Raw genomic sequence first — 144,179 nt, forward strand, 5'->3', positions numbered from 1 at the left:
AGTGGATAACAGACAGAAAACAGAACAAAGGTATTAGAAATTAAGAGTTAGACACTTTGTGGATCAAAGAATGGGAGGTGGGGGGTGGAATATAGGAGAGACAGTAGATGATATTGGTTATCAAGATGCAGGGGAAGAGGGATAGTGTAGGTAGCCTAAATCAGTTCACACAGAAATGAGGCAGTGGAGGATGGGAAAACGCAGCAAATGTGAGGTGTTCCCTGTAGCACGTATTGTGTACTTGAATTAAAATAAAATAAGTGGAAAATGAGGGACAAGAGGGAAAGAGAGAACCGAAAAAAAAACACTAATTATAATAAAGAAAAAAAGAAAGACAAGAAGAAAGGAAGAAAGAAAAAGAGGATAGGCAAGCGGTGGGGAACAGATGGGGGGAGAGAGATACAGGTATACACGTGTCACAATTGCAACACTATCTAAAACAACAACCAAAAAAACCCCTAAATATCTGTAAAAAAAAAAAAGGACTTTGGGGGAGACACTAGGAGAAAAGACTAGGGGATAATGCAATATTAGCAATCAGGGCATCAAAAAGAGTAAAAAATAAGATAAAGTGAAAATAAAAACAAAACAATATGAACCATTAAAGATAAAATGCAAACGTTGAGGTCCAGGGCACTCAAGGACCCCAGGTAGACCCCAGAGCGTGATGGATTCAGGGGTGGAAAGTCTGAGACACTGAAGACTCAAGAGGTGTGAGTCTGGGGTGTGGACCGCCAGAGTTCAGGGGACCCAGACCTGGCAAGCTCAAATCTGGTCCACAGAAAGCTTAGGAGCCCCGCAGTGCAACACAGCCCTCAGGGATCCCCGTAGCTGGGTGTCAGCCCTGTGGGGGAAGCCAGATCCGCGAATTTTATATAGAATTTCTGATCCCTGAAATTCACCTAACTCCTCAGGGTATCAGCCTTTGGACAGCTCCCTCCCTGTGCTCCCTCGCAACGGCCACTTGAGGGCGCCTCTACACCACGGCCAGTTCAATGACCCAGATCCCAAGCCCCGCTGGGTGGGGTGGGCTTCAGCTGGAAACGCAGAAAACAGACTCTAAGATCCGAAATCCCAAACTTCGCAAAATATCCTCCAATCAGCTTCCAGACGTGTCCTCCTCCCTCACTGCACCCTACAACAGTCTCCCAATTGTGTCCCCTTATTGTCCAAAATCCAATTCCATTGCAGATCGGCAGCCGGACCTGTGGGGATGGGGCTCCAGGCGGAAGCACTGCCCCCCCTGTCCGGCGACCAAAAACGTCCCCCGCTTCACAAGAAAACACCGTCTGTCTCCCCAAATCAATCTGCAAAGGAGTCTTGTCCCAACAATCCCTCACCAGCCAGCCCAGTGTCCGCGAATTTCTCAGCACCGCAAAGCCTCTAGTAAAAGGAAAAAAAACAAAAACCCTGGCCGCCGCGGCTCCGGAGCTTCAGGAGCACCCGCTACCGCGGCTCCGCCCACCCAAGGAGGGAACTTCCCGAGCCCAGCTGGGACCTCTGTTTATATATTATAGATGTATCCTCTCTGTTACCTTCCCACCGAATTGACGTCCAGACACCTTCCAACCAGCAAAAATCCCCGAAACAGCGCGGTCTCAAAGAGTCTTCAACGCTGCCCAGCCGCCCCCTGCAGAGACACTACCAGGCAAGCTCACGCAGCCACCATCTTGCCCCCAAATCTCCTCTAAGCCAAACTTAGAATATAAACACACTACCTTCCCCATCCTGTTGGGACATGACTCCCAGGGATGAGCCTCCTTGGCACCAAAGTATTATTATCAAGTGCCAACTAGCAATGCATTCAGGAAATACCTTGATCAAAAAGTGGAAATATTAAATACAAATAAGTTTTATGGCTAAAAGATTTCAAAGTGAGTCAGGAGGTCATTCTTTATTATGCTTATTCATGTCTCAGCAGGATCTCTTTGTCACAGTAAATAATGCCTTGAACAGCAGGGCTCCTGAGGGTTCTAGAGACACCCAGACACCATAAGCAGGACAGACAAGCTCACCAATTTGGCACAGTGTCAGTGGGTCTTACTCTGGAATTTACACTCCCCTATATAACAGACTTAGACTCGTTTATAATTTCCCTACATATAGCTCTTCTACCCCCTTTATTTGAACTTATAATTTACAGTAAACTTGTTAAATACATCACAAAGACTTAAATCTTTGGTCCATTCATGTGCCAGTTGAGTCCTGAATCTTACAGAGTTGAACACTTACTCCTCAGTTGACTGGGTTTGCCAAGGACGACTAACAAGTAGATGGTGATAGGCAATACCCATCCCAAGAAACATAGTGTGTCTGCAACTGCAGGCAAGATAGTGCCATTGATGTGGTCCATGGGACCTCAGCCCCCTCTCAATTAGAAACAGAGTGGTCATCACCATCCCAAAATCTTCAAGATTGGGGAATGAACATTGGATTAAAGTAGACTTATTACTATTCTATTATAGTCTTATTATTATTCTAGCAATGGAAGAACTTTTATCATTGATATAAAGGCAGTGACCACCAGAGGTTCTGAGGGGAGGGACAGGGAAAATAGATGTAATATAGGGGCTTGTTGGGGTCACTGAAATTGTTCTTCATGACATTGCAATGATGAATACAGACCAATATATATTTTGTTATAACCTATAAAATTGTGGAGGATAGAGTGTAAACTAAAATGTAAACTATATTCCTCGCTTAGTAGTACTGTTTCAATGTGTAGTCATCGATTGTAACAAATGTACCACACTAATGAAGGCTGTTGTTAATGTGGGAAAGTGTGGGAGGGGGAGGAGTGGGTTGGTGCCTGATGTGGGATAAAATTCTAGGAAAAGGGAACAACATTTACAATAACATTGAGGCATGAAATAGCACAGTATTCCAAGTAATCTGTTAAAACATTTAACGTTGCTAGTCATAAAGTAAAAATAGATTCGTGAGATGGGGACAGTGGGAGGGATGAGATAAAGGAGTTGGGGGAAAGGTTAATAGTGCAAAACTATGTCCATTGCCTTTTATCCCACAAGAAATGAAGAACTAGTGATGAATGGCAGGAATATTAAAATAAATTTGAGGGATTGAGAGAGGGATTTAGAGGCCAGATAAAGGTGACTAGTGGTGCAGCTGCCAAAGTTGTCAAGAGACGATGAGGACTTGAAATAATGCAATGGAAGTGAGACTGTAAAGGAGAGAATACCCAATCAAACTTTATACAAGTGCTCCAGAGCCATGCCCATCAACAAGGAAATGAATGGATTATTGCACGTGGTACAAGAAGGATGAATCTTACAAGCAAATTGTTGAATGAAAGAAACAAGTCAAAGCATGCTACTTAGAAAAAGATATACATTTTTTTGTGTGTGAAATTTGGAAGCAAACAAAACTAAACAACGTTGTTCTGGGGTACATATAACTTCTAAGAATACATTTAAAAAGAACAAGGAAATAATAAACACAGATCATGATAGTGTTGTTTTTGGGAGGGCAGTTGGGGAACAACAACGGTAAGAAAATTTAAATTAGTACTATTCTAGTTGTTTTCTTGCATATTGTATTCACAGGTGTTTAACGTACTATAGAATGGTAGAGCTATAGATATCAGTCTTTTATGGACAAATGATGGCTATGTGTCATGAATCAAAGATTCCGCATAATTCTGTTCTATGTATTAAGGCTGTAAGAAAGAGGAAACAGTATTTTAGGAATATTTTGGAAGTGGAATCAACAGGTTTCCAGGCCTTCTTTTTTCTTAAAAATGCCTTCCAAGGGAAGAGGCCTCACTGCATGAGGCCCATGAGCTTTAACATCTATAGTATTTTGCCCTCTGCGCTTGAACTTCTTTGCTTGGAGGCACGGTGAGGCCAAGAGGTGGACGTTGTGGGGGTGGTGGCTTGCGAGCCTAAAGCTTTCCAACTGGTGTACAGAAGTGCGAACGAGGTCTGGGCTGAAGGAAAAAGGAGACGTAAGGGGCGGGGCTAAATGGAAGGCGGGGCTAAATGGGAGGCGGGGCTAAAGGAATTTAACAGGAAAGAGACGCTAGTACAGTTGTCCGCGCTTGGCTGCGATGGCGGCGGCGGAGTCTTCCTCTCAGGAAGCTACCGTTTCTGCCGCCGCCGCCGCCTCCTCCCACACCGCCTGCACGGCGGCGGCGGCGGCGGCAGTGGTTGTGCCTGCCTCCTCCGCCACCTCGGCCCTTGCCTGCCTGCCTGCCGGTGGCTGTGGCTCTGGCGGCGGCTTTCCTGGCTCCACTATGGCGGCGGCGGGGAGGGGGGGGGAGTAGTTTTAAAGTAGACACCCGCCCCAGCCTCAGAGAAGGTGAGTTCCCGTCCTGGGGTGCGGGGGCGGCCCCATCCCAGTCGCTGCCTCATTCCTGTTGCTGCCTCTTTTCAGCCGGTCCGAATTGGGCTGGGCGCTGTTGGCCACCGCCCCGCTGCGGTGGTGCAGTAAAGGCCAAACTTGCCCCGCCCCGCCCCGCCCCGCCCCGCCGAATAAACTCCGATTGTGCCAGATGGACTAAAACAGAGGGGGGCTTTCCTACATCTCTCCCCCGCAAACAATGGAGGTCCCCAGGAAAAGGAATGGCAGGTACTCACAAGGCAGGAGTTAAAGGGAAAAAAAATACCACATAATTTCTCTCCCAGCCAGGACGCCTTAGTGTTTTATAGGAAGCTGAGGTGTAATTTTAATTTGCGGAGAGAGAGAAGGGAAGGAAAAGTGTGGTGGTCGTAGAGGGTTAGGGAGAAGGAAAGAGGGGCTAATGTAGAAAGGACAGAAATGGGAGAAAAGGCCAAAGAAATAGGAGAGAGCAACCTCTCTTTAATGAAATTTAACAACCTGGAGTGTAATAACCTGCTGAAGGATATTTAAGGAAAGATGGGGTTAGGAATTTGGGGACGTTAGAAATATTCTTGAGCTTTAAAGTAGGATCTGTTGGACTGTAGGATCATAGGGTCTGTGGAGGGAGCTCAACTGTGGAAGGAACAGAGGAAGAGTGGCAGAAGGACAGATTTCAGGAATCACTTTGGAGAGTTTCCCCTGGCTGTTTGAGAGTGTGACCTTGCAAAGCAAGATTTACAGGCCCATCTTTCAGGTGGTTTAGGTTTTAATACCTGCAAACACCATACTGTGCCTAGCATAAAAAGCTATTTCTTTACTATCTCAATATAGTGTTGTTTAATTTACACAAAGTACTATATATTTGTAAACCTCTAATAACAAACTGTAAAATAAGCCATTGAAATGTATTTTAAAGCAATTTTTGAGATGTTTCTTAGATAATAAAGTCCAAGACCACAGCAGAAGATTTCAGTAAAGCATTTTGCCATTGTAAATTTCATACTTAATTTCCAGTATTTGCTGTTTTACCTTATGTTGCTACTTGCACACAAAGTGAAAGATGGTGGACTCCCAAGTAAGGTAATTTATGGTCCTCTTTTCTCAGAGGGATAACCCATCAAAATAACCCATATTTTCTCTTCACATTCTTAAATTTTTTGTCTTTGTATACTGTTTTTAACATTTCATGCCTTTCACTTTGAAGGAATGGCAAAGCAGTAAAAACAACCCCTTACAATATTGTACTAGGCACATTCTATTAATGTCACTTACTAAACATGAAATACACTGAAATATGATGATTTACTTATTAACCCTCATACTGAAGGCAATCTTTGAAAGGCACTAATTAGTGCCTTCAATCAGTCTGTAATTGTACTATTGTTCTGGGATGAAAACATGAAATTTCCTGGAAAATTGGTGGTTTGTATCCTGCAAGTAGGCCAGAGCAGTCCTGTAGATGTCAACATCACAATCCAATTTGGTTCTCATGGCTGTTTATAGTAAGGTTTGGGAACAGTATCTTATGGAAAAATGGCCTTTTGCCTGTCTCTGCAACTAGTTTGGTTGCAGTATCCCTGAATATATGCAAGTATTAAAGGCTTTAAGAGATGTAAATTCATATAGTAACAGCGATACCCTATCTATACTATTGCTAGGTGGTAAAATGAGGGGAGCACTGGAGTAGGAATCTGATGCATCAAACATACATTCTGTTGATAGTTCGGTATCCTCTAGAATATGTGATCCTAAACAGGACCCAAGCTTCCTGCATTTGGGTTTGACATTTTTGAAATAGGCAAACTGGACTAGCCAAACTCTGAGGACGATTTCACATCTAAAAGTATGAATCATGAATTAGAAGTTCTGCACTTAAATTCTTTTGAAGGCATTTCATATATACTAGAACATTAATTCACAAACCATAAGAAACCTTGGCCAACATTCAGTGAGTAATGAAATTTGTGTAGAGTTAGTGTTGGGACAGTTCACTAGCATATGATAAAATATAACTTAACTAAAAATTATGTCATTTAAGTTTATGTGAATATCCTTTATGAACTGTTAAGTCCATACTAAAACTCTCTTACCTATTCCCTTAACAAATAGTGAATATATGACAAATTGCACCATTCAAAACACTATTAAGCCTTAAAGTGTTTTTTAGATATTTATAAAGGCTGTAAAATATTGCTAGCTGTGATAGTGAATAAAGGAAAAGAGAAAACTGTTGCTTGGTGGTGAGATAATATCTTTTTTTTGTTTGTATTTAAAATCCTGGTTAGAGATTGCTCCAATTTCATTTGCTAAATTTGAATTGTCAAAATTCCAATTATTAAAAGTCCACTCTTGATAGGACCATTCAAAGTGGTTTGCAAAAGTATTTGCTGATCCATTTGCAACTATAAGCTAACATGAATGAGAGTCTCTTATCTGCCCTAGGGTTGATAATGAGCAAATGACAGTGGAGTTTAAAAATTGCTAAGAAGGGAAGAATAGAAGCTTTCAAAGGTAACAAATGGGAAATTGATCAATAAACTTTAAAGAAAAAAGCAAACCAAAGAGATGTCCAGTGAACAGACATATGAAAAGGTACACAGAGTTCATGGTAAGGGAAGTCATAAGATTTTGTAGGACACTTCATAATTCATTCAGTGAAGATTTTCAAAACTGTTTAATGGCTCAAAAATTAATTTTCACCCAGTAATTACCTTTTGATATAATCATAACAAAAACCAAAAAATAAACAAAAATCCTCTTGTTTATTTACCTCTTTTTTTTTTCATTATCTGCTTGTTTTTTGTAGGAGGCACCGGGAACAGAACCCTGGACCTCATATGGGGAAGGCAGGCACTCAACTGCTTGAGCCACATCTGCTACCTACCTCTTATTTTTAAGGAAAAGAAATTATTAAGTGGATGCTCTTTTAGAGTGGAGGACATTTCTAGCTTTTCCTTTAATCATTAATCCATTTACATAACAATTTCCTAACAATTTTTTCATTTATTTCCATATTATTATGTAAAGTTTTAAGTGCTATGACAATAAGTTCAATAAGAAAACCTAGTTAAGAGAATTTCTTTCATTTATTCAGGAATCATTTATTGAGCACCTGTATATATGTGTGCCGAGCACTTTACTCAGTGCTGAAGATATACAGACAAATTAGACACAGCTCTAGTAAGATTATAAAATAAAATAAATGGGGAAAATGCAATTTTAAATATGACTAATCAAACTTCTGCACTATCTAGAATGCCCCGTTTATTATTAATCTGTTCTCTGCCCACGGTGTCTGAATACTACAGGCACATTAAAGCACATGATATTGTAAATCTAATGTTAGTATCTGGGAAGAGTAATTAGCAAACTTTTAGAATTCATTTTAATTCTATGCATTTGGCAGGTGAGGCATGTTTGGAGAGATATTAGTGATCATTTGTTAATCTCCCATCCTCCATCTTTATTTGGTGTCAATGTGTGAAAATACTGACTAAGCTTCTTGCAAAGACCATCTTAAACATGCCTCTACTAAATTCATCACATATCTGTTAAGATAGGAACTTTGATTCCTTCCTCCCATAATCAGTCTTGCAGATTCATTCATGTTTACTAACCTGTTGAAGGAATGGCATAAATTTGGTGGCTTTTCAATGCAAAGTAGCTGTCACAGAATCAAGTAAGTTAATGGATTTAAACAGAACCTTAATTCTGTTTCTATTTTCACGTGCATGACTTTTGAGCTAACTAACCACAGAATGCTTATGATTATGAAGATGCAAAACTTAGTTTAAATAAAGACAAAGCAAAGATTAAACCTGTAGGTAGTACCCCCAATTAACTGTTTAGTTAATTCCATTGTATTTTGTAACTGTTAATATGCCATGCGAAATCCTTCGTTCTATATATTTTTTCTTGCTAATATGTTTTCCTTCTTTATTTTTTTAAATGTTGCATTAAAAAAATATGAGGTCCTTATATACCCCCCACCCCCCTCACCCCACTCCTCCCACATCAACAACCTCTTCCATCATCGTGGCACATTCATGCATTTGGTGAATACACTTTGGAGCACTGCTGCACCACATGGATAGTGGTACATATTGTAGTTTACACCCTTCCCCAGTCCACATAGTGGACCCTAGTAGGACATACAATGTCCAGCATCTGTCCCTGCAGTACTACCCAGGACAACTCCAAGTTCAGAAAATGCCACCACATTTTATTGCTTCTTCCTTCTCCCTACCCTCAGCAGCTACCGTGGCCACTTCCTTCACATCAATGCTACAATTTCTTCCATTACTAATCACAATAGTTCCATAGTAGAATATCAGTAAGTCCACTCTAATCCATACTCTCTTCTTCCATTCTGTGGACCGTGGGATGATTATGTCCACTCCCCCTCTTTATCAAGAGGGATTTTAGATTCCACATGGATGATGGATGCAGTTCTGCTTGCAGTTGTAGGCACTCTTGGCTACCTGGTGTGGTAGTTGACCTTCTTCACCTCACTTTTAGCTGGCCAAGGTAGGTCCAATAAACCAGAGGGTAGGAGTTGCAAGTCTGCTGAGGTGCAAGGCCTGGCTGTCACATGGACAGTTCAGAGATTCAGGTCTCCTGACTATACACCAACCCTAGTGCCAACTACAGGTCCAGTAAAAGTAACAGAAGAGGCATGTGTAGAAAGGTCACATCTGAGTACAATTCCTTCACATTCAGGAACACAAACTCTAAAGCAGGTTCAACTGACATGGTACTGAACTCCAGAGCCATCTGCCATGACCATAGAACCGTGGGTCTCTGTAGCCCTCAGGAGAACCAGTACTTGGGCTGCTATCTACTTTGTCTCTGGGACCCTGCTGAGGCGTGCATAAGCATTAACCCTCTGGTGAACTCCTGACTCTTTTTTGGAGACTCAAAGCCATATAAACTCATTTGTCCTTTCTATTTCCCACTTTTATCCAAATTCATAAAGCAGTTTTTAACTCCTGATACTACATGTAGGCTGAGATATTCTGCTGGTCTGAGTTGACCCTTTTATTCAACATATTTTTCTAGTTACATCATCAGCTGGTGCTTGGTAGTAATCCCTTGGTGCCACAGAGGCTCATCCCAGGGAGTCATGTCCCATGCTGGGGGCGGGGGGTGATAATGCATTTACATGCTGAGTTTAGGTTAGAGAGTGGCCACATTTGAGCAACAAGGAGGTTCAGGAGGTAAATCTTAGGCACCCTGCAGCTCTAGGCCAAGTTCATATTTCAGGCACACAGGCTCATAGTCAGAGCCATCAGTATCAAGGCCTCATTGTTGGACCATCCATCTTTATTGGTCTTTGCCATTGCACTTGGCGGATTGTTACCGTTCCATTGGGGAATGTGATAGAGCTTCCCTGGCTAGGAACTCAGCACTCCCTCAGTTGTTGTTTTTAACTGAAACCACTGAAAATATCCAAACATTTTTATGTATCCTGTATACATACCCTGGAGAACTCCCTCCCAACCATGTGCCCTCTATCAGTAACACCCCACACCCATGTTCCTCCCCTGCCATAGTTGAACCTCCCTGTGATCTGAAACTTCTTTAAAAATGAAGCCTAATATATTTTTTTAAATTTCTCTCCCCTTCACTCCCCCTGCCCCAGTTGTCTGTTCTCTGTGTCCATTTGCTGCATCGTCTTCTTTGTCTGCTTCTGTTGTTGTCAGTGGCACGGGAATCTGTGGGGTTTTTTTTGGTTGTGTCATCTTGTTGTGTCAGCTCTCTGTGTGTGCGGTACCATTCCTGGGCAGGCTGAACTTTCTTTTGTGCTGGGCGACTCTCTTTACGGGGCACACTCCTTGCATGTGTGGCTCCCCTACGTGGGGACACCCCTGCATAGGCATGGCACTCCTTGCACGCATTAGCACTACGTGTCGGCCAGCTCCACACGGGTAAAGGAGGCCTGGGGTTTGAACCTCGGACCTCCCATGTGGTGGACGAACGCCCTATGCACTGGGCCAAGTCTGCTTCCCCTGAAACCTAATATATTGCCAGGTCCAATTAAAAGTAAAATGGATAATAGTGATGGGTTTAAAGGTTAGATATAGAATACATACTAATTTAGAAAAATTAAATAAAAATAAATTGAGGTATCAAAAAATGAAAACAACTTTGTTTTTGATGTTTTGCCTTTCATCCCTGCTATAGGTGTTGCCTTGTGTATAAAGTGGCAAGGCAATTTCTTTCATTTCTTTTCCAGTGTCTACATCCTTTTTTTCCTACTTATTAAGTTTGTCTTCATAAAAGTTTTATATTGCATTAATTCACATATACAATATATGGTACTCCCACATATCCAACATCAAACCCTTTGTCCCTTCCCCAGCAATTTTTACATGTTCATATATTTGCTGCAGCTAATGTATAGATATTGAAACAATCGCTTTAAAACATGGTTCCATTTGGGTTTACATTATGGTTTATATTTTAGACTATACAATTTTCTAAATTTTTAGTTATCTTATGTTTTACATTATGGTTTACATTTTAGCTTATAGGCTTTTTTACATTTTTCATGTAATTTAACATGTCCTGTACCCATCATTGCATGATCTTGTGGAACATTTCCATTGCCCCACAGTTACACTGCTTCCATCTGTTGAACACCTCTTCCCCCTCCTCTCAGGGCCCACCATGACAATCAATCTTCATTACTTGAAGGACTATATTCAGAGATACTTGCAACAATGTTCAGGGTTTGATATACTTGACTGCCCTAACCCATTGGGAGCACCAAATTCTCTCGAGAGATACAATTCCCTCTGCTTGAGTACATCAGTCCTCCCCAGGATGTGGGTGTACCCTCACTCTCATTGTCAGGGGCTCCAACCAATGATATAACCCACTATGACAAAATGAGTACTCACACAGTTCCTAGAAGCTTGCCCTGTGTCAGATGCCCCCTCCTTAAGCATCTTAAATAGGTAACCTTCCATAATATATTTTCAAAAGAGTTTTCTCTACATTATAATTTCAACCACATACCTGACAATTTCCTATGTTCAAATGTTCCCCCACCCTTCCCCCAATTTCTTGGGCCATCTCACCCTTCCTTCCATACCTACCCCACTCAAGCCCACAAAGCCCCATACAAAGATATCCCTATGCCCCCATTTTATCCCTTCCTTTTACAAATACTTACCTCCAGTTTATCATAGATTTCATCCATGTAGGTGTCAGCTCGCAACCTTCCTCTACCCCCCAACTTCCTTTAAGCCTATTACCCAGTCTCTAGCTCTCTGAAACAGCTTGGTTTACTTATTTCATTTCAGAGAGGTCATGTAGTATTGGTCCTTCAATGCCTGGATTGTTTCACTGAACATAAGGTTCTCAAGATTCATCCTTGTTATCACCTGTGTTTGTACTGTGTTCATTTTTATAGCTGAGTAGTATTCCATTGTACGTATATACCATATTTTATTTATCCATTCATCTGTTGATGGGCATTGAGGTTGATTCCAGATTTGGCAATAGTGAATAGTGCTGCTATGAACATTGGTGTGCATATATCAGTTTGTGTCCTTGTTTTCAGTTCTACTGGGTATATACCCAGCAATGGAATTGCTGGGTCATATGGCCAAACTATAGCTGGATTTATGAAAAACCACCAAACTGTCCTCCAGAATGACTGGATCATTCTTCTTTCCCAGCAACAGTGGATCTGTGTTCCCATTCCTCTCTAGCCTCTCCAGCACCTCTAGTCTTCTGATTTTTGATAGCTGCCAGTCTTATGGGAGTACGATGGTATATCATTGTTCTTTTGATTTGCATTTCCTTAATAGCTAGTGACTTTGAGCATTTTTTTTCATGTGGTTTTTAGCCATTTGTATTTCTTCTTTGGAGAAGTGTCTGTTCAAATCTTTTTCCTATTTTTGCATAGGTTGTTTTTCTTTTTATATTCAAGGTATAGGAGTATTTTATTTATGCAGGATATGTCTCCTACCAGATATATGGTTACCAAATATTTTCTCCCATTGTGTAGGCTCTCTTATTCACTTTCTTGACAAAATCCTTTGAAGTGCAGAAGGCTTTAAATTTGAGGAAGTCCCATTTATCTATTTGTTCTTTTTCTGCACATGCTTTTGGTGTGAAGTTCATGAAGCCATTTCCTATTACAGTTTCTAGTAGATGCTTCCCTACTTTGCTTTCCAAGGTCTTTATGGTCTTGGTTCTTGTATTTAGGTCTTTGATCCATCTTGAGTTGGTTTTTGTATAAGGTGTGAGTTGGTAGTCCTCTTTCATTCTTTTATATATGGATATCCAGTTCTCCAGGCACTATTTGTTGAAGAGGCCATTCTCTCCCAGTTGATAATGTTTGGTAGCCTTGTCGAATACCATATCACTGTATATCTGAGGATCTATATTGTAACTCTCAATCCAGTTACATTGATCTCTGTGTCTATCCTTGTGCCTATACCATGCCTTTTTCACTATTGTAGCTTTGTAATATATTTTGAAGTGAAGTAGTGTGATTCCTCTAATTTCATTTTTCTTTTTTTTTTAAGATTTATTTACTTATTTCTCTCCCCTCCCCCTGCCCCTCCCTGGTTGTCTGTTCTGTGTGTCTATTTGCTGCGTTGTCTTCTTTATCTGCTTCTGTTGTTGTCAGTGGCATGGGAATCTGTGTTTGTTTTTGTTGCATCATCTTGTTGTGTCAGTTCTCCGTGTGTGCGGCGCCATTCCTGGGCAGGCTGCACTTTCTTTCGCGCTGGGCGGCTCTCCTTATGGGGCGCACTCCTTGTGTGGGGGGCTCCCCTATGCAGGGGACAACCCCTGCATGGCATGACACTCCTTGCACGCATCAGCACTGCGCATGGGCCAGCTCCACATGGGTCAAGGAGACCCGGGGTTTGAACCGCGGACCTCCCATATGGTAGACGGACGCCCTAACCACTAGGCCAAGTCTGCTTCCCTCATTTTTCTTTTTCTATGTCTTTGGCTATTTGGGACCCCTTTCCTTTCCAAATAAATTTCATAGGTAGTTTCTCGAGTTCATTAAAGAATACTGTGTTGATTTTTATTGGGATTGCATTATATCTGTAGAGCAGTTTTGGTAGGATAGACCTCTTAATAATATTTAGTTTTCCTATCCATGAACAGGGAATATTCTTCCATTTATTTAGGTCTTCTTTGATTTCCTTGAACAGTGTTGTGTAGTTTTCTGTGTATCAGTCTTTTACATCTTTAGCAAAATTTATTCCTAAGTATATGATTTTTATTTACTGTTGTAAATAGTATTTTTTTCTTGATTTTGTCTTCAAATTGCTCATTATTGGTGTAGAGAAATGCTACTCATTTTTACACATTGATCTTGTAACCTGCGACTTTACTGAATTCATTTATATGTTCTAGAATCTTTGTGGTAGACTTCTCAGTGTTTTCTATGTATAGGATCTAATCATCTGCAAACAGTGAAATTTTGACTTCTTCCTTTCCAAACTGGATGCCTTTTATGTCTGGTACTTGTCTCAGTGCTCTAGGAAGTACTTCCACAGCTATGTTAAATTGAAGGGGTGATAGTGGGCATCCTTTTCTTGTTCCTAATCTTAGAGGGATAGTTTTTAGGATTTCACCATTGTAAACTATGTTAGCTGTGGGTTTTTCATATATACTCTTTATCATGTTCAGAAAGTTTCCTTCTATTCTTATCTTTTGCAGTGTTTTTATCAAGAAAGGGCGCTGTATTTTGTCAAATGCTTTTTCTGCATCTATAGATATGATTATGTGATTTTTCCCCTTTAATCTGTTTATGTGGTTTATTGTATTAATTGATTTTCTTGTGTTGAACCATTCTTGCATACCCAGAATGAATCCTACTTGTTCATGGTGTATAATTCGTTTAATGTGTGGTTGAATATGATTAGCAAGTATTTTGTTGAGGATTTTCACATTTAGGCTCATTAGAAAGATTGGTCTGTAATTTTCCTTTCTTTTTTTATCTTTGTTACACTCTGGAACTAGAGTAATGTTGGAATCATAGAATGAGTTAGGTAATGTTCCTTCTCTTTCAATTTTTTGGAAGAGTTTAAGTAAGATTGGTCTTAGTTCTTTCCAGAACATTTGGTAGAATTCACCTGTGAAGCCCTCTGGCCCAGAGCTCTTCTTAGTTGGGAGGTTTTTAATTACTGAATCTATCTCTTTACTTGTGATTGGTTTGTTGCGATCGTCAATTTCTTCTTTTTTCAATGTAGGCTGATTATGTGTTACTAGGAATTTTTCCATTTCCTCTAAATTGTCTTCTTGTTGGCATATAGTGTTTCAAATTATCCTCTTATGATTGTTTTTATTTCTCTGGGGTCAGTGTCGATATCTCCTTTCTCATTTCTTATTTTGTGTATTTGCATCTTCTCTCTTTTTTTCTTTGTTAGTCTACCTAAGGGTTTGTGAATTTTATTGATCTACTCAAAGAATCAGCTCTTGGTGTTTTTTTTTTATTTTTTCAAGTGCTTTCTTATTTTCTGTTTCATTTAGTTCTGCTCTGATCTTTGTTATTTCTTTCTTTCTTCTTCCTTTGGGTTTAGTTTGCTGTTTTTTTACTAATTTCTCCAAGTGTGCAGTTCTTCAATTTTAGGTCTTTCCTCTTTTTTGATGTATGAATTTATGGGTATAAATTTCCCTCTCAGTACTGCTTTTGCTGCATCCCATAAGTTTTGATATGTTGTGTTATGATTTTCATTACTTTCAAAGTAGTTATTGATTTCTTTGGAGATTTCCTCCTTGAACCACTGTTTTTCTGATTGTGTTGTTTAACTTGCATATCTTGTTGCCAAATCTGGGTCTGGCCCTTGCAGATTTCCATCTTCATTCCACTATGATCAGAGAAATTATTTTGTATGATTTCAATCTTTCTGAATTCATTGAGACTTTTTCTGTAGTCTAGCATGTGGTCTATCTTGGAGAATGATCTATGTGCACTTGAGAAGAATCCTGCTGTATTTGGGTGTAATGTTCTGTATGTGTGTATTAGTTCTAGCTCCTCTAATATATTGTTCAAAGTCTTTGTTTCTTTATTGATTCTCTTTTGAGGTGCTCTGTGCAAAGTTGATAGTGGTGTATTAAAGTTCCCCACTATAATTGTAGAGGCATTTATTCCTTCACTTAGTTTTTTCAGTGTTTGCCTCATGTATTTTGAGGCACCCTTGTTAGAAGCATAAATTCTTATGATTGTTCTTTCTTCGTGAAAGCTTATCCCTTTCACTAATATGTAGAGTCCATCTTTGTCTCTCACAATTGTTTGGCATTTAAAGTCTATTTTCCCTTGTATTAATATATCTACTCCTGCCCTTTTTTGGTTATTGTTTGCCTGTAAGATTATTTTCCAGCCATTCACTTTCAACCCCTTGAATCCCTGGGTCTAAGATGTGTTTCTTGTAGATAGCATATAGATGGGTCATATTTCCTTTTCCAGTCTTCCAGTCTGCACCTCTTGGCAGGAGAGTTGAATCTGTTGACATTCAATGTTATTACTTTCAAGGACTTACTTATATTAGTCATATTTTCTTTGGATTTGTGTTTGTCATATTTTGTTTGATTTTTTTTCTTTTTATCTTTTTAGTTGCTCTTACACTCTACTCCAACTCTGTCTCTCTTTTTTTTTTCTTTCTTCCTGCAGATCTCCCTTTAGTAGTTCTTGAAGGGCAGAATTCTTGTTGGCATACTTTCTTTGTTTCTGTTTATCTGTGAAATATTTTGAACTCTCCATCATTTTTCAGTGCTAGCTTTCCTGAATAGAGTATTCTCAGTTGGAAATTTTTTTCTTTTAGGACATTGGCTATGTCATACCTCTGCCTTCTTGCCTCTGTGGTTTCAGATGAGAAATCAGCACTTAGTCTTATGGAGCCTCCTTTGTATGTAATAGTTCTCTTTTCTCTTGCTGCTTTTAGTATTTTCTCTTTCTCTTGAGCATTGGATAGGTCTGTTGGGATTTATGCTATTTGGGGTGCATTGTGCTTCCTGGACATGTACATCCATCTCCCTCAATATGTTTGAGAAGTTTTTAGCCATTATTTCCTCAAAAGGCCCTTTGTCTTCATTCTCCTCTCTTCTCCTTCTGGGATGCCTATAATGCATATGATTGTGCGTTATGCATTTTTATTCAGGTCAGTAAGTCCCTACTGGATTTTTTCTATCTTTTTATCGATCAGTCTGTTTGATTTCAGATGTACTGTCTTCCACATCACTAATTCTTTCCTCTGCCTCTTCGAGTCTGCTGTTATTTGCTGAGAGTGTATTTTTGATTCTTGAATTGTGCTGTTCATCACCACCATATCCATTATCTTTTTGAGTATGACTGCAATTTCTTCTGTATTCTTTCCAAGTGTTTTCTTCGTATTCTTAATCTCTTCCTTCACTTCATCATATTGGTCCCTAATGTTTTGAGAGCTTTAATTACTTGTTCGATGTTCTGCTCCTCTTCCTGGTTTTTAGTTTGTTCATTGCATTGGGGCATGTTTTCCTGTTTATTAGTTTGGTCTGTAGTTTTTTGTTGATGTCTGGACATCATTTTATCTTGACGGGTTTAATCAGTTGCTTAGCTTCTTTGTCTAGTTTGGGGCTTCATTAATTGCTGTTTTTACATGTGTGTTAAGTCTTCTCTTTGTCAGTTTGATCTTCTTTTTCTCTTTCCTTATTGTTGTCTAAGTTCACTTGAAGGAAAATATTAGGGCCAGAGAAAGCAAAAGGAGTAAGAAAAGAAAATGAATAATTGGAGTATTGATAGTAAATATTAACAGAGGAATCATGTGTGATCTAGGAGAATTGATATTAGACTCATGTAATCTCTGTAGAGTTATAACAGTAAGTAAAGTAGAGTACCTATAATCAGACAGTAAACTGAATATGGACAGGAATATAGTGTGAATTAAAAGGCCAGTGTGTTCATGAGAGAGGAAAAGAGAAAAGAAAGGAAAATAGTATAAAAAGTGAATATAAGACAGAAAACAGAACAAAGGTATTAGAAATAAAAATCAGAAAAATTGGGGGCCAAACAAAGAGAGGTGTCATGTAAGAGAAACAAAAAATGATGGAGGATAGAAAGATATAGAGGAACGGGGATAGTGTTGGTGGCCAAAATCAATATACACAGAAAAGAGGAAATGGAGGATGAGGAAACACAGCAAATGTGAAACACTCCCTGCAGCACCTAATGTTAAAAAAAGAAAGAAAGAAAGAAAAAGGATGGGGGGTGGGTGTTGAGAAGGAAGCAAGAAAAAGAAAAAGAGAAAAAGTAAAGAAAGAGAAAAGGGCCTTGGGGGAATAAAGGGGAAGGAAAAGCAAGAAGACAAAAAACAATATACGAGACAAAGTTTCAAGCAAGCAATCCTCTTTGCAGTTAAATAAAACACTTAGGAATCTCCGGTTCCCCCTTTCTCCCTTCCTCCCTTCCCCCTTTCCCAAGGCAGCAAGAAAGATGTCTGAGAGGTCCGATAATAGATTCAAATGGGTCCTTGTTGAGCCAGTTCAGCACAGAAAACAATTACTCTTAATTTCCAGAAAGAAAGCACCCACACCTCACGAGGAACCCCAAATATGCTATTAGAAGTTTGGAAAGCACCTCCTACAGTCCCTCTCCCTTAGGTGTGTTATAGGAGGGTTAGTTGATTTTCTGACTCCACCTTCTCTCAGACCAAGTTTCCTGTCCTAGAGTGTTTAGGTAAATTGGGCTATCTCAGCAGGTTCACCTCACCTTTCTTCCCAGGCTCTTCCCAAGCCAGCTGGTATGTTCCTCCAAGTACAAAAAAAAGGGGGGGGGGGGATGAACTAGAAAATTGAACCCACACTCATTTGACCCCTGTGCACCTCCCACCTAATCCCTCCCACTCCAAAATCAGAGGGCTAGGGAAATCCAGGACCTCTGGGAGTCCTGGATTTGGGAATAGGAAGTCCAGGAGATTGCAGACTCAGGGTATGTAGGTCTGTGGAACGTGGGTTATGGGGACTTACAGGACACGGACCTGGGGACCTCGTACCTGGGGATCACAAAGCTTGGGGATGCCGCCGCACAACCGATAGTTTTCAGGAAACTCTGTGGCTGCCAGCCCTAGGGGGAAGGGTCCCGCCTCCCTACAACTTCTGACCTCTGTGCTAGTAACTCGCATTTCTACCTTTAGCAGGGACTACTTCTGTCACAGTTTCTCCAAATCAATATCCATACAGATCCTGCCTTGCAAGCCCTCGAAACAGCCCACTCTGGCAAGATTCCAACCCTACTCGGCTGCTTCTTTGCAGGAGAGATTGTGAGGTGCACTCACTCAGACACCATCTTGCCTCGCCTCGTTATATTTTTTATTGTGGTAGCAGTGTAAAATTGCTAAACCTTTCCACACTTCTTATATACGTCAGACACTGATCCCATAACCTGAAAAAGTAAGGACATTAGCTAACATTTTAGCTGTGAATGTTCATACTGCTGACAGTACACATCTGCATTTCTAGCACAGTTAAGCCTTCTGAAAACTCCTTAAATGGGATGTGACCTTTAAAGAAAAATCACTACACCAGGGAACCCAGAGGGCCTACACCTGCAAGCAGGAGACTTGCATCCATCATCCATGTGGAATCTAAGCCTCCTTTCGATATAAATGTGGACTGCACATCACCATCCCAGGGTCCATAGGGTGGAGGAATAAAATATAGATTAGAGTGGACTTACTGATATTCTACTATGGAACTATTGTGATTAGTAATGGAAGAAATTGTAGCATTGATGTGGAGAAAGTGGCCACATTAGTTGTTGAAGGCAGGGAGAGGGAAGAAGAAATGTCATGTGGGGGCATTTTCAGGACTTGGAGTTGTCCTAAATGATATTGCAGGGTCAGATGCTGGACATTATAGAGCCTGCCATAACCCACTGAATGGACTGGGGGCGAGTGTATACTATAATGTAAACTATTATCCATGTGGTGCAGCAGTGCTCCAAAATGTATTCACCAAATGAAATGAATGTGCCACAATGATGAAAGAGGTTGTTGATGTAAAAGGAGTGGGCTGAGGTGGTGTGGGGGGTATATGGGAACCTCTTATATTTTTTGAATATAACATTTTTTGTGATCTATGTATCTTCAAAAAAATACAATAAAAAAAGTTGATGGAGGTAGGGGTGTGGATATGGGAACCTCTTATGTTTTTAAATGTAACATTTTATGTGATCTATTAACTTTTTTTAAAAAAGGTAATTAAAAAAAAAACCTTTACCAAGCATAACCTACAGAATTGGGTGGGAGAGAGAGAGTGTAAACTACAATGTAAACTATAATCCATGCTTAGTGGCAGTGCTCCAAAATGTGTTCATTAACTGCAATGAGCATACCACACACGCACGTGCACACACAGACACACAATTCTTGTATTCTGGGGGAAAAAACTTTTGGCAAGATTAACAGCATGAAACAGTTCACTAGTCTCCTATATCTTAATGCTGTGCTCTACTTATTCTTTCCTAGGATTATGATGGTATTAAAAGATTACAAAGATGAAGTCAGCTTTTTTTGCCCCCAAATTTCTTTTTAACCAAGAATGTTTGAGCAGTTTTTCTCTAAAAGTGTAGTCATGGAGAACATAGTAAATATACTCTGCACAATTAAAATTAGTCTTACTCAGATTCCTTAAGTCTAACTTTAAATCTGTGGCTAAGATTGAGAAGTATATTTACAGTATTGCATCCAACCTTTCTGATATTATCTCTACTCTTGTCCCATTATTAAAATAGAATTAACCCAAAGGATTATTTTTACAATGCTAGATCTTTTTTTTTTTGCATTAAGAACAGTTAGACTTTGAGTCTCTGGACTGACAATATGATAGCCAGGCCCTGAGCCTCTACACACTTCAGCTCCTACACTCTGATTTATAGGACTTACCCCACTCAGCTAACATGGAGTTGAAGAAGGTCAACCACCACACCATGGAGCCTAGAGTGCCTACAACTGAAAGCAGGAGGCATCCAGTATCCATGTGGAATCTAAGCCCCCACTTGACATAGATGTGCAATGGACACAACCAAGCCAATGTCCACAGAGAAAATGTGGCATTGGTGTGGGAAGGGTGGCCATGGTGGCTGCTGGGTGCGGGGAATGGGAGGAAGAGATGAGATGGGGAGGCGTTTTCGGGACTTGGAGTTGTCCTGGGTGGTGCTTCACGGACAACTATGGGATATTGTAGATCCCCCCAGGGTCCACTGGGTGGAACGTGGGAGAGTGTGGGCTATGATGTGGACCATTGACTATGGGGTGCAGCGATGCCCAGAGATGTACTTACCAGGTGCAATGGATGTGTCATGATGATGGGAGAGAGTGTTGCTGTGGGGGGAGTGGGGGGTGGGGGCGGTGGGGTTGAATGGGACCTCATATTTTTTAAATGTAAAATTTTTTAAAAAAAAGAATTAAAAAATAAATAAATAAATAAAAAAGAACAGTTGGACTATGAAATTCCCACTCTAGAAAGCATTGGAAACAGTTGCTAGTTCTTCCCGTAAATATCTAATGGATTGTCCTGAGGAAGAATTTTGCTGTTTTGTACACTAAATCTGATTGTCATGTAACCAAGTAGGATACCTCTTATTAAATGTATCCAGTTATATCTAAAGTAGAGCCACCTAATTTGAATAAGCCTAAGTTTCTTATCAAGGTCTCCAAGATCATTTAATTGGAGTGAACAGAGCAATAATATTCTCTTACCCCAAACTGAAGAAATGCAATAATTTTCTTATTCCTTTCCTCTGACATCTAGTATGATATTTGATTCCATAAGCTGGGGTGGACCAAATAAAAGGCACATATACATTGTTCTTTTATGACTCAACCCATAAATGTTATCCTTTTGCTACAAAAATCGATTCCATCCTAAATTGCCTGGTGTTATCTAGTAATATTAGTAAAGAGAAAGTTTCAAATACGGTAATTTGGATTTCATACTCAATTGCATTTTTGGATGCAGAAGTTAGCCATTTTACTTCAGCATAATAGTACAGCTATTTGGAGTAAACCCATTCCAACAAAAGTGGCTAGAAAGTGAGTTTTTGTGAAGTGAATCCTCTTTGCTTTTTATATAATTGAAGACAGATATTTCTCTACAAGATGAATTGATTATTTTTATATCAACATTCTGGATTTTAGTAATGCCCTTGGTCCATAGAATGTGAGTTGTACTCATATTTACTTTTCACTGACTTGAGAACATCCCTCTACTATTGTCTCTTCCCAGACTACTGTTATTCCTTTCATGGTGCATATCCACCTGAATCTAGAATCACCTTTTTAAATTTTAGGTCTCTTATCTGTTTATTTCCTTTAAAATCTCTGGACCTTAGCTTCCTCATTTATGAAATGAAGACATTAAATTAGATTAGTTCTAAACTGGACGCAGTTTCACTTACCAAGGGAAATTTGGCAATGTCTGGAGACATTTTTGATTGTCACAACTGGGGAAAGCAACTGGTATTTCGTTGGTAGAGATCAAGGATGTTGTTAAACATCCCACAATGCCTAAGACAACCCCTCATAACAAAGAATTATCTGGTCCAAAATAATAGTAGTACTGAGGCTGAGAAACCCTGGACTAGATACTCTCTAAAATAACCCTGGTCAAAAAAATAGATTGTCTATAATATCAAGTAAAAAGTTCAAATTTTCTGGATTAATAGGAAAACATACTTTATAGAGTACTTACATGTATTGAACATTTAAAAAAATGTGTTTACTTTTAATATTCATCAAATCCTGGAAGAGACCTTGTATTTCTAAACTTTTTAGTTGAAAACACTAGCCCAGAGTGGTTAAATAATTTGCTCAAGGTCCTATAATTATGGGTACAGACAGTATTTGAATCTGTTTGACCAAGCTTATTTCTCCCTACTATCTATCCAGTGCTTTAGATCATAATTTAGTTATATGATCGTATTTCTTCCTTAAGATCTCATTACCAAGTTGTACTAAATTTGGTTACAATTCTGGGTATAAAGCCTTACTCCCCTATCCATATCTGTTTTCCATGTTTATAACATTAAAATTCTGACATGCCAGAGAATGTAGAACAGTTGAGAGTTACTTTCTAAAAATATGCCTGAGATTAACCAGGAGGTATTTATCTTATGTTCAAAGAAATGTATTTGCTGCAAAAGAGAGATGAAATCATACTTCACAGTATTCAGTATTTTGTCATTTAATATTTAATGTGCAATCTATTTGTATTTTTTAACACTAGCTCTCAACTCTTTTTATGGAATTAGATTGAAAGACAAAGGATCATCTTTCATGAATTTGGTGTGTTTATTCTAGATGTAGAAAACTGAGCTACTTTGACCTAAATTGTAACCAAAATAACACTCTATTTTTACACAAAAATGATTTTGATACTAGCTATAATTACAAAATCAAAGTACTTGACAATAGAAATGTGCCACATGTTCTTGCAAAGAAATATTTTGGAGAGAACCAGCTTTAGGGTTAGAATATGCAGATGCAATGGAAGAGCAGGGAAAGCAATGATGGGACTCTGACTTCATAGGCCCTTAAAGGCCTGAAATTAATTCTTAGCTGCTTAAAATTTAAATTATCTTTTCTATTACTTTATAATTCTATGATTTGAAAGCAACTAAGATACTTGAGTCTGTGAGTGCTCCATCAAATTTAATTCTGTATTTATTCCTATCTAAAATACAAACTTTTTCTATTGAGGGCCATCACCTCACATATAGTAAAATACAAAAGAAACTTCAGAAATGGAAATCTGAACGGTAAAATCATACAGGTAGTTAATAGGGACTATACTACAGTCTCTCTCATTCTAGTGCTTTTTAAAAATCGTACTGCTTTTGGAATTAAGAATGAGTATAAACCTACATTTTATAAATAACCAATAAAAAGACATTATTTTCCTATTCGAATCAGTCAAGGAAGATAAAATACAGGGAAAGTGTGTGAAAAAGAAAAGGAAAGAGTGGAAGATAGAAATCCCTAAGTGTTTTCAGCTATGCCTTGGTATCTATTCCTACCAGAATCAGCTCCTAAGTCTCAGTTCTTTGCCAAAATGATCGCTTTGGTTCCCAGCATGTAGTAAACAGCAAACACTCCTGGTCCAACCATCTTCCTAAGAATCAATATCATCTGCTCACCTTACCCCTAATTTAACATCCACCCCCTAAGGATAGCCTGCCCTCTAGGACTTCACTTTGAGACTGGCTGAAAAACATCTGTGCTATCAAGTTTCTCCTCTCACTTTCAAAAGTGGCTATAGGCAGTTTACTTCCTGAGGTCCAAAAATCATGTCTCAAATAATGGGAGTGGGGATAAGGCAGAACATTTATTTAGAATTTCTTGTGAATAAGACATACATTTACTAGAGAGGTAGTCTGTTTCTCAAGATTTTGGTTTAGGATCCAGCTCTCAGGGAAATCTTAAGCAGATTTAAACTTAAATCCTGGCTATGACACTTACTAGCTGTGGGACAGGCAAATTGCATAATCTCTCAAAACTCAGGTATCACTTTTAGAAAGTAGAGGTGATCATATTAATGTCAAATTTGGAAGAAATGCAGCTTGAGTAGAATTCTGAAAAGTAATACGTATTTGTTCACAGTGGAAAACTTCCATGAGCTTCCTGTCGACAGATCTTAAGAGCCTGGTATGGGCGGTGGACTTGGCCCAGTGGTTAGGGCGTCCATCTGCCACATGGGAGGTTCGCGGTTCAAAGCCCGGGCCTCCTTGACCCATGTGGAGCTGGCCCATGCGCAGTGCTGATGCATGCAAGGAGTGCCCTGCCATGTAGGGGTGTCCCCCGTGTAGGGGAGTCCCATGTGCAAGGAGTGCGCTCCATAAGGAGAGCTGCCCAGCATGAAAGAAAGTGCAGCCTGCCCAGGAATGTGCCGCACACACAGAGAACTGACACAACAACATGATGCAACAAAAAGAAACGCAGATTCCCGTGCCACTGACAACAGAAACGGACAAAGAAGAGGCAGTAAATGGACACAGAGAACAGACAACGGGGCGGGGGTGGGAAGGGGAGAAAAATAAATAAATAAATAAATCTTTTTTAAAAAGCCTGGTTTTCAGTTCAATCTAACAAGATGAAATAGGACAAAAATAAGGATATATCGGTCTGTTTGGGTCCAGAAAAGTTTCTGTTTCTGTACAACTATGTCCTGACGGGACTTAATTTAGCCAGTTTCAGGTGAAAAAGAACCATGCATTTTAGTCAAAAGTTAGCTTAGCATAAGTCAGCAGTATGATGTGGCCACCAAAAAATGGTGAAGTCATCTTAAGGTAAATTAGTAGAAGAGAAATATGCAAAATAAGAGTGTGATGATCCCATTTTACTTTGTTGATGTTGTGACCACATTAGGGTGACTGAGTTTACATTTCACTTTTTGAATTCCAGGGATTTAGGCAAAGTAGTGAGAGGATTAGAGATTATGCCATATGAGGGAACTAGGATTAACTCACAAAAGTGTTAGAAAGGGGAGGAAGTAATGAAGACATAATAGAAATCTTAAAATATTGAAGAATTAAGAATCTAGGGAGCGGCCAAACTAAATAATTTCTTAAAAAAAGAAAAAAAACTATGTGTCTTAGTATCAACTGTCTGAAGCTTTGTGTGTGCTCATTTTGGGGATAAAAATGTGTGGTTTTTTCCCCCTAGTGAATTTGACAGATTTAATGTTTTACAAGTTAAAAAAAATGTTAAAATGTTATTAGTTATTTTGGTCATTTTAAAAATACTATGACTCCTTTTAAATGTTCAGGATTTCTATATTATTATTAATATTATCTAATGAAATATGCTGGACTGTGATATCTAAACTCATAATGTTTGTGGTGCTGTAAAATTTATACTACCATGTATTGAGCTTGAAATTGATAAGCTTTTTTGATGTCCTGGATCTCAAGTTGAGTGGTTATGTTTGCATAGAGGATATTATCACACTATTGGTGAGGATTGTGGGTTATGTTGGGGCAGAAAGGAGGGAAAATTACAGTTCAAACAACTGTATCTTAGACATTTGTTTCATAATTTAATTAGGACTTGTAGCAATCAGAGTTTTTTTTCACTGAAAATTGTTATTTGGCATGACCCTTTGGGGAGATCTGATTTATCAAAGTTTTGTAAATAGTTCTTTTTTCTACATTTGGATCAATGAAAGGCCTCAAGTTTTTATGTATAGACGTAATTGATAACTGTAATCAGTCATGCAATTGTGACCCGATTTTTGTCACTAATAACCTATATTCAAGTGCCTGATTTTTTCTCATCTTTATTTTGATTTTAATGTACTCATAAATCCTACATAATAGGTATTAAACATTGGGATGAAATTAAGTTTCAGTAGTATGGTTGGATGTGTTAGATAGCATCTTATATTAGAAATACCAGAAGGAAACGGACTTGGCCCAGTGGTTAGGGCGTCCATCTACCACATGGGAGGTCCCCGGTTCAAACCCCCGGCCTCCTTGACCCATGTGGAGCTGGCCCACGTGCAGTGCTGATGCGTGCAAAGAGTGCCATGCCACGCAGGGGTGTCCCCTGCGTAGGGCAGCCCCACGCGCAAGGAGTACACCTGTAAGGAGAGCCACCCAGCGCAAAAGAAAGTGCAGCCTGCCCAGGAATGGCGCCGCCCGCACTTCCCGTGCGGCTGACAACAACAGAAGCGGACAAAGAAACAAGATGCAGCAAATAGACACAGAGAACAGACAACGGGGGGTGGGGAGGACAACCGGGGGAAGAAGGGGAATTAAATAAATAAATAAATCTTTTTAAAAAATTAAAAAAATAAAAAATAAATAAATTGGACCATCCATAAATTAAAAAAAAAAAAGAAATACCAGAAAGCTGGTATTCTACCCCCTGTGCAATATATATATTGTAAAAAACAAATTGGAGGATACATTTAGTCATGGGGCATCATAAATTTAAGTACCTCTAAGGTATCCTTAGTTTCAGGTGTTGAATAATAGATCAGTCTGAGCAAGCACTATTTTTGTGGATTCAGTCTTAAATGTTTGCTTTAAGAAAACCAAGGAAATCTGAATAAAATATGGACGTTAATGATAAAAAGAAAAAAGAAAAGAAAACACTTGATTATTGTGGCACATTCATTGCAGTAGGTGAATACATTTTGGAGCACTGCTGCACTGCATAAATTATAGTTTACATTATAGTTTACACTCTTCCTGAATGTGCCACAATGATGAAAGTTGTTGATGTAGGAGGAGTGGGGGGATGGGGTGTGTGGTATATGGGAACCTCTTATATTTTTTAATGTAACATTTTTTGTGATCTATGTATCTTTTTAAAAAAACCATAAAACATTTTTTAAAAAAGAAAACACTTGAATTTCACATGCTGCTACTTTATATTTTACCATTTTACAGTACTGTTTTATTTTGAATTTAAATGTATCACCATTTTTCCTTTTCATTTTCTTAATTGTCTTCTTTTATGAGGGGAGGGGAGAGAAATTTCCTACAACAGCAGTGAGGGGATCCAGAGGTTAGTATCTGTTATACTAGAATTACATAGCATCAGTTTTAAAAACCCAAATAGTTAAAGAATGCACCACTTAACTTTTTTATTCATAAGCTTATATTTTTTAAATTTGTATGTAGATTCTCTTTTGTAGCTACATTTTGAAAGTTATAGGTAGAATCAGTAATAGTGGTTTTTTTTTGGAAGTTCCTTTCTCATGATCACACCTAAGAAATCTTGTATAGACACTACAGTATTAAAGAGCCTAATGTTGTTTTATTTTGGTACATTGTTCACATTGCATGTTCATTTTAGCCTATTTTGGTATTTAGCATATTAATGATGACAAATTTCTAGGTCTATTTTGGAACTTTTTATAAAACTACTCTTATATTCAATAGCGTAGGAAAATAGTCTTGTGATCATTGGGGTCTCCTAGTAATCTCATACTTTTATAATTCTATGAAAACCTATACTTTTTTTGTAAATATGTCATGTCTGAATTGTCAAAAAATTACTTTGAAAAACCCTAATATTTGCTGCATTTTTCCTCTATATATAATGTATCTTCTCTTTGAATAGGAATATATGTGTGCCTCCCAATGTTTACTTTTATGTCTGTTATCTTTATATGTCAAGCTGGTTGAGCACTATAATGCCTTGAGAAAAAACTACTCAGAATTAATTCTATATATATATAGAAGGATTACCATTTTAGAAGAGAGATAATACATACTATAGCTTCAAGAAATAGAACTTAGATAGGTGGGATTTCTAAGACAATGCTTCTCAAAGTTTGGTCCCTGGATCAGTATCACTAAGGAATTTTTTTAGCAATATACATTCTTGGGCTCCAACCCAGATTTCTAAATCAGAAATTCTGAGTGTGAGGCCCAATAATCTGTTTTAACAATCTCTCCAGTTGGTTCCGATGCACCCTAAAGTTTGAGAACCACTGCTCTAGGAAAACAGATTTAAGTTCAATTAGACATTATTATTCAAGCAATTGAAGAACTCTTATCATTGATATAAAGGCAGTGGCACCAGAGGTTCTGAGGGATGGGAGAGGGAAGAATAGTTGTAATATAGGGGCATTTTCGGGACATTGGATTTGTCCTGCATGACATTGCAGTGATGGATACGGGCCGTTGTATATTTTGTCATAACTTACAAAGTTGTGTGGGACAGAATGTAAACTATAATGTAAACTGTAACCCATGGTTAATAGTAATGCTTCAATATGGGTTCATCAATTGTAATAAATGTACCACACTAATGAAGGATGTTGTTAATGCGGGAAAGTGTGGGAGGGGGAGGGAGTGGAACATGTGTGAATCTTTATATTTTTTATATAACTTTTCTGTAATCTAAACCTTCTTTAAAAATAAAAAAAATAATTGAAACAAAAACAAAAAAACTCAAAGAAAGGTGTGGCTACTAAAAAGATAGCAGTGTTTCTCAACCCTTACTATGTAGCAGAATCACCTGGGAAGCTTTAAAAAAACAAAACAAACAAATAACAAATTTATTACTGGCAACCATTCCCAGAGATTCTGATTAATTGACCTAGGGTGGGGCCTGACAATCTAGGTAATTGAAATGTGCAGCCAAGGTTGAAAACTACAATGATGGAAAGATGAAGTAGATCTACTAGGTTGACTGTTTAAGAGATTACCTGGCCAGCCTGTTTAAAACTAAAAAAGACAGATTCTTGGGCCTAAAATCTGAGGATAGGGATAGATTTGAAGTAGTGCTAAGGATTATGTTTGATTGCTTCTTTTCAAAATTCTCTTCAGTATAGTCTAAAATATAGTCAGGACTGATAACTACCATTCCAGATGACATCTTTATATCAACCTCATCTCAAATAGATATTGGACAGATATTATGTATAAGGGTCTGAGCTTCTCATGAAGGGCAATGATACTCCACATGGCTTTCATCAGAATCACTTGTGGATGGATTGGACCACCCACAGAGATATTGGTTTTAGTTCAGCATGTATGATTTTGAAAAGCTGGGAATGGAAATTTGATGTGAAAGTCTGATTAAAAATAATTTTTACATGAAGATTTGTTCCTGCAAATTTGAGTATAGATTTAATCATATTTAAACTGATTAGAAGAACTCATAAAAATTAAGGTAAATTTAAGAAAATTTTAAATATAAATCATCATTCCAATATCTTCCTTTTAATTTCAGTATTTTGTGTATTTTAATTTTTTATTTACTAAAGTCAGAACATCTAACATACATTTTATTATACCCACAAACCTCTACCTCTTGTATCAGGAACAATATTGCTTCAGTTTGAATGTACTATATCTAGAGGTCATACTCAAAGTAAGTTCTAAACTCAGCCTTTACCACCCTGTAGCTTTGATAGGTAAGAATATATTCTTCCCCTCCTTTCTGTGCCCACTGTCACTCTTCTGGTTAAGTCCTCATGACCTCTTGCCTTTAGCTGTCTTCTAATGATAGCCCCATTTTACATCTCTTCTTTTTCTCTGTTGAGTTCAGAATTAAATTCAAATACCCAAATGAAGCCTATCATGATTTGGCCCCACTCCACATTTCCATCATTGCCCTACATGCACTTGCCTCCTCTGAAACACATTTATTCCACTGCTATTTTAATATGAGTTCTACACATCTTCTAAAGATTAGTACAGAATCCATTCTCTACTACAAAGCTTTTCTCAAACTACTTAGCAGAAAGATGCTGTACCTTCTTCTGTCTCATAATGCTTATACCATTCTTTTCATTTACATCTCATCTTCCTTACAAAATTGTAAATTCTTTGAGATTAGAAAGTGTCTTGTTCACTTACTTTGTCATTTCCCAACATGTGGATCAGTTATGTATGCATAACTGAAAGAATCAAGATAAAAGAAAGTTCCAACTCCACCAAATAACAAACATGACAAGTTATTTTGATTTTTTGCATTCCCATTTCCAAACCTTCCGAATGTGGACAATGCCACTTGTATTACAGATTTGTTTTAAGGACCAAAGGGATAATCTTTTATCTTGTTTGACACACAGAAGTCCCTCAATAAATGCACATTCCTTTTTCCTTGCTCCTTCCAGAATATCTACCACGCTACTTTGAAACAATGCTCAATAAATATCAAAGCTCAATGATGGCCAAAGGCACTGAGAGTCTAACCTATGGTACTGTTACAGGAAATTAAAAGAGAAAGGTAGTTATGAAAGAATATTATAAGCTAGAATTGACATGAATCAGTGATGTGCTGTGGGAAAAGAATGGTTGATATCTTGAGCCTTGGAGTATTATGCCTTTTAGTAAAGCAAAACAGACCAAGAATTTGTTGAGGAAATTAGTCAAAGGCAATAAGTCTAGGCAATACTGTTATAAAGGAAAAGTTATGACGGGATGAGTAACCTCATTGGCTTCATAGAAATGATCTGGAACACCAATAGTGAAAGGCTAGGTTAAGAAACTTTCCTTTTGTAATAAATTATATTGCTGCCAAAGGATGATATTTACTTATTAAAATTTTTAAATGGAAAATTCAGGATCATACCGCCTTGTTCATATTGCATAGTCAATTCTGAAACAAAGGAGGTCCTACAATACTTTTAAATTAACATCTTTATATTTCTGACTTTAGAGTCACAGATAAGTAATGTATTTTTTATTTATTTTATTTTTTTCCAAATTCTACTCAATTTATTAATTTCTTTAGAAGATATTACATTAAAAAAAATATGAGGTCCCCATTCGCCCCCACTACCCCCACCCCATCACTCTCCCCACAGTAACACTCTCCGCCATCATCATGTCACATCAATTGCATCTGGTGAGTACATCTCCGGGCATCACTGCACCCCATGTCCCGTGTTCCACACCATAGCCCACACTTTCCCACGTTCCATCCAGTGGGCCATGGGAGGACATACAACATCTGGCTTTTTAAACAACCTTAAAAATAATTCAGTGGATAAACTGGATAAATATTATGTGGATATTTTTAAGTGTTCCTCAAGTCATTTCTGACATTTCTGATTTACAGTTATTCTTATCTTGAATCTTTTGGTTTTTAAATATGCCATTTTAGTCCATAGAGTGATACTAGAAATTAAATATCTAGAGTATTTTAAATTAGAAAGTCATACATGCATTTTCTAAAAATTCGAACAAGACAGAATTGTACAGAGTAAGGTGTTAACTTTTCTCACTTGTTCTTTTTCTAGACCCACTTCCCTAGGTTAAATGCTTTAAAATTTTTTCTACACATAAGAAATTCATGTATGTATAATTAATTTTTGCTAATGTTGGGAATTGGATTTATTGTATTTACTCTTCTACAACATTTTTTTCATTAAACTATATCTTGGTTTTCCTGCCATACATAGTTCATAGCTACTATTCTGTTTGCCTCTCTAGGTTATTTGTATTTATATTTTGTATCGATGAATCAAACAATATGTAGTACCTTGTATCTTGTTTCTTTCCCTTAGTGTATTTCCTTTTTCCCCTTAATGGAAGATTATTATTATATTACTATATACTATTGTCGATAGTTTGCTTTGGTTGTATTTGCCTGATATTAACATCTTATGACTTTAACATACATTTGTTCAATTTCAAAGAAAAACAATCTTATATATGCAATATTACCCACATTCACACTTCATATGACGTTTCACTATGCTATAAAGGGGAAGCATAAAGAGATTGAGAGGGGATGAGTTTTTGTTTGTCTGGTTTTTATTTTGTATTATTATTATTATGGTAATAATGAAAATGCTCTAATAATGACTGAGTTGATGAATGCACAACTGTGTGATTATAACAAATACTACTGATTGTACACTTTGGATGGATTGTATGCTTCATTAATATATATCCATAAAATTGATTTGTTAAAAAAAAAATATATATATATATCGGCACATATGCATTTTGAAAGTTAAATATATTAATAGTAATAATATCTTACATTACTATTACTAATGTTTATAATGGTAATATAAATATTACTGTTAATAGTAATATTTTGATGTTTTTTGATTCACATCCTATATATAAATTAGTAGATTTTGGCAGAATACATTTCAGCTGCTAAACATTTTATTTTATTTTATTTTTTTTTTTTTTTTTTTAATTTTTTTATTTTTTATTGAATTTGTAATAATATTACATTAAAAATATATATGTGAGGTCCCATTCAACCCCACCCCCCCACCCCCCCTCTCCCCCCCCCCCAACAACACTCGTTCCCATCATCATGACACATCCATTGGATTTGGTAAGTACATCTTTGGGCACCTCTGCACCTCATATACATTGGTTCACATCATGGCCCATACTCTCCTCTATTCCATCATGTAGGCCCTGTGAGGATTTACAATGTCCGGTGATTACCTCTGAAGCACCATCCAGGGCAGCTCCATGTCCCTAAGACGCCTCCACCTCTCATCTCTTCCTGCCTTTCCCCATACCCTTTGTCCATTATGTCCACTTTTCCCAATCCAATGCCACCTCTTCTATGTGGACACTGGATTGGTTGTGTCCATTGCGCCTTTATGTCAAGAGGAGGCTCAGATTCCACCTGGATGCTGGATGCAATCCTCCCATTTTCAGTTGTAATCACTCTAGGCTCCATGGTGTGGTGGTTGTCCTTCTTCACCTCCATCTTAGCTGAGTGTGGTAAGTCCAATAAATCAGATTGTAGGTGCTGGAGTCTGTTGAGGCTCAGGATCTGGCTATCACATTGTCAGTCCAGAGATTCAAATCCCCTAAATATATCTTAAACCCCAACATTAACTGCACCTCCAGCACATTAGCATGAAAGTCTTATGAAGGGAGATCCCATCTGAGTCCAGATTCATCACACATAAACACCATTTCCAAAGAGGGGCCATCTGCCCTGGTAGTTAACCCCATCGGCCATGACCATAACTCCCATGGGTCTCTTTAGCCCTCAAAGGAACCAATATCTGGGGGTTGTATCTGCTTTATCTGTCTCTCTGACTCTGCTCAGTTGTGCATGAGGGCAAACCTTCTGCCAGCCTCCAGACTCTTTTTTAGAAACTCGTAGCCATATAAACTCATTTCTCCTTTCCATTTCCCCCTTACTTTAGGTCAAACAGCATTTTAAAGTCATGGTATTTTATGTAGACATGGATATTCTGCTGATCCGCATTGAACCTTCCATATAAGGTCATTTTCCAGTTGCATCATCAGTTGGTAGTTGATAGTGGTCCCTCGTTGCCAGGGAGGCTCATCCCCGGGTGTCATGTCCCACGCTGGGGGGAAGGCATTGCATTTACATGCTGAGTTTGGCTTCGAGACTGGCCACATTTGAGTAACATGAAGGCTGACAGAAGGGAATTCCCAGGCACAAAGTTGCTCTAGGCCTTGTTATTATTTTGGGTTTATCAGCTCACAAGCATAGTCATTAGTATCAGGGGCTCACTGTTGAACCCTCACTCCCTCCCGGTCCCCACCACTGTACCTGGGAGACTGTCGCTGCTCCCCTAGGGACCACGACAGAGCACCACTGGCCGGGAACCCAGTACCCCCCCTACTGTGGTTTTTAATTGTTGCCACTATGAGTATATCCAAACATTACCATGCACCCTGGACATATGTTCTGTACAGCTCCCTGTCAGTCATATATCATCTGTCATTGGTATCCCATACCAGTATCCCTCCATTGCCATTGTTGAAACACTCTGTGATCCAGAACTCCCCGAAATTTGAAGCCCAATATAATGTCATGGTCCCTTACTAGGGAATGGCATATAGCGATGAGTTTAAAGGATAGATAAAGAACTTGGATAAAGTTAGATAAAGAACTTAGATAAAGAATGTTGACTTGAAAAAATTCCACATCCTATTTCCCCCCCCCCCCTAATTATTCAGCTTTTCTTCACAGGAGTCCTAGACCACAGCAATGTATATATATAATATACAGCACTCCCACACATCCACCAGAAAACCTTTTCCCTTCCACAGTGATACTCTTACGCCCTATTCATATCATATTTACTTAAAGTGATGTACAGAGTCTGAGACATTAGCTTTCTAACAAGGTGACATCTGTATTTACATTATGGTGCATACTTTAGGATACACAGTTCTTTACATTTTTAGTTATCCTATGTTTTACATTATGGTTTACATTATCAGTCTGTCATCTCCTATATGTTATGGTGTAATATTACATGTTTTATATCCATCCTTGTGTACTCTCAAGAAACTCCTCTCTTACCCCCCATTTACTTTGGTTCCACACATTTAACGTCCATTTTCCCTTCCACCTTAGTGCCCTCAGTGATAGCCAACCTCCGTTTCCTGAGGAGCCACTTCCAGAGATAGATGGAATAGTGTTCAGGGCCTAACTTGCTCAACTGCCCCAATGCCCTGGGAGCCACCCTTTCTCTCGAGGGATACAGTTCCCTCTATTGGATGGCATTAGTCCTCCCCAGGATGTGGGTCCACCCCCACTCTCACTACTTGGGTTTCTACCCCATGGTGTCACCCACTCTGGCAGAATGAGCATTTAGACATTCCCCAGGAGCCCGTCCTGCATCAGACCCTCCCCTCCGAGCATTCTAAACAGGTAACCCTCTTTATTATATTTTGATATGATTTTCTCGGCATTTTACTCTCCACCAACACCTGACCCTCTCCTGGTTCGTATGCTACCCCTCCCTCCCCCCACTTTTGGGCAACGTTACCCACCCGTCCCTCCCCAGCCACCCTCAAACCCGCAAAGCCCCAAGCAAAGGCAACCCCTTGCCCCCCTTTTATCTCTTCTTTGTGTTCATACTTACCACCATCTCGTCTTAAATTCCACCCCTGCAGACATCGGCTCATATCCTTCCTCCACCCTCCGATTTCCTGCAAGCCTATCGTTCAGTCTCTTGCTATCTAGGGCAGCTTGTTTATTTCATATCATTGAGGTCATGTAGTATTTGTCCTTCAATGTCTGGGTTGCTTCACTCAACATAAGGTTCTCAAGATTCATCCATGTTATCACATGTGTTTGTAGTGTGTTTGTTCTTACAGCCGAGTAGTATTCCATTGTGTGTATATACCACATTTTATTGATCCACTCGTCTGTTGATGGGCATTTGGGTTGATTCCAACTTTTGGCAATAGTGAACAATGCTGCTATGAACATTGGTGTACATATATTGGTTTGTGTTCTTGTTTTCAGTTCTGCTGGGTATATTCCCAGCAGTGGTATTGCTGGGTCATATGGCAAATCTATGGCTAGTTGTTTGAGAAACCGCCATACTGTTCTCCAGAATGGTTGGATCCTTCTGCATTCCCACCAGCAGTGGATGAGTGTTCCCCTTCCTTCACATCCTCTCCAGCACTTGTATTCTTCTGTTTTTTTCATAGCTGCCAATCTTATGGGTGTAAGATGGTATCTCATTGTGGTTTTGATTTGCATTTCCCTGATAGCTAGAGATTTGGAGCATTTTTTCATGTGCTTTCTTGCCATTTGTATTTCTTCTTCGGAGAAGTGTCTGTTTAAGTCTTTTTCCCATTTTTTAAATGGATTGTTTATCTTTTTATTTTCAAGATGTAGGAGTTCTTTATATATGCAAGTTATAAGTTTCTTATCAGATATATGATTGCCAAATATTTTCTCCCACTGTGTGGGCTCCCTTTTTACTTTCTTGACAAACTCCTTTGAGGTGCAGAAGGCTTTAATTTTGAGGAAGTCCCATTTATCTATTAGTTCTTTTGCTGCTCGTGCTTTTGGTGAGATATTCATAAATCCATTACCTATTACAAGGTCCTGTAGATGTTTCCCTACACTGCTTTCTAAGGTTTTTATGGTCTTGGCTCTTATATTTAGGTCTTTGATCCATCTTGAGTTGATCTTTGTATAAGGTGTGAGATGGTAATCCTCTTTCATTCTTCTACATATGGCTATCCAGTTCTCCAGACACCATTTGTTGAATAGGCCACTCTCTCCCAGTTGAGAGGGTTTGGTGGCTTTATCGAATATTATGTGGTTGTATATGTGAGGTTCTATATCAGAGCTTTCAATTCGATTCCATTGGTCTATATGTCTCTCCTTATGCCAATACCATGCTGTTTTCACCACCGTAGCTTTATAGTATGTTTTGAAGTCAGGTAGTGTGATTCCTCCAATTTCGTTTTTCTTTTTCAGTATGTCTTTGGCTATTCGGGGTCTCTTTCCTTTCCAAATAAATTTCATAGTTAGTTTTTCTAGTTCCTTAAAGAAAGCTGCGTTGATTTTTATTGGGATTGCATTGAATGTGTAGATCAGTTTTGGTAGGATAGACATCTTAATAATGTTCAGTCTTCCTATCCATGAACAAGGAATAGTCTTCCATTTATTTAGGTCTTCTTTGATTTCCTTGAACAATCTTGTATAGTTCTCAGTGTATAAGTTCTTTACCTCTTTAGTTAAATTTATTCCTAAGTATTTGATTTTTTTATTTACTATTGTGAATGGTATTTGTTTCTTGATTTCCTCCTGATCTTGCTCATTATTGGTGTACAGAAATGCTACTGATTTTTGCGCATTGATCTTATAACCTGCGACTTTACTAAACTCATTTATGAGTTCTAGAATCTTCGTTGTAGATCTCTCAGGGTTTTCTATGTATAGGATCATGTCATCTGCAAATAATGAAATTTTGACTTCTTCCTTTCCAATTTGAATGCCTTTTATTTCTGGTTCTTGCCTCAGTGCTCGAGCAAGTACTTCTAAGACAATGTTAAATAGGAGCGGCGACAGTGGGCATCCTTGTCTTGTTCCTGAGTTTAGAGGGAAGGAGTCTAGGATTTCTCCATTGTAAACAATATTGGCTTTAGGTTTTTCATATATACTCTTTATCATGTTCAAAAAATTTCCTTGTATTCCAATCATTTGGAGTGTTTTTATCAAGAAAGGGTGCTGTATTTTGTCAAATGCTTTTTCTGCATCAATAGATATAATCATGTGATTTTTTTCCTTCAATCTGTTTATATGGTGTATTACGTTGATTGATTTTCTTATGTTGAACCATCCTTGCATACCTGGGATGAATCCCACTTGGTCGTGGTGTATAATTCGTTTAATGTGTTGTTGAATACGATTAGCAAGTATTTTGTTAAGTATTTTTGCGTCTAGGTTCATTAGAGAAATTGGTCTGTAATTTTCCTTTCTTGTGATGTCTTTGTTTGGCTTTGGTACTAGGGTAATGTTGGCATCATAGAAGGAGTTGGGTAATGTTCTTTCTGTTTCGATGGTTTGGAATAGTTTCAGCAGGATTGGTGTCAGTTCTTTCCGGAATATTTTATAGAATTCACCTGTGAAGCCATCTGGCCCTGGGCTCTTCTTAGTTGGGAGATTTTTAATAACTGATTCTATCTCTCTGCTTGTGATTGGTTTGTTAAGATCATCAATTTCTTCTTTTGTCAATATGGGCTGTTTATGTGTTTCTAGGAATTTGTCCATTTCCTCTAGATTGTCATTTTTGTTGGAATATAGTTTTTCAAAATATCCTCTTATGATAGTCTTTATTTCTGTGGGGTCAGTGGTGATATCGCCTTTCTCATTTCTTATTTTGTGAATTTGCATCTTCTCTCTTTTTTTCTTTGTTAGTGTTGCTAAAGGTTTGTCAATTTTGTTAATCTTCTCAAAAAACCAGCTCTTGGTCTTGTTTATCTGTTCAAGTGCTTTCTTATTTTCTATTTCATTTAGTTCTGCTCTTATCTTTGTTATTTCCTTCCTTCTTCTTCCTGTTGGGTTACTTTGTTGTTGTTTTTCTAATTCCTTCAAATGTGCAGTTAGTTCTTCAATTTTTGCTCTTTCTTCTTTTTTGATATATGAATTTATGGCTATAAACTTCCCTCTCAGTACTGCTTTTGCTGCATCCCATAAATTTTGGTATGTTGTGTTATCATTATCATTTGTTTCAAGGTAGTCATTGATTTCTTTTGAGATTTCCTCTTTGACCCACTGTTTTTCTAAGAGTGTGTTGTTTAATTTCCAAATCGTGGTGTGAAATCTGGGCTTCTTTCCCTTGCAAATCTCCAGCTTGACTCCACTGTGGTCAGAGATAATGTTTTGTATGATTTCAATCTTTCTGAATTCGTTCAGCCTTTCTTTGTGGCCTAGCATATGATCTATCTTGGAGAATGATCCATGTGCGCTTGAGAAAAATGTATATCCTGCTGTGTTTGGGTGTAGCGATCTATATATGTCTATTAGATCGAGCTCCTCTAATATACTATTCAGATGTTTTGTGTCTTTGGTGATTCTCTTTTGAGATGTTCTGTCCAGAATTGATAGTGGTGTATTAAAATCCCCCACTATAATTGTAGATGTATCTATTCTTTCACTTAGTTTTTCCAGCGTTTGCCTGACGTATTTAGAGGCACCCTTGTTAGGGGCATAGATATTTATGATTGTTCGATCTTCTTGACAGATTTTCCCTTTGACTAAAATGTAGTATCCTTCTTTGTCTCTCACAATTGTTTCACATTTAAAGTCTATTTTGTCTGATATTAATATAGCTACTCCTGCCTTTTTTTGGTTATTGTTAGCTTGTATGATTGTTTTCCAGCCTTTCACTTTCAATCTCCATGCGTCTCTGGGTCTAAGATGTGTCTCTTGTAGACAGCATATGGATGGGTCATATTTCCTTATCCAGTGTCCCAGTCTGAATCTTTTGATAGGTGAGTTTAATCCATTGACATTCAGTGTTATTACTATCAAGGAATTATTTGTGTTAGCCATATTTTGATTGGATTTGTGTTTGTCATATTTTGTTTGTATATTTTTTTTGTCTTTTTTGTTGTTGTTGTTGGTCTTATACTCTCCTCCAACTTTGCCTTTCCTGTTTTTTCCTTTCTTCCTGCAGAACTCCCTTTAGAATTTCTTGAAGGGGAGGTTTCTTGTTGGTATACTCTTTCAGTTTCTGTTTGTCTGCGAATATTTTGAACTCTCCATCATGTTTGAATGCTAGTTTAGCTGGATAGAGTATTCTTGGTTGGAAATTTTTTTCCTTTAGTACCTTGACTATATCATACCACTGTCTTCTTGCCTCCATGGTTTCAGAAGAAAAATCAGCACTTAATCTAATTGAGCTTCCCTTGTATGTGATGGTTTTCTTTTCTCTTGCTGCTTTTAGGATCTTCTCTTTGTCTTGAGCATTGGATAATTTGACAAGTATATGTCTTGGGGTGGGCCTGTTGGGGTTTATGACTTGTGGAGTGCGCTGTGCTTCTTGGATATGTACATCTGTCTCTTTCAGTAGATTTGGGAAGTTTTCAGTCATTATTTCCTGCAACACTCTTTCTGACCCCTTTCCCTTCTCTTCACCTTCTGGAATGCCTATAATACGTATGTTTGAGCGTTTTGCATTGTCATTCAGGTCCCTAAATCCTAATTGGATTTTTTCTATCTTCTTATTGACCCCTTCTACTATCTGTTTGATTTCTGATGTACTGTCTTCCACATCACTAATTCTCTGCTCTGTCTCTTCTAGTCTGCTGATATTTGCTGCAAGTGTATTTTTGATTTCTTGAACTGTGGTGTTCATTCCCATCATATCTGTTATGTTTTTGCGTATGTCTGCAATTTCCCCTCCAAGTGATGTCTTCATGTTGTTAACCTCTTTCATTACTGCATCAATTTTGTCGGTGATAAATGTTCTGAGATCTTTCATTGCTTGTGCCAAGTTTTGCTCCCCTTCGTGATTATTGGTTTGTTGATTGGATTCAGCCATGTTTTCCTGATTATTGGTTTGGTTCGTAGATTTTTGTTGCTTTCTGGTCATCTCTTTATTTTGACGAATTTAATCAGTTCCTTAGCTTCTTTGTCTGCTCTTGGAGGTTAATTAGTTGTTATTTTTGCACAGGTGTTATATCTTCTCTTTGTCACTTTTATCTTCTTATTCTAGTTACTTGTTGTTGGTTAAGTTCACTTTAGAGGAAAGTATTAGTGTTGGGGAAAGGCAATTGTGTAAGCAAGGGAAAAGTGTAAAGTTGTATTGGTGATGTATGTTAATAAAGCAGGAATATGAGATCTGGAAGGATGGAGGTTAGATTCATGTAGATTGTATAGAGTTATAGCTGTAGGTAGAGTACCTTTTATGAAGTTGATGACTGAATTTGGGAGGAATATGGTATGAACTACACAGCTATTGTTTTCATGAGAGAGGGAAAAAGAAAAGAAAGGTAATAGTTTCAAGAGTGGATAATAGACAGAAAACAGAACAAAGGTATTAGAAATTAAGAGTTAGACACTTTGTGGATCAAAGAACGGGAGGTGGGGGGTGGAATATAGGAGAGACAGTAGATGATAGTGGATATCAAGATGCAGGGGAAGGGGGATAGTGTAGGTAGCCTAAATCAGTTCACACAGAAATGAGGCAGTGGAGGATGGGAAAACCCAGCAAATGTGAGGTGTTCCCTGTAGCACCTATTGTATACTTGAATTAAAGTAAAAATAAGTGGAAGATGAGGGACAAGAGGGAAAGAGAAAACCGAAAAAAAACAAACAAAAAAAAAACAAACTAATTATAATAGAGAAAAAAGAAAGGCAAGAAGAAATGAAGAAAGAAAAAGAGGATGGGCAAACGGTGGGGAACGGATAGGGAGAAGAGAGATACAGGTACACACGTGTCACAATTGCAACACTATCTAAAACAACAACTTCCCCCCGCTTTGCCCTAAAACCCCCCCGTCTGTCTGCCCAAATGGGTCTGCAAGCACCTCCCTTCCCACAAACCCCCAATAGGCCGCCCAGGGCCCACGAACTCCCCAGTACTGCTGATGCTCAAAAAAAAAAAAAAAAAAAAAAAAAAAAAAATTTAAGTAAAATTAAAAAAACAAACAAACAAACAAAAAAAAACAAAAAAAAACAGAAACCCCTCCGCAGGCCCGGCTCCGCCCGCCGCGGAGGCGTGGACCGGCTCTGCCCGGCTCCTCACGCCGCCTTGGCCTGGCCTGGCTCCGCCCAGCTCCGCTCGCTACAGCGGCCCAGCCGGCTCCGGCATCCACCTCCCGCCACTGCGGCCTGGACCGGCCCTGCCCGGCTCCGTACCCGCCGCGGCCTGACCCAGGCCCTCCCGGCTCCAAACGCTACCGCGGCCCGCAGCCGGGGCCTGAACCGGCCCCGCCCGGCTCCAAGCGCTACCGCGGCCCGCCGCCGGGGCCTGCACCGGCCCCGCCCGGCTCCAAGCGCTACCGCGGCCCGCCGCCGGGGCCTGCACCGGCCCCGCCCGGCTCCAAGCGCTACCGCGGCCCGGCCCGGCCTGGCTCAGCCCCACCGAGCGGGGCTAGATGCCTCGTCTCCGCCTACCCAAGAAGGGAATCCTCTGCAGGTAGCTGGGATCTCCGTGTATATTTCACAGACGAATCCTCTCTGTTACCTTCCCTCCAAATCGATGTCCAGACACCTCCGGACCAGCAAAAATCCCGAAACAATCCGGTCCCAAAGAGTCTCCAACGCCACCCAGCCGATTCCCTGCAGAAGACTCTAACAGGGATGTTCACTCAGCCGCCATCTTGCCCCCTCCCCTCTGTCCTAAACATTTTAGATAGACTTGTGGACCCCAGGTGTAAATACAGAACATTTTACATGGATTATTTATTATAGTGATATATACGGTAACAAAACTTTTAGATGCTAGTATATGAACATTACTTGTAGCGTCAAAGGATTTGTGTGTGACTTATTTGGCCAAATGAGTGTATCTGTGTTTGTTTAAATGTGGAATATATTTTCTAACCTTGGGAATAGATTGTTTGTGGTTCCATGTGACTTTCAGGAAACTTTGGAGCTATAGCTAGAAATCAGTAGGAATCTTAAAACAACGCATTTCTTAGGATTGTCTGTTGTAAAACAAAATACCAAGGCTGGGTTTCTTTGAGCCTTTCATTATTGGTGCCACAGATCATTTCATGAAGCCCATGAAATTACCTGTGCCCCCATAACTTTTACTTTAGAATGGAGTTGCCTAAATTTGACATAGTAAATAAATAAATCTTGCCATATCAAACATTAGAGTCATACCTAATGTGTGTGTATTAAATTACCATACTCCACTAGCACTAGCAAAAAACTATTACTGTAGCCTCACAAGCACTCAGATTTGAGGTGGTATATGAAATCATATTTAGTTGACAAATGAAAATATTACCTCTAAATTATATGTGTGATATACTGTTTTACTTCCTTTATTTTATTCATAGATATTACTTGGACTGAACTGGAAAAGGATGAACTTTTTACAGAAAACTTTTGTAAAGTATGTGGAGTGGTGTTACAGTTTGAATCAGAAAGGATTTCACATTATGAGGTAAGCTGAAAAAATTGGAAGAGGACCCTAAAGCAGATAAACTTCATGTAAGTCATCTTACTTGATTCTTATGAGAACCTGTGAAGTAGGTGGTTTTATTTTCCTTTGATGGATGAGGAGACTGGCTCAGAGAGGAAAAATAACTTGCTACTTTAAGTTTGGATGACTGAGGTTTAAACTTGGGTCTTTTTTACTCCAAAGCTTGTTTTCTTCACACCATTCTGCCTCCTTTTATATCCATCAGACTACTGTATTCTTGATCCTTTTAGTAAACATAGGAGAGTCATTATGAAGCTCAAGAAAAAAAGCTATTAATGTTAATCAAGGGATGTTAGCACCCCACATTTTTTCCTTTACAGTAAAGGAAGGCAATAAAAACAATATGAACCACCCTTACACTTGATTTAGCCATGCATTTGTAGGCTTAGAACCATAGAAAGCTAGATCTGGAAGACAGAATGTTTAATGTTCTTACTCCCTTAATTTATGGATTAGAAATTTGAGACCCAGAGGGTTAGTGATTCTCTATTGCCAGTCATTGGCTTGACTAATAGCTAAAACTTGTTTCTTCTGATTTCATGACCAGTGTGTTTTCCCTTCCTTTGGCATTGCCTCACATTTCTGCATCACTGGAAGACCTATTAGATTTCTTTCATATCTGGTATCTGGGTTACCAAAATAACTAGATTCATTTACTTAAATGATACATAATGCCAGCTTTTTTCCCCTATTTTTAAGCACCCCATCTAGTTTTGTTCATTGCTAATCTTCTTGACCATCATATTATAGTCCTTATTTTTTTAGATTGCTATAATTACAGATACAGAAAGTATGTTTACTGTGGATTAAGAGGACCTAGATTCAAGTCTTAACCATTGACTAGTTTTATGATAGTAGACAGTCACTTTACCTCTCTGAGTATATTTCTTCAACCGACAATATGGTGGTGTAGTGAATTGAATTGTTTACCCCAGTTTAGACATGTTCTTGGCCTTTGTCTTCATTCTGGTGGGTGTGGGTCCATTTAAAATAGGATCTCTCAAAGATGTTACTTCAGTAAGGTGTGGCCCCACTCAATCAAGCTGGGTTTTAATCTGGATTACTGAAGTCTTTTATAAGCAAAATAAAATTCAGACACAGAGAAAGCCAAAGGAAGATTCCGGAAGTCAACAGGACCCAGAGAAGAATGAAGAGGCTCCCCTAAGCGCTGCCATAACACAGGAAAGCCAAGAACTAAGAATTGCAAGCAGTCAGCCCCAGAACGTCACAGTCTTCTGGGAAAAAGCATCACCTTGCTGATGCCTCAGCTTTGGATGTCTCCTAGCCACGAGACTATGACAGTGATTCCCATTGTTTAAGCCAACCCACTGTATGATATTTGTTTACCAACTGGGAAACTCAGGCAGTTTTTTGGTACCAGAAAATGGATTGCTGCTATTACACATACCTATATACCTAAAAATGTGAAAATGGCTATGGAATTGGGTAATGGGTAGAGGTGGGAACAATTGTGAAGTAGTTGATAGAAGATGTACTTACCAGGTGCAATGGATGTGTCATGATGATGGGGAAGAGTGTTGCTGTGGGGGGAGAGGGGGGTGGGGCTGGTGGAGTTGAATGGGACCTCATATTTTTTGAATGTAATATTTTTTTAAAAAAATGAATTTAAAAAAAGATCCTAGATTGCTTTGAAGAGACTTTTGGTAGTAGTGTGGACTTTAAAGGTACTTCCAGTGAGGCCTTAGAAGGAAGTGATAAATATGCTAATAGAAACTGGAGGATAGACTATCATTGTTTTAAAGTGGCAGGGAACTTGACAAAATAGTGTTCTAATATCAGATTGAAAGTGGAACTTTTAAGTGATGAACTTGGATATTTAGTCAAGGAGATTCCCAAGCTAAGTATGGGAGGTTTACTCTGGTTTCTCCTTGCAGCTAATATTAATAGTATAATGTAAGTGGAAAGGAAGAAGCTAAGTTGATAATTAACTCTTAACCCCAGAAGAGCCAGAAATTCATGATTTTGAAAATTCTCAGCTTATCCAGGTAGTGTGCTCTGAGACTAGGGCCAGAAGGTGTTCTATCAGGACCCTCCCTGAGCTTTCAGGAAGTGGGTCCTCAGAGGACAGGGTTGCATGTAAGGATTTAACTGAACAACTCTTTGCTAAAGAGACTGTGGCTGAAAATGGATCCTATCAGTCCTTTTATTATTTTTTTATAAAATAAATATTCATTTATTATTTAAATAAAATATAACCTAGGTATTTTGGGATATGCATAAGTTTAGCAATAAGTTTTTATTGACTTTTCATTTTATTTTATTTTATTTTATTTTTTAAAGATTTATTTATTTATTTAATTTCCCCCCCTCCCCTGGTTGTCTGTTCTTGGTGTCTATTTGCTGCGTCTTGTTTCTTTGTCCGCTTCTGTTGTCGTCAGAAGCACGGAAAGTGTGGGTGGCGCCATTCCTGGGCAGGCTGCTCTTTCTTTTCACGCTGGGCGGCTTTCCTCACGAGCGCACTCCTTGCGCATGGGGCTCCCCCACGCGGGGGACACCCTTGCGTGGCACGGCACTCCTTGCGTGCATCAGCACTGCGCATGGCCAGCTCCACACGGGTCAAGGAGGTCCGGGGTTTGAACCGCGGACCTCCCATATGGTAGACGGACGCCCTAACCACTGGACCAAAGTCCGTTTCCCTTTATTGACTTTTTAAAAAAGATAAATAGATCACACAAAATGTTACATTAAAAAACAAGAGGTTCCCATATACCCCACTTACAACCAGCCAGCACTTCTCCCCCATCAACATCTTGTTTCGTCAGTACGGCACATTTATTGCATTTGGTGAAAACACCCTGGAGCACTGACCACACCACTTGGACCATAGTTTACATTATAGTTCACACTCTCCCCCAGTCCATCCAGTGGTTTATAGCAGGTTATACAATGTCCTGCATCTGTCCCTGCAATATCATTCAGGACAACTATAAGTCCCGAAAATGCCCCATATCACACCTCTTCCTCCCTCTTCCTGCCCTCAGCAATGTCCATGGCCACAGACAACACATGAATGATACAATGTCTTCTACTGCTAGAGTCATAACAGTTCTATAGTAGAATACCAGCAAGTCCACTCCAATCCATATTATATTCTTCCATCCTGTGGACCCTGGGATGGCAATGTCTACTCCACCTCTAAATTGGCTTAGATATCACATGACTGATTGATGCAATTCTCCTGCTTGCAGCTGTAGACACTCTTGGTTCCCTGTTGTGGTAGTTGACCATTCTCACCTCCCCATCAGCTGACCTGGGTAAGTCCAATGAACCAGAGAGTAAGTGTTGCAACTCTGCTGAGGCTCAGGGTCCAGCTGGCACATGAACAGTCCAGAGATTCAAGTCTCCTGAGCATACAGAAACTCCAATGCCAATCACAGGTTCAGTAAAAATGACAGAAGAGGAATGTGTACAAAGGACATCTCTGAGTCCAACTCCATCACACTCAGGTGCACAAATTCCAAAGTAGGGGCCACTGGCAAGGCACTGAATTCCAGAGCGATCTGTCATGACCGTAGAACCTATGTGTCTCTGTAGCCCTCAGGAGCACCAGTATCTGGGGTTGTATCTACTTTGGTTGTCTCTGGGATTCTGCTGAGATGTATGTAAGTGTGACCCTCTGATGGCCTCCTGATTCATATTGAAGTCTCTTAGCCATATAAACTCATTTCTCTTTACCATTTCCCCCTTTTATTCAATGTCTTTTTCTGTTGCATCATAAGCTGATGATGGTAGTAATCCCTTGGTGCCTGGGAGGCCCATCCCTGGAGTCATGTCTCATGCTGGGGGGAGGTAATGCATTTACATGAGAGTTTGGCTTAGAGAGGGGCCACATTTGAGCAACATTTGAGGTAACTCTAAGGCACCTGTAGCTCTAGGCCTAGTTGAAATTTCAAGCACACAGTCTCAAAAGCATAGTCATCAGTATCAAGGGCCCATCATTGTACCATCTTTCCTCACTGGTTTTCACCCTTGCACTTGGAGGATTGTTGCTGTTCCATTGGGGAATGTGACAGAGCTTCCCCAGGAAGGGAATCAACACTCCCTCAGTTGTCATGTGTAACTATGATAATACCCAATGAACATCCGAACATACCTATATGCCCTATATGTTTGCCCTGGAGAACTCCCTCCCACCCATACATCCCCCATCAATGACATCCCACATCAGTGCTCCTCTCCTGACATAGTTGAACTCATCTGTGATCCAAAACTTCTTCAAAAATAAAGCCTAATATATTGCCAAATTCAATTATTAGGAAAATGAAATAGTATTGACAGGTTTAAAGAGCAGAAATAGAATACATAATATTGGAGAAAAGCTAAAATAAAGTAAAAAATAAATAGGGGTATTAAAAATGAAAAATATCATAAAACTTTTTTTGACCTTTTACCTTTCATCACAGTAATAGGTGTTGCCTTGCATGTACAGTGGCAAGGCAATCTCTTCCACTTCGTCCTCAGTGTCTACTTTCTTTTTAAAAAAAAATTAATTTTGTCTTCTAAAAAGTTTCAGATCACAGTAAAATCACATACACAATATAGGGGACTCCCGTATTCCCAAAATCAAACCCCTTTCCCCCTTTCCCAGCAGTAATCTTTTTAAATGTGGATGTTATATTTGCTACAGCTGATATATAGATATTGAAACATAGGTACTAACAATGATTCCATTATGGCTTACATTTTGGCTTATATTTAAGACTGTACACTTTTCTAAATTTTTGGTTACATTATGGTTTACATTATGGTTTGCATTTTAGACTATACACTTTTTATACATTTTTGGTGAAATTCAACATGTCTTATATCCTTCCATGCATGATCTTGTGGAACATTTCCATTGCCCCCCAGTTACCCCACTTCCATCTATTCTATTCCTCTCTCCCCTGCCCCTCAGGGCCCACAATGACACCAAAGCTTTACTGCTTGAAGGGCAAGGTTCATAGATACTTGTAACAATGCTGAGGGTTTGACATTCTAGAGCGTCCTCCTGCATTGGAAATACCTTCAGAGATATCTTGAGAGATACCTTCTCCTCTGTTTGAGAACATCAGGCCTCCCCAGGATGGGGGTACAACATTTTACTGCTCATTGTATGTGTTTCCACCCACTAATATAATACAATATGACAAGGTGAGCACTCACACTCCCCAGAAGCCTGCCCTCCAGGTGCACCTTGTGTCACTTGCCTCCTATCAAACACCTTAAACAAATATCCCTTCCTTATTATATTTTCTAAAGAGTTTTCTCAACATTATAGTTTCAACAACGTACTTGACAATCTCCCATGTGTACTTGCTCCCCCCAAACAGTCCCCCCAATTCCATGAACCATCTGATCCATCGTCCCAAACCTAGCCCTCCTCAAGCCTGCAACCCCCCCCATATTATCTCTATGACCCCATCTTTCCCTCCACTGCACAACTACTTATCGTCACTTTATAGTAGATTTCACCCTTGTAGGCATCAGCTCACAAACTTCCTCACCCCCCATATTTCCTGTAAGCATATCGTTCAGTCTCTAGCTCCAAGACAGCTTGATTTGTGTAATTCATATCAGACAGGTCATGTGGCATTTGTCCTTCAATGCCTGGCTTGCTTCACTCAACATAAGGTCCTCAAGATTCATCCATGTTACCGGTGTGTAGGTACTGTACTCCTCCTTACAGCTGAGTAGTATTCCATTGTGTGTATATACCACATATTATTTATCCATTCATCTGTTGATGGGCATTTGGGTTGATTCCAACTTTTGACAATAGTGAATAATGCTGCTGTGAGCATTGTTGTGCATATATCAGTTCTGTCCTTGTTTTCAAGCAGTGGAATTGCTGGACCATATGGCAAATCTATAGCTAGTTTTTTGAGGAACCACGAAACTGTCCTCCAGAATGGTTGGATCCTTCTATATTCCCATCAGCAGTGGATGAGGGTTCCCATTCCTCTGAATCCTCTCCAACACTTGTTGCCCTCTGTTTTTTTAATAGCTGCCAGTCTAAAGGGTGTACAATGGTATTTCATTGTAGATTTTATTTTCATTTCCCTAATAGCTAGTGATGTTGAGCATCTTTTCATGTACTTTTTAGTAATTTGTATTTCTTCATTGGAAAAGCATCTGTTCAAATCTCATGCCCATTTTTTGAATGGGTTGTTTGTCTTTTTATTATCAAGATATAGGATTTCTTTTTTTATATTGGATATTAGGCTCCTATCAGATATATGGTTACCAAATGTTTTCTCCCATTGTGTAGGCTGTCTTTTCACTTTTTCGATAAACTCCCTGGAGGTGCAGAAGACTTTAATTTTGAGGAGGTCCAATTTATCTATTTTTTATTTTGATGCTCGTGCTTTGGGTGAAGTTCATGAAGCCATTTCCTATTACATGGTCTTGTAGGTGCTTCCCTGTATTGTCTTCCAAGGTCTTTTTATGGTCTTGGCTCTTATATTTAGATCTTTGATCCATCTTGAGTTGATTTTTGTATAAGGTGTGCCTCTTTCATTCTTTTGCATATGGATATTCAGTTCTCCCAGCACTAATTGTTGAAAAAGTCATTCTCTGCCAGTTGAGTGGGCTTTGTGGCCTTGTCAAATATCAGATGACTGTATATGGGAGGATCTATATCCAAATTCTCAATTCGGTTCCATTGGTCAGTGTGTTTATCCTTGTGCCAATACCATGCAGTTTTGACCACTATTGCTTTATAGTATGTTTTAAAGCCAGGTAGTTGATTCCTCTGATTTCATTTTTCTTTTTCAATATGTCTTTGGCTATTTGGGACCTTGTTCCCTTCCAAATAAATTTCACAGTGAGTTTTTCCAGTTCAGTAAAAAATGCTGTGTTGATTTTTTATTGGGAGTGCATTAAATCTGTAGACCAATTTTGGTAGGATAGAAGTCTTAATGATATTTAGTTGTCCTATCCATGAACAGGGAATATTTTTCCATTTATTTAAGGCTCCTTTGACTTCCTTGAACAGTGTTGTGTAGTTTTCTGTGTATAAGTCTTTTACATCTTTAGTTAAATTTATTCCTAGGTATTTGATTTTTTAATTTACTATTGTAAATGTATTTTTTCTTGATTTCCTCCTCAAAGTGCTACTGATTTTTGCACATTGATCTTAAAACCTGCCACTTTACTGAACTCATGTATATGTTCTAAAGCTTTGTTGTAGATTTATCAGGGTATTCTATGTATAGGATCATGTTTTCTGCAAATAGTGAAATTTTGACTTCTTCCTTTTCAATTTGGATGCCTTTTATATCTGGTTCTTGCCTCAGTCCTTGAGCAAGTACTTTTAATACAATGATAAATAGGAATGGTGATAGTGGCCATGGTTGTTTTGTTCCTCATCTTAGATGGAAGGATTTTAGGATTTCACCTTTGTAAATGATGTTAGCTGTGGGTTTTTCATATATACCCTTGATCATGTTCAGGAAGTTTCCTTCTATTCCTATCTTTTGCATTTTTTTTAATCTGGAAAAGGTGCTGCTGTGTTTTGTCAAATGATTTTTCTGCATCTATAGATATGATCATGTGATTTTCTTCTTTCGATCTATTTATGTACTGTATTACATTGATTGATTTTCTTATATTGTATCAATCTTGCATACCAGGGATGAAACTCACTTGATCATTGTATAAGTCAGCGAAAGGGGTGCTGATGCAAATTACCAGAAATTGATTGGTTTTTATGAAGGGTATTTATTTCACTGAAAGTGCCACAATAATGAAAGTGGTTGGTCATGTTGGAGGATTGGGGGCGGGGGGAATTGGAGGGTACCTGGGAACTTCTTATATTTTTTAATGTAACATTTTTTTGTGATCTATGTATCTTCAAAAATATATAATTAAAAAACACACACACGTAAAAAAAAAAAAAGAAAAAAAAAGGTTATTTATTTGGGGTAAGAGCTTACAGAAACCAGGCCATAAGCATAAGTTACTTCCCTCACCAAAGTCTATTTTCAGGTGTTGGAGCAAGATGACTGCCGAAGTCTGTGAGGATTCAGGCTTCTTAGGTTCCACCCTTCCAGGGTCTTGCTTCTTCCTGGGCTCAGCATTCCTCTCTTCCTGGGGCTTGCTTCTCTTTCCTCTGTGAGCTTACTTCTTGGGCTCCAGCTTAAGGCTTCAGCATCAAACTCCAACATCAATAAACCTCCAACTCTGTACTTTGCTATGTCTTTTATCCCCTTGATGGGTGAGGACTCAATGCCCTAATGACGTGGGCCAATCAAAGCCCTAATCAAAACTTAAGGAACATATGAAATTATAAACATAATCCAATATCTATTTTTGGAATTCATAACCATATCAAACTGCTACAATCATGGTGTATGATTCATTTGATGTGTTGTTGAATACGATTAGCAAGGATTTTCTTGAGGATGTTAGCATCTAGGTTCATTACAGAGATTGGTTTGTAATTTTCTTTTCTTGTGTTGTCTTTATTTGGATTTGGTATTGGGTAATGCTGATGTCATGGAATGGATTAGGCAATGTTCCTTCTATTTTGATATTTTGGAAGAGTTTAAGCAAGATTGGTGTTAGTTCTTTCCGGAATGTTTGGTAGAATTCACCTGTGAATCCATCTGGCCTGGGACTCTTTAGTAGGGAAGTTTTGTGGTTTTTTTGTCTTTATTTTTTTAGTGTTACATCCAAAAAATATGAGGTCCCCATATACCCCTCCACCACCCTCGCTCCACTCCTCCCCCCATAACAACAACCTCCTCAACCATCATGAGACATTCATTGCATTTGGTGAATACATCTCTGAGCACCACTGCACCTCATGGTCAATGGTCCACCTCATAGCCCACACTCCCACAGTCCAGTCAGTGGGCCATGGGAGGACATACAAGGTCCAGTAACTGTCCCTACAGCACCACCCAGGACAACTCCAAGTCTTGAAAATGCCCCCATATCACATCTCTTCCTCCCACTCCCTACCCCCAGCAGCCACTATAGCCACTTTCTAGTAGGGAAGTTTTTAATGATTGTTTCTCTATCTTTACTTGAGATTGCTTTGTTGAGATCATCCATTTTTCTTTCATCATTGTAGACTGCTTACGCATTTCTAGGAATTTGTCTATTGCCTCTGAATTGTTCTTCGTGCTGGTATATAGTTTTACAAGTTATCCTCTTTATTTATCCAAGTTAGTCTTTATTTCTGTAGGGTCAGTGGTGATATCCCCTTTCTTGTTCTTATTTTGTGTATTTGCATCTTCTCTCTATTTTTCTTTGTTAGCCTAGCAAAGGATTTGTCAATTTTGTTGATCTTCTCAAAAAGCCAGCTCTTTGTTTTGTTAATTTTTCCAGTAGTTTCTAATTGTCTATTTCATTTAATTCTGCTCTGATCTTTGTTATTTCTTACTTTCTTCTCCTTTGGGGTTAGCTTGTTGTTGTTTTTTTTTTACTAATTCTTACAAGTGTGCAGTTAGGTCTTTGATTTTACCTTTTTCTTCTTTTTTGATATATGAATTTATGGCTATGAATTTTCCTCTCAGTATGCATCCCATGAGTTTTGATATGTTGTGTTGTCATTTTCATTAGTTTCAAGGTAGTTACTGATTTCTTTTGAGATTTCTTCCTTGACCCAGTGTTTGTCTGAGAGAGTCTTCCTTAACTTCCTTATCTTGGTGCCAAATCTGGATCACTGGCCCTTGCAGATTTCCAGCTTCTTCCACTTTGGTCAGAGAAATTATTTTGTATTATTTCAATCTTCCTGAATTCATTAAGTCGTTCTCTGGGGCCTAACATGTGGTCTATCTTGGAGAATGATCCATGTGTGCTTGAGCGGAATGTATATCTTGCTGTATTTGGGTATAGTATTCTATATATGTCTACTAGGTCCAGATACTCTAATATATTATTTGAAGTGTTTGTTTCTTTATTGATTCTCTGTTGAGATGTTCTGTCTAGTGTTGATAATGGTGTATTAAAATCTCCACTATAACTGTAGAAGCATCTCTTCCTCCACTTAGTTTTTCCAGTGTCTGCCTCACGTATTTTGAGGCACCCTGATTAGGTGCATAAATGTTTATGATTGTTCTTTCTTCTTAAAAGATTACCCTTGTTACTAATATGCTGTGCCCATCTTTGTCTCTCAAAATAGTTTTGCATTTAAAGTCTATTTTATCCCATATGAATATAATTACTCCTGCCTCCTGCCTTTTTGTGGTTATTGTTTGCTTGTAATATTTTTTCTAGCGGTTCACTTTCAATCTCCTTGTATCCCTCAGTCTAAGATGGGTTTCTTGTAGACAGCATACAGATAGGTCATATTTCCTTATCCATTTTGCCAATCTCTGTATCTTGACTGGTGAGTTTAATCCATTACCATTCAGTAATTACTCCCAAATAATTACTTACATTAGCCATATTTTCTTTGGATCTTTGTATGTCATTTTTTTTAAATTTCTCTTTCTGTCTTTTTAGTTGTTCTTACACTCTCCTCTGACTCTGTCTCTCCAGTTTTTTTTTCTTTCCTCCTGCAGAATTCGCTTTAGTATTTCTTGAAGGGCATGTTTCTTATTGGCATGCCCTGTTTGTCTGTGAATATTTTGAGCTCTCTGTAATTTTTGTTTGTCTGTGAATATTTTGAGCTTTCTGTAATTTTTGAATACCAGGTTTGCTGGATAGAGTATTCTTGGCTGGAAATTTTTCCTTTTAGTACCTTGAGTATGTCATACCACTGTCTTTTTGCCTTCAAGGTTTCAGATGAAAATTAAGCACTAAATCTTATTGCACTTCCCTTCTATGTGATGATTCTCTTTTCTCTTGCTGCCTTCAGTATTTTCTCTTTGTCTTGAGCATTGGATAATTTGACAAGTATATGTCTTGGGGTAGACCTGTTGGGATTTATGCTGTTTGGGGTGTGTTGTGCTTCCTGGACATGTACATCCATCTCCTTCAAAAGGTTTGGGAAGTTTCCTAACATTATTTCCTCCAACACACCTTTTTTCCCCTTTCCCTACTTTTCTCCTTCTGGGATGCCTATAATGCATATGTTTGTGCATTTTGTTTTGTCATTCTAATTCCAAAGTCCCTACTGGATATTTTCTATCTTTTTACATTCTGTTTGATTTCAGGTGTACTGTCTTCCACATCACTAATTCTTTCCTCTGCCTCTTCAAATCTGCTCTTATTTGCTGAGGGTGTATTTTTGATTTCTTTAATGGTGCTATTCATCACCATCATACCCATTATTTTTTTTACTATGTTTACAATTTCTTCAGTATGCTCTCCAAGTGTTTTCTTAATATCCTTAATCTCTTCCTCCACTTCATTAAGTTGGCCCATGATATTTGATTGGTATGCCTTGATTAGTTGTTCAGTTTTCTGTTCTTCTTCCTGTTTTTTAATTTGTTCATTGAACTGGGCCATGTCTTCCTGATCAGTGGTTTGGTTTGTACTTCTTTGTTGCTCTCTGGTCATCATTTTATCTTGGTAGGTTTTTTCAGTTAATTAGCTTCTTCCTTTAGTCTTGGGGTTTTTCAGGTGCTTTTTTTTTTTTAGTGTGTTAATGACTCTTTTGTTCTTCTTATTCTATTACCTTATTGTTGTCTATGTTACCTTTAAGGAAAAAGATTAGGGCCAGGAAAATCAAGAGAGGTAAGAAAAGAAAAAGTATACTCTTAGTATTGATAGCAAATCTTAGCAGAAAAACCATATAATACCTAGGAGAATAAATATTAAACTCATGTAATCATTGTATAGTTATAGGAATAAGAAAGTGGAGTCCCTACAATGAAATGGGAAACTGAATATGGAGAAGAATATAGTATGAATTAAGAGACTAGTGTGATCAGGGGGGAGGGAAAGAGAAAAGAAGGGACAATAAGATAAAGAGTTAATAAAAGATAGAAAACAGAATAGAAGTGTTAGAAATAAAAAATGACAGAAATTGGGGGCTAAAGAAAGAGAGGAAATGTGAGAGCAATAACAGAAAGCAACAACAGAAAGCAGAGAAAACAACAAAGATATAGGAAGGAAAAGAGATAGTGTTTGTAGTCAAAATAAGTACACACAGAAAAGAGGAGTTTGAGGAAGAGGAAGCACAGCAAACAATAAACAAGCCAGTAACACCTAATTGAAAAAAGGAAAAAAAAGAAAAAAAGGAAAAAAAGAAGGGTAGGGTGATAAAGAGGAGTGAAAGACAAGACAACAAGAACAAAACAAAACAAAACAAAAGACAAGCCCTAAGGCTAGGAGTCAAATAATAATAATAATAAAAAAACAGACTTCCCTCTTAAGCTCTTATTTAGGGTTAATAGGAAACCCAAGGGAACCTAATACAAATATGTTACCTATGTTTTCCCTGTCTCAAAGTATCAGCTAATATCCCAGTGGGTCACTACTCTAAGAGGAGCTGTGAACTGAGCCAGAGATCTTGCACATTCAAAGCTGAAACTCCTCCACTGAGCCAAACCCTCCTTCAGGGTCAACTTGATCCTCAATAAAAGTACCCTTCTAGGGGCAGGATAGACTCTTTGCAATTGAATAAATTGATTAGGAATCTGCCCTTCCCCCTTTCTGCCTTCCTCACTTCCCTCTCTCTCAGGGCAGCAGGAAGTCCATGTGAGAGCTCCCCTCCCAAATTCAAATGGGACCCTGGGGAACCAAATCGCCATGGAAAATAATGACAGTCTCTTTGAGAGAGAGCACTCACACCTTGCTGGGAACCCTAAATGTGCTCTTGGAAGGCTACCAAGCACTTCCTACTGCCCCACTCCCTAAGTGTGTTGCACAGGATTAGTTAATTGCCTGGCTCCACCTTCTCCCAGATGTAACCCACAGAGGTTAAGTAAATTGGGCTGTTTCAGCAGATTCGCCTCTCCCCTCTTCCTGGTTTCTCCTCAAGCCAGCTGGTACGCTCCTCAAAACTCAAAAAGTGGGGTCCAGACAATTGAACATGCACTCTTAGGATCCCTCTCCATCCTTCACCAGAACCCTCCCACTCTTGGAGTTTTTCTTCTCTGGCTGTGTGACGAGTGAGTTTCAGGGAAAGCTGCTGAGCTTCTTTCCCTGGGACAGGAGCAGAAACCTGCGGTTTTACCTTCAGCTATCACTCTTCTTGTCATGCTCTCTCCCTATTGATGTCCAGCAACCTCCTGCTTTTTGGGTTCCCAAAACAGCCTACTCAGGCAGAATTTTGTCCCCACTCAGCCGTTTTTTGTAAGAGTGATGATATGGGTACTCTTACTCTGATGCCATCTTGCCTCGCCCTCCCAGTCAGCCTTTTTAGTGGAAGTCAGGATTGGAATTGCAGTTATCCAGGAAGGAACTTCAGAAAGTTACTGTCTCATGGTTTGGACTCCCTTGAAATGCATGCAAAGCCAACAAGGTATTTTCAAAATTTGTATGAGCAGAACCACTGCTCTGGAATGAAAGGGACAAATTGGAGGAAGTTCAAGAGCAGAACTATGGAACCAATGTCTGGACTGAAAAGATCTCCTCAGGCCAAGAGAATGGGCCCACCAATATGTGTGGAAAGGGTTAGCTTGGAGGTGACAAGCCTTGCACATCAGTGTTCAGGGAGAGTGCTGGTACCCCAGTGCTTGAGGATGTTGGGGCCTGTGCTTTGTAGTTTGCAGAGAGCCTGGTCATTATTGAGATGCTCAGATAGGGTGGAGCCTTGTTCAAAGAGAGCATGGCTGCTGGGCAATTGCTTGGAAGGAGTGGAGCTGTTGTTTTATCAGGCCCAGAGGACAAAGCATCAAGCTTTCAGACATTGAGAGCTAATGGACTTTGCCCTGCTGGGTTTAGGACTTGTTTGTGTCTCAGGACCTCTGATTTCCTGCCACTTTTCTCTTCTGAAATGGCAATGTGTATCCTATGCCTGTCTCACCATTGCATTTTAGAAGCAGGTCATTTGTTTTCTAAGTTTCACAGGTCCATCAGTTAGAGGAATTTTGCTCCAGGGTGACCACAGCCATAAATAATTTTAATGAGACTTTCTATTTAATATTGTTGTAAAATGGCTTAAGACTTTTGAGAGGTCATGATGGAATGACTGTATTTTGCTTGTGGAAAGTACATGTCTTTTTGGGGTTCTGAGGCAGACTATGATAGATGGAATTTTTTATACCAGTTTGGATATGTTCTCCTCTGGTTTTGGTCTGTATTCTGGTGAGTGTGGGGCCCTTTTTAAATAGGATGTCTCAAAGATGCTACTTCTGTTCAAGTGTGGCCCAACTGAATCAGATTGTGCTTTAATCCAAATTACTGGGGTCCTTTATAAGACAATGAAATTCAGACTGTTATAGACCAGCAATATTGACCAAACTCAGACTTTGAATATAGTTCCATTTGAGAGCTTTATTAGCTGCGCAGCGACTGTCTCATTCCTCTGCAGAGGAGAGAGCAGCCCCGAGTCTCAGGGCAGGGGTAGTTTTATAGCTTTAGGAAGGCGGGCATTTACTAATAAGCAAGCAAGCAAGCAAGCAGGCACAGAAGCAGAACACTGCGGTTAATTGAAAATAACGTATCTATGTTTTTTTTTTCTTTTTGAAAGGCTTCTTCTTGTAAGCAGTCCCATATTATTTATTGGCACTCTCCTTACAGGCCGTCCTGTTATTTATTGGCACTCTCTTTACAGACCGTTTTAAGTCATTATCTATTTGAAGGCACTTACAATTCCCACCTCCCCATGTAGTTCTATTCCTATTTTCCCAATGTGGCCTTACCCTTACATTTCTCCCTTTCTTTTATGATAATTTAAATCTTTGAATTTCTTCATGGGTAGGCACTAAGGAGTAGGGGGCATTTAAAATTATAAGTTTAACAGTTTGGAATTTTTTGTACTGATTATATATGGGCCACAGGTAAGCAGTACAAGGAGGCTAAACAGGGTTTTTTTAAATATATTTGGTGACCTGGTTCTGGTACTTTTAACAAGTTGAAGAGCTCCCTGCTTTTAAGCCCCAGATAGTTATAAACCTGGGGGTTATTAGGACACAAAGATTGTTGGAGTCAGGGAGAAGACAAGGGGTTAGACCCGAGACACAGGCAAACCAAGTTCCTGGAGGAGGGGCAATCAATATTCAGGATTTGTTTGAATTTGTCCAGTTTGTAGTTGCATGGTGTTTACAGGAATCAGCAGAAGTTTAGAAGTTTTTATTCTGGAATAAAATCTTGGGGCAAGGTCCCCTGCAGTCATTTTGGGGCCACCGGTGCGCACGTGGATTTTTAGTCAGGCTCCAGATCCACCCATTAATTTTGTTTTACCTTTAAAGAGTTTACACCTTTAATCTTACAGGGATGCTGAAGGGAGATGATTTCTTTTCTGTAACTGCTTCCTGCTGGCCATGGGCTGTAGTCATTGCCTAACAAGGTGTAAAACTCTTATTTTATTTTAACTGGAGGAAGATGGATCTGGCATTCTGTACGAAGTTGGCTGAAGTTTTCATATGGTTAATAAGATGTTAACTCTGAAAGAAACAAACTTTTTTTTTCTTTCATTGGCATTTAATTTTTTAAGGAATCATCTCCATTTTATTTGTTCTTTCATAAGGAAATAATTTAAATAGAATACTCTTGGATCCAAAAGATATTTGACATAAAAAAGGAATTGTAGCAGAATGGGCATTTGAAAAGTAGCAGCTCATCTTACACATAATAACTACAAAATATTTCTCCCTTTCAGGATCTAAGTGTTAGAAATCTGGAGACTGTTTTTACCCTGAATATAATAGGTGCTACTTATAATTTAATCTTGTTTGGCAGTAATCCTTTAAAAAGCAATGTGATGCCCTTAATATTAACAAAGAGTTTAAACAAAATCTAGTGTAATGATTATAGTTTGGTGGCTTGTAAAATAGCTGCTAATCAGGTTCAAGGACCCTTTAGAAACAAACTTAGAGATTTAGAATACTCATTTTTAAAAGAGGACATTGGATTACAGGGGTAGACAAGGTTAGGTGCTTATAGATGGCATACTTTTTAAAAGATGGTGGGAACAGTATATATATATATATATATATATATATATTTTAAGTTATTTATTTTCAGAGAGAAATTTGCAATAGATACTTAGCTTTGTTTGAAGACACATTTCAAGCTGTTTAATGATTGGCACTCATGTGCTCTGTCAGATGTTCCTGGTGAAGTGGCACCCCTTGGGCAATTTGTTTCATTCAGGATTAGTATACCAAGTTGGAAATTTTCTTAGTTTTTAGCTGTGGGAGTAATCAGAACTACAGAAAAAAGGTTTTTATATTTTGGTTTTAATTGTACAATTTCTAGTAATTTTGACTTGTTTAATAGGTGACTCATTATTAGCAAGCAAGCCTCATTTTTGCTACACAGTACAGTAGAATTGTAAGTTGACTGAACCTGGTTGAGACTGCCATTTTATTTCACAGACGTGTTTATTAACTGTTTAGAAAATGAATTTATTAGGAATCTAACGTGTCTAATATATTTTTGCACTTGTTCTAAAATAGAAAAATAACGTTATAATCATTAGGCATATATTTAGTATAGGATAAAAGTACAGCACTTAATATTAATTAATGTATTACTTAATGCAAAGGATTCAGAGTTGCAATTAATAGTTTTAAGTTTTAGGTTTGTAATACTTTACATGTTATTCCTCCATGAGAGCAGGCTATAATGCCAATTGTGTTTAAGTTTTACTTACAGTATTCTGATATCATGGCTCCACTTAACATGTTCTTTACACAGTGAGTAAGTCGCAGCATCGTTGATTCTAGAGAGAGTTTCCAGTATTTTCCTGGCCTGGTGCATAGTGCTCACTGGCACTATGGAACAGTGCCAGTCTGGAGGCAATATCTGTTGTACACTTGGTTGTACCAAGTCATCACTGGCTGCTGCAGGAGCTTGAAACTGCAACGTAGTTTCCATCAACTTCAGAAGGAAAACCAGAGGCTGATAAAGCAAAAATTTTTTTAAATTGAGGGGTCAATGACCAGCCTAGCCAATAACTCACATGGAGAGACAACCTGGAATGTATTCAAGGCCTGGTTTGAATGCACAAAAGAGTTTGACAATGTTAAAGTCTATTTTTTGTTTTTATATATTTTTAAACACTTTAATGTAATACATTATATATTAAATGACTGTTTATACAATTTTACTATGAGGATAATAGTAGGTATTGTACTTTAGTAATAGAAGGAAAAACTATTTTTCCATTGTTAAAATGAAAACAGAAGATTCTCAATAGGTTCAAGATAATTTTTTATTATTATTTACTTAAATATGCAACTTGCGTGGCTTTCAGACAGGTTTTATTATTACAAAGTTATTCTTTGTAACCAATATTAATCCAAGTTTTAGTTAACAATGACTTTTAGAACTATAATTAAACATTTTCAGCTTGGAAGATGTTCTACAAACTTTTTATAATTGACTATAACCACACTGACCAGTTACCTTATATTTCAATAAACTTATTAAATTATAATTATTAACCAAAGAAATTTATCTTATTTATTTAATAGAGCATATTTACAGGTTTTTTCTTTAGCTTAATTTTATTAACGTAAACTTATAATTTTTATTACTCAAAAGACTCTGTACATACAATGTTAATTTATTTAATGGGTACTTCATAAACCGAGGGAGATTACACTCAAGCTAAACAAAATTGAAACCACTATAGTTTATACAATGAATGTTTTTTTCTTTTACAGGAAACTAAAACTTCTTTTTTGTTTAAGTTATGAAAATGAATAATTTTCAAAAGCATACAGACTCCTAGGCTTTAAAACACATTATAGAATTGCTTAATTTGTTTAATTATAATCTCGGAAAATTTTTTCAATAGTTTTTATGGACTTTTTTATTTGTTGGAAACTGAGGCATGGTGGTTTCACAAAGGGAGACATGCTGTTTTCATGGCTATACTTTTAACATAGGAATTCAGCCATAAATAACAGGATAGAGCTGTCCAGGGCAGGGAGAAATACGAGTAAACACACTGTGTAGTTTGAAAGGAATACAGAATGTTTGTACTTTGAGATAAATACTTTAATTAATGAGTCTTGTTAAGGTGTAGTTACACTGCTTGTTATCTCTATAGTTTGAGTATATATAATGCCACATGTAGAAAATAAAGTTGTTTGAGGAGTTATTACTCGCAGATTCCTTGATCCCAGCTCATTAGTTTTTTTGTTTTCTCCCCTCCTTTTTTTCTTTTTTACATTCCTGATACCCTTCGGGTCCAAATCTTTAATATTTATTTACTGAAATTTGTTAACAGAACTATTAATTACTTTCATTTTATGGCTGTTAAAAGGTTTGAATTGGGAAATTACAGGGCAAACTGATTTTTTTTTAGTTTAATAGATAGGTTTAATATGTTACACTTAGTCCTGCCCATAAAACTCTTGCAGAGAGGAGGCTTTGTTAATAGTTTTTATAATTAGATTTTTATAAGACTATTTTCATCTTGCTCTGTTTAATTGGGCTCCAAGAATTTTTATTCACATATATAATTGCATATTTAATTTTTTAATAATTTGAACAGAGCCTTTAAGAATTCTCACTTGTTAACATGATACTATCATCCTGATGTATGAAGACATACAACGAGCAAACGGGCAGACAGAAATAGATTTAGATACAGGAACACAATTTATTGATGTTACTTATAATTTGCATTATTTTATACACTGTTTAGCTTAATTTGTGTTTTAGAAATATTTATTATTTATATAACTGCCTATTTAACTCCAATAACCTGAGCAGATAGGCAAGCATGAATAGTTTGTTACACAAACATAAATTTAGTTACTTAAAACTTTCATCTTTTACAAAAAAGTGTGACTGCAAAACATTTTAAAGATTCCTAAAACTTTAAAAATTTGCACTATGACTGCAGTTTTGCACAAGAATTTTGTTTTTTTACTAATGGTTTGTACCTAAAATGTTTCTAATGCTTTAGCACTACTTTTTATTTCAGAACTTTACACTTTACTTTGAACCTAGCAGAATTTCAAATAAGTAATAAGACTAATTTTATGTATATTTACTGAGGCTATTTGAAGCTTCAGGGAGACAGATTGGTTTCTTTCATGAATTGCTACTCTTAGGAATACTGACAGTTAAAGCAGGAGACTTTTTTTTATTCTTCCCAGGCCTTGGAGATAATAAAATTCCAGTGGTTATTTAATTCTAAGTTACAGTTTTTATTAATTTTTTAAACTTGTTAATATCATAACACTTTTAAACACTTTTATTCAACTTATAACATGTTTAATGAACTTAACTATTACTTTAATTAATTTTTTAAGGTAAAGGAACAAATCTCTTGCAGTTAGTTTGAAGCTATTTTTCAGGATTTGATTTTTAGAAAGCAGGTTTGAACATTATTTTTCTTTAAAAGAGATAACATTCTTTTTTCTGTAAACACTGAGGAAATGATGAGCTTAAAAGCACAAGAAGTTATCTTGATAAAACAGACTTTTTTTTTGTATATAGATTATTCAGGAAACCCTTACCAGAACAGATTAATGACTTGAGAGACTTTGAGAAAGAACAACAGTTTTAACTTTGCATCAGTACACTATTTGATACCAAACTTTTTAAAAACTTTATAGACAGACCCATTAAATCTTACTCAATTTTAATCATAAGAATTTCTCTTCCACAAACTTTCTACACTTTCAGTATTCATTCAGGTTTTGTCCCACACTTTACTTTTTCCTAACAATCAATCATTTTTATCTTAGGACAAAATCATTTCCTGTTTCCTTAACAGTAAAAACACATTCCATATATCCCACATACTAAGTTACCAGGCAAACTCTTCACAACATATAATTGCCATCAATACTAAATAAGCTTGTTAAAACAATGAACCTTTCTTCACTTTAAATACGTAGTAGCATGTAATACCAGAAACAGTTTTTTAAAAGAAGGGTGGCAGGGGAGGCTGGCCACCAACAAATTTCCCTGTTATAAAATTACCTTTCGGCAGGGCAAGATGGTGTCTGAATGAGTGCACCTTATAGTTTCTCCTGCAAAGAAGCGGCTGGGCAGCGTTAGAAATTCTTTGGGACCAGGCAGTTTTGGGATTTTGCAGGGCAGGAGGTGTCTGGACATCGATTTTGTGGGACAGTAACAAAGAAGATTCAAGTAAAAGGTAATATTGAGGCTCTCTTACATGGAGATAGGGGCTGCGCACAGGATGCTCCCCATTGGGATGGGCGGCACTGTGGCACCGCAGCACCGCGGCAGCGATTCCTGGAGGCTCTGTGGTGCTGGGGAATTCATAAGCCCTGAGCGGGCTATTCAGGGGCTTGCAGGGCAGGAGGCCTTTGGAAACCGATTTGGTGAGACAGACGGAGTTTTTTGCGAGGCATGGAATTTTGGATTTCTGACACAAATATCCGCACTTCTGGGTAGAGCCCCAACCCCTCGGCCTGGCTGCCGATCTGCAGTGTCCTTAAATTGCTTGCAATAAAGAGGCATCACCAGGAGGTTGTTTCGGGAGCTTGCAGGGTGGGAGGCGTCTGGAAGCCGATTAGGTGAATCTTTTGTGAGGCGTGGGATTTTGGGTTCTGACACTGATATCAGTGCTTGCGGCTAGAGCCCCGCCCCCTAGGCCTGGCTGCTGATCTGCAGGAACCTTAAATTGGCTGCAATATAGAGGTGCCCCAAGCAGGCTGTTTCGGGGGATTGCAGGGCGAGATGTGTCCTGAAGGCGAATTAGTGACACAGCGACAGAAGAGACTCTAGTGAGAGGGGGAATTTTGGGCTTCTGACAGAGAGGTCAGAGTTTGCGGATGTGACCCTCCCATAGGGCTGGCACCAAGCTGTGGGGATCCCTGAAGGCTCTGTTGCACTGCGGTGCTCCCAGGCTCCCTGTTAACCAGATTTGAGGTTGCCAGGTGTGTGTCCCCTAAACCCTGGTGGCCCACACCCCAGAGACTCACACCTTTTGAGTCTGCAATAGCACAGACTTCCCATCCATGAATCCACCACGCCCTGAGGTCCATCTGTGGTCCTTGATTGTCCTAGCTCTCAAAGTTTGTGATTTTTTTCTCTTTCCTTTTTCTCTTTTTTCTTTTTTTTTCCTTTTTTAAATTTTTTATTTTTTATTGTCCTGGATGCTAATATTTCATTATCTCCTAGTCTTTTCTCCCATTGTATCCCTCAAGGTCTTCTTTTCATTTATTTAGGGGTTTTTTGTTGTTGCAGTTGTTGTTGTTCTCTTTCTTCTTTTCTTTTCCTTGCTTGTTTCCCTCCCTTTTCTTTACCCACTCCCCTTTTCTTACTTTCTTTCCTCTCTTTTTGTTAATTTCTTTTCTCTCTTCTTCTTCTTATTTTATTTTATCTTAATTATACAATAGGTGCTGAAGGGAACACCTCACATTTGCTGCAGTTCCTCATCCTCTGTTGCCTCATTTCTGTGTGAATTGATTTTGACCACCTACACTATCCCCTTTCTCCCACATCTTGATATCCTCCATCATCTACTGTCTCTCCTATATTCCACCTCTATTTCTTTGATCCCCAAATTGTCTAACTTTTAATTTCTAATACATTTGTTTTATTTTCTGTCTTTCATCCACTCTTGTTACTATTGTCATTCTTTTCTCTTTCCCTCTCTCATGAAAACACTAGCTTTATAATTCATACTATATTCCTCCCATATTCAGTTGACTACCTCATTGTAGGTACTCTATTTACTGCTATAGCTCTACACAACTTACATGAATCTAATATCCATCCTCCCAGAAATCATATTGTTGCTCTGTTAACATTTATTACCAATACTACTTTACACATTTTCCTTTTCTACACAATTGCCTTTCCCAGGCCCTAATATTTTCCTTCAAAGTGAACTCAGCCAGCAACAAGAAATTAGAATAAGAAGAACACAGTGACAAAGAGAAGAGAACACTTATGCAAGAACAACAGCTAATTAATCCCCAAGACTAGACAAAGTAGCTAAGGAACTGATTAAACCCATCAAGATAAAATGATGAACAGACAGGAACAAAAAACTACAAACCAAACCAGTTATCAGGAAAACATGGCTGAATCCAATGAACAAACTAAAAACAAGGAAGGGGAGCAGAACTTTGCACAAGTAATTAAAGATCTCAGAACATATATCAGAGGCAAACTTAATGAAGTAAAGGAAGAGTTTAATAATGTGAAGAAAACACTTGGAGAGGAAATTGCAGACATATGCAAAAAGATAACAGATATGATGGGAATGAACACCACAGTTCAAGAAATCAAAAATACACTCGCAGCAAATAGCAGCAGATTAGAAGAGGCAGAGCAGAGAATTAGCAATGTGGAAGATGGTACATCGGAAATCAAACAGAGAGTAGAATTGATCGATAGAAAGATAGAAAAAATCCACCTAGGACTTAAGGACCTGAATGACAATGCAAAACGCACAAAGATAAGTATTATAGGCATCCCAGAAGGAGAAGAGAAGGGAAAGGGTTAAGAAGGAGTGTTGTAGGAAATAATGGCTGAAAATTTCCCAAATCTACTGAAAGAGACAGATGGACATATCCAAGAAGCACAATGCACCCCAAACATCATAAACCCCAACAGGCTCACCACAAGACATATACCTGTCAAATTGTCCAATGCTCAAGATGAAGAGAAAATTCTAAAAGCAGCAAGAGAAAAGAAAACCATCACATACAAAGGAAGCTCCATAAGATTAAGTGCTGATTTCTCATCTGAAACAATGGAGGCAAGAAGGCAGTGGTATGATATAGTCAAGGTACTAAAAGAAAAAAATTTCATACCAAGAATACTCTATCCAGCTAAACTAGCATTCAAAAATGATGGAGAGTTCAAAATATTCACAGATAAACAGAAATTGAAAGAGTATGCCAACAAGAAACCTCCCCTTCAAGAAATTCTAAAGGGAGTTCTGCAGGAAGAAAGGGAAAAACAGGACAGGCAGAGTTTGAGGAGAGTGTAAGAGCATCAAAAAAGACAAAAAGAGAAGGAAAAAAACAAACAAAATATGACAAACACAAGTCCAATCAAAATATGGCTAACATAAATAATTCCTTGAAATTAATAACACTGAATGTCAACGGATTAAACTCACCTATCAAAAGTTTCAGACTGGGAAATTGGATAAGGAAATATGACCCATCTATATGCTGTCTACAATAGACACATCTTATACCCAGAGATTCATGCAGGCTGAAAGTGAATGGTTGGAAAACAATCTTACAAATAAACAATAACCAAAAAAAAGGCAGGAGTAGTTATATTAATATCAGACAAGATAGACTTTAAATGCGAAACAATTGAGAGAGACAAAGAAGGATACTACATCTTAGTGAAAGGACAATCTGTCAAGAAGAATGAACAATCATAATTAATTATGCTCCTAAAAAGGGCACATCTGAGGCAAATGATGGAAAAGCTAAGTTAAAGAATAGATGCATCTACAATTATAGTGGGGGATTTTAATACACCACTATCAACTTTGGACAGAACATCTGAAAAGAGAATAACTAAAGAAACAAAATATTTGGACAGTATATTATAGGAGCTGCATCTAATAGACATATACAGATAATTACACCCAAATACAGCAGGATATACATTTTTCTCAAGTGCACATGGATCATTCTCCAAGATAGGCCATATGCTAGGCCACAAAGAAAGGCTTAATGAATTCAGAAAGATCGAAATCATACAAAATAATATTTCTGAACACAGTGGAGTGAAGCTGGAAATCTGCAAGGGCCAGAGGCCCAGATTTCACACCAAGATATGGAAATTAAACAGCACACTCTTAGAAAAACAGTGGGTCAAAGAGGAAATCTCAAAAGAAACCAATAACTATCTTGAAACAAATGATAATTATCACACAACATAGCAAACTTTATGGGATGCAGTGAAAGCAGTACTAAGAGGGAAATTTATACCAATAAATTAATACATCAAAAAAGAAGAAAGAGCAAAAATTAAAGAACTAACTGCACATTTGGAGGAATTAGTAAAAAAACAACACAGTAATCCCACAGGAAGAAGATAGAAAGACATACAAAGATAAGAGCAGAACTACATGAAATAGAAAATAAGAAAGCACTTGAAAAGATAGACAAGACCAAGAGCTGGTTTTTTGAGAAGATCAATAAAACTGACAAACCTTTAGCGAGATTAACAAAGAAAAAAAGAGAGAAGATGCAAATACACAAAATAAGAAATGAGAAAAGAGAGATCACCACTGACCCCACAGAAATAAAGACTATCATAAGAGGATACTTTGAAAAACTATGTTCCAACAAAAATGACATTTCAGAGGAAATGGACAAATTCCTAGAAACACATAAGCAGCCTATATTGATGAAAGAAGAAATGGATGATCTCAACAAACCAATCACAAGTAAAGAGATAGAATCAGTCATTAAACACCTCCCAACTAAGAAGTGCCCAGGATCAGATGGCTTCACAGGTGAATTCTACAAAACATTCCGGAAAGAACTAACGCCAATCCTGCTGAAACTCTTCCAAGGAATCGAAACAGAAGGAACATTGCCTAACTCCTTCTATGATGCCAACATTACCCTAGTACCAAAGCCAAACAAAGACACCACAAGAAAGGAAAATTACAGAACAATTTCTCTAATGAACCTAGACACAAAAATACTTAACAAAATACTTGCTAATCATATGCAGCAACACATTAAATGAATTATACACCACAACCAAGTGAGATTCATTCCAGGTATGCAAGGATGCTTCAACATAAGAAAATCAATCAATGTAATATACCATATAAAGAGATTGAAGGGAAAAAAATCACATGATTATATCTATAGATGCAGAAAAAGTATTTGACAAAATACAGCACCCTTTCTTGATAAAAACACTCCAAAAGATTGGAATACAAGGAAATTTTTTGAACAGATAAAGAGTATATATGAAAAACACAGAGCCAACATCATTTACAATGGAGAAATCCTAAAATCCTTCCCTCAAAGTCAGGAACAAGACAAGGATGCCCACTGTCTCCCGTTCTATTTTACATTGTCTTAGAAGTACTTGCTCGAGCACTGAGGCAAGACCCAGATCTAAAAGGCATTCAAATTGGAAAGGAAGAAGTCAAAATTTCATTATTTGCAAATGACATGATCCTATACATAGAAAACTCTGAGCGGTCTACAACAAAGCTTCTAGAATTCATAAATGACTTTAGTAAAGTCACAGGTTATAAGATCAATGCGCAATAATCAGTAGCATTTCTTTATACCAATAATGAACAAGATCAGGAGGAAATCAAGAAACAAATACATTTAAAATAGTAAATTAAAATATCAAATATTTAGGAATAAATTATCTAAAAATGTAAAAAATGTATACACCGAGAACTATACAAGACAGTTCAAGGAAATCAAAGAAGAACTAAATAAATGGAAGAATATTCCCTGTACATGGATAGGAAGACTAAATATTATTAAGATGTCTATCCTACCAAAACTGATCTACACATTCAATGCAATCCCAATAATAATCAACACAGCCTTCTTTAAGGAACTAGAAAAACTAATTATGAAATTTATTTGGAAAGGAAAGAGGCCCAGAATAGCCAAAGACATACTGAAAAAGAAAAATGAAATTGGAGGAATCACACAACCAGACTTCAAATCATACTAGAAAGCTACAGTAGTGAAAACAGCATGGTATTGGCATAAGGAGAGACACACAGACCAATGGAATCAAATTGAAAGTTCTGATATAGAACCTCATATATATAGTGATATACTGTTCTATAAAGCCACCAAACCCTCTCAACTGGGAGAGAATGGCCTATTCATCAAATGGTGCCTGGAGAACTGGATATCCATATGTAAAAGAATGAAAGAGGACTACCATCTCACACCTTATACAAAGATCAACTCAAGATGGATCAAAGACCTGAATATAAGAGCCAAGACCATAAAGACCTTGAAAAGCAGTGTAGGGAAACATCTACAAGACCTTGTAATAGGAAATGGCTTCATGAATATCACACGAAAAGCATGAGCAGCAAAAGAACAAATAGATAAATGGGACTTCCTCAAAATTAAAGCCTTCTGCACCTCAAAGGAGTTTGTCAGGAAAGTAAAAAGGGAGCCTACACAATGAGAGAAAATATTTGGCAACCATATATCTGATAAGAGACTTAAGATTTCATATATAAATAACTCCTGTATCTTGAAAATAAAAAGATAAAAAATCCATTTAAAAAATGAGAAAAAGACTTAAACAGACAATTCTCCAAAGAAGAAATACAAATGGCTAAAAAGCACATGAAAAAATGCTCCAGGGAAATTTGCATTTAGCTATCAGGGAAATGCAAATCAAAACTACAATGAGATACCATCTTACTCCCATAAGATTGGCAGCTATGAAAAAAACAGAAGAATACAAATGCTGGAGAGGATGTGAAGAAAGGGGAACACTCATCCACTGCTGGTGGGAATGCAGAAGGATCCAACCATTCTGGAGGACAGTTTGGTGGTTTCTCAAAAAACTAACGATAGATTTGCCATATGACCCAGCAATTCCACTGCTGGGTATATACACAGCGTCACTGAAAACAAGGACACAAACTGATACATGCGCACCAATGTTCATAGCAGCATTGTTCACGATCTCCAAAAGTTGGAATCAACTCAAATGCCCATCAAGGGATGAGTGGATCAATAAAATGTGGTATATACATACAATGGAATGCTACTTGGCTTTAAGAACAAATACACTACAAACACACTTGATAACATGGATGAATCTTGAGAACCTTGTGTTGAGTGAAGCAACCCAGGCATTGAAGGACAAATAGTACACGACATCAATGATATGAAATAAGTAAACCCAGCTGCCTCAGAGAGCTAGAGACTGGAAGATAGGCTTACAGGAAATCGGGGGTAGAGGAAGGATGTAAGGTGACATTTACATTGGTGAAATCTATGATAAGCTGGAGGTAAGTATATGTACATGGAAGGGATAAAATGGGGGCATAGGTTTACCTTTGAGTGGGGCTTTGTGGGATTGAGTGGGGCTAGGGATGGGCAGATGGGTAATATTGCCCAAGAAATTTCAGGGAGGGTGGGGCAACATACGAACGTAGGAGATTGTCAGGTGTTGGTTGAGAGTATAATGCTAAGAAAACCTTTTCAAAATATAATTAGGAAAGTTACCTGTTTAAGATTCTTAAAGGGGATAAACTGATATAGGACAGACTCCTAGGGAATATGTGAATGTTCATTTTTCCAGAGTGGGTTACACCATTGGGTAGAGACCCATATAATGAGAGTGAAGGTAGACCCACATCCTGGGGAGGACTAATGCCATCAAATAGAGGGAATTGTATCTCTCAAGAGAAATGGTGGCTCTCAGGGCATTAGGCCAGTAGAGCAAGTCAAGCCCTCAACACTGTTGCAAGTATCTCTGAACATGGCTGCTCAAGAAATGAAGATTGCTTGTCACTGTGGGCCCCAAGGGGAGGGGAAAATAGATATTGAATAGATGTAACCAACGTAACTGTGAGGGCAATAGAAGTGTTTCACAAGAGTACACAAGGATGGATATAAAACATGTAATATTACACCAAAAACATGTAGGGGCTGACAGACTAATAATATCAACCATAATGTAAAACATAGGATGACTAAAAATTTAGAAAACTCTATAGCCTAAAGTATAAACCACAATGTAAACACAAATGTTACCTTGTTTGAAAGCTATTGTCTCAATCTCTGTACATCAGTTTCAGTAAATATGACATGAATAAATTAAAAGATTATCGCTGTGGAAGGGAAAAGGTTTTATATTGGATATGTAGGCGTGCTGTATATTGTATATATGAATTACTGTGATCTAAGGCTCTTGTGAAGAGAAGCTCAATAATTAGGAAAAAAGAAAAGAAAAAGATAGGATGTAGAATTTTTCTAAATCAATATTTATTCTATAACCTTTAAAAGCATTGCTATATTCCATTTTACTATTAAGGGGACCTGGCATTATATCAGGCTTCACTTTCCAGGAAGTTTTGAATCACAGAGTGGTTCAACAATGACAGTGGGGAATACTGGTATGGGATGTTATTGACAGGGGACATATGGTTGACAGGGAGTTATACAGGGCATGTGTACAGGGTGCATGGGAATGTTTGGATATACTCATAGTGGAAACAATTAAAAACAAAAGCTGGGGGGTTACTGGGTTCCTGGCCTGGGGGGCTCTGTCATGGTCCCTAGGGGAGCAGTGGCAGTCCCCTGGGTCCAACGGCAAGGACCAGGAAGGAATGAGGGTCCAACAGTGAGCCCCTGACACTAATGACTATGCTTGTGAGCCTATGCACCTGAAATAAGAACAAGGCCTAGAGCAGCACTGTGCCTAAGAGTTCCCTCTTGACAGCCTCCGTGTTACTCAAATGTGGCCAGTCTTGAAGCCAAACTCAGCATGTAAATGCACTGCCTTCCCCCCAGTGTGGGACATGACACCCGGGGATGAGCCTCCCTGGTGCCGAGGGATCACTACCAAGTACCAGCTGATGACATAACTAGAAAATGACCTTGAATTAAAGGTTCAACGTGGACCAACAGAATATCCCTATCTACATATAATAACAGGAGTTAAAAATGCTTTTTAACCTAAATTAAGGGGGAAATGGAAAGTACAAATGAGTTTGTATGGCTATGGTCTCTAAAAAAGAGTCTGGAGGTTGTCAGAAGGATTGCCATTATGCACACCTGAGCAGAGTCTCAGAGACAGATAAAGTAGATACAACCATGGGTATTGGTTCTTCTGAAGGCTACAGAGACCCACAGGTTTTATGGTCATGGCAGATGGCCCTTCTCTGGAGTTGGTGTTTCTGCATGATGGAGCTGGACTCAGATGTGATCTCTTTTCACAAGCCTTTCCTGCTTCTTTACTGGAATTGTGTTGGTGCTGGGGTTTAAGATATATCTAGGGGATCTGAATCTCTGGACTGACAATATGATAGCCAGGCCCTGAGCCTCATCAGACTTCAGGTCCTACAGTCTGGTTTATTGGACTTACTCCACTCAGCTAACATGGAGTTGAAGAATGTCAACCACCACACCATGGAGCCTAGAGTGCCTACAACTGAAAGCAGGAGGATTTCATCCAGTATCCATGTGGAATCTAAGCCCCCTCTTGAAATAGATGTGGAATGGACACAACCAAGCCAAGGTCCACAGGAAGGAAGAATACAGTAAGGATTAGAATGGACTTAATGATATTCTATTCATGAACTATTGTGGTTAGTAATCGAGAAAATGTGGCATTGGTGTGGAAAAAGTGGCCATCGTGGCTGCTGGGTGCAAGGAATCAGAGGAGGAGATGAGATGTGGAGGCATTTTCAGGACTTGGAATTGTCCTGGGTGGTGCTGCAGGTACAATTACCGGACATAGTATGTCTTCCCATGTTCCACTGAATGAAACGTGGGAGAGTGTGGGCTATGGTGTGGACCATTGGCCATGGGGTGCAGCGATGCCCAGAGATGTACTCACCAAATGCAATGGATGTGTCATGATGATTGGGGAGAGTGTTGCTGTGGGGGGAGTGGTGGGTTGGGGGCAGTCAGGGTGAATGGGGACCTCATATTTTTTGAATGTAATATTGTTAAAAAAATGAATAAATAAATAAATAAAATCTAAAAAGAATTACAAAAAAAAAAGAAAGTGCTCTAAGAATGATTGAAGTAATGAATTCACAAATATATGATTACACTGAATACCATTGATTGTACACTTTGGATGGATACATGCTTTATTCATATGTATCAATAAAATTGATTTGTTAAGAGAAAAATTACCTTTTATTAGTAGTACTATCAATTCAGATTTTTTTAATAAAGACTTTTTGGAATTAGCCATTCAAATACCTTAATTTAAACAATGCTTTGTTAAACCTTTTATAATTATTTATAATTTTAAGACAAATTTTATCTTCACAGAACACATTCCCTTACTTAAAGTTACTACAATACTTTTTACAACTTACCACATGCATCAGAGTTCCAAGTGTTCATGAAAATCAGCCATCTTATTTTAGGACAAAACATATCTTTCCAGAAAATACTCATTAAATTTCAGTTAGCATTTCCATAAACTTTTAACTTTTTAAATATTCATTTAAGTTTTACATCCTTTATCCTGTGAAGAAAAATATTCATTTTAATTTAGATAAGAACTATTTTTTAATGAAAAGACATAGTAATTTTGTTAAGGCTTACAATTTTTGTTAATGTAGAAATCCCATTAACATTCAAACTTATGTATTAATATAAGCGCTTATTTTATATTTGGGCATTTGAATAGAGCTCTTTTTTAAAAAAAATTTTTATTCATTAATTTATATCACCATCTGGAGGTATCAAAATATACACTGACATTGAACAGGCAAACACAAAACAATTACAACACATTAGCAGTTTACAAATGACTCATAATTTTTCACAAATTACACAGAACAGAAATAGAAAAAGACAATTAAGACAGACAAAAAGACAAACCATTTAACCTGAGCCTAAGTAAAGAGCAACGTCTCCCTCTGACTGGTGGGTGGGATCTATTTGCTGCGTCCAGCAGATCCACTTACCCATATTCCACAGACTCTGCAGAGGTTTTCCAGAAAACAGATTTACCAAGGGACATCCCGTTTGCTGATCCTGGGCCCAGGAACTCCTGTCGCTGTCTAGATAGAATTTAGGTGGAGACAAGTTCCAGGGCCAGGCAGCATTTGGGGCAGAGGAACATCCCTCTGAGGCCTTCCGCTAGACTGCCAGTCCGACCCCGGAATGTACCTGTCTCCCTGAGTCTGAGGAGATCAACCCTGCTGGAGTGGGGGATCTCATTGATCATCTCGCTGGGGCCTCCAAATGTTATAGACCAGCAATATTGACCAGACTCAGACTTTGAATATAGTTCCATTTGAGAGCTTTACTAGCCGTGCGGGAACTGTCTCATTCCTCTGCAGAGGAGAGAGCAGCCCCGAGTCTCAGGGCAAGGGTGGTTTTATAGATTTAGGAAGGGAGGCATTTACTAATAAGCGAGCAAGCAAGCAGGCACAGAAGCAGAACACTGCGGTTAGCTGAAGGTAATATATCTATGTTTTTTTTTCTTTTTGAAAGGCTTCTTCTTATAAGCAGTCCCGTATTATTTATTGGCACTCTCCTTACAGGCCGTCCTGTTATTTATTGGCACTCTCTTTATAGACCGTTTTAAGTCATTTATCTATTTGAAGGCACTTACAATTCCCACCTCCCAATGTAGTTCTATTCCTATTTTCCCAATATGGCCTTACCTTACAAGACATAGAGATAGCTGTAGGAAGAAGCCAGAATCAATGGAACCCTGAGGAGAAAGAAGAAACCCCTGTGTGCATTGCCACATGACAGAAAAGCCAGGGATGCGGAATCACCGGCAGCAAGACCCAGAGTACCACAGTCTTTGTGGAGAAAGGCTCAAAATCATGAGCCAATAAATTCTGATTGTGTAAGCCAACCTATTTACGCTATTTGTTTTTGACAGCCAGGAAATTAAGACTGCAGTGCTAAAATCTTTCTTACTATACTTGTTAAAATGAAGTGAAATCAAATATGTGAGAATTTCTAGACATCCTCAGACCCCCATAGCTCCATATTTGCGATTAGTAAAGAGGTATACTCAGGAGGTCTTATAATAATTGGGGTTGGCACTATTTGAATTGGAATTTAAAAATAGCTTTTTTGGGAATTATAAAGTACTATTCTGTGTGTAAAATACCCCAAAATATAAGAAAATAACTATCAACCATAGTTTTACCACTCATAGATAATCATTTAATTTCTGTTTTTTTTATATGATTCTAATATGCTTCCCAAACACTCATCTCACAAAAGAGAATAATATAAGTTGTTTTGTACTTTTGAAAACTTATGAGCATATACTAGAAATTTTGCCACATCATTAAATCTTTGTTTCCTGTAACATTTTAATGTCTATGAAGTATAATATTATGTAGATATTTAACATAATTTTCAATTTCAATGTCAACTATAGTTTGATGCTTAAGTTTGTTAAATCACCAAATCAGAATTATGCATGAGTTTCTATATATTTGAATGCATTATATGTAAATATTCTAGTTGAAAAGGTGATTTGTTTTTTAACAAATTAATTTTTGATACATATTAATAAAGCATAAATCCATCCAAAGTGTACAAGAAATGGTATTCAGTATAATCACAAAGTTGTGCATTCATCACTTCAGTCAATTTTAGAGCATTTACATTATTCCAGTAATAATAATAATCCTAAAAAAAATTTAAAAAGAAAACTCACCACCTTTCAATCTGTCTATTCTGCCCCTACTGTACATAGCTGCTATTGTTTATTCTTTCTAGTTTATTTGTATTTATATTTTGTAAAAACACTCTTATATATGTAATATTGGCCATACTCGTATTTTACATGAGGTTTCACTGTTATGCAGTCCCATGTTATATTTTTTAGCTTTTCTTTTAGTAGTATAAATGCCCTTAGACTTACCCTTTCAACCATTGTCATACCCATATAATAGATCTGCTAGTCACAAACACCATGAGGTGCTCTCACCATTTCCATTATTTCCGAAGATTTACAATCTTTTAACCAATTCTGCACAGATTATCATCAGTTTTCCATTCTCTAACCTCATTCTGTTTTCTGGTTGACCCAATATTCTAATTATTAATTCCATAAGTTTATATAATACATTTAATTCATAATAGCACAGTCATACAGTATTTGTCCTTTTGTGTCTGGCTTGCTTTACTCAACTTAATGTTCTCCAGGTTCTACCATGCTGTCCTTTCCATCACAATTTAATAGTCCATCATATGTATATACCACAATTTGTTTATCCATTCATCAACTGATGGAGATCTGGGTTGTTTCCAACTTTTAGCTATCATGAATAACATTGCTGTGAACATCATTGTGTAGATATCTATCCATGGCACTGTTTTCACTTCTTCTGGGTCTGTACCTAGTAATGGTATTGCCAGGTCACATGGCAAGTCTATATTCAACTTCCTAAGGAACTGCAAAACAGTCCTCCACTGTGGCTGTACGGTTTTATATTCACACAACAGGGATTGAGCGTTCCTATCTCTCCACATCCTCTCCAACATTTACTGTTTTCTGACTTTTTAATAGTGGCCAGTCTAATAGGTGTGAAGTGATATCATTGTAGTTTTGATTTGCATTTTCTAATCCCTAGTGATATTGAACATTTTTTTCAGGTGTTTCTTTGACGTTTGTATTTCTTCTTTGGAAAACTGTCTTTTCATTCCTTTTGTCCTATTTTTTAATCAAGTAGTTTGTGTTTTTATTGTTGAGTTATATGATCTCTTTTTATATCATGGATATTAAACTCTAATCAGATATGTGATTGCTAAATAATTTCTTCCATTGAGTTGGCTGCCTTTTCACCCTTCTCACAAAGTACTTTGAGGTGCAAAAGTGTTTAATTTTGATCAGGTCCCACTTATCTATTTTTTTCTTTTGTTACTAATGCTTTGGGTGTAAGGTTTAAGAAACTACCGTCTACCCCAAGATCTTGAAGATGTTTTCCTACATTTTCTTCTAGGAGATTTAGGCTTGTCACTTTTATATTTACATCCTTGACCTTTTTTTTTTTTTTAGGTTCTGGGGCCCGGAACACGGGACCTTCTAATGTAGGAAGGCAGCACTCAATCACTGAACTATATCAGCTCCCATTTGATCATTTTTTCATTTGTTTGTTTGTTTGTTTCTGTGTTTAGGAGGCACTGGGGATAGAAATCGGGACCTCCGGTGTGGGAAGCAGGCACTCAAGTGCTTGAGCCACATCTGCTCCCTGGTCCTTGATCCATTTTGAATTAATTTTGTATAAAGTGTGAGATAGGGGTCCTCTTTCTTTGATTTGGATATATCTGATTCTCCAAGCACTGTTTGTTGAATAGACTGCTCTGGCCCAGCTGGGTGGATTTAACAGCCTTGTCAAAAATTACCTGATTGTAGATTTGAGGATTTATTTCAAAGTTCTCAATTTGGTTCCATTGGTTAATCTATCTTTATTTCAGTACCATGCTGTTTTTACCACTGTAGCTATGTAAAATGTTTTAAAGTCAGGAAGTGAAAGTTTTCCAAATTTGTTCTTTTTTAAGATATTTTGTGTATTCGGGACCCCTTACCCTTCCAAATAAATTTGACTATTGGCTTTTCCATTTTGGAAAAAAAAGTTGTTGGGATCTTTATTGGGATTACATTTAATCTGTAAATCAGTTTGGGTAGAATAGACGTCTTAACGATATTTAGTTTTCCAAGCCATGAAAACGGAATTTTCTTCCATTTATTTAAGTCCTCTTTGGTTTCTTTCAGCAATGTTTTGTAGTTTTCTGAATACAGGTTTAGTTTATTCCTAAATATTTGATTGTTTTGTTTACTAATATGAATGGATCTTTTTTCTGATTTTCTCTTCAGATTGCTCATCAATAGTATATAGAAACATTGATTTTTACATATTAATCTTGTATCCTGCCAATTTCCTTGTCTATTAATTCTAGTAGCTTTGTTGTGGATTTTAAAGAATTTTCTAAATATAGGATCATATCATCAACAAAGAGTACAAGTTTTACTTCTTCCTTTCCTATTTGGGTGCCTTTTATTTCTTTATCTAGCCTAATTGCTCTAGCTAGAACTTATAGGACTATAATTCATAATAATTATGAGAGTGGATATCCTTGTCTTGTTCAAGATATCAGCAGGAAAGCTTCCAGTCCTTGCTAGCTGTAGGTTTTTCATATATGTACTTTACCATATTGAGAAACCTTCCTTATATTCCTATTTTTTGGCATGTTTTTAGCAAATTGAGTTGATCGTGTGATTTTTCTTCTTTAGTTCAGCATTGTGGTTTATTACATTTCTTTTCTTGTGTTGAAACATCCTTTCATACCTGAGATTGACACCAATTGATAATGGTGTATAATTCTTTCAATGTTCTTTTGGATTCGATTTGCAAGTATTTTGTTGAGAATTTTTGCATTTATATTCATTAGAGACATTGGTCTGTAATTTTTTTCTTTGTAATATCTTTATCATGTTTTGGTATTAGGGTGATGCTGGCTTCACAGAATGAGTTTTGTAGCATTCTTTCCTGTTCAATTTTTTGGAAGAGCCTGAGCAAGATTGATATTAGATCATCTTTGAATGCTTGGTAGAACTCACCTGTGAAGCCATCTGGTCCAGGGCTTTTCATCGTTGTGAGGTTTATGATGACTGTCTCAATCTCTTCACTTGTGATTGGTTTGTTGAGTTCTTCTAGTTCTTCTAGGGTCAATGTAGGTGGTTTGCGTGTTACCAGGAATTTGTCCATCTTGTCTACATTATTTAGTTTTTTGGCATCCAGTCGTTCATAGTATCCTCTGATGATCTCTATTCTGCAGTGTCAGCGGTAATGTCCCCCTTCTCATTTCTGATTTTATTTGCATCATCTCTCTTTTTTTTTTCATTGTCAGTCTATCTAAGGGTTTGTGGATTTTGTCAATCTTCTAAAGGAACCAACTTTTAGTTTTGTTGATTCTAATGCTTTGTGTTCTCTATTTCATTTATTTCTGCTCTGATCTTTACTCTCTTTCATTTGGCTTGGTTTGGAATTAGTTCGCTATTCTTCCACTAGTTCCTCCAGGTGTACAGTTGGATCTTAATTTTTAGCTCTTTCTTCTTTTTGAATGTAAGCATTGAGGGGTATAAATTTCCCTTTCAGCACTGCCATTGCAGTGTCCCACAGGTTTGATATGTTGTGTTCTCATTTTCATTCATCTCAAGATATTACCTGAATTCTCTCACAATTTCTTTGATCCACTGATTATTTAAGATTGTGTTGTTTAGTCTCTCTATATTAATGAATCTTCAATTTTCTGTCCATTATTGTTCCAGTTTCATTCTGTTATGCTCAAAGGAAGTGTTTTGCATAATTTCAATCTTTTACAATTTATTGAGACTTGTCTTGTGACCCAACGCATGGTCTGTCTTGGAGAATGATCCATGAGCACTTGAAAAGAATGTATGTTCTGCTGTTTTGGGGTGCAGTGCTCTACAGATGTCTCGTTCTAGTTCATTTATCATATTTTTCAAACTCTCTGTTTCTTTCTTTATTTGCTGTCCAAATGTTACTTACAATACTGAGAGGGGTGTATTGAAGTCTCCGACTATTAGTGTGGAGACATCTTTTTCTCCCTTCACCTTTGCCAGTTTGTGCCTCACGTATATTGGGGCATTCAGGTTAGTTGCTTACATATTTAGTATAGTTATTTTTTCTTGGTAAATTGCCCCTTTATTAATATATAATGATCTTCTATATCTCTGATAACAGTTTTGCATTTAAAATCTATTTTGTCTAACTGTAGAAATTGTCCAATTGTTCATGCTATTTTTTTGGTTACAGTTTGCATGGAATATCTTTTATCAACTTTTCACTTTTAACCTAGTTGTGTCCTTACAACTAAGATGAGTCTCTTATAGATAACATATAGATGGCTCATTTTTTTAATTACTTCTATCAATCTATGTCTTTTGGTTGGTGAGGTCAAGCCATTAACATTCAATATTATTAATGTAGAGGCATTATTTACTTAACCAATTTTGTCCTTTTGATTTCTTTTGTCATATCATAGTATTGCCTGTCTTTTTACAATTTAATTTTCTTTCCTAATAATTTTCTTTTTTTTTTTACTATACTCCAAATCTCTTGCCCTTGTTTTTTCCTTTCTGGCTGTAGCACTCCCTTTAGTATCTCTTATAATTCTGTTTTTTGGTAGTAATGTCTATCAGTTTTGTGTGTTTGTGATGACTTTGAATTCACCCTCATTTTTGAAGGACAGCTTTGCTGGATACAGAATTCTTGGCTGGCAGTTTTACTCTTTCAGTACCTTAAATACATCTCTTCCATGGTTTTTGATGAGTGGTCAGCACTTAATCTTATCAAGGATCCCTTGTATGTGATCCTTTTCTTTTGCTGCTTTCAGAATCCTCTCTTTGTCTCTGATATTTGTCATTCTAAATAGTAGTTGTCTCAGTGTAAGTCTGTTTGGGATTCATTGTCCTTCTTTGATATTGATATTTATGTCTTTCATAAGGGTTGGGAAGTTTTCAGTCATTTTTTCCTTAAATATTCTTTCTGCTCCTCTTTCATTCTCTTCTTCTTCTGGGACAATGATAATGCATATGTTTGTGCAGTTCACATTGAAATTCAATTCCCTGAGACCCTGTTCCATTTTTTCTCTTATCTTTTTGTTCTTCTGTCTTTAACAGTTCAGATGTTCTGTCTTCAAAATTACTAATTCTTTGAGCAAGTCAAATCTGCTCTTATGTATCTCTAATGTATTTTTAATCTCATCCATCATGTCTTTCATTCCCATGAGGTCTGTCACCTTTACTTGCAGGCTTTCAAATTGTTCTTTGTGCTCACCCAGTGTCTTTTTAATATCCTTTATCTCTTTAGTTCTATTTTTTTATTTCTTTAAATTGATTTGGGAGATTTGTTTGATTATCATTGAATAATTATCTTAAATCCTATATCTCTTTAGGATATTTGTTTTTTTTCTTTGGTTGGACCATCTATTCCTCTTTCTTAGTGTGGCTTGTAATTTTTTGCTGATGTCTAGGCACCTGAATATGTTAGTGATTTCACTCTGATGGCCAATTTTTCTCTCTTGCCTATTTTTTTCACAGCTCTTCTTTGATATTTTGTTCCACTTATCATAAGTCTTTAAATTTCCCAGCTTAAGTTATCAAAATCATGTCAGGGACTCCCTAATTGGGTGCAGATTTTCTCACAGGAGTTAGGATAGAGAGAGGACCAAAAGCAGTTTTTGCCCAAGCAATTTCCAGACCAGCCAGCAGATGGCACTTGCTGGTGCACCTTTCCAGAGAGGTGTTTCAAGAGTTTCACAGAGGAGTTTCAAGATTTCCTGTGTTTTAGTATGATCAGAACTAAGATTCAAAACGGACTCTGCACAGAGAATCCACTGAAGAAAAGCCCTCCAACTCTCCTTCTTTTTTACCTTGTAACAGCCGACTGGGAGGAAGATGTCTGTTCCTCTCTCAGACATCTGCAGTGAGCTGGGAGGTCTTACCCCAGCTTAATATCTTGGGGACATGGGAGGGGAGCACTTTCCAGCTGCCAAGGGCATTTGATAATTTATATTTGTTGTTTCTGGTTCTTTGTCTCTCTATCTCTCATCCCACTGGGAGTTGTGAAGCACTGTCCTGGTCTGTGGACTCCCAAAGCTGGTATGTTAGATAGCTTTTGGCTTAAAGAGCCATTGTTTTTGTGAAAGAGTTGAGTGTACCAGTCTATTCTGCTGCCATCCTCCCACCTAGATTCAGTTTGTTTTTCTTTACAATACTTTGATTTTAAAGTTCATACAATACATTGCAATACATACAATACATGGTTCATACTGCCAAAATATTTCAGTGTAGTGTTTACTACACATGTGATATATGATAGTGTTGGAGAAGTTTTCAATTTCAATAAGGTCATATTTATTAATATTCCCTTTGTATTTATGTTTTTTCTATGTTTAAGAAGCCATTTTCCACACTTTCATCAGATAGATACTTACCTCTACTTTCTTCTAAATCTTTGAAAAGTTTAGTTCTCCCATTAAAGTGTTTAATCCATCTGGTGCTGATATTTGTGTGTGGAGGGATGGTGACAAAATTTTATTCCTATGGATAGCCAGTTGTCCCAATACTATTTTTTGGACACTTTATCCTTTCCTCGTTATTTGTAGTGGCACTTCTAATATACACGGATCTCTCTCTGTCTCTGTCTCTCTGTCTGTCTGTCTGTCTCTCTCTCTCTCTCTATATATATATATATATTTCAAATGCATATATATATATGTCTGCCTGTTTGGGAGCTGTTATTCTGTTTTATTATACTGTTATGTTTGCCTAATTCTACAACAATTTCACTCCATTACAATAGCTTTAAAATCGGTCATGATATCTGCTAAGGTAAATTTATATGACAAAAAAATCATAAAAGTTAAAAAAACAAGCCACAGCACTTCAGGAGAATATGGAGAGACAGAAACAGTCTTCTGTACTGCATTTGGAGATGCAAACTTGTTCAACTGTTTGGAGAGAAATTTTATAATATGTAGTAAAGCTGAAAATCCACAAATCCTATACGACAAGAATTCTACTTCTAGTTACCTAGTCTAAAGAAAACCTTGGGCATGTATACTACAAGATATGTTTAAATATGTCCATTGCAACAATGCTGTCAATATCAAGAAAGATAGAAACATAACTGACCTCAATAAGGGACAGGTCAGGTAGCATATGAAGGAGAATATTATGTAGCACTTAAATTAAATGTACTACGTTGTATCAATATTGACAAATCTTGTATTTCTAAAATTGAGTAAAAAAGTAATTTCAAAAGGGATATGTGTATAAATGATTCTATTTGTATAAAATATTTTAAAACTTTTTTTAAAGATTTATTCACTTATTCCCCCCCACACACAATTCCTCCCCCCCCTCCTCCCACACCCTGCTGTTTTTTGCTATCTGTGTTGTCTTCTCATTTTTTCCTCCTCTAGGATTCACTGGGATTCGATCCTGGAGACCTCTGATGGGGAGAGAGGTTCCCTGTCAATTGTGCCACCTCAGTTCCTATTTGTATAAAATATTTAAAAGGACAAATTCAGTTTATGATTATATATGCATGTAGTAAAAGAATAAATGCATGAAAGGAAATATATACACTAACTTTAACATATTGATTATCTATGATGAAGGTGAGAGGAGGAAGGGATTATGGGAATGAGGGGATAGGACTTTACCTACATCTTTAAAATTTACCTCTTTAAAAAGGGAGATATGAAGAAAATATACTAAAATGTTAATACCTATTCAAACTGGGTGGTGGGCATGAATATTTTTTATATTATTCCCTATCCTTTTCTATAAAATGGAAGTATCCCATAATTTAAAGTTCAGTGAAGATAAAGTGATTTACTCAAAGTATGTGTTCAGGAAATATTAGTTTCCCTTTTCCCTACACCAGGATTTTGGCCATTCTCATGTATTTGGTTATACATTTGTCCAAAGATTGTTTCCAATATAGTTAAACCTCAAAAAAGTTCATATCCTCACATAAAATAATTTGGGTGGTAGACAACACAGGGCTGATATGACAGCTCCATGACATCTTCAGGGACTCTGGCATTTTCTGATGAAATATCTTCCATTCTTGGGTTCCTTCACTGTCCAAGATGACTGTTGGAACACTAATCTTTGCATCTTATTTCCAGCAGCAGGAAGAAAGAAAGATAGAAAGCACCCCTTCTCCCACCACCAACTTTTCAAGGACTCTTCCCAGAAATTCCACCCAACACTTTAGAATAATTCTTATTTCCAGAGTTTAGCCAAATATCTACACCTTGCTGAAAGGGAGGCTGGGAAATATAGTCTTTTAGCTGGGTACATTGCCCAAGATTTGTAACTAAGAAAAAAAAAGAGAATTGATATTGGCCAGTATAGCAGTTTGATATGGTTGTGAATTTCAAAAACATGGTAGATTATGTTTTTAATCTGGTCTGTACTTGGATTTTAATCTGGTCTGTACTTAAATTACAATTAAGGCTTTGATTGGGTCACGTCATTAGGGTGTTGAGTCTACACCCATTGATGGGTGGGGACTCACAGATAAAAGACATGGCAAAGGACAGAGTTGAGGCATTTTGATGTTGGAATTTTGATGTTGGAGTTTGATGCTTAAGCTGGAGCCCTAGTTAATAAGCATAGAGAGGAAAAGAGATGGCTCCTTAGACAAGGCAGAAACCCCGGGGAGAGAGGCAGAGCCATTCCACCTAAAGTCTAGAGCTGACCTTGTGGAAGAAACGGAGGACCTGTGCCTGGAGCAAGACCTGGGAAGAGAGGAACCTAGGAAGCCTGAACCCTGGTAAACGTTGCCAGTCATCTTGCTCCAACACATGAAAATAGACTTTGGTGAGGGAAGTAACTTATGCTTTATGGTCTGGTATCTGTAAGCTCCTACCCCAAATAAATACCCTTTATAAAAACCCACCAATTTCGGGTATTTTGCATCAGCACCCCTTTAGCTGACTAATATAGCCAACAACTAGAAATCTTTGCCACAAACAAGAACCTAAAACTTATTGGGTTCTAAATTGTAGTTTTGAAAGCATGTGAAACTCTTCATAAGCTTGGTACTGACCGAATCTATTAAAACTCATGATTGTTGTAACTCTTGTTATTGAATAAACACATTCATGTTATATCTTTTTCAGAGTAAAAAACATAATCAAAATGCTAGATTTTATTTTCAAATGCATTGGGAACAAAATGAAATGCCTGATAAGAAAATGAAGATGCATGTTTTGAATTTTCAGGTGTGTGGTCTATGTTGTTGACATAATTCTAACTTTGAGTTATGGAATCTTTATAACAAAATTGTGTTTATTTCAGGTGCATACGAGTGGAGTTGTGGAAAGAAACAAATTTTGTGATCTCTGCAACATGAATTTTAGCTCCCCAGTTGTTGCTAAGTCTCACTATGAAGGAAAAGTTCATGCTAAAAAACTGAGTCAATTAATGGAGGAACATGATCAGATATCTTCATCAGGATTTCAGCCAGACAAGGGTAAGATTCCCTTTACTTCTTTATCTTCTATATGGGAATTATCATTTATTTTCCAAATCTGCCCTACATTTTTTATTAGGAAGGCTTTCTCTCTGGGGCAGTAACGTGATTATTATTATTCCTCTGCCCAGTTGATCTCTTTCTGTGTCCTTGTCATTTAATATCGAGATTATACTTGCTAACTGAATTTTGAGAAATGTTACCTCTCCCTTTCAGTTTATTAAATTCAAGTAATAGCAAATAATTTGCTATTCTGCTATAAAGAAACAACAATAAGCAGCCCGATCTTTACCAATTTTGAATTAAGTCATAAAATCTTAGTTCCTTCTTACTTCTTCCCCTTGGGATCTATTTCATTCCTTTTTTGCTTTAATAATTTACAGACATTATCTCATATGTATGTCCAGTCCAATGTCTTCCCCATAATATGGTTATGAATGCATTTTCTGATTATAACTGTAGGTCAAACAACCAAAAACCAAAAACAAAAGTTACTAATTCTGTTTCAACCCTGACAGCCCATTCCTTTCTTCCTGTAAATATATAGATAAGATACTACCATAGTCATCAATCATTGGTTATTGAATATTTAATTTATACTAGATCCCTACGATACAGAGAAATATAAGTGTTGCCTCTTTCCTTCTTCCAGTCATGTGGGCAGTGGTACATTTCAGAGATCTGATCCATAATGTCCTGAGATGGAAGAGTATTCAATGGAATATCTAAACTGTATTTTGACAACTTTATGTGCTAGAATGAAAAATAATATGATTTTGCCTGTGAATCAAATAATTTACCACATTCTCACTAGCTTTGATACTTTAAAAGTAATGTTATAATCCCTTTTGTGGAAAACTCACCAACATTAATTTCCAGCTCATAGTGGCAACATCTCCGAGCCAAGCCAAGGCCACAAAAAACATTGAAAGCATCTTGCAAAGCCTTATCCTCAGTCCACAAAATTCATGGATATGAGCTCCGAGAGGATAGTAAATAAAGACATGTGAAATAACAGGAATTGTGGAAGCATATAATTGTATAGCCTTAAACAACTGCATAAATTGTATTCTGATATTAACATCACAAACCTAGACTGAATGACTTACTATGCTACTCAAGAAAGATACCAACTTAGAAGTTTTGCCATCTGTTTTATCTTCACTAATTTTGAGAATCATTATGGCAGCTCTCATGCTTTTGATTCTTCAAATGAATATAATTAGGTAGTGCCTGATACAGAACAGTCTTTCCTTACAATGTCTCTATTGAAGAATCTTGGTGACAAACTTGTATTCAAATTTCTATTCTCACAGAAGGAAATTCTTTTTAAATATGAATATCTTTATCCAGTAGCCCTCTATTGAAAAAGTACAAAGAGAATGGGTTTTTAAAGAATTCCATATTTCCCTAATACTTTATAATGAATGCAACTTAGTATCTGCACAAATGGTAATTATTTCCAATTATGACAATTTCAGCAGGTGTGCCTATTACTACTTCTACAGAGTCCACCTTCTTGAATCCCCTTGTTGTCAAGCCTTCTCCAGGTGGGATTAAAGATGAGAATGTGCCTTTTTCTTCCAACATTGCTTTGAATTTGAATAATCCAAACAAATATTGCAAACTCTGCTTGCTGTCTTTAATAGTCCATTAGTGGCCCAATAACATTATGTTGAGAAAAAACAAATAAGAAATGAAGGTAGGAAGACATTTATAGACAAAATAAGAGAGCAAACTTTTCCAGCAGAATCAAATGCAAATGGTAAACAGTAAAAATATCCCAAATTTCTTTCATAGGAAGTATATTTTATAAACATACTAACTTATTTATATATCATTTTACTCTTACTGAGTGAAAGGTTGGTAGTGTTCACAGAATCATAGAATTTTAGGTAAGCAATTTAGAGTCCAACTAAATCTATTTACTTTCTGGAAAATGAGAATGAGACCTAGAAAGATTGAGATAATACCTATTATAGAGCCAAATACAGGTATTCATATGGTCCCCTGTTATTATAGGTACATAAGAAAGTATTTTAAAATTAATGTCTTGTGGTTATATCATTCAGTCACTAAGTATGCTTTTAGGTGTCTTTTGGTTGCTATGCTGGTCATTCTTGGGAATACAAATGAAGATGTACCCCTTGTCCCCAAATAGTAAGTGTATAAACTAGTTGGGTTAATAACACTTATTTTTAAGAGACTACAGACATGGATTTTTGCTTGCAGATTGTAGGTAATCAGAGGAAAGAAAAAATACAGTTAATTTTTTTCATAAAGAAATATATGATTTAGATTGATAGAAGTGGAAAGGATATTTTGTGTAAGGGGAGACATGATGAACAAAAAGCTTGGAGCTAAAAAAAAAAAAGTGGCAAGAGTTCAGGCACAGTAAAGAGACTGACCCTGACTGGCAAAATCCATTTGCTCTTCTAATCAATTTTTTTTTTCATTTTTCCCCACAGGCACATTCTCACTACTAGTATACTTTATTCCCCTTTCATATTTTTCTCTTTTATCCACTTTTATTCCTCCACTCACTGTTATTTTTCAATTCTTTCCATAATAGACATCTTTGCTTCCTAGGAAACTGTTCATTACTCCCTTCTTGAAGATCTATTCTTTGTCTTATGTGACTCTTTCTACTCTTGTTCTTCTCCTTTGTTTCTTACTATTTCTTTTCTGTTTTCTTTTCAGGAGTATTAGTCAGAATTCTCTAGGGAACAGAATCAACAAGAGATATCTGTCAATAGTAAGAGATTTTATCAGAGTCTCTCACATGATTGTGGGGATACACAAGTCCAGGTTCCACAGGCAGGCTGCAACCAGGGGCTCCAGTGAAAGTCCAGTGAAGGTTCTTGACAAGTTCTGGGAGATGTTGACTGTCTAAAGACAAGCTGGAGGTGGCGGACTTGGCCCAGTGGTTAGGGCATCTGTCTACCACATGGGAAAAAATTCATTACCTAAATGCAGGCATAACTAAGATTCCATTCTTGACATCCTATTCTCCTCACTTTATCAATATGATTTAATCTGTTTCCCTCTTTTATCTGGATGTTTCATAACCATTTCAAATGCAGTTTGTCCAAAACTGAAAACACTGTCTCTTTCTAAACCTACTTTAGTATTCTTTAACTTAGTTGACAGCAATAGTATCCACTCAATTGTTCAAGTTAGAAACCTTCAGTTAACTGTGAAGCCTCCACCAGCACCTTCCTAACTTTATGTATCTAATGAAGCGCTGAGCTCTGATTGTTTTAACTCCTGACCATTACTACCTCCATATCTCCAATCCTGTTCCTCCCACACTAGTTCAGGCCCTCAACATCTTTCCTATAGCTTTGCTACTCAAAGTGTGGTTTGTGGACCAGCAGCAACAACATCACCTGGGAGCATTATTAGAGAAAAAAGATTCTCAGGCCTGACTGCAGACCTACTGAATCAGAATTGCATTTAACAAGAGCTGTAGGTGATTTGTATTCATAATAAATTTTGAGTAGCATTATCCTAAAACATTGCCACAGCCTCCTAACTACCCTCCCTGCCTCTACTTTTGTTTCCCCAAATCTACACTCATTGTAACCACTATGATATTTTACCTAAAATATAAATATTTTATGTCATTCTCAGACTTAGAAACCCTTCATTGTGTCTCCATTTTCTATGCATAACAGCTAAGCTCTTGAGTTCTCTACCATCCAGGCCCTGCCTATCTTCTCCAGGCTTATCCTCTACTACTTCCTGTCATGATCTATGTGGATCAGTACCTACATACTACTTACAGTTTCTAGAAACCAGTACCCAATTCCTTGTCTCTGTGCCCTTGTTCGTGTGGCCTACTTCTCCTGACTAAAACCTACTCATTCTGTAACATGCTCCATCCCTGAGAGACTGTTCTTTTCCTTCAAGGCTAATCTTATTTTCTTCCTTAACCTTCATATCTAATGATCTCTCCATGTGTCTTCTTCTTTCATTAGAATGTAGAGTTTTTGGGGAAAGGAGCTTATTCTTTTTTTAAATTTTTTAAATTTTTTGGTCATTATTTATTTTTTAATGTTACATTAAAAAATATGAGGTCCCCATATACCCCCAACCCCCATCACTCCACTCCTGCCCCCATAACAACAACCTCCTCCATCATCATGAGACATTCATTGCACTTGGTGAATACATCTCTGAGTACCACTGCACCTCATGGTCAATGGCCCACACCATAGCCCACACTCTTCCACAGTCCACCTAGTGGGCCATGGGAGAACATACAATGTCCGTTAACTGTCCCTGCAGCACCACCCAGGACAACTCCAACCCCCGAAAATGCCCCCACATCATATCTCGTCCTCCCACTCCCTACCCCCAGCAGCCACCATGGCCACTTTCTCCACACCAATGCCATATTTTCTTCGATTACTAATCACAATAGTTCATGAATAGAATATCAGTAACTCCACGCTAATCCATACTCTATTCCTCCACCCTGTGGACCTTAGAATGGTTGTGTCCACTCCATATCTATATCAAGAGGGGGCTTAGATTCCACATGGATGCTGGATGCAATTCTCCTGCTTTCAGTTGTAGGCACTCTTGGTTCCCTGGTGTGGTGGTTGACCTCCTTCACCTCCATGTTAGCTGAGTGGGGTAAGTCCAAACCAGAATGTAGGAGTTGCAAGTCTGTTGAGGCTCAGGGCCTGGTTATCACATGATCAGTCCAGAGATTCAGGTCCCCTGGGTATACACTAAACACCAGCACCAACTACAGATCCAATAAAAGTAACAGGAGAGGCTTGTGGACAGAGATCACATCTGAGTCCAGCTCCAACACATAGAAACACGAACTCCAAAGTAGGGCCAACTGACATGACACTGAACTCCATTAGCCATGACCATAGAACCTGTGGGTCTCTGTAGCCCTCAGAAGAACCAATACCTGGGGTTGTATCCTACTTTATCTGTCTCTGAGACTCTGCTGAGGTGTGCATAAGGGGGACCCCTCTGATAAACTCCCGGCTCTTTTTGGAGACTCATAGCCATATAAACTCATTTGTCCTTTCCATTTCCCCCTTTTATTCATGTCAAAAAGCTTTTTTAACTCCTGGTATTATATGTAGACTGAGATATTCTGCTGGTCCGAGGTGACCCTTTTATTTAAGGTCATTTTCTAGTTACATCATCAGCTGGTACTTGGTAGTAATCCCTCGGCACCGAGAAGGCTCATCCTCGGGAGTCATGTCACATGCTGGGGGAAAGGCAACATGCTGAGTTTGGCTTCGAGACTGGCCACTTTTGAGCAATATGGAGGCTCTCAGGAGATGAATGAATTTATGGCTATAAATTTCCCTCTCAATTCTGCTTTTGCTGCATCCCATAAGTTTTGGTATGCTCTGTTATCATTTTCATTAGTTTCAAGGTAGTTATTAAATTCTTTTTAGATTTCCTCTCTAACCCACTGTTTTTCTAAGAGTGTGCTGTTTAATTTCCATATCTTGGTGTGAAATCAGGGCCTCTGGCCCTTGCAGATTTCCAGCTTCACTCCACTGTGGTCAGAGATATTATTTTGTATGACTTCTATTTTTCTGAATTCATTGAGCCTTTCTTCATCGCCTAGCATATGGTCTATCTTGGAGAATGATGCATGTGCACTTGAGAAAAATGTATTTCCTGCTGTATTCAAGTATGGCCCATCTCCTCTAATATACTGATCAAAGTTTTTGTTTCTTTATTATTTCTCTTTTGAGTTGTCCTGTCCAAAGTTGATAGTGGTGTATTAAACTCTCCCACTATAACTGTAGAGGCATCTATTCTTTCACTTAGTTTTTCCACTGTTTGCCTCATGTATTTGGAGGTGCCCTTGTTAGGATCATAATTATTTATGATTGTTTGTTCTTGAAAGTTTATCCCTTTCACTAATATGTATCCCAAAACAGCCTGCTCAGTGTTTGGGAACACCTCAGCATAACAAAGTTTTCAGGAATTGCCGGAGCTGGGCCACCAGCCCTAGAGAGAAGGGTCCCACCCACAACTTCTGCCCTTCATGTAAGAGACCCAAAATTCCATCTCTTGAAAGAATCTCTTCTGTCACTGTCTCACCAAATCGACATCTAGACACCTCCTGCCCTGTAAGCTTCCGAAGCAGCCCGGTCGAGCAGAACTCTGACCCTACTCAGCTACTTCTTTGCAGGAGAGATTATGAGGTGCACTCACTCAGATGCCATCTTGCCCCACCTCTCAGGAGCTTCTTCTAACACACATATATTTCCAGTGCTGAAGATAGAAAATGGTATAGAGTAGACCTACCTCAACAGATTACCTCAATATATGAATCAGTGAACTATTTTTTTAAAGATTTATTTTTTAAATTTTATTTCATCCCCCCTTTCCACCCCAGTTGTCTGTTCTCTGTGTCTATTTGCTACGTGTTCTTCTTTGTCTGCTTCTGTTGTTGTCAGTGGCATGTAAATCTTTGTTTCTTTTTGTTGCATCATCTTGTGTCAGCTCTCCATGTGTGCAGTACCATTCTTGGGCAGGCTGAACTTTCTTTTGCACTGGGTGGCTCTCCTTACAGAGCGCACCTCTTGCGCATGGGGCTCCCCTTTGCGCGGACACTCCTGCATGGCATGGCCCTCCTTGTGCGCATCAGCACTGCACATGGGCCAGATCCACACGGGTCAAGGAGGCCCAGGGGTTGAACTGCGGCCCTCCCATGTGGTAGACGGACGCCCTAACCACTGTGTCAAGTCTGCTTCTCATCAGTGAACTATTAATCTTTATTTATTGAGCACTTACTCTGTTTGTACTATTTCAGTTTCCTACTTAATGTGATTCAGCATATCCCAAAAAGTTACATAGAGATTGCTAAGATTTTAAGAGATTTTGATTTAGACAAGTATAGAAATAGAAGTAGTAGAGCTTCTGGAAGTAGGAATAGATGTTTGGGGAAATGACAAACTTCCTCGTTAGGGTATTTTTGCTATTGCTGGGCTGAAAGTATCTTAAATAAGTAGATTCTAATTTAGTGGCATTAGGTAAATTTGAACTGAGTCAACTATGAGAAGTGTGCATTCTGGTCACTTCTGAAGGATTTTAGCATTCTTATCTGAAGTTTCAAGGCTATTAGAATAACGGAAAAGGATTTTGGTGACATTCTTATCTCAGTGTGTGTGAGTGGGAGAGGTTAGGTAGGGCTAATCATCAACATAATCTAATCCAGTCACTGGGATCATTTTATACTAGCCTTTGACAAAAAAGTCTAGTTATAAAAGTCATTTGGAGAATTTTAATAGTGGTAAATTAGCTAATGAGAATTTCAAAGAACAGTGGTAACTTCAGAAGCCCACATTACAATCAGGTGAGCACATAATAAGAAATAAAAATTTAGCATATAACTCTTTTACTTCACTCTTCATCCATTTCCTCCTATCTTTCTGTATTTGCCTTTCTATCTGCTGTGGTTTGTATGCATTTCTCCCAATAGCTCATTTCTTTCTCTTCATCATTCTCCCTGCTTTCTTCATGTTCCTCAACCAGCCCCAGATCTTATTAGCACAGGAATGGCTACCATAAGGATATGGAACCAAAGTGTGTATGCATTTTTATTTCCTGTATTTGTTTTATTTATCTTATTAATTTCTAGCCCATTATTGCACTTTGATGTCTCACCTTCATCTGTATTCAATACATTAAAACATAATAAACTTCCCTAAAACCAGCTTGAATTTCTCAAGGTTTTGTCTTTGCCAATAGAACGTTATCTATTCAGTCAACCACACTGGAATCTTTGAGAGCATCTTTGACTATTTAACTCCATATATCCTCTCCATCAGCAAGTCTTATTAAGATTTTAAAAAGACATGTTAATCCTTTCTGTTCCCTTTCATTTTATTTCTGCTACCATCAACTCACACCTTAACTCTGTGACAACCTTCTGGAAGGCTTTACTTGTATTTTATTATTCTTTCACTCCCTAGTAGCAAGATTTTAATTCTAGGTCATTACCACAGTTTGCCTTTTATATATATACTTCTGTATCCAGGTTACTGAGTACTACTATGGAAAATTATGTAGGATACCTCTACAGAGTCTTGTAATCCAACCTCATTTGCTTCTTTGGCTCTACCTAATCCTTTTCTTCACTTTCCCTTCAACAATGACTTTAAACCTATGCCACTCTCCAAACTTTTCCCCTGCCCTACATTCTGCCTCCTCACACTCATCAAAAAAACTTCTTTCTTATTTCATCAAGAAATATTTAGCTGTCAAATGTAGATTACAAAGTACCTTGCCTTCACTAAATCCTGTCTTAATCTTGAGTTCCCCTTTAACTACTATAGTCTCCCCTTCTCTTCTTAGTCAAGATTTTTTGCAAGCATAATCTGTATTTATTGTCTTATTTTTATTCACTCATCCTCAACTCACTGCCATTTGTTGGCATACATAATCCAGCCCTCCATATCTCCACTGTACCACTCCACTGAAACTGCTCCTCACAGGATCATAGTGGCCTCTTAATTTCCAAATTCAATGAACACCATTCATTCCTTGTACTATTGATCTCTCTTGCATTTACCTACATTCACCAATCATTCCTCTTTAAAACTCTCTTTCCTTAGCTCCTTTGACAGTACATGCTCCTGTTAATCCTTATAACACTGTTTCCTTTCTTAACTTCACGGTCTTTTTATGGGCTCTTCCTCCTCCATCATCTTAATTTAAAGGGTGGCACTCTCCAGTGTTTTATCATTATATTGCTATTCCTGTGCCCATCCATACATTGCACTCAGAAAATCTCATCTGCCCTGATTGTTTTAACTGCACCAATGAATTTACATCTCCAGAATATCTCTGACTTCTCTTCGACCTTACAAATGCCCATATGTAACTGCCTGCTGGACATCTTTACATGGAAGTCCCACAGATACCTCAGACTGTGTCCAAAATAAAACTCACTATTGTTTACTCCCTTACCCCATAAAGCAACACTTTTCTGAAGTTCCAATTTCAGTTAATGGGACAGCACCTCACTAGTTTCCAAATTAGGTTTCTTGGACTTTGTATTTTAGACTCCTTTAGATTCCTTCCTCTCTCTTATCTCCCACATTCAATCAGTCACCAAGTTTTCCAGTTTTAAATCTAATTATTTCTTCAATCTCTCTACTTCTATCTGTATTATGACTTTTCTAGTACATGCCCTTCATTATCTCTTGCCTTGTCAATTATAGTTGCCTCATAACTGTGGTTTCCTTGTTTCCAGGCTTGCTCCTCTTAAATTCATCCTCCTTATTGCAGCTAGAGGAGAGATGTATCTAAAACAAACAATTGACTATGTCACTTACTGCTTAAACCATTTCAAGGTTTCCCAACCCACTGAATAAAGTCTAGGACCCTTAGAATAAAATAAAAGCCTCTCTTTTAATCTTACTCCTTTTGCCTTTCCCATCCCTTCCCTTCTAGTCTACTCTCCAACAATTCAAAATGTAAGAAGTTGCATAAATACTTCTGTGTAGACTTCTCCAGGTTTCCATATTGACCTAAGTTCCTCTGCTTGTTTGTGATGCATACTTCTCTTACCCTTTACCAAATGAAACTGAAATCTTCTTTTCATATATCGTTTTCCAACTCTGGACTTATGAGAAACCTGAATGTTTTATTCACTTTGTAACCCTAGCATCTAGAATGATGTTTGGTGCCACATAGGTGTGCAGTGTTCATTGCACAGATTTTTTGAACTCAATACTTCATGTTCATTTCTGTCCCTGCCATACCTAATATTGTGTTCATCTCCTAGAATATTCTAATCTGCTTTCTGTAAAACTCAAATCCTTTCTGTTCTCAAAGATCCACCACAACATCCCCCACACTACTCTAGCTCTCAATATTCTTCTCTTTCTCTAATTTCCTATAGGCTTTATTGTGCATCGACAATTGCATCAATTATAGCCCCTCAAACTAAATAGCTTTTTTGTGATAAGCTATTTTATTTTATTCTGGAATATCGTTCGCAGTGTTTTATTTGAATATGAATACATAGTTTTTCTCAATTTGTATTTGCTAATTGTTTTTTGAGAGAAAATGTAGTATAAAGTGATAAGCATAGATTTAAAGATATGTTGGAAGTCACGCTCAGTTGAATCTCAGGTATAAACTGAAAATAATGGTATTTCTCAAGATTGAATAAGGATGAAATGAAATAATACATACAATACCTGTCTTCAATAAATATTATATTTTAAAGAAATATTTTAGTTCTATCATAATTTACAAACAGTTAAATTGGACATTTTCTGTTTTTCTTCCTAAGATAGCTTCTGCATTACATTGTATTTTTGCATTTTTACATACATGTAGCTCTCAATTGATTTTTCCCATTTAAGATATTAAAACATTGGTTTTCAACCTTGACTACACATTAGAATAATGCAGGGAGCTTTTAGAAATCCCAATGCTCAGGCCATCCTTAAAATCAGTTAAATTTAAATCCCTGAGACCTAGGTATTAGTATTTTTTTTTCCTTTTTTAACTCCCCAAGTGATTCTGATGTGGAACCAAGATTGAAAAAACAGTGTTAGACTAGAAAAACATGCATTTCTCCTAATCATGCTTTGAAAATAAAACCTTAATTTGGGAAGTTAAGAGATAGGGCTACGATTAGGATATGAGTGGACACACAAGTGTTAAGTTATGAAAAATTCTGAAAGGTACAAGGTACAAAGAAGCCTTAATATCTAGGAGAACTCAGGAAAAAAAGAATTAACAAGAGTTGAGGGCAGTGAAGCTGGCTAGGGCCAAGGAGTATTCCTTGAAATGGGAGAATGGAGAAAACAAGAAAAATAGTAGAGGCAGGTTCCAGGAGGATTATACCAGAGATTTTGACCTTGGGGCCAATTTATATTATTTTCTGAGACATCTACAGCCTGTACAAAGATCAAGAACACCACTGTGTAAAAAGTATAAGAGCTAAGATAATAAAAACCAGACTACAATTTTGGAACTGCCCCTGACTCTTCCATACATGATCTGAGCTCCTCCAAACCCTTACTGTCAATGTTGGAATCTTGTTTCTGATATCATTGTGGAGAAAGAAAGGAGGAACTGGGGAGAACACTATATACCATACACTTTATAATTATAAACATGAAACAAATTTCATTATGTAAAACCTCTGAACTGTAATCTGAGTTTATAGTCATAATGAAGGTTACTGGCTCTATAATCTAGGACTGTGCTCTATAATCTATGGCAGCACAGTAAAATGATCTGGAAAGTTATCAAGAAGTGCCAAAGCCTGGCTCCATCCCTAGAGTTTCCGATTTAATTGGTAAGTAAAATTAATTAGTCCAGCCTATCTCACCCTGGCCACGTTGGGGCAACCTGCGACAGTTTCAGTTTTTGCAGAACATCCAGGTATTAAGAGGGGAAATAAAAGACAAAAAGATCAAAAAAGAGAGAGAGAGAGAAAAAGGGTGATTTTGAAATTTAAGCGAACACTGAAAGTTTATATTTTATAGTAACATCATTCAGATTGTATTTAAACTTCAAAAATATTTAAGATAAGTGTAATCCTGTAAAGTTGATGAGGTATTAAAACAAGACAAACACTTCCGACTTAAAAAAATGGATATTTTTAAAGTTCCCCAATAATTCATTTCTGTAACCAATATTGAGACCATTTAATCTAGAGAAAACAAGAACTCATGTTTCTCTGTGTAACTTGGGTGCCCTTAAATTGTATGGTATTTGACAAGTTCATCTGAGCCTTAGTTTCCAAACCTGTAAAATAAGGTTAGTGATCATTTCCTTGAAAAGGGTTGTTGTGAAGATGCACAGTCTTGGGTTTAGTACTTAGTTTTGCTGGACTTCCATAATCTTCAGAGTTGATCAACCTCAAATCTGAGATTCACTAACCACAAACTTGGAAGAGGCTGATAAATAATCCAGGAACTGCAAAGGTATATCCCTTATTATATTTCCCCCAAATTCCCTGATAATAATCACCTGGGGTATTAAACTATAACTCCCCTGGCCCTATCCCATACACACAGAGTCATGTTCTCCAGGGAGGGGTATGTAATCTATAATTTTAGCTAACACCCGGAGTGAGTCTTATCAGAGAAGTCTGGAAGACATTGTAGTTTAAATGAATATATTGTCATTCTGGTGTTGATTTATCATAGGAGGAAATATATAATTTCAGTTCCCAGGTTTTGTTTTTTTATATAATTCTGGGAGTTCTCTTCTTGGTATCAAAGAATATGGGAAGTAAAATTATAATTAGAAGGTGACTTGGTGAGCATGAAATTAGAAGACAGGGAGAGAGGATAGTTTTGAGAAATGATTCATTCAGATTTTTGCAAAATGCGATGAGCTCTCCTGAGCCCACAAGAGAGTATTTCTCACTAGTGAGCAGAATCCTCATTGTCCATCAAAATCAGTATCTTTCTTTATCCCTGACAGAAGTCTCCTTTTTCTATAAATAACCTTTGCTTTACCAAGATCAGTATACCTGGTAAATATTCATTTAACATCCTTTAAATGATTAGGTTTCTGTCTGATTTGAAAGAAGATGACCTTGGTTGTCCCTGCAGTCTCCTCACCATTTTATTGCTTTTTCCTTAAGGAAGGATCATTTTTATATTATGAAATTTATGAACTTGTTTCTTCTGAAAGTGGAAGAATGGTGAGGTTAAGAAAGTAAAAATTAATTTATCCTCTGTTTCAAATTCTCTCTCAGGAACAGAATACGAGGCAACTGGTATATATGTTCTATTCTGTAGTTCTTGAATCTCTTAAAGTGGTAACTAGTTTTGTTTTAGAATTTTGCTTTCAGCTTTTATCCTGAGAGTGGGGCTCATTTAACCTCTCTCCTTTCTAAAACCACACCTTTCTGTGGAAATTAGTTTCGTTAAACTAATGTACAACACTGATTTCAGGTAAGACAGTACACATTTGCTTTTATTTGTCTTCAAAATTCAGGCTTTCGTTGGGTGAAAGGAGAATTATGTACGAAGAAGGAAGTGGTTGGTTGAGAAAATAGGAGGCAACAGTTGATTAGTGTGTTAAATTTGAGTTGCTTGCTGGACATCCATGTAGCAGCATGAAGCAGGCAGAGAGTTTCTTAGGAAAGAGTTCATGGCTAGAGAGGCAAAGTGGTATAGTGGAAAGAATGCTAAACTTTAAATTTAAATGATACAGGCTCTGGAAGTATAACTACTGCCAATTTGCTCTACGACTTTTACCAAATCATTGAACTCTTCAGACCATTTCTGTAAATTGGGAAAGTTTGAGTAGATGATGTCTAATACATTCCTGTACAATTCTAACATTATGTAATTCTAAGTGTATCAATACTGAACTTCTTATCTTGAACTCTGTTTTTTTTCAGCATTTAGTATGAAAATCTACATTTGCCATATTTGTAGTATCACCTTTACATCTTTAGAAATGTTCCAATCCCATAAGCAAGGAAATGAACATCAAATTAAGTAAGTATTTTTGCCAGATGCTTCAGTTACACCAAAGACCAGGGACTCTGTCAATGCTTTTGCATGTATTTTACAAAATTTTAGGCACTCATTTTCCTATGAGTTGATCCTGGATATGGTTTTTGACAAAATGTAACAGAATACATTTTTGCATCCCCTAGGGAGCTCTCTAGCCATGATAGCATACTGAAAAGAGCTGGCTAACTGGTACTCATCCTGACCAGACAACATTGTCTTTCTTTGGACGGATTTTAAAGGGGTGCTCTAAGACTTACCATACAAATTCAGAGAATTCCTGGAAGGTTGGTTTTGTTCTAGGGATTCAGTAGTCAGTTCACCATTTTTCTAATCAAGTATAGTGGTTAAGAACAAAGATCTGGGTTGGAAGGGCAGATCCATCTTGCTACCGAGTGTGTAATGTTAGACAATTCTGTCTTAAGGTTGTTACATGAAATGAAATATGTGTAAGGTGACTGGTCCAGCACACAGAAGGAGAGCTATAAATGTTTGGTCCATTCTATTTTGTTATTTTAAGGAGGAGAAGATTGAGTGGACAATTGGGAACTGGGTAAGTCAGATAGTAAGGCAGAGGAGGATTTAACAAATAAATATTTACTTCGTTGCATTTTAAATTAAAGCACAGTATTTGTGTTACATTATTTCATTCTACTAAAATGTATTTACACAATTTGAGTTTGAATAATTAGGAACTAAATTGTCTGACTCACCAATTTAAACTTTACTTAGACTTTTAAAAAGTATCTCCAGGTTCTCAAATAAATAGTTATATTACCAAGAAGCTGAATAATCAAAACTTTAGAAATAATAATGTGACATTTTGATCAGACCACCCATCAGCGCATTAAATATTATTGATCCTTTCCCACACATCCCAACATGCCTTGTAATTTTAGTACTATTATTTTAGTACCCATCCTTCCTTTAATCTCAGTGCTAAAATTTTTTTGGTAAAAATTGTGAAGTGCCTGAGAGATATTTGAGTATCCCTGATGATTCTTTTAGCATAAAAAGTAGTATTTTATAGTTTTTTTATATTTTGGTAAGCTTTTAAAAGCAAGGAAAATATTCCAAATAAAATAATCTAGTAACAAGATCTTTCTACTGTCTTCTTTGCAGAGAATCCCTTGTTATTAATCTAGTAAAAAATTCAGAGAAGACACAAGACTCTTTCCAAGATGAATGTGAAGATTACATCAAAGTACAGAAGGCCAGAAAATTAGAGCCAAAGACTTGTTTCAGAAGGATGGAAGAGAGCTTTTTGGAAACCCGTGGCTTTAGAGAAATATTTGATTTTGGACCCAGACATAGAACGTTTGAGCAGAGACTACCATTTGAGACTTTCCAGACCTACCCAGGATCATACAGTATTTCACAAGCAGTGGAATACCCATTACCTCATTGTTTACCTGCTCATCCAAAGAGGACATATGACTCTTTCCAAGATGAGCTGGACGATTACATCAAAGTACAGAAAGCCAGAGGACTAGAGCCAAAGACTTGTTTCAGAAAGATGGGAGAAAACTCCATGGAAACCCATGGGTATAGAGAAGTGGTTGATTCTGGATCTAGAGATAGAATGTTGGAGCAAAGATTCTCATTTGAGACTCCCCATACTTACCAAGCACCATATAATATTTCACCACTGGAAAGCCAATTACCTCATTGGTTACCATGTCGTTCAAAGAGAACATATGACTCTTTCCAAGATGAACTAGAAGATTACATCGAAGTGCAGAGAGCTAAAGGACTACAGCCAAAGACTTGTTTCAGAAATATGGGCAATAGGTCTATGGAAATCCATGGTTACAGAGCAATGGTGAATTTCAGACCCAGATATAAACTGTTTGAGCAAAAACTCCCATTTGAGACTTTCCAGACCTATCCAGGTTCATACAGTATTTCACAGGCAATGAAAAGCCATTTACCTCATTTCTTACCATCTCATGACAGCAAACAGAGACTAGACTCTTTGAGCTACAGTCAACTCACCAGAGACTATTTCTCAGAAAAACCAATACCCCTGAGCCTTAGTCAGCAAGAAAATAACTCTGACCTCTACAGTGTAGAATCTGAAGTACACAAGCATCTTTCCTCAGAAAGCAATACCAGTTGCCATCAAGCAGGTCATAAACAGAGACATCAGAAGAGAAGAAGCCATCTGAAGGAAGGTGAAGAAAAGCCAGAGAAGGAGCAGTCCAAGCATAAAAGGAAAAAGAGGTATGAGGGTAAGGATTTAGACAAAGACAAAAGTATCCAACAAAGGAAAACAGAGATGGATAAAGTCAAGATTAGTTCACGAAAGCTGAAGCATCAAAAGAAGAAAAAAAGCAAGGATTTAGTCTCTGAGAAAGAAGAGCATAAACACAGAAAAGAGAAAAAGAAACCAGTGGAAGAAAAGACGGAAGAAGAAATGCTTTGGGATGAGTCCATTCTCGGATTTTGAAAATTTTAGTTCTGTTTACCTAAGGATGAATTGAAGCAATCAATTAAAAATATGATTTTAGACAAAGGCAAGTAAAGGAGAGGTGTTACAGTCAATGTCAGTTCAGGAAAACTTAAGCACTGAAAGAAGAAACAGAAAAACCTAAGTATAGCCTCTGAGAAAGAACTTAAGCACAGAAATGAGAGATGGAAAACTGTTGATAAAAGATGGAAGAGGCAATGTTTAAGGATGAATCTATTCTTCAGTTTTGAGCTGTTTAGCTTTGTTCCTTCAAGGTTGAATTGAAGAAATAGGTTGAGGAATTTGGTTTCAGGAAATTCATTTTATTTGAATTTCTTAGGTGGTCAGATACTTTTCACTTCTAACAAAAGCCAAGTAGAGTAAAAGTACTCATTATGCCTTTTCCCTAACTTGGAAATTACTTTTCCTCATTTTCCAAAAGAAAAAGAAAAATTATACATTTCTTACATATAATGCAATTTTCCTTAATAAAAGTGTCTGTACCTGTATTCATCAAATTTCTGTGATAGCAAATTGTTTACACTTGGGAGATCATTTATTTTAAATGAGAGAATTCCCAGGAATTGCAGAATCCATTCCTTCTTTGGATTTGTATTAACCTTGGTGTTTTATTGTTATTGTAGCATTTTTCTTTATTTTTGTTGATTTACTCCAAGGAAAATGTGTGGAACAATTTAGACTGACATTTTCCTTTGTTAAACCTAATTTTCACTGCATTTTTGTATTTTATAGTTGTGAAAATGGAAAATGAAACTATAATAATAAAATATGTAGTTTTTAAAAAGCTCTCAAAAAGTACTGATACAAAATCAATGTTCTGAAATGTTTATATTAAAGTGTTTTAATTTCTACATATTGCTTTATGTAAATTATCATTTCCCATTCAAATGATTTTATTTGGAGGGTTAGAGGAGAAATAATTAAGCAGTACATACTTAGGACCATTGGGGAGACAATAGTATAAAATTGTAATTCTTATCTTTCACATCTTGCTTAGTAGAAGCTAATGTTCAGACTTGAGCCTAGTTTTAGGTTAGAAAAAAATGACCTACTAAATACTTGAAACTGAAGAAGGAATAATAATGGTAGCGGTCCATGAGGATGTATTGCCTTTAAGTTGTTTTATCCTGACCATTTTTTTTTTTCACTCTGGGATTCCCCTTTTATGGTAAGCACCCCTTACAGGCATTTGAGTATCACTCTGGTATAGTAGGAAGAGTAAATGGCCTGGAGATTCAAATCTCTGGGTTCTCTTCTCAACCTTGCAATCAAGTTGCTGGGTGACCTTGTGGAAATAACCATTAGAATCTAACATAGAGTGACCAAAATAGGAAAAATAACCTATCATATTCCCTTGATGTATTAATCTCACTTTAAAAGTAAATAAACATAAATGGCCACATAAATGTGTTTAGGCAAGGCATTTAATAGTTGTTTTTTTCCTGAAATTTAGATTAAATGGTAAATAAGTTCTAAAGCATAATGCTTCATTGAATTTATACATGGTTAAATAACTAGTTCCAAAGAGGCTTAGATGGTCCCCAAATCAAATTTTCTTCCATAAGAATGTTGTTATGAGATTATTTTGTGTTATAATACCACTTACCCTCTTTTTAACACATCTGCTATACTGATGGAAGACTGGGAAAAAGAACCAGGGTAGAGAAAGTTAGGTTGTCAGTTATCAACAACAAAAATGGCAAATTCTGTCTCTACTCACTACTCCCCCAAAATGCACTTTTTTTCCACAGAAAGTGCATGCCGAAGTCAATTGAAATTTTAACATTTTAAGAGCAGATAAATTGTGTTACAGTAGTTCATTTTATGTTTAAAGCCTGGGAAAAAATGCAAACCTATGTATTATAAGAATACCCACTAAGATATCAAATTTTTGTGATCTTTCCAAAATAATTTAAATAAATACAGAGGTTCATTAAAATTAGCAGTACACAACTGAAATATATACTGAGTAACTCATGCGAATTTTCAAAATTAAAATATTTAAACTGGGTGATGTATGTAGGGGGTGCAAAGGCATAATTAAGCATAAGGGTGTGGTATTGATTCCAGCCTTGGGGAACTCGCTAGTGATCTGCTCTAGGACAGTAGTTTTCAAAAGTTTTAGGACAGATAAATATCTTTTTAAAAATTTTATTTTAACTGGAGAGTAAAATTATTTGGTTGAAGCTAAGCATGAGGGACTGGAGCTCTACATTGGCACATATGCTTTGCTCCCAACTTCTACCCCTGAGAATCCTTCAAGGAGAATTTGGAGGTAAGATATCAGGATATTTAAATATATTACAGGAGCTGAGACATAAAAGATCACTTCCAGATTTAAGTGTTGAATAAAGTTGTTGAAATTTTGTAATATAAATATTAAATCCAGCATATGGGTATAGAAAACAATATACATATTTGAGGAGATATGGTTGAAGGTACACGTGAAAACAATATTGGGGTGTTTATTACATGCTTGGCTTGAAAGAATAAGATGCTCATCCAGATTTAAAGATCATACATGATATTAAGGCAAATATATAGAAGACATTATTCAAAATAAGTTAATAACACCTTGCTTTCATGATTTATCCTAATATGATGATGAGTTCTATGTAGTAAGTAAAGAAAGAACAGGAAGTGTGTTCCTAGCAGAGGGACTGCAATAGACAAAAATATAGAAGCAGGAAATTATTTGCTTGTTTGTGAAACTAATTTCCTTTGGGTGTCAGGATGAGGAGTCACAAAAGCAAAGGCTGGGAAGAAAGGAAATTTCCTGTTAGCCATTTTAAGGAATTGAATATGACCTTAAGGCTTCAAGAAGCCTTTAAACAAAATATCTGATTTTTCTTTTAAACCACTTTCAAAAGGATCTAAACACATGCCACCAAATATCATAACACTCAGCGTCATTTAGAATATTAACACATATGTTATTTTAAATTTCCTAATAGCCACATTTTTTATCCAAACTTTATTTCAAATTGAAAAATTAACAGACAGAAGGCAGCTCAAAAATTTTTGGAAGGATTACTCCAAAAAAGTTCTGTCCAGGCACTTTTTTTTCTCTATTTTTTAAAACTGTTACAGTCAAAGAATATAAGTGGTCCCCATATATTCCCCACTGCCCTCACTCCATTCCTCCCACATCAACAACCTCTTTCATCATCATGGGACAGTAATTGTATTTGGAGACTACATTTTAGAGCACTGCTGCACCACATGGATAATGGTATATATTGTAGTTTACACTCTACCCTAGTCGACCCAGTGGGCCCTGGCAGGACATACAATGTCCAGCATCTGTCCCTGCAGTACCACCCAGGACAACTCCAAGTCTTGAAAATGCCCCCACATCATAACTCTTCTTCCTTCTCCCTACCCTCAACAGCTACCGTGGCCACTTTCTCCACATCAATGCTACAATTTCTTCTATTACTAATCACAATAGTTCCATAGTAGAATATCAGTAAGTCCACTCTAATCCACACTCTATTCCTCCATCCTATGGACCCTGGGATGGTTATGTCCACTCCAGCTCTATATCGAGAGGGGGCTTAGATTCCACATGGATAATGGATGCAATTCGCCTGCTTGCAGTTGGAGGCACTCTTGGCTCCCTGGTGAGGCACTTTTAACTCATCAAATCCCAAAACAAATTCAATTGCTCCTTCAGTGTTCAGAAAGATAAACAGATGAACACATATCACTTAAATGACATAATAAAGATCTCCTTGTTCATTAAGAAAATAAAGAGAACAGCAAAGCTTAATTATATCCATGTAACAAAAACACACACCATATTCTTTTTATTGACCTTAGGGATTTTTATAGTACCTTCTTTGTTTTTTCTACAAAATTTTACAGTATTGTTAGGTATGGTCTATGTTATATTTTTCCCATGTATAACTATACTCTTTATTTTAACTCAAATTTTATTTTTAGAGAAGTTTTAGAATATTGAAAAATTATATCAAAGTATAGGAGATTCCTATATTACCCCCACCCACTCACATGCATATTTTCCCTTATCATTCACATTAGTGAGGTACATTTGTTAGAATTGATGAACCAAATTGAAACGCTGCTACTATTAAAGGTCTATATGTTATAGTTTACACTTTGCACTGTGCAGTTTTATAGGCTTTGACAAACATATTGTATAATATGCATCTGTCATTGCAGTAACATACAGAATAATTCCAATGCCCTAAAGATGCCCTGTGTTCCACCTATTCATCCCTATTCATCTCTTCCCCTCCCCTCTGAATCTCTGATAACCACTGTCTTTATATTAGTGTTACAAGTTCTTTTTTTTTCAGATTTTTTATTGTCTTTTATTTTTAAAGACACACAGATCACACAAAGTGTTATGTTAAAAAATATAGGAGGTTCCCATATACCCGACTCTGCACCCACATCCCCACTTCTCACATTAACAACCTCTTTCTTCAGTGTGGCACATTCATTGCATTTGATGAATACATTTTGGAGCACTGCTATACAGCATGCATTAGAGTTTACATTGTAGTTTACAATCCCCCCAGTCCATTCAGTGAGTTATGGCAGGATATATAATGTCCTGCATCTGTCCCTGCAATATTATTCAGGACAACTCCAAGTCCTGAAAATGACCCCATATCACATCCCTTCTTCCCTCTCCCTGCCCTCAGCAACTCCAGTGGCCACTGTTTCCACATCAATGATACAATTTCTTCCATTGCTAGAGTCACAATAGTTCTATAGTAGAATACCAGTAAGTCCACTCTCATCCATATTTTAATTCTCCATTCTGCAGGCCCTCTTTAATACATTTGCATGTAATGTAATCACTGATAAGCTGCCATTATTCTATTTCGGTTTTTTAGCATGCTTTTTGTTCCTCAATTCCTTTATAACCACTTTTTTTGTGTTTAATTTTTTTTGCAGTGTGCTATTTTGGTTCTCTTCTCACTTCCATTTCTGTGCATTTTATTTTATTTTATTTTATTTCCAAAATATACTCAACTTATTCATTTTTTAAAATACATTACATTCAAAAAATATGAGGTCCACATTCACCCCCCCTGCCCGCACCCCTCCACTCCCCCCACAGTAACACTCTCCCCCATCATCATGAAATATCCATTGCATCTGGTGAGTACATCTCTGGGCATTGCTGCACCCCATGGCCAATGGTCCAAACCATAGCCCACACTCTCCCACATTCCATCCAGTGGGCCATGGGAGGACATAAAATGTCCGACAATTGTCCCTGCAGCACCACCCCGGACAGCTCCAAGTCCCGAAAATGCCTCCACATCTCATCTCTTCCTCCCATTCCCCGCACCCAGCAGCCACCATGGCCACTTTTTCCACACCAATGTCACATTTTCTCGATTATTAACCACAATAGTTCATGAATAGCATATCATTAAGTCCACTCTAATCCTTACTGTATTCCTCCTTCCTGTGGACCTTGGCTTGGTTGTGTCCATTACACATCTACATCAAGAGGGGGCTTAGATTCCACATGGATACTGGATGCAATCCTGCTTCACATTTAGGCACTCTAGGCTCCATGGTGGGGTAGTTGACATTCATCAACTCCATGTTAGCTGAGTGGGGTTAGTCCAATAAATCAGAGTGCAGGAGCTGAAGTCTGTTGAGGCTCAGGGCCTGGCTATCATATTGTCAGTCCAGAGATTCAAATCCCCTAGATATATCTTAAACCTCAGCACCAACTACATTTCCAGTAAAGTAGCATGAAAGGCTTTTGAAAAGAGATCACATGTGAGTCCAGCTCCATCACGCAGAAACACCAACTCCAAAGAAGGGCCAAGTGACTTGGCAGTGAACTCCATCTGCCATGACCATAAAACCTGTGCATCTCTGTAGCCCTCAGAAGAACCAATACCTGGGGTTGTATCTATGTTATCTGTCTCTAGGACTCTGTTAAGGTGTGCATAAGGGCAACCCCTCTGATAACCTCCTGGCTCTTTTTTAGAGACTCATAGCCATATAAACTCATTTTGTCTTTTCCATTTCCGCCTTTTATTCAGATCAAAAAGCATGTTTAACTCCTGTTATTATATGTAGACAGGGATATTCTGCTGGTCCTAGTTGAGCCTTTTATTCAAGGTCATTTTCTACTTATGTCATCAGCTGGTACTTGGTAGTGATCCCTTCGTGCCAGGGAGGCTCATCCCTGGGTGTCATGTCCCACGCTTGGGGAAAGGCATTGCATTTACATGCTGAGTTTGGCTTCGAGACTTGCCACATTTGAGTAACACGGAGGCTGTCAGGAGGGAACTCTTAGGCACAGTGCTGCTCTAGGTCTTGTTCTTATTTCAGGTGTATAGACTCACAAGCATAGTCATTAGTATCAGGGGCTCACTGTAGGACCCTCATTCCTTCCTGGTCCTTGCCTTTGCACCTGAGGGACTGCCGCTGCTCCCCTAGGGACCATGACAGAGACCCCCACCCCCCACCAGGGAACCAGTACTCCCCCCAGCTGTTGTTTTTCTTTCCACTATGAGTATATCCAAAGATTTCCATGGACCCCGGACACATGCCCTGTATAACTCCCTGTCAACCATATGTCCCCTGTCAATAACATCCCATACCAGTATTCCTCTGCTGCCTTTGTTGAACCACTCTGTGATCCAAAACTTCCTGAAAAGTGAAGCCCAATATAATGTCAGGTTCCCTTACTAGTAAAATGGAATATAGCAATGAGTTTAAAGGTTAGATATAAAATACATATTGAGGGAGGAGGCAAGATGGTCGCTGAGTGAACTTGCCTTTGCGGTAGGTCCCAGGAAGAGACGGTTGGGCGTGGCTACAGGCTCTCCAAGGCTGGGCTTTTTCTGGATTTTTGCAGGGCAGAAGTGCCTGGACATCGATTGGGTGGAAAGGTAACGGAGAGGATTGGTCTAGTAGATATAATTTGGGTTCTATTGCCCATAGGTGAGACCCGCGCACGGGCTCCTCCCTATTGGGCGTGGGGGGAACCGCGGTCCAGCCCGGCAGCACAGATTTTAGACTGCTCTGAGCTGTTAAGGAGTTCGCGAGTTCTGGGCGAGCTGTGGGCGGGTTGATGCGACGGGTCGCCTTTGCAGAGCGATTTGGGAAGATAGACGGTGTTTTGTTGTGAAGCGGGAGAAACTTGTGATTGCGAACATAAACAATAGTGCTTCCACCTGAAGCCCCGCCCCCAAAAGCCCGGCAGCCGGTCTCCGACCCAAATAGGCTGTAGGCAATAAAGAGACGTAATCGGAAAGTTGTTTTAGGCTGCGGCAAGGGAGGGGGACACGTCTGGAAGCCGATTAGGGAATATTTTGCGAAGCTTGGGAATTCCGGTTTTCGAATCTGTTTTCGGTGTCACAGGCCGGGCTTCAGATCTGTACTAGCAAATTGGCTGCGGTGTAGAGGCGCCCTCTAGTGGCAGTGGTTTGGAATCACAGGACGGGAGCTGTCCAAAAGCTGAAGTGAGATATACTAATGAGCCCAGCTAAGTAAATGAATTGCAGGGCTCAGTCATAATATAGAGTTTGCGGATCTGACTTCCCCCATAAGGCTGGCACCCAGCTGTGCGGATCCCTGAGGGCTGTGTTACACTGCGGGGCTCCCAGGCTTCCTGTAGACCAGATTGGAGGTAGCCAGGTCTGAATTCCCTAAAATCTGGTGGCCCACACCACAGAGACTCACATCTCTTGAGTCCTCAATATCTCAGACTTTCCATCCCTGAATCCATCAGGCACTGAGGTCCATCTGAGGTCCTTAAATGCCCTAGCCTTCAACGTAGGCATTTTTTCTTTATCGTTTCATTTTGTTTTGTTTTTATTTTCATTTTGACTTATTCTTTACTTTTTTCAATTTTCTGATTGCTAACATGGCATTATCCCCTAGTCTTCTCTCACAGCGTATCCCCCAAACTCTTTCTTTTACTCAGTTATTTAAGGCTTTTTTTTGGTGGTAGGTGTTGTGTAGTGGGTGTTTTAATTCTGGGTCATGCATATCTGTTTTTTTTTTCTTTCCCCTACCTTTTCCCCACCCTTTGCCCATCCCCTTTTACTTTCTTCCTCTCGTCCCTTCCCCTCACGTTTTTTTCTCTTTTTTTCTTTCTTTTTTTCTGTTGTCTCTCTCCCTCTTGTCCCTCATATTCTACTTAGTTTATTTTAACTCAATTATACAATAGGTGCGGCAGGAAACACCTCACATTCACTGGGTTTTCTCATCCTCCACTGCCTCATTTCTGTGTGAACTGATTTAGGCTACCTACACTATCCTCTTTCCCCTACATCTTGATATCCGCCACCATCTACTGGCTCTCCTATATTCCACCTCCCACCTCCCTTTCTTCGAACCACGAAGGGTCTAAGTCTTAATTTCTAATACCTATGTTTTGTTTTCTGTCTGTTATCCACTCTTGAAACTATTACCTTTCTTTTCTCCTTCCCTCTCTCACGAAATCAATAGCTTTTTAGCTCATATCATATTCCTCCCAAATTCAATCATCTACCTCATAATAGGTACTCTACCTACTGCTATAACTCTACACAATTTACATGAATCTAACCTCCATCCTCCCAGATCTCATATTCTTGCTTTGTTAACATATATCACCAATACTACTTTACACTTTTCCCTTGCTTACACAATTGCCTTTCCCCAACACTAATACTTTCCTTTAAAGTGAACTTAACCAACAACAAGTAACTAGAATAAGAAGAAAAAAGTGACAAAGAGAAGATATAACATCTATGCAAAAATAACAGCTAATTAACCTCCAAGAGCAGACAAAGAAGCTAAGGAACTGATTAAATCCGTCAAGATAAAGAGATGACCAGAAAGCAACAAAAATCTACAAACCAAACCAGTAATCAGGAAAACATGGCTGAATCCAATCAACAAACCAATAATCACGAAGGGGAGCAAAACTTTGCACAAGCAATGAAAGATCTCAGAATATTTATCACCGACAAATTTGACGAAGTAATGAAAGAGGTTAACAACATGAAGACATCACTTGGAGGGGAAATTGCAGACATACGCAAAAACATAACAGATATGATGGGAATGAACGCCACAGTTCAAGAAATCAAAAATACACTTGCAGCAAATATCAGCAGACTAGAAGAGACAGAGCAGAGAATTAGTGATGTGGAAGACAGTACATCAGAAATCAAACAGATAGTAGAAGGGGTCAATAAGAAGATAGAAAAAATCCAATTAGGACTTAGAGACCTGAATGACAATGCAAAACGCTCAAACATACGTATTATAGGCATTCCAGAAGGTGAAGAGAAGGGAAAGGGGCCAGAAGGAGTGTTGCAGGAAATAATGGCTGAAAACTTCCCAAATCTACTGAAAGAGACAGATGTACATATCCAAGAAGCACAGCGCACTCCACTAGTCATAAACCCCAATAGGCCCACCCGAAGACATATACTTGTCAAATTATCCAATGCTCAAGACAAAGAGAAAATCCTAAAAGCAGCAAGAGAAAAGAAAACCATCACATACAAGGGAAGCTCAATTAGATTAAGTGCTGATTTCTCATCTGAAACCATGGAGGCAAGAAGGCAGTGGTATGATATAGTCAAGGAACTAAAGGAAAAAAATTTCCAACCAAGAATACTATATCCAGCTAAACTAGCATTCAAACATGATGGAGAGTTCAAAATATTCGCAGACAAACAGAACTGAAAGAGTATACCAACAAGAAACCTCCCCTTCAAGAAATTCTAAAGGGAGTTCTGCAGGAAGAAAGGAAAAAACAGGAAAGGCAGAGTTGGAGGAGAGTATAAGACCAAGAACAACAACAAAAAAGACAAAAAAATATATATACAAACAAAATATGACAAACACAAATCCAATCAAAATATGGCTAATACAAATAATTCCTTGATAGTAATAACACTGAATGTCAACGGATTAAACTCACCTATCAAAAGATTCAGACTGGGACATTGGATAAGGAAATATGACCCATCCATATGCTGTCTACAAGAGACACATCTTAGACCCAGAGACGCATGGAGATTGAAAGTGAATGGCTGGAAAACAATCATACAAGCTAACAATAACCAAAAAAAGGCAGGAGTAGCTATATTAATATCAGACAAAATAGACTTTAAATGTGAAACAATTGTGAGAGACAAAGAAGGATACTACATTTTAGTGAAAGGGAAAATCTGTCAAGAAGATCAAACAATCATAAATATCTATGCCCCTAACAAGGGTGCCTCTAAATACGTCAGGCAAACGCTGGAAAAACTAAGTGAAACAATAGATACATCTACAATTATAGTGGGGGATTTTAATACCACTATCAACTCTGGACAGAACATTTCAAAAGAGAATCACCAAAGAAACAAAACATCTGAATAGTATATTAGAGGAGCTCGATCTAATAGACATATATAGATCGCTACAGCCAAACACAGCAGGATATACATTTTTCTCAAGCGCACATGGATCATTCTCCAAGATAGATCATATGCTAGGCCACAAAGAAAGGCTGAACGAATTCAGAAAGATTGAAATCATACAAAACATTATCTCTGACCACAGTGGAGTCAAGCTGGAGATTTGCAAGGGACAGAAGCCCAGATTTCACACCAGATTTGGAAATTAAACAGCACACTCTTAGAAAAACAGTGGGTCAAAGAGGAAATCTCAAAAGAAATCAATGACTACCTTGAAACAAACGATAACGATAACACAACATACCAAAATTTATGGGATGCAGCAAAAGCAGTACTGAGAGGGAAGTTTATAGCCATAAATTCATATATCAAAAAAGAAGAAAGAGCAAAAATTGAAGAACTAACTGCACATTTGAAGGAATTAGAAAAACAACAACAAAGTAACCCAACAGGAAGAAGAAGGAAGGAAATAACAAAGATAAGAACAGAACTAAATGAAATAGAAAATAAGAAAGCACTTGAAAAAATAAACAAGACCAAGAGCTGGTTTTTTGAGAAGATCAACAAAATTGACAATCCGTTAGCGAGACTAACAAAGAAAAAAAGAGAGAAGATGCAACACAAAATAAGAAATGAGAAAGGCGATATCACCACTGACCCCACAGAAATAAAGACTATCATAAGAGGATATTTTGAAAAACTATATTCCAACAAAAATGACAATCTAGAGGAAATGGACAAATTCCTAGAAACACATAAGCAGCCCATATTGACAAAAGAAGAAATTGATGATCTTAACAAACCAATCACAAGCAGAGAGATAGAATCAGTTATTAAAAATCTCCCAACTAAGAAGAGCCCAGGGCCAGATGGCTTGACAGGTGAATTCTACAAAACATTCCAGAAAGAACTGACACCAATCCTGCTGAAACTATTCCAAAACATCGAAACAGAAAGAACATTACCCAACTCCTTCTATGATGCCAACATTACCCTAGTACCAAAGCCAAACAAAGACATCACAAGAAAGGAAAATTACAGACCAATTTCTCTAATGAACCTAGACGCAAAAATACTTAACAAAATACTTGCTAATCGTATTCAACAACACATTAAACGTATTATACACCACGACCAAGTGGGATTCATCCCAGGTATGCAAGGATGGTTCAACATAAGAAAATCAATCAACGTAATACACCATATAAACAGATTGAAGGAAAAAAATCACATGATTATATCTATTGATGCAGAAAAAGCATTTGACAAAATACAGCACCCTTTCTTGATAAAAACACTCCAAAAGATTGGAATACAAGGGAATTTTTTGAACATGATAAAGAGTATATATGAAAAACCTAAAGCCAATATTGTTTACAATGGAGAAATCCTAGACTCCTTCCCTCTAAACTCAGGAACAAGACAAGAATGCCCACTGTCTCCGCTCCTATTTAACATTGTCTTAGAAGTACTTGCTCAAGCACTGAGGCAAGAACCAGAAATAAAAGGCATTCAAATTGGAAAGGAAGAAGTCAAAATTTCATTATTTGCAGATGACATGATCCTATGCATAGAAAACCCTGAGAGATCTACAACGAAGATTCTAGCACTCATAAATGAGTTTAGTAAAGTCGCAGGTTATAAGATCAATGCGCAAAAATCAGTAGCATTTCTGTACACCAATAATGAGCAAGATCAGGAGGAAATCAAGAAACAAATACCATTCACAATAGTAAATAAAAAAATCAAATACTTAGGAATAAATTTAACTAAAGAGGTAAAGAACTTATACACCGAGAACTATACAAGATTGTTCAAGGAAATCAAAGAAGACCTAAATAAATGGAAGACTATTCCTTGTTCATGGATAGGAAGACTGGACATTATTAAGATGTCTATCCTACCAAAACTGATCTACACATTCAATGCAATCCCAATAAAAATCAACGCAGCCTTCTTTAAGGAACTAGAAAAACTAACTATGAAATTTATTTGGAAAGGAAAGAGACCCCGAATAGCCAAAGACATACTGAAAAAGAAAAACGAAATTGGAGGAACCACACTACCTGACTTCAAAACATACTATAAAGCTATGGTGGTGAAAACAGCATGGTATTGGCATAAGGAGAGACACATAGACCAATGGAATCGAATTGAAAGCTCTGATATAGAACCTCACATATACAACCACATAATATTCGATAAAGCCACCAAACCCTCTCAACTGGGAGAGAGTGGCCTATTCAACAAATGGTGTCTGGAGAACTGGATAGCCATATGTAGAAGAATGAAAGAGGATTACCATCTCACACCTTATACAAAGATCAACTCAAGATGGATCAAAGACCTAAATATAAGAGCCAAGACCATAAAAACCTTAGAAAGCAGTGTAGGGAAACATCTACAGGACCTTGTAATAGGAAATGGATTTATGAATATCTCACCAAAAGCACGAGCAGCAAAAGAACTAATAGATAAATGGGACTTCCTCAAAATTAAAGCCTTCTGCACCTCAAAGGAGTTTATCAAGAAAGTAAAAAGGGAGCCCACACAGTGCGAGAAAATATTTGGCAATCATATATCTGATAAGAAACTTATAACTTGCATATATAAAGAACTCCTATATTTGGAAAATAAAAAGATAAACAACCCATTTAAAAAATGGGAAAAAGACTTAAACAGACACTTCTCCGAAGAAGAAATACAAATGGCAAGAAAGCACATGAAAAAATGTTCCAAATCTCTAGCTATCAGGGAAATGCAAATCAAAACTACAATGAGATACCATCTTACACCCATAAGATTGGCAGCTATGAAAAAAACAGAAGAATACAAGTGCTGGAGAGGATGTGAAGGAAGGGGAACACTCATCCACTGCTGGTGGGAATGCAGAAGGATCCAACCATTCTGGAGGACAGTATGGCGGTTTCTCAAAAAACTAGCCATAGATTTGCCATATGACCCAGCAATACCACTGCTAGGTATATACCCAGCAGAACTGAAAACAAGGACACAAACCGATATATGTACACCAATGTTCATAGCAGCATTGTTCACTATTGCCAAAAGTTGGAATCAACCCAAATGCCCATCAACAGATGAGTGGATCAATAAAATGTGGTATATACACACAATGGAATACTACTCAGCTGTAAGAACAAACACACTACAAACACGTGATAACATGGGTGAATCTTGAGAACCTTATGTTGAGTGAAGCAACCCAGACATTGAAGGACAAATACTACATGACCTCAATGATATGAAATAAACAAGCTGCCCTAGATAGCAAGAGACTGAACGATAGGCTTACAGGAAATCGGAGGGTGGAGGAAGGATATGAGCCGATGTCTGCAGGGGTGGAATTTAAGACGAGATGGTGGTAAGTATGAACACAAAGAAGAGATAAAAGGGGGGCAAGGGGTTGCCTTTGCTTGGGGCTTTGCGGGTTTGAGGGTGGCTGGGGAGGGACGGATGGGTAACGTTGCCCAAAAGTGGGGGGAGGGAGGGGTAACATACGAACACAGGAGAGGGTCAGGTGTTGGTGGAGAGTAAAATGCCGAGAAAATCATATCAAAATATAATAAAGAGGGTTACCTGTTTAGAATGCTCGGAGGGGAGGGTCTGATGCAGGACGGGCTCCTGGGGAATGTCTAAATGCTCATTCTGCCAGAGTGGGTGACACCATGGGGTAGAAACCCAAGTAGTGAGAGTGGGGGTGGACCCACATCCTGGGGAGGACTAATGCCATCAAATAGAGGCAACGGTATCCCTCGAGAGAAAGGGTGGCTCCCAGGGCATTGGGGCAGTTGAGCAAGTTAGGCCCTGAACACTATTCCATCTCTCTCTGGAAGTGGCTCCTCAGGAAACAGAGGTTGGCTGTCACTGTGGGCACCAAGGTGGAAGGGAAAATGGACGTTAAATGTGTGGAACCAAAGTAAATAGGGGGTAAGAGAGGAGTTTCTTGAGAGTACACAAGGATGGTTATAAAACATGTAATATTACACCATAACATATAGGAGATGACAGACTGATAATTTAAACCATAATGTAAAACATAGGATAACTAAAAATGTAAAGAACTGTGTATCCTAAAGTATGCACCATAATGTAAGCACAGATGTCACCTTGTTAGAAAGCTAATGTCTCAGACTCTGTACATCACTTTAAGTAAATATGATATGAATAGGGCATAAGAGTATCACTGTGGAAAGGAAAAGGTTTTCTGGTGGATGTGTGGGAGTGCTGTATATTATATATATACATTGCTGTGGTCTAGGACTCCTGTGAAGAAAAGCTGAATAATTAGGGGGGGTGGGGAAAGAAAAAGAAAAAGATAGGATGTGGAATTTTTTCAAGTCAACATTCTTTATCTAATTTCTCTATCTAACTTTATCCAAGTTCTTTATCTATCCTTTAAACCCATCGCTATATGCCATTCCCTAGTAAGGGACCATGACATTATATTGGGCTTCAAATTTCGGGGAGTTCTGGATCACAGAGTGTTTCAACAATGGCAATGGAGGGATACTGGTATGGGATACCAATGACAGGTGATATATGACTGACAGGGAGCTGTACAGAACATATGTCCAGGGTGCATGGTAATGTTTGGATATACTCATAGTGGCAACAATTAAAAACCACAGTAGGGGGGGTACTGGGTTCCTGGCCAGTGGTGCTCTGTCGTGGTCCCTAGGGGAGCAGCGACAGTCTCCCAGGTACAGTGGCGGGGACCGGGAGGGAGTGAGGGTTCAACAGTGAGCCCCTGATGCTAATGACTATGCTTGCGAGCTGATAAACCTAAAATAAGAACAAGGCCTAGAGCAATATTGTGCCTGGGAATTTCCTCCTGTCAGCCTTCATGTTACTCAAATGTGGCCAGTCTCGAAGCCAAACTCAGCATGTAAATGCAATGCCTTCCCCCCAGCGTGGGACATGACACCCGGGGATGAGCCTCCCTGGCAACGAGGGACCACTATCAACTACCAACTGATGATACAACTGGAAAATGACCTTATACGGAAGGTTCAATGCGGATCAGCAGAATATCCATGTCTACATAAAATACCATGACTTTAAAATGCTGTTTGACCTAAAGTAAGGGGGAAATGGAAAGGAGAAATGAGTCTATATGGCTACGAGTTTCTAAAAAAGAGTCTGGAGGCTGGGAGAAGGATTGCCCTCATGCACAACTGAGAAGAGTCAGAGAGACAGATAAAGCAGATACAACCCCCAGATATTGGTTCCTTTGAGGGCTAAAGAGACCCATGGGAGTTATGGTCATGGCCGATGGGGTTAACTACCAGGGCAGATGGCCCCTCTTTGGAAATGGTGTTTATGTGTGATGAATCTGGACTCAGATGGGATCTCCCTTCATAAGACTTTCATGCTAATGTGCTGGAGGTGCAGTTAATGTTGGGGTTTAAGATATATTTAGGGGATTTGAATCTCTGGACTGACAATGTGATAGCCAGGTCCTGAGCCTCAACAGACTCCAGCACCTACAATCTGATCTATTGGACTTACCACACTCAGCTAAGATGGAGTTGAAGAAGGACAACCACCACACCATGGAGCCTAGAGTGATTACAACTGAAAATGGGAGGATTGCATCCAGCATCCATGTGGAATCTGAGCCTCCTCTTGACATAGAGGTGCAATGGACACAACCAATCCAATGTCCACATAGAAGAGGTGGCATTGGATTGGGAAAAGTGGACATGGTGGACGATGGGTATGGGGAAAGGCAGGAAGAGATGAGAGGTGGAGGCGTCTTTGGGACATTGAGCTGCCCTGGATAGTGCTTCAGAGGTAATCACCGGACATTGTAAATCCTCACAGGGCCCACTGCATGGAATGGAGGAGAGTATGGGCCATGATGTGAACCATTGTCTATGAGGTGCAGAGGTGCCCAAAGATGTACTTACCAAATCCAATGGATGTGTCATGATGATGGGAACGAGTGTTGTTGCGGGGGGGAGAGGGGGGGTGGGGGGGTGGGGTTGAATGGGACCTCACATATATATTTTTAATGTAATATTATTACAAAGTCAATAAAAAAATAAAAAAAGAAAAAAAAAAAAAAGAAAAAAAATAATAAAAGTTATTGTGAAGACAAAAATAAATAAATAAATAAAAATAAAATAAAATAAAATAAAAAAAAAAGAAAGAATGCTGTACTTTGTCAAATGCCTTTTCCAGTCAAGAGGATCATGTGATTTTTTCTTCTCCGATTTATTAATGTGGTTTATTACATTAATTGGTTTTCTTGTGTTGTGCCACTCTTACATACCTGGAATAAAACCCAATTGATCATGGTGTACAATTCTTTTAGCATTTTTTTGGATTTGGTTTCAAATATTTTGTTGAGGATTTTCGCATCTATTCTAGTTAGAGAAATTGTTTTGTAATTTTATTTTTTCATAAAATCTTTATCTGGTTTTGGTACTAAGGTGTAATTTTATTTTTTCATAAAATCTTTATCTTCTTTGGCATCATCGAATGAATTTGGTAGTGTTCATTCCTGTTCGGTTTTTTGGAAGCACTTGAGCAAGAATGATATTAGATCATCTTTAAGTGTTTTGTAGAATTAATCAGTGAAGCTGTCTCATCCTGGACTTTTCCTTTTTGGGAGACTTTGGTGACTGTTTGAATCTCTTTACTTGTGATTGGTTTGTTGAGGTCTTCTATTTCTATTTATCATGGGGACTTCTGGGAGGGTGGCATTGGATTAGGTAGGTAGGGTTCAACTCTGACAAAAACAACAGAAGACAGGCAAAAAGCTTTATGAGGGAGATGCTTTGGCAATCTACAGACTAGGATTGTGCTGCACATTCTCCATGAGGGTGAGAGACCTAGAGATCAAAAAGCTGAAATGATGACTGTCAGTTACTAGCCCCTGTAGCCAGGAATGTCACTCGTCCCCTGACCTCAAGATATTAAGGCTGTATAAAATCCATGGCCCACTGCAACGAAATGAAGGGAATGGATGTCTTCTTTGCTGAGAAGAGGAAGGGTGTGGCAGAGGGCAGAGAGTGGTTTTTCTTCAGTGTGTTTGGCTAGCAGAGTCTGCTTTGAATTTCAGCTCTGGCCAACCAGAATCATGGGCAATTGGATGTTGAAAGAAACACCTCCATGAAAATAATCACCAATGAATGCCATTCATTTACCAGCTGGGAAAATACAAGGAGAAAAAATGCTTTTTGGGGTCCCTTGACCCAGAACTATTGGATCAGAACTATGCCATTAGTGAGTCCCTGACCATATTTTGATAATTTAACCTGGGAAATTTTAAAGACATAATAAGTTGAACCAAAAATCAAATAAGGGTCATGAAAAAAACCACTAAGCAAGAGAGAGAGATTGACCATCAGAATAAACTCTCCAACATATTCAGATGCCTAGACATCATTAAAAAATTACAAGCTATACTAAGAAACAGGAAGAGATGGCCTAGCCAAAGGAACAAACCAAAAATCCTGATGAGACACAGGATTTTAGCCAACTAATTAGTGATTATCACCGAAATCTTCTAAATCAATTCAAGGACTTGAAGGAAAATATAGTTAATGAGCTAAAGGATAGTAGAAGACATTGTGTGACCATAAATAACAACTTGAAAGACTGCAAAGAAAAGTAACAGAGTTTATGGGAATGAAAGCCACAGTGGATGACATTAAAAATGCAATAGAGGCATAAAACAGCAGATATGAATGGATAGAAGACAGAATAAGTGGCTTGGAAGAGCAAGCATCTGCACTTGAAAACAGAACAACAGAAAGAGAAAAAATGGAAAAATTTGAACAGGGCCACAGGGCATTGAATGGCAGCATAAAACAGAGAAACATATGTGTTATTGGTGTCCCAGAAGGAGAAGAGAATGGAAAAATTGTAGAAAGAATATTTGAGGAAATACGATACATGAAGCACACACTGCAAATTTGAAGAGAGAAATAGGCATTGCAGTAATAATTGGAGACTTCAATACACCACTTTCAGCATTGGATAGAATATCTGGTCAGAGGAGAAATAAAGAAACCGAAAGCTTGAGTAATATGATAAATGAACTAGAAGTAAGAGACATTCATAGAGCATTACACCCCAAAACAGCAGGATATACATTCTTTTCAAGTGCTCATGAATCCTTCTCCAAGAAAGACAATACATTGGGTCACATGATAAGTCTCAATAAATTCTGAAAGATTGAAATTATACGAAGCACTTTCTAAGATCATAAATGGATGTTCCCTTGTCTTTTCAGAATGCTCATTACTGATGTATATAAAGAGAACTGATCTCTAAGTTTTTATCTTGTACCCTTCAACTTTGCTAAAAACTTTTTAGCAAATTTTTATTCTTTTTTAAAAAGATACATAGATCACAGAAAAATGTTACATGAAAAATATAAGAGGTTCCCATATACCTCAATCCCCACCCCACCCTCACTCCTCCCACATCAACAACCTCTTTCATCAGTGTGCCACATGCATTGCATTTGATGTATACATTTTGGAGCATGGCTATACTGCATGGATTAGTTTACATTGTAGTTTACACTCTCCCCCAACCCATTCTACTAGCTTTCTTGTGGATTAATGGTTGTTTACTATATATATATATATGATCATGCCATCTGCAAGCAGGGATAGTTTTTTCTTCCTTTCCAATTTGTATGCCTTTTGTTTCTTTTTCTTGTCTGTTGCTCTGGCTAGAACATCCAGTACCATGTTAAATAAAAGTAGTGGCAGTGGACCTTCTTGTTTTATGCCTGATATTACAGGAAAAACGTTTATCCTTTCATATTGTCTTGTTTGCTATGGGTGATTCAAAAATACCCTATATCATGTTGAGAAAGTTCCCTTCTATTTCTAGTTTTCTGAGTGTCTTTAATATGAAAGGATGTTGGGTTTCATCAAACACCTTTTCTACATCAATTGAAGTGGTCATGTGGTTTTGTTCTTTCACCCTACTAATGTGTTATTTTACATTGGTAGGTTTTCTTATGTAGAAGCACATTTGCATTTCTAGGAAAAATCTTGCTTACTCAGAGTGTATAATCCTTCTTATTTGCTGCTGCAATCTGTTTGTTAATATTTCATGAGGATTTTTACATCTAAATTCATGAGGGAAATTGGTCTGTAGTTTTCTTTACTTGTGCTGTCTTTATCTGGCTTTGGTATCATGGTAATGCCAACCTCATTGAATACGGTAGTAAGTGTTTATTCATCTTAATTTCTGGAAAAATTTGAGAATAATTTACGTTATTCTTTTTTAAATGTTTGGTAGAATTCAGCAGTGAAGCCATCTGATCTTGCATTTTGCTTTTATTCTAAATCACTGATTCAATCTCTTGGCTTATTATAGGTATGTTGAGATTTTCTATTTTTTTTTCCATCAGATTAAATAGTTTGTATATTTCTAAGAAGTAGTCCACTTCATCTAGGTCATCTCATTTGTTGGCATATAATTGTTCATGGTATTCTCTTATAATTCTTTTAATTTTTATAAGGTCAGTAGTAATATCCCACTTTCATTTCAATTTTAATTTTTTGTGTCCTTTCTTTTTCCTTGTCAGTATGGCTAAAGGTTTTGATTTTCCTGATCTTTTAAAAAAACAAATTTTGGTTTTATTGATTCTGTGTTGTTTATCTTTACTTGCTTTCATTAATCTTAGCTTTAATCTTTGTTATTTCCTTCCTTCTGCTAAATTTTGGTTTAGTTTGTTCTTCTTTTCCTTTTCCTTTAGGCTTGAAGTTAGATTACTGATTCATCAATCTCTGGTCTCTTTGTGCCAAGCAGTATACCTCTCAGCTTATCTCTATCTTCTTGTATTTTGCTATAAGCTGAAAGGAGAAGTCAGGTCTCATTTTCCATATTTACTTTGGAAATCTCCTCAGATAAACATTCAAGCTTATTGTTTTCAAATTTCTGCCTTCCATCTGACAACAGAAGTCAATTTTGCCACGTTCTCTGCCACTTTAAAGCAAGGATCACCTTTCCTCCAGTTTCCAATTACACATTCATCATTTGCTTCTAAGGCCTCATCAGAAATAATGTTAGGATCCATATTACTACCAACAGTCTATTCAAAGCAATCTAGGACTTTTCTATCATGCCTTTCACAATTCTTCCAGAAAACAACAAACAAAAAATGCCTCTTACCCATTTATAAAGCCATTCTACATTTTTGTTAATTGCAAGCAGCAGCACCTCACTCTCCTGGTACCAATTTTTCTTAGTTTGTCACAGAGTTGCCAATTCAAAGTACCAGAAATGGGTTGGCTTTTATAATGGGAAATTTAATAGGGGTAAAAACTTACAGTTCCAAGGCTGCAAAATGTCCATATCAAGGCATCAGCAGAGATGCTTTCTCACCAAAGTCAGCTACTGGTGATTCTGGGTTCCTGCCACATGGTGAAGATGGCTGTTGACATCTGCTGAGGTCCCTGTCTTCCCCTTCAGACACTGTTGTCTCCCAGAGCTCATCTTAGAGCAACCAGGCAAAAGGCTTGTCTCTCACAAGGCCTCCTCTCTAAGTCTCAGCTGGCCCATTTCCATCTGAGTTCAGCTGTTAACTGTCAAGCATATGACTTGTCTTTTCAACATTGAGCTATGTTGTGGGCTCAATCTCTTGGGGGCTTCCTCCTAAAGCTTTGACTACTAGTGGTCCTTACTTCTTCCTTTCACATTGTAGAGGTCCCTTTTCTTGTGTCTCTCTGTGTGTCTTTGCTTATATCAGCTCCAGTAAGAGGGTGGAGACTCGACCTGAGTCATACCCCACTGATGTACTCCAATCAAAATGGTCTCACATTCACAGGAATGGATTAGTTCTAAACATAATTTTTCTCTTTTCAGAATTCATACAATAACTTCAAAATGTCACACTCCACCCTCTGAATCCCAAAAAAGACATGTTCATTCCACATGCAAAATTCATTCATTATATCATAATATTTCAAAAACCTTAAATCATTTCAGTAGCAATGCTAAGTACAAAATCACATCAAATTCACTAATAGCCATGCAGTTGCAGTAGGTCTCAGAGCACCATTCTTCTCTAGGTGCAGATGTGTGAAGCTTAGAAAACAAGTTTTCTGTTTACAGTATACAAAGGAGGTTCAGACATAGGATAGATATTTGCATTATCATGAGGAGGAATTGTGAGGAAAACATGCATTACAGATCCCAAAAAATTCCAAAACCCTGCAGGAAATACTCTATCAGATTTCACAGTCTGAGAGTCATCTATAGGATGATGTCTTCTTTTCCTCAGGGCCTCATGGGTCTCCATCCCTTCCAAGGAATTGCTCAGTGGCCATCTTCTAGGCTCCACCATCATCAAGCATCTGGGATGTGACTGAATTCTAAACCTTAACCTACAATGATATTGGAGTGATTGTCACACTTTCTCCATTATTTGGGGGACAGTCTCAAACCCCTTAGTACAGTAGAGTGATGGCAACATTTCCCCTAATCTCTGGCCTACAGACCAAACCTCTCAGAACAGTTGGATGGTGACTTAACTCTCTCCAACCACCAGGGAGTATGCTACATCCTCTCTGTAGCCTGGAATGGCCAAACTCTCCCTGAACAATTGGTTTAAAATCTTCCCACTCTAAATGCCTGGGTAAACTAGCCCTTCTCACTTTTTCCACACACATTGGTGGGGTCTTCTCCAGGCCCAAGAAGATGTCCCGAGTCCAGACTTTATCTTCCATAGATGTCCTCTTGTAGGCATTTTCCCTTCAATCTCTCACTTTTCTGTCCCTTTTAGGCCAGGCTGACAGTGGTTCCATTCATACATATCTTGCAAAAAACTTGTTGATTTTAAATGCAGTTCACTGGTGTCCAAGCCATCAGAAAGCAATACTTTCCACAAGTCCTTCCTGGATAACTGCATTTCCAATCCTGACTTGCACTGAAATGGCTGTCTGTTTTCAGATTTAGTTAAATTCTCATATGTGGCACTATTCTCTGAGAACGTCTTTCCCAGAAGCTTGGAATTTCTCAAATCACGAATATGTTTTCTTTGTATCCAGAACTACAGTCCTCAGGTTCTCCCTTTCCTCTCTCATTTTGCTGTAAGCTGCCAGGAGAAGCCTGGCCACATTTTCCATATTTACTTTGAAAATCTCAGCTAAATATCTAAGCTCGTTAATTTTCAAAATCTGCCTTCCATCTAACATCAGGTTTCAATTTTGCCAAATTTTCTGCAACTTTAAAACAGTTTCCAATAACACATTCATCATTTCCTTCAAAGGCATCATTGGAAATAAGTTTCATTTCCATATTCCTATCAACAGTCTCTTCAAAGAACTCTAGGCCTTTTCTATCAAACATTTCACAATTCCTCCAAAAATTTACTCCTTTCCAATTTATAAAGGTGTTGCAACATTTTTTATAATTGCAGGCAGCATGAACCCCACTCCCGCTACCAATTTCTTTCTGAGTTTGCCACAGATATGTTGAAGGAAAATAACCGAAATGGGTTGGCCTTTTTTTTTTTTAAGATTTCTTCCTCTCTCTCTCTCTCTCTCTCTCTCTCTCTCTCTCTCTCTCTCTCCCCCCCAACCCCCCATCGGTTGTCTGTTCTCTGTGTCTGTTTGCTGCATCTTCTTCTTTGTCCACTTCTGTTGTTGTCAGAGGCACGAGAATCTGTGTTTCTTTTTGTTGCATCATCTTGTTGTGTCAGCTCTCCGTGTGGGTGGCACCATTCCTGGGTGGACTGAACTTTCTTTCATGCTGGGTGGCATTCCTTACTGGGCACACTCCTTGCGTGTGGGGCTCCCCTATGCGTGGGACACCCCTGCGTGGCACAGAACTCCTTGCACACATCAGCACTGTGCATGTGCCAGCTCCACAAGGGTCAAGGAGGCCCAGGGTTTGAACCACGGACCTCCCATGTGGTAGACGGACATCCTAACCACTGAGCCAAGTCCGCTGCTGAGTTGGCTTTTATAAAAGAACATTTTTTAGGGGTAAAAGCTTACACTTCTGAGGCTGTGAAATGTCCAAATCAAGGCCTCAGCAGAGATGCTTTCCCACCAAATTCAGCTATTGGTGATTCTGGAATCTTGCATTGTGGCAGAGATGGCCACTAATCTCTGCTGATGTCTCTGCTTTCCCCTCCAGAATCTACTATCTCCCACAGCTCAGCTGAGGACAACCAAGCTTAAGGCTTGTCTCTTACTGGGTGTCCTCTCTTGGTCTCAACTGCCTCACTTTCTTCCTGATCTCAGCTGTGAGCTATCAGGCATATGGCTCATCTCTTCAGCCTTCATCTACTCCTTGGCCCAGTCTATTGGGGCTTCCTGCTTAAGCTTTGGCTGCTGGCAATCTTTGATTCCTCTGTTCACATGGCATTTATGTTCTAAAATCACAGAGTTCCCATTTCCTGTGTGTGTGTCTCTGTGTGTCTCTGTTTATATTAATATCAGCTCCAGTAAGGGGTAGAGACTCAACCTGAGTCATGCCTCACTTATGTAGTCATGTCAAAAGGGGTCTCATAACCAAAGGAATGGATTATCTCTAAACATAATCTTTCCCTTTTGGGGATTCATGAAAGAATTTCACCTGTCACAGGTAATAACTGATATGGAAGGGTTTACTTCTCTTATTTAGCTTTTTTCTGTGGGTGTAGTATGTTCTTTTGTTCCTCAGTTAATTGATTACAGTATTTTTTGTAGGTAGTTGATATTTTTGTAGTGTGCCATTTTGACTCCATTTTTCTTTACCCTATATTTTTATTTATTTTTCTACTGGTTGCCTTTATGATTACAATTAACACCTTAAACTAATTACAACCTGGTTTCAATAGTATAAATTTAGTTTTGGTAGTATACACTCTACCCCTAAACATATCAACCCCTCTCCTTTTATAATGGTATCTGAGGTTATAGCTTTATATGTTTTATTCCAATTAATGCAAATTTTAATTGTTTTATACATTTGCCTTTTAATTCATTTTGGAAAGCAAACGTACAATAATGCATGATTTCCTATTTTCCTGTGTAGCTACCTTTATGAATGTTCTTTTTATTTTTTTATAGCTTCAAGTTGCTTTCTAACATCGTTTTATTTCAATATGAAGGATTCCCTTCAGCAATACTTTTGAGTATCTGCAAATGTCTTAATTTGCATTCATTGTTGAAGGATAATTTTGTCAGATATAAATTCTTGGTTGTCTGTTTTTCCTTAAGGATTTTAAATAAGAAATCCCAATGACTTCTGGCCTCCATGGTTTCTGATGAGAAATCTGCTGTTAATCTTTTTGAGGATTCCTTGTACATTACAAGGTGCTTCTCTCTTGCTGTTTTCAGAATTCTCAGTTCATGTTTGGATTTTGACTATTTAAAAAAATTTAAAGTTGCTGTATATTTTTTAGAATTCACAGTAACAATATAAGATGGAGCACTTAAGCTTGATGCTGGGAAAGCTACCAGAGCCTATACCTCCCTCTATAGGAACATTCTCTTAATAGTCCAGTTTTGCCTATCCCATTTAAACATGGAGAAATAAGGAATATGATTTAACCCCCATAAAATGGTATTAAAAGAAAAAAATGAATGTGAACTGACAAACATTCTGAAAGACAAGGCAAACACACCAGAAAAATAAAGACATAAAACTGAAGAAAATGCTAAGGTAATGTTTCAAAATGTGCTAAAAGAAAATGCTTAAATATTTTAAAATATAGCATGAATCAGCAAAAGAATTCAGAAATAGGCAACAAAAGGATGTCAAGGAAAACCTGACAGAACTAAGGAAATAGTTACAAAAAGAAAAAAGATTCACAATTGGAGATCAAATTGGAAGAAATAAAAGAGAGAAGAAACTTCATGGTAAACAGAAAGGGAAATAAAATATAGAAATGGAGAAAATGAAGATAAACTGAAACTTTTAAATAGTACAATAAGTTTGATGAAAATAATACAAAAAAGCTAATAGAGATACAATTAAATTTGTTGTAATGGATTCTGTGGTGTGCTGCTCAGAATTCTACCCTTAAACCCCACCCTAACCCACCACATCTATTCATTTTCCCAACTGCTGGAATTATCACCTGCTGATAGCTCACAGTTCAGTCTATGTCCAGAAATTGACCTTGGCGGATGGAAACCATCTCTTGTAAGGTTATACTTTCTCCTGGTAGAAGCCCACATCTCATGACAGGGTGATGTAAGGTTATAAAAGCAAGGCCTCCAGTTTCAATTTTGGGTAACTCTGACAGGTCATCCGAGATCCAGAGCTCCACATGGGATTGGCTGAGACCTTTGTTGTGGCTGCATTGCAGTTCAGTTTCTTTCCATTCTCACTACTTCACTAGTGTTTAAATGAGCATGCCCTGTAAATTGTCTGCACACAGATCTCCATCACATAGCCATTATCCCCCCACAGCCTTATCAAGACAGTTGCGATCAGGAGTTGTATTAGTCAGCCAAAGGGGTGCTGATGTAAAATACCAGAAATCTGCTGGGTGCTATAAAAAGTATTTAGGGTAGGAGCTTACAGTTACCAGGCCATAAAGCATACGTTATTTCTCTCACCAAAGTCTATTGTTATGTGTTGGAGCAAGATGGCTGCTGATGCCTGTGAGGGTTCAGGCTTTCTGGGTTCCTCTGGGCTCAGCAACTTTTTCCTCCAAAAGGTTAGCTATAGACTATGAGGCTCTCTAGACTTTGCTTCTCTCCACAACGTCAGCTGTAGACTATCAGGAGAACAGCTGTCTCTTTCCCCGTGGCTCTAGTTTAAGACTTCAGCATCAAACTCCAGCATCAAAACTCCAACATCAGAAACCTGCAACTCTGTACTTTGCCATGCCTTTTATCTGTGAATCCCCACCCACCAAGGAGCAGGGGCTCAATGCCCTAATGACATGGCCCCATTAAAGCCCTAACCATAACTCAATCAGGCCCAGGTACAGATCAGATTAAAAACATAATCCAATATCTATTTTTGTAATTCATAACCATATCAAGCTGCTACAGGATTGTTTTTAGGAAGCAGATCCTCAAAATAGGATTTTGGAATAGGCAATAAGGATCCTGTCATTGAAAGATAGAACACTGATAATAGGTAGTTCCTGGAATGCTATAGCAGTGTAATTGTTAAAATTTTCACCATCGATACTAGTGAAAAGGAATATACATGTAAGTGTAATATCTAAAGAAATTGAGTGGATTTGAGAAAATAGAAATTATATAGAATCTGCTGAATCTTTGAGTGTCATTGATGCATTACCAAAAGAAAATAAAAGGCTTAACCAATTAATCACTAATTTAAGGCAAAATATGACAGTCAGAAGACATCCTTGGTAGCATATAAAAGGACATTCATCTCCCACAGTCAGCAGGCAGATAAAGCAAGTATGTTGCCCATAACTTAATTATAAAGTTAGAAGAATTCTAGAGATATTTGATTTCTCAATCCCAGCTAGTTGGCTATAACAAGAGTAGGGCCTTAAGACTTAGTATATGTTGAGCCAACACATTAAAAAAATCTTGAAATCGCACTTACCTCTGAACCTTCTGCGATTGCAAAGGTGATCCACTTCTACAACTGCCAGATAAAACACAGAATACACAGTTAAATTTGAATTTCAGATGAACAACTAATTTTAGTGTAAGTATGCCCTGTGTAGTAATTACACTAAAGAATAAAATCATTGTTTATCTGAAATCCAAAATTTAACTGGATGGATGTACTTGTAATTTTTTTTTGCTAAATCTGGCAACACTATCCACGTATGCCAATTAATAACTAGCATTTCCTATCTAGCTGAAAACAATGTTTAGTCACTGTGCAAGACAGCACTCTCCCCTAGCATCTCCCGCCATCACTACTGCTGGCTATCAGATAAAAAACTATAGTCAAGTAGCAAGTCTGCTGAGGCTCAGGGCCTGGCTGTCACATGGACAGTCCAGATATTCGGGTCTCCAGAGTATACACCAACCCCAATGACAACCACAGGTTCAGTAAAAGTGACAGAAAAGGCATATATAGAAAGGTCACATCTGAGTCCAACTCCTTCACACTCAGGAAGACAAACTCCAAAGTAGGGCCAACTGACATGGCACTGAATGCCAGAGCCATCTGCCATGACCATAGAACCTGTGGATCTCTGTAGCCCTCAGGAGAACCAGTACCCAGGGATGTATCAACTTTGGCTGTCTCTGGTACCCTGCTGAGGTATGTGTATGTGCAAATCCTCTGATGACCTCCTGACTATTTTTTGGAGACTCATAGCCATATAAACTCATTTGTCCTTTCCATTTCCCCCTTTTATTCAAGGTCAAAAAGCAGTTTTTAACACCTGATATTAAATGTAGGCTGAGATATTCTGCTGCTCTGAGTTGACCCTTTTATTCAAGGTCTTTTTCTAGTTACATCATCAGCTGGTGCTTGGTAGTAATCCCTTGGCACCAGGAAGGCTCATCCCTGGGAGTCATGTCCCATGGTGGGGGGAAGGTAGTGAATTTACATGCTGAATTTGGCTTAGAGAGTGGCCACATTTGAGCAATGTGGAGACTCTCAGGAGGTAACTCTTAGGCAACTTGCAGCTTTAGGCCTTAGGTCATATTTCAGGCATACAGGCTTGGACTTACCCCAGCCGTCTAAAAGGGAGGTGAAGAAGGTCAACCACCATACCAGGGAGCCAAGAGTGCCTACAACTGCAAGCAGGAGAATTGCATCCATCATCCAAGTGGAATCTAAGCCCTTCTCTCAATATAGAGGTGGAGTGGACATAATCATCCCAGGGACCACAGAATGGAGGAATAGAGTATGGATTAGGGTGGACTTACTGATATTCTACTATGGAACTGTTGTAATTAGTAATGGAAGAAATTGTAGCGTTGATGTGGAGAAAGTGGTCACGGTAGCTGCTGAGGGTAGGGAGAAGGAAGAAGAGATATGATGTGGGGGCATTTTCAGGACTTGGAGTTGTCCTTGGTGGTACTGCAGGGACAGATGCTGGACCTTGTAGGTTCTGCCATGGCCCACTCAGTGGACTGGGGGAGAGTGTAATACATTACACCATTATCCATGTGGTGCAGCAGTGTTCCAAAATGTATTCACCAAATGCAGTGAATGTCCCACGATGATGAAAGAGGTTGTTGATGTTGGAGTAGTGGGGTGAGGGTGGTGGGGGTATAAGGGGACCTCATATTTTTTTTAATGTAACATTAAAAAAATAAATAAAAACTATAGTCAAGTCACCACTTAACCAGACCTGAGAAATGCTAGTCTGATAACAGAAAAACGGCCTATATGCAGTTGAAGGGAAGTAAAGAACTAGAAAGAGGTTTAGTGAGATCAGCATCAAAGGCCAGACTAATTGTGGCCATATATAAGAGGACTAGGGGTTTCCAGAAAGGGCCTCATAGCACAGGGAGCTTGGGATGGAGAGTAAGGATTGGCTTCTCATAGACCTGGGATAAGTAATAAGAGAAGGAGCCATCCATATGAGGGTGTATAACAGAGAATAGGCAAAGGGAAAATGAGGTGAAACAATATCCAAGTGTGAGATCAGGAAATAAGGTGGTGTTTTAATTTCCTAGGCTGCTCCAACAAAGGGAATGTATTTGTGCAGTTTAAGACTCGGGAAAAGTTGGGTGGACTGAGGGAGGTTGTAAACTACAATGCAAATCATTATCCATGTGGTGCAGCAGTGCTCCGAAATGTATTGACCAAATACAATGAATTTCCCATGATGATGAAAGAGGTTGTTGATGTAGGAGGAGTTGTGTGAGCGGGTGGGGGTATATGGGGACCTCTTATGTTTTTTTAATGTACTATTTTAAAAAAAATAGAGAGAGAGAAAAAAAGACATCATCATGATAATTCTTCCTTCCTGAAGACTGGCTTTCTGGTGCTGGCTGCCAGTGAGACTTGGCTCCTCTGCTCACATGGTGGCATCTCCTGGTCTCTTCCTTCTCTTTCAGGCTACGTTTCACCTTGTTTCCTGTGGCTTTTTCTCTCTGCATGAATTTCATTCTCTTATAAAGGACTCCTGTAATAGGATTATGACCCATCCTGAATGAGGTCGTTCACACCTTAACAGAAGTAACCTCCTCAAAAATTCCTACTTAAAATGGATTTATACCCAGAGGAATGGATTAGATTTTAGAAAATGTTTTTCTCGGGGTTATATACAGCTTTAAACCACCGTAAGTGGTATCAGAGAGAACTGGGAGTAAGAGAGTAGGGGAGACACTGACATTCTCTTGACAACATGCTGACTCATGGATGCTTGAGAAAGATTTGAGCTGAGAGGCAAGAAAGTTGGATAGAAGAGTCCAGTTTCAGACAAGCTAATTTCACAATGACTGATATCAAGAATGTCAAGCTAAGATTTTTACCTTGTGATTAAAGGAAAGAGATAGAATTCAGACTGCAAAAAGCTTAATGGTTTAGTTACAGGCACGAGTTTCTTTGGACCAATTTTTAAGTCCAGGAAGATCAAAAACTTTAAATATATTACAACTGGTCTATGGAACTTGGGACTGATAGTTGGAAAATGTGCTTACTAAAAATTTCTTCTCTTAGGCATCTCTGAAAATTCTAATACCTTTCCCAGACCTAGCTGAGCTGGTTTCTATTAATCTAATCTTAGTGATTTACACTTTGTTCTTAGTTTCAAGGACATTAACCTGAACTTCCCAGGTTTGCTTACAGGAATAAGATAACATCTGAAAGCAAAAACCACAGGATGGTGTGAGGAACACCTCACAGCCCAGAAAATTAGTAATTTCATCTTCAAAAGGCAAAAATTTGACATCCCTGAACAGCCAGCTGAGAAGGAAGTCATGAAGACCCTGAACATTGGAGCTTGCTTATCAATATCTAAATCTAAATTTTGGTTGATGAATCACTGAAACCGGGACAATAGTAATACAGTTTGCATGGCTGTAACAACACTGAATTGAGAAATATGCCTGGGCCCTCCTCACAAGACCCTTGAATGATCCAATGTCATTGCTGACCTGAAAGAATGAATCATGTATCCATCCCCACCCTTTCCTTTACTTACAAAAACCCTAATTCACATTCTCACTTTGAACTGGTTTTGCAAAGATTCCCCCAGTTATTTGCTTGTGCACTCACAATAAATCAACTTCCAATTGAGAGATTTGTTTCTCCTTTGTGACTGTGGATCAGATGGGCCCTGCTATTGGAAACAGCCATGTGTGCAGTATCAGGAGCAGTAAAACAGCATTCTGCACCTTAATTTGAAAGAAGTATTTGGAAATCAGATGTTTATGAGTAAAAATAATCATTTTCTGGAAAGCTAGAAAAGGATTCCCCACAAATCTGCTTTGTTACAGATAAAATAAAACTATTAGTGGGAATGGATGTGGCTCAAGCAGTTGGGCACCCACCTCCCACATGGGAGGTCCTGGGTTTGGTTCCCAGTGCCTCTTAAAGAACACAAGCAAGACAGAGAGCTGATGCAACAGGCTAATGCAGTGAACTGATCCAATGGGATGGTGCAATGAAATGACACAAGATGATGCTACAATATAATGCAATGAGGAGACACAGGAGACACAACTAGTAGGGAGTGGATATGGCTGAAATGATTGGGTACCTCCATCCTACATGGGAGGTCCTGGGTTGGGTTCCCAGTGGGAGCCTTCTTAAAAAAAAAGAAGAGAAGCAGATACAGAGAGCACACAACAAGCAGATATAAAGAGCAGACGGCTCATGCAAACTATGAGGGGGGGATAAATAAACTTTTTTCAAAAGAAGAAAAGACTATTAGCATTAGTAAAGTTTTGATCCAGTCATAGTTTCTTTCTTCTAATTTTAATTAGTGTACTTAAGTCATTGTTAGATATATTATGGCAAGATTCAGGAAGTGGAATTCAGAAACCTTTAATTGGCCCATTGAGGGTAGAGCAATCTGTCAGGGAAATTTATGTACTTTTCTTCCAAAAGATTACTTGTACATCAATCTCACCTCACCTGCTATATATACAGGTCAAGGAGGTTTGTTTGAAAAAGATAGAGCTGGAGAAACAGTTTGTGTGCAGTACTTTTGCCTTCATTTATGGAATGGTCTAAGCAAGCAAGAGCTTTAGTTGGTATTTTGAACATTTGGCTATCTTGGGAGTGGATGAATCTATAAGATATAGGGACAACTATGGGAAGAAAAGAGAGAAATGGCTTATCAAGCTCTCATTTACCTAGAAATATCATATAAAGTAGCTAAGAAAGTAGTCATTTATTTTGGTTGTATACTCCATACCATGTTTTGTTCAGACCTGAAAGAGTCTTCAAGAGATTGGGTCAGGGAAAAAAATCTTGCCTTATATATTTGTGTATTTCACATCCTGTGCAATCAGGAGGTGATTCCTGAGGCTTTCCCTGAATTTGCTTCAGTGTTTTAGTTGTTCAATAACTAGTAGCAACCTACCAAGTGCCCATGGAGCAGAAGGGTAAGAAAAAAATCCTACACATTACAGGGAGGTAATATAGAGTGGTGTATGCATCAGATTCAGAAGACCTTGGTTTGAAAGTTCACCCTCACTTATTTGTTGTAGTGTACCTGAGGACAAAAGTCATTTTGCCCTTTAAACCTTACTTTTCTTCATTTGTATAATATAACTTTAAAGAAATCCTTACCTCACAAGTTTGTTTGAGGATTAAATGAGATTATTAATGAGATGATGTGTCAATACAGTGTTTGACACAAATAAAACACTCAATTTTTAATTAAATCAGAATATCAAGTAATTAGAGACACCATGACTAAATGCTAAATTAGATGCTGGTGGCCCTATGGCAAAGCCCTTTCTAGTCATCATGGCTGCCTAAAGGTAGAATGGGTTATATGAAGAGGCAATGGATACTGGCAATGTTCAAATAAAATCTGATTACTAGGCTACTTTGTACAGGGGATCTCGAAGCATTGCATGAATGGTTGACTACTAAGCTTATTCCCAGCCTCATCTAATTTCTTCTACCTTATTTTTCTTTAACTACAATTTCATGGCTTTTCACAACATATTTTTATCAAGCCCCTATCTTTGCAGGCTGTCATGAGATGTTTTTGAAATACAGCCTTGTGTAAATAAATACATAAATATATAAACACATAAACCTGTTTTTACAACTATGAAATATGGCATTGGACCCAGGCCTTAAAAGCTCTGTTTTCATTATGTGTAATGAAATTTGTAGGCGAGATTTGGTAGAGAAGGTCTGCTTTCAAGGAGGCCAATGCAATAAACATAAGCCACAAATTCCTTGCATTGACAGTTTTCAGGCTATTATTTTGTGAATGGGCATTTTAAAAAACTTTTTTATTGAAGTTTATCATTCATATATGAAAATTCATAAACTGTAAGTGCATAGTGTAAGTTGTGAACTTACAACCAATCATGCATATCATCACATAGAGCTCCCATACATCACCCCACCACCGTCACCTTGCTGTGAAACAATTGTTTCAAACTATGAAACAGCATCCTCAAATCACTACTAACTATAGCAAATATCTTATATTTGGTGTATTTTTCCTGCAGCCCACATGGTTAATGACACCCTGTAGTAGTATTATATACTTGTTATAGTTCATGAAAGAATGTTCTCAAATTTGTTCTGTAACCACAGCCTATCTTCTTCCACAGGATTCATTGCGTTATACAGTCCTGTGCTTTGTATGATTCATCCAAAGTGTACATTCAGTTCATCACAAAGTTGTGCTGTCATGACCTCAGTCAATTTTAGAACATTTTCATTATTCCAAAAGAAAAAAATCCCTTACCCTTTTATACCCGCTATCGTTATCCCTTATAATTGATATAATATCTTGTGATGTTAGGCTAATATGTCAACACAGCCAGGTAATTGTGCACAGTTGTTTGGTCAAGCAAGCACTGGGCTAATTGTAATACAAGGACATTTATTGACTTTAGTCACCAGTAAGTTTACTGCATAGATAGCTGATTATATCTTCAAAAATCAGAGAGATTGCTGTCAGCAATGACTGATGCTTAATCCAAGCATGTTGAATGCCTTAAAAGGGGAAGTGATTTCAGCATTCAGACAGAATTTCCCAGCTCATCTTTGGACAGTCAACATTTCCCAGAAACTCAGGAAGGACCTTTCCTGGACTTTCATCAGAGTCCCTGGTTTGCAGCCTGCCTGTGGGACTTGTGCACCACCACGGCTACATGAGAGACTTATAAAATCTATTACTATTGACAGATAACTCCTTTTGGTTCTGTTGCCCTAGAGTACCCTAATAAATACATATTTGCCATTGCTACAAAAATACTACAATTTTACTGTAAACTACCATTCATCATTTTTTCTTTAACAAATAGATTATAGTGATACATATTAATAAAATATGAATCCATCCAAAGTGTACAATCAATGGTATCAGTATAATCACATAATTGTACATTGATCACTTCAATTTTAAAGCATTTTCATTATCCCAGTAATAATTATGCTAAAAACAAAAACCAACCAACCAATCAAAACTCATTGCTTCTCAATCTTTCTATGCTTCTACTACCTTACATAGCTGCTATTCTGTTTCCTTCTCTCTACTTTAATTGTATTTATATTTTGTAAAACTAGTTTTATATATGTAATATTGGCCATATTCATATTTCATATGAGGTTTCACTATGTTATATAGTTCCATGTATAATTTTTAGCTTTACTTCTAGTTATATACATACCCTTAGGCTTTCCCTTTTAACCACTATCATACCCATACTATAGCTCTGCTAGTCACAAACACCATGATGTGGTCTCACCATTTCCATTTATTTCCAAAGATTTACAAACATCCTTTTCACAAATTCTGCACAGATTAAGCATCAGCTTTCCATTCTCTACCCTCATTCCATTTTCTGGTGACATATTCAAATTATGAATTCAATGTATTTACATAAAATATTTAGTTCATAATAGCACAATCACAGTATTTGTCCTTTTGTGTCTGGCTTGCTTCACTGAACATAATGTCCTATAGATTCATCCATTTTATCCTATGCTTCAAGACTTCATTTCTTCTTACTGTTGCATAATAGTCCATCATGGGTATACACCACAAATAGTCTATCATGTGTTCTCATCAGCTATTGGACCTGGGTTGTTTCCAACTTTTAACTATCATAAATAATGCTGCTATGAATATCAGTGTGCAGAAGTATATTCATGTCACTGCTCTTAGTTTTTCTTGGTGTGTAACTAGAAATGGTATCGCCAGTTCACATGGCAAGTTTATATTCAACTTCCTTAGGAACTGCCAAACAGTCCACCACAGTGGCTATAACATATTACTTTCCCACGACAGAGATTAAGCATTCTTATCTCCCCACATCCTCTTCAATATTTAGAGTTTTTGACTTTTTAACAGTGGCCAGGCTAATAAGTGCGAAGTGAAATCTCATTGTAGTTTTGATTTGCATTCCCTAATCTCTAGTGATGTTAAACATTTTTTCATATGTTTCTTCACCATTTGCATTTCTTCTTTGGATAATAGCCTTTTCATATCTTTTGCCCAGTTTTTGATCAGGTAGTTTGTCTTTTTATTGTTGAGTTGTATGTTCTCTTTATACCATGGATATTAAACCCTTATTGGATACATGATTGCCAAATATGTTCTCCCATTGAGTTGGCTGCCTTTTAATCCTTTTGACAAAGTCCTTTGAGGTGGAAAGGTGTTTAATTTTGAGGTGGCTCCATTTATCTATTTTTTTTTCTTTAGTTGCTTGTGCTTTGGGTGTAAAGTTAAAGAAACTATCACCTACCACAATATTTTGAGGATGTTTTCCTAAATTTTCTTCTAGGAGATTTATTGTTGTCATATTTATATTTATGTCCTTGATCCATTTTGAGATAATTTTTGTATAAGGTGTGAAATAGGGGTCCTCTTTCTTTCTTTTGGCTATGAATATCCAGTACTCTCAGCAATATTTGTTTAATAGACTCTTCTGCCCCAGCTTGGAGTGCTTAATAGCCTTGTCAAAAATCACTTGACTATAGAAGTGAGGGTCTATTTCTGAGTTATCAATTAGGTTCCATTGATTACGTTGTCTGTCTTTATGTCAATACCATGCTGTTTATACCACTGTAGCTAAGTAATACATTTTATTTTATTTTATTTTATTTTATTTTATTTTTTAAAGATTTATTTTTCTTTTTAATTTAATTCCGTCCCCCTCCCCCGGTTGTCTGTTCTCTGTGTCTATTTGCTGCGTCTTGTTTCTTTGTCCACTTCTGTTGTCCTCAGCAGCACGGGAAGTGTGGGCGGCGCCATTCCTGGGCAGGCTGCACTTTCTTTCGCGCTGGGCGGCTTTCCTTATGGGGCACACTCCTTGTACGTGGGGCTCCCCTACGCGGGGGACACCCCTGCATGGCAGCGCATTCCTTGCGCACATCAGCACTGCACATGGGCCAGCTCCACACGGGTCAGGGAGGCCCAGGATTTGAACCGCGGACCTCCCATGTGGTAGACAGATGCCCTAACCACTGGGCCAAGTCCATTTGCCAGTAATACATTTTAAAGTGAGGAAATAAGAGTCCTCCAACTTTGTTCTCTTTAAAGACATTTTTGGCTATTCATAGTCCATTGCTCTTTCAAACAAATTTGATTATTCGCTTTTCAATTTCTGCAATAAAGGCTGTTAGGATTTACATTGGGATTGAGTTAAATTGGTAGATCAGTTTGGACAGAATTTATGTCTTAACAATATTTAGGTCTCCAATCCATGAACATGGAATGCAATTCCATTTATTTAAGTTTTCTCAGGTTTCTTTTAGCAGTGTTTAGTGGTTTTCTGAATACAGGTCCTTTATATCCTTAAGTTTATTCCTATATGTTTGATTGTTTTAATATTACAAATGAACTTTTTTTTCTGATTTTTCTCCTCAGATTACATATCAGTATTTATAGAAATGCTATTGGTTTTTGCATATTAATATTCTATCCCACTACTTTGCTGAGATTGTCTTTTAATTCTAATTATTTTGTTGTGGATTTTTCAAGATTTTCTAAATATAGGATCATATCATCTGTGAATAGTGAAAATTTTACTTCTTGCATTCTTATTTGGATGTCTTTTATTTCTTTATCTAGCCTACTTGCTCTAGCTAGAACTAGTAGAATATTGAATAATAATGGTGAGATCAGGCATCCTTGCCTTGTTTCTGTACTCTTGGGAAAGATTTCAGTCTCCCACCATTGAGTACAATGCTAACTGTAGGATTATAGTGTATGTACTTTTCCATATTGAGAAAGCTTCCTTCTATTTCTATCTTTAGGAGTGTTTTTATCAAGAAATCTTGTTGTATTTTTTCAAATACCTTTCTGTATCAATCGAAGGAGCATGTGATTTTTCTTCTTCAGTTTACCAATGTGGTTTATTACACAATTGATTTTCTTGTGCTGAACCATCCTTGCATATCTGTGATAAAACCCACTTGATCATGGTGTATGATTCCCTTAATGTGCTTTTGGATTCACCTTGCAAGTATTTTGTTGTGTATTTTTGTATCTACATTAATTAGAGATATTTATCTGTAATCTTCTTTTTTTGTAGTATCTCTATCTGACTTTGGTATTAGGGTGATATTTGAGTTTGGTAGCGTCTTTCCTGTAGAATACTTTGGAAGAGCTTGAGCAAGATTGGTATTAGATTGTCTTTGAATGATTGATAGAATTCACCTCTGAAGGTATCTGGTCCCGATCTTTTCATCTTTGGGAGATTTTAGATGACTGTTTCAATCTCTTCAGTTTTGGTTGGTTTGTTGAGGGAATTTGTTTCTTCTGGGGTCAGTGTAGTTGGTTTCTGTGTTTCTAGGAATTTGCCCATCTCCTCTACATTCTCTAGTTCTTTGGCATACAGTTTTTCATAGTATCCTCCTAAGATTTCTTTTATTTCTGTGGGATCAGAAATAAATAAACTCATTTCTGATTTTATTTATTTGCATCTTCTCTCTTTTACTCTTTGTCAGTCTAGCTAAGGTTGTGTCATTTTTGTTGGTCTTTTCAAATAACCATCTTTTGTTTTTGTTGGTTCTCTCTATAGTTTTTTGTTCTGTATTTTCATTTATTTCTGTTCTGATCTTTACTAATTACTTCCTTTGGCTTGGTTGTGTATCAGTTTGCTGTTCTTTTTCTTGTTCTTCTGGGTGTGCAGTTAGATTTTTAATTTTACCTCTTTCTTCTTTTTTTATTTAAGTATTGAGGGGTATAAATTTCCCTCTCAGCCCTGCCTTTGTGGTGTCCCTCAGGTTTTGATATGCTGTTTTCTTGTTTTCATTCATATGAAGATATTTGTTGAATTCTCCTGTAAATTCTTCTTTGACCCACAGATATTTATTTTATTTTATTTTTTCTCTCTTTATTTTTTTAAATGTTACTTTAAAAATATGAGGTCCCCATGCACCCCCCACCCCCCTCACTGCACTTCTCCCACATCAACCACCTCTTTCATCATCATGGGACATTCATTGCATTTGGTGAATGCATTTTGGAGCACTGCTGCACCACATGGATAATGGTTTACATTGTAGTTTACACTCTCCCCCAATCCATCAAGTGGGCCATGGCAGAAACTGCAATGTCCAGCATCTGTCCCTGCAGAACCACCCAGACAACTCCAAGTCCTGAAAAAGCCCTCACATCATATCTCTTCTTCCTCTCTCTACCCTCAGCAGGTACTGTGGCCACTTTCTCCACATCAACGCTACAATTTATTCCATTATTAATCACAATATTTCCATAGTAGAATATCAGTAAGTCCACTCCAATCCATACTCTCTTCCTGCAGCCAGTGGACCCTGGGATGGTTATGTCCACTCTACCTCTATTTTGAGAGGGGTGCTCAGATTCCACTTGGATGATGGATGCAATTCTCCTGCTTGCAGTTGTAGGCACTCTTGGCTCCTGGTGTGGTGGTTGACCTTCTTCACCTCCCTTTTAGCTGACTGGGGTAAGTCCAATAAACCAGACAGCAGGAGTTGCAAGTCTGCTGAGGCTCAGGGCCTGGCTATCACATGAACAGTCCAGCAATTCAAGTCTCCTGTGTATACACCAACCACAGTGCCAAACACAGTTCCAGTAACAGTAACAGAAGGGGCATGTGTAGGAAGGTCACATCTGAGTCCAGCTCCATCACACTCAGGAACACCAGCTCCAAAGTAGGGCCAACTGACATGACACTGAACTCCAGAGTCATCTGCCATGATCGTAGAACCTGTGGGTCTCTGTAGCCCTCAGGAAAACTAGTACTTGGACTTGTATCTACTTTGGCTGTCTCATGGGATCCTGCTGAGGTGTGTGTAAATGCAATCTTTCTGATGACCTCCTGACTCTTTTCTGAAAACTCATAGCTATATAAACTCATTTGTCTTTTTCATTTCCCCCTTTTATTCAAGACTCACTGATATTTAAGAGTGTGTTGTTTAATCTCCATATATTTATGACTTTCTCCTTTTTCTATCTGTTATTCATTTCCAGCTCTATTCTGTTATGTTCAGAGAAACTGTTTTGTATAATTTCAATTTTTTTAAAAATTGAGACTTGTCTTGTGATCCAACATGTGGTCTATCTTGGAGAAGGATCCATGAGCATTTGAAAATAATCGATATCCTGCTGTTTTGGGGTACAATATTCTATAGATATATATCAGGCCTAGTGTATTTATCATGCTATTCAATCTCTCCATTTATCCTCCATCCAGATATTCTATCCAATACTGAGAGTATTGAAGTTTCCAACTATTATTGTAGAGACATCTATTTCTCCCTTCAGTTTTGTCTTCAGTGTGTACCTCATGTATATTGGGATTCTCATGTTAAGTGCGTTAAAATTTTATGTCTTTCATAAATGGTGGAAAGTTTTAATCATCATTTCCTCATTTTTTCTGCCCCTTTTCCATTCTCTTCTCCTTCTGGAACACCCATAATGTGTAGTTTGGTGTTTCATATTGTAATACAATTCCCTGAGACTCTGCCACATTTTTTCTGTTCTTTTCTCCTCTCTTTCCCAGTTCAGATGTTTAGTCCTTGAAATCACTAATTCTGTCTTTGAGCAATTCAAATCAACTCTTATGTAACTCTAATGTATTTTTAATTTCATACATCATGTTTTTCATTCCCATCAGGCCTTTTCCGTTCAGGCTTTGAAATTGTTCTTTATGCTCACCTAATATCTTCTTAAAATCCTTTATCTCTTTAGTCATATTTTCTTTCAATTCTTCAAATTGATTTAGGAGAGTTGTGATTATCATTAACTAATTATCTTAAATCCTATAACTCATCAGGATATTTGGCTTGATCATTTGGCTGGGCCATCTCTTCCTGTTTCCTAGTATGTCTTGCAATTTCTTGCTGATGCCTAGGCATCTGATTACATTGGTGATTTCACTCTAATGGCCAATTTCTCTCTCTTCCCTATTTTTTTTTTACAGCTCTTCTTTAATATTTGGTTCAACTTATTCTAATTCTTTAAAATTGTCCAGCTTATGTTATCAAATTTGTGACAGGGACTCACTAATGAGGTGCAGATTTTCTTACAGGAGTTAGGAAGAGAGGATCAAAAGTAAGTTTGTCCATGCAATTTCCAGACTAGCCAACAGATGGCATTCACTGGTGCATCTTTCCATAGAAATGTTTCAAGCTCGCTTTCCCTGTGCTTTAGTCTGATCAAAGCTGAGATTTAAAGTGGTCTCTGCTGGCCAATTTCACTGAAGGATAGTACCCTGAATCCACCTCCCCTTTCCCTTGTAACAACTGACAAGAAGATGTCTGTTCCCCTTCCAGTCAGCTGTAGTCAGCCAGGAGTTTTACCCCAGGTTGATATCTTGGGTATGGGGGAGGAAAGACCTTCAGGACTTCTGCATGGGTTTGATAACTCACATTTGTTGTTTTGGGTTCTTCTTCTCTTTGTCCTTCATCTTCCTGGGAGTTTTGAAGCACTGTCCTGGTCTGCTGACTCTGAAAGTAGTTTCCTCAGACAGCTATTGGCTTTTTCTCCATTGTTTATGTGAAAGAGTTGAGCCCTGCCTGCCTAATCTTATGGCATCTTCCCAGAATTTTTCCTCCCTCATTTTTGAAAGACAGTTTTGCGGTATTCAGAATTCTCAGTGGGCAGTTTCTTGTGTTTAGCAATTTACATATGTCTACCCATAGCCTTCTTTGTTCGTGAGGGAAAATGGTGCTTAGTCTTATTGAGGTTCCCTTGTATGTCACATGTTGCTTTCTCTCTGTGGCTTTCAAAGTTCTCTATTTTTGGCATTTGGTGGTTTGATTAATAACACAATCTTTGAACATATTTGGAAGAATATTTTGAAAAGTCCTTGTCTGAAATGTTCTAGGACTGGTTCTCGTCATTGATGCTTTCTTTTTATAATATATTTTTTATTACAGAAGTTGTGAACTTACAAAATGAAAATGCACATGTGTGGAATTCCCACATAACACCCTCTCACCAACGCAACACACTGTTGTGAAACATCTGTCACAGATTGTGAGACACCATCAAATTACTGCCATTAACCACAAACCACAGTCCATTGCATACATTTGGCATATTTCCCCCATACCCTCCATTAATGGGTGTCTTTTTTAAACTATCAACTGAGATTATATAAGTGTGGATATATAAGTTAATAATTATACTACTTAAAATTGGTTAATTTTGAGTTTTTTAAACATTTTTACATGTTATTTTTATCAGCTCCAGTTAAAAAATGAGCAAAGTAAAGTTTTAAGTGTTTTCCCCAAAGTCATACAGTTGCAGACAAGTACAAACAAGTAACTAGTATCAGCATATTCATCTTTGTGTATATAATTCATCCAACATCAGATTTTTAGAAGAAGAATGTGCCACCCTGAAAGACTGAAATATCACCATCTACTGGAGATCCTCCCTTATTGAAAGCACTTGTTTGCAGTCCAGAGACTATGAAAAGAGGAGGGTAGGCCCTTTCATAAACTGCCTGTTCACATAAGGATTGAGATTTCCAATTCCATCAAGAAGGTTTAATACTGTATGTTAAAGAGTGTCCTTTCTGTTAATGCAAACACTTTGCAAGGGATTATGTTATACATTTAACCACTACCAACCATTAATTTCCCCCTGGAAAAAGTGACAGATAATTTTATGAAAGAGAGAAAATAGAAGGCTCAAGAAAGGTTTGAATGTGCAGAGATGGAATTTAAACTACATTTTGAGTACCACTATTGGGTTAGGAACTTGTACATTTGTTAGCTCTTGGAATCCTTACATTAATTCTGGTAGCCAAGTTAAACAAAAAGGGAAAGTGAGTATCATAGCAATTAAGTTCCTTGCCTTAGGAGCAAAGCTGAAATTTAAATCTTCATTTTTTTTTTACTACTAAAGCTAGGGGCAAAGCTGAAATTTGAATCCCTATTCTTTTTTACTACTAAAGCTGACATGATGGGATGTTCATTATTCTTGAGAAAGGGCTGACCCAGACTGGCATCTGGGTATCAAGACCCTGAGAAGGCCCAAGGTTAACTTATCCATTAAGCACAATAGGTATAGAGCCTAAGTTTCAAGATAATTTTAGAGATCCATGAAAATGTTTACAATTAGGGGAGTGATGTCACTAGAAATGGCAGCGTAGGGAATTCTAGGGCCTTTTCTCTCTACAAATGCAACTAAAACTTTTACAGAACATTGTAATGTAGTAGAAAAAATTTACCATAGCCAGGAGAAAGTTTAATGAAGAAAGAAGCTACAATGTTGAGGTAAAGGAATGCTGTGGCATTTTACTTGCCACCCCCTTTACCATCCCATACTCCCCAGACAGGCAAAGGCCATGAAAATAGGAACCTGTACTTCTGTCAAGGTTGCTAGTGCTACAGGAAGCAATATGTCCCTTATTCTCAAATAATTATGGTTGTATGCTTCAACAACTGTGGAAGTTACCTGGAGGACCATTACAATGGCTTGCCTTCATTTCTCTTTACTTGAATCATTCCAGGGCTGAGGTGGATCCCCAGGATACATTTGTCAAAAGCCTTTGAAGGCAAAAGTATTGACTGCAGCAGCCGGAAGCAAAGGATGGCTGTCAAAACAAGCTATAGACAGACCAAAAACCTTGGGAAGGAAGAGGTGGAGAAATATATAGGAGAAATAAAAATTTTTTAAGTTTCCCCATATATCAGGGTATTGAGGAAAGGATGCACTTGTTCAGGAGTGGAAGCATGCTCAAAAAATGCCTGAGAAGGTGGCAGACTTGGCCCTGTGGTTAGGGCGTCCGTCTACCATATGGGAGGTCCACGATTCAAACCCAGGCCTCCTTGAGCTGTGTGGAGCTGGCCCATGTGCAGTCCTGAAGCATGCAAGGAGTGCCGTGTCACACAGGGGTGTCCCCTGTGTAGGGGAGCCCCTTGCACAAGGAGTACGCCCCATAAGGAAAGCCACCCAGTGTGAAAGAAAGTGCAGCCTGCCCAGGAATGGTGCTGCACACATGGAGAGCTGACACAAGATGAGGCAACAAAAAAAGAAACACAGATTCCCGTGCCACTGACCACAACAAAAGTGGACAAAGAAGACGCAACAAATAGACACAGAGAACAGACAACCGGGGTGGGCAGAAGAGGGGAGAGAAATAAATAAATCTTTTTAAAAAATGCCTGAGAAAACCCTAACCTTTCACCTCTGTCTGACCTTCAGGCTCTGTGCAAGCAGAAAGTGAAGATACAGGAATGAGTTGTAAACAGCCAGGTTGATTAAGCATTGAAGGAGTGCCACAACAGAGTACCAATCTGAAAATACTGGTAGGCTATTTCATTCTTTTTATTTCTCTCTTTTGTTGGGTTTAAGCATTTAAAGAAATCTTTATCAAACACTACCTGACTGTTAAGTCATTGGAATACCAACTTCAATGGCCAGAAATGACAAAGAAGGGGGAGGCAGGGCAAAATAGCATCTAAGTACCTCATTGTCATCTCTCTTACAAATGACCGGTTGTGTGGTGACGGAGTCCTGCAGAAGCAGGCTGTTTCCGGAACCTGCAGGGGAGAAGTGTCTGGAAATTAATCTGGCAAGACTGCAGCAGAATTGGTGCTTGCTCAAGGTAGAATTGTGAGTTTCTCACACTGAACACAGAAGCTGTGGTAAGGTAGATCCCTTCCCCCTATAGCTAAGAGCCACGGCATTCACTGAGAACTGCCAGTCGTGGGGTGGAGACTCCAAGCCCTATGTTCCCCAAATGCGTGAACCCCAAGCCCGTGTCCCATGAATCCCCATGGCCCACATTTCACAGACCTACATAATCTGAGTCTACATTCTCCTGGGCCTCTGTTTCCCAAGCCTAGCCCTCCTGGAAATCCCGCATTGCCCTACCCCTCTGGTCACGGACTAACTCCAGGAGTGGGGGAGTTTAGGTGGGAGGTGCAGGGAGGCCAAGGGAGTATAGTTTCAATTTTCGGGTCACCACCCTTCTAATGAGTTTAGAGGAGCATATCAGCTGACTTGGGGAGAGCCTAGGAAGAGAGGAGAGGTGAATCTGGTGAGAAAGCCCAATTTACATAAACGCTCAGGGATAGGAAAATTGGTCTGGGAGAAGGTGTAATCAGAAAATGAACTAGCTCCCTTGTAGCACACTTCAGAGAGAGGGACAGTAGGATGTGATTTACAGGCTTCCAATAGCATATTTAGGGTTCCTGGCAAAGGGTGGGTACTCTCTCAAGAAATTAAGAGACATTATTTTCTCAGGTGAGTTGGTTTACCAGGGACCCATTTGAATTTCCTACAGGACCTTCACACAGTCTTCCTGCTGCCTTGGGAGACAGGAAAGTGAGGAAGGGAGAAAGGGGGAAAGTGAGACTCCTAAGCAGTTTATTCAATTGCAAACAGGATTCTTTACCTGAGTCCTTGTCTGGAATTTTTCTTGGTTTGTTTTCTTGTATTTCCTTCCTCTTTATCCCCCCACCAA

General features: G+C 38.0%; 1 protein-coding gene across 1 annotated transcript; it reads left to right on the forward strand.

Moving 5' to 3' along the window:
* Nucleotides 1-30,229: 30,229 nt before the first annotated feature.
* ZMAT1 (zinc finger matrin-type 1) lies at nt 30,230-99,805 on the forward strand. Its single transcript, XM_071212975.1, has 6 exons — nt 30,230-30,287; nt 42,038-42,144; nt 83,511-83,612; nt 83,689-83,863; nt 97,242-97,341; nt 98,479-99,805. The coding sequence occupies exons 1-6, from the start codon at nt 30,230-30,232 to the stop codon at nt 99,803-99,805; spliced, it is 1,869 nt and encodes a 622-aa protein (XP_071069076.1).
* Nucleotides 99,806-144,179: the final 44,374 nt, after the last annotated feature.

This window comes from Dasypus novemcinctus, chromosome X (genome assembly GCF_030445035.2).
Source record: "Dasypus novemcinctus isolate mDasNov1 chromosome X, mDasNov1.1.hap2, whole genome shotgun sequence".
In the NCBI taxonomy this organism is placed as follows: Eukaryota; Metazoa; Chordata; class Mammalia; order Cingulata; family Dasypodidae; genus Dasypus; species Dasypus novemcinctus.

What these genes read in the sequence shown, in the direction of transcription:
- ZMAT1 (XM_071212975.1), top strand. Translation starts at nt 30,230, where the DNA reads ATGAGTAACCTCATTGGCTTCATAGAAATGATCTGGAACACCAATAGT. An exon ending in CACCAATAGTGAAAGGCTAG is followed by an intron (nt 30,288 to 42,037) that starts GTTAAGAAACTT and finishes TTTTATTCATAG; the next exon opens with ATATTACTTGGACTGAACTG. An exon ending in TGCATGTTTTGAATTTTCAG is followed by an intron (nt 83,613 to 83,688) that starts GTGTGTGGTCTA and finishes TGTTTATTTCAG; the next exon opens with GTGCATACGAGTGGAGTTGT.